Source organism: Rhamphochromis longiceps, linkage group LG7 (genome assembly GCF_057381845.1).
Source record: "Rhamphochromis longiceps isolate RC_006_pf linkage group LG7, R_longiceps_female_GT1.1, whole genome shotgun sequence".
Taxonomy (NCBI): domain Eukaryota; kingdom Metazoa; phylum Chordata; class Actinopteri; order Cichliformes; family Cichlidae; genus Rhamphochromis; species Rhamphochromis longiceps.
Window position 1 is genome coordinate 43,713,222 of NC_140563.1, and position 144,179 is coordinate 43,857,400.

Consider the following 144,179-nt stretch of genomic DNA (forward strand, 5'->3'; position numbering starts at 1 on the left):
CACAAAGCTTAAAAAAAAAAAGAAAGAAAAGAAAGAAATGAAGATGCCACTGGGGTTGTTGAGGTCCATTCTGAATCCTCACTGGAGTCTGGTCACACAACTCCAGTTAATATCCACACACTCTCTGTGCTGGCACTGACCCAGTCTGTTTGGTAATTGGGATCAGATGAGTGGCAGCAAAAGCGAAGCGACCAGGGTTCCTCCAGGACCCGCGGTAACCTGGAAGCATTTATTTTATGGAAAAGATGTTTAGTTAAAGTGCAGCGCAGCAGCCTACAGCCCGGCCCCTCTAATGACCCTCCAGCTTTCTTGCCCAGGCCTGGAGACAGAGCCCTGTGATGGATATGACTGGCGAAACAGGCGCGCACACACACACACGCACACATATGCTTCCAACACTGTGCTATGTGATGGATATGACTGGTGAAAGCTCTGAACACTGCTTCCTGAGTCCTTCACTTCCTTCCTCGCAGGCCTCGGTCAGCCAAGCTGAGCCAGGTTTCACTAGACTAGGGCTGGATTGAGTTGCAGATTAACAGGCTTCCTGTCCAGTCCGTTGGCTGCGTTCATCTGCTTTCCTACAGGTCACTTTTATTGATGACCGAGCAGTGACGTTATTGAGGATGGATGGGTCTCTTCAGGATGGATGAAATGCTGGAGACTGGCCGGGAGTGTGGAGAAAACAGTGTTACCAGCATCAACACTTACACTTTTCCTTTTATCAGCTATTGTCCCTTATCATGAGGATTTACAGAGTACAAACTGGGTTACATTTAGGTCATCGGTAAAATAAAGGCTAAATGTTTTGCAGTTCATTGCAACAGGATTTTTCACTTCTTAAAAATGTCTTAAAGGTGCTGAAAAAATGATAAAATGTAACTTAATGGTCTTAATGACAGATGACCTACTAAAATAGAGCCTTTTCCAAAGGATATTTTACCTGCTGTGGATATAGTACAATATATACAATATAATATTGTTGTACCACAGGTGGCTCTATTAATCTTTAGATTTGAAAATGGAAGAAAAAAAGAGGAAAAAATTATTTGTTATAACAACATTGCTCAAAAAGAATTTTTTTCATGCTTTCTATTAAATAAACTGATATATCTAGAAACCAAGTCCATTGCCATTCCCTCCACCATCTCATCACTCCAAGCCTCCAGCACCACCCACCCCACACCTCTCATCCTCTCTCCTTCCCTCTCCCTCTCTCCTGCTGGCAGCCGTTGATTACTCTCGTCTCCTGGGGGAAGGCTTAAACTCCTCAGAGATAGTAATATCGAGGGCACTACTGGCTAGTCACTTCAGATCAGGGCGGGGGGAGGAAATGGCGACGGACATAAAGCTAAATATATAATTCCTCCCATGCCGGTAATCACGATGTCCAGACGATTTGAAATGACAGTTTAACCACTTTAGACTGAGGCACGCTTTGTTCAGATTTGAGAACCGGGAGGTGTGTGTGCGCGCAAGTGTGTGTGCGCTGGAACGTCTGGTTGGTCCCTGTGATGGTTGGGGAGCCTCTTTGCGGGTGTAGTAGCTATCCAAAGAGGCCCCGTGTGGTCCTCTCTAAACGCACCGAGGGGGTGGGGCCGCTCCATTGAGTTAAAATGGCTCGCATACCAGACAGGAGCAATTCTGTGAATGACTGACGTGCCAACAGCTCCGGAAGGAAACACTCTCACTACCCAGTATTGGTTTACGTGATTATTAGGATATCCAGCTTCCTCCTAAAATGGTCGATCATTTCCCTGTTAGAGGCAGCAAGAGCGCCCACCTGGATTAAGCCTGAACGTGGTCCACATGCCACCAGACGCAACCAGGCCTCACGCCACACAGCCCACCAATTACACACATAAATATTAATAGGCTAATCTGCGCGGATTCTTTTCCTCAGAGCCTGTTAGTACATCCCTGAAAGGGTCAGAGACACTCTAATTCATTTAAATTTTAAGTTCAATTTGCATATGCAGAGATTTTTTTTCCTTCCAAACAGGCTCTCGTTTCCCCCATCATCACATCGCAAGAGGAGCCTGCATTTTGTATTCATACACTGATTGGATCCTTGATGAGATCTTCAGGGTGGCTTCTCACACTCTGGTGCTCTTCACACTCCAGAGGAGATGAGAAGAGAGAGAGGGGAGAAGGAGGAGATGAGAGGTGTGTATGTGGGATCAATCCAATTCTGACTACGTTGAAGTGGTCCGCTCCGTCATCGCCCAACTCCACGTCCTCCTCGTCGGTTTCAGCTGCAGCAGGAGCGCCGCGGCTCGGGCTATAATCAGAGGCGGCACAGAAGGAAGAGAGCAGGCAGAGAGCCTCCATATAATATAGACTCCTGCTCCTTTTTCGAGACATACACAACATAACAGAATTCATATTACGCTATTGTCACCAGATTCCCTCAACATGTATGAATAATGCAGGAGACAAATCTGCATGAAAGGTGAGAGAGAAAGAGCACGAGTGTGAGCGCAGGCGAGTCCACACCCAAGCATTTCACATGCACTTTTCAGTCACGCACGCTGGCTTAGTTTTACTTGCACTATATGTCCATGCCCAAATGCATTTTAATGCTTCAGGTCCATTTTCCTGTGATTAAATTAATTGTGTGTTTGGGCAACGAGTTCTGCCAAACGCGGGTGACCTAAAGCTCTGGGCCTGAACACTTCCTGTGCAGACAGAGAGAAGACGGAAGCTGCTGTTCTCGTGCTACGCTCAGACACCAGAATATATAGGTTTTTAAAAACAACCTGAAAGTTTTCCCTGCTAATAATATATACTCACATATCTATATTATTGCTAATATATATTGTAATATATCTATATCACTAAAGCACTTCTGGATGGATGCAAACTGCATTTCGTTGCCCTGTACCTGTGCATGTGCAATGACAATAAAGTTGAATTCTATTCTATTCTATTCTAATAAACACTTTGAGCACTAAAATGCACTTTTAGTTAATTTACCGTACAGCGTTTTTTCTTTAGCCTCTCTAGGTCTGATGGTACCTGTTCTTCAGGGGTGCTACTATCACAACTAATTGAGTGTCATAGAAAATAACAGCCAAGAATATTTGATAAATAGGCTGAACTTACTAAACCTCGTAAACACTTCACATGTATAAGCCAATGCTGAAGTCTTCACAGCAGCAAGGGTCTACACTTCGCAGCCATTTTGAAATGCTTTTGGGCACTTACCTAGGTAGTTAATTTGAAGCACTATCTTAATAAACATTGATTTCATTGGTCACATAGATGCTTTATGTTCAGTCAAATATCACAAAGATGCTCAAAAACATTGAGCATTTTGAGACTAGTTTTTTCCCTCTTGCTAGTTAAACTTATATCAGCATTTCTGCTGAAATTCTGTCAGAGTTCAGGGTTTTTTTTATGTCATCACTCAAGCTTATATACTGTATGTGTAAATACATGAAACTGTTAGTTAGACATAGTGAATAACTAATACAGAAGCTAACTAACATTAAAAAAAAGTTGCGATTATGCTAAAAGTATAGCTAGCAGCTAAACTTTTAGCTAACAATATATTAAAACTAATTCAGTAAATATAGTGAATACCTGCTGAAATACATAGACACTGGCTAAGATTATATCTAATTTTTTTTAAAAGCAATTTAAATAGCAAAAAAAGAAACATCACTAAAATTGTTAGCCTGCAGTACAAACCTTTCAACCTTTCATTCTTTACAGAGGAATTCATGAAAGCTAGTTTCCACCGCTGAAAAAAGATAATTTTGCCATCTGTAAGTCAAAAACTCAGCTTACATACCAACTAAAACTTAGATTGAAATAATACATCAAAAATTAAACTTTGCGTGGCAAAGGTTTGTTTGTTTTTTTTAATACAGAAACAATGCTTCCATTGGTTAAAGCAGTAAGCTAATACTTGTGGACAGCAGAGACGTTTAACAAACAGCACTCGAGAGACTTACAGTAGTATAGATCCAATTATCAGTTTGAATATGAGCAGCCTGGTTTTAGTCCATCAACAGGGCTGTTAGGGTGCAACAGTTGCAAATAGCTTAGCACCTACAGGCTAACTGTATGTTAGCAAACTTCACATTTTCTACTTATATCAGTCATAAAGGTTGTTCATGGATTTTAACTCCTCTGCTGTAGAAATTATTCTTATTTCAGTTGGTTTTGGTCCTTGTTCTTGAAAACCTGGTTTTAATAGTCAACACTTTTAAAAAACTTTTTATTTCAGTAAAATGACATTTTTATAAAGGGCGTTGTGAGTAAAAGCAGTGATTTTTGGGTGTGTGTCTGGTTATCTTTTCCTCTGCACACCAGCCTGGGATAAAAGCCTCGGCTATCAAATCAAACGTTTACTGAACTAATTTAGACTTGTATATTTTTGTGAGGAATCGCCAAAGGACACACCAAAGACACAAAGACAAACCTCCGCCGCTCTCGCTCGCACACGAGCGCAGTCTCAAGCACATGCACGCACGTCAAAAGGCGGTGCTAGTAGTAGTAGTAAACATTTGAAAGGAACAGGGGTAATTCACTTGATAAATGTCAACCAAAATGAAGCTATCAGCTGAAAGCAATTTCCTTGTGCTTGCCTGTGTTCTGTGCCAGGAACTTGGGAGATTTTCACCCCTCCATCGATCATGAAGCCTCTGTTTTAGGCCAAGGTACACAATGCCCTCAAATTGCTGACATATGGACCTAGAATCACCACGAAAACCTGCCATTTCCACCCCACCCCTCCTCTGTCCTAACCCAGCCACTCTGCTAAACTCTTGTTTATCCAGTGACTCTGGACTGTTTAGGCCATTAAAGAAAAGCCATTGAAGGAGACAGAGCAAATATAACAACATAAAAAAGTCACAACCTCTAACCAGAAACACAGCGTGGCTACCAAATACCAAAGAGAAATGTGGTTTGTTACGGTTTCTCAATTCATTTTTAATAAGTCTGAAGGCACTCTGATTAAAATGTAATTAGCTGATGCAAAATTGGAGCTCTGTGGTCTCCAATCAACTGTGTAGCTGTAGGACCAAGTGTGTGGGCAAACTTAAAATAAAACCTGTCTGACTTGTGGGCCGCCTGTGACCAGTAGCGGAAGAAGCAAAACAAATCACGATAAAGACGATGACACCGACCACATAATGGCTGTAAACAGCACATACATGAAAGCAGGGTTTGTGTGTGTGAGTGTCGCTGGGTTTCTCATTCAAACATATGTTGGTTTCAACAGCTATTGCGCTACAGTTCCTGAGTGCAGCTATTTCAAGGCAAAGGCCAAGTGCACAACATTAAAAGCCTTCTCCTAATGGACAATTGTGGTGCCAGGGCCTAGGGGTCTGTGCGCAGGAAAAGTCCATTATCACTCCAACTAATGGAGGAGGGAGCGACTTCAAACATAAAGTGGAGAAAATGAAAAGAAAACAAGAGAGAACAAGATGACGCACATGGTACAAAGCAGCGTTTCTTTAATGGACTCCATCAATAACGTTACGTTCCCAACTTTATTGTGTTTAAAAAAGAGAGTAGCCATATTATCAATCCTCAACATGGACAGAAATTAAAGCCCCCTTTTTCCCCCCCTCAAGTGCATTTTTAACAGACTTGGAATCAATGTGAAACAAATGTTTGGCAGCATCTTAATGGCATCTGTTCGGTCGACTCCTACGTCTCTGGAACAAACTCGCTCTCGCTCTTGCCACCAAGACAAACCCGCAGCCAGTTTACATTGAGACGGGTGCGCTTGCTTTTATATAAACAGACAGGCCCTGTGGCAAAGGGTTTGATTAGGAGGAGGCCCACAAATCCCATTAAAAGTCCATTCGTTGCTTTCTCGCTGTTTGTTTGAAGACAGGAAGAGTAACAAGGGAGGAGGGAGGTGACGGGTAGTCTGTTGTCGTTTTTGTACCAGTTTTTGTTTATGCAGATATCACGACGCAGCAAAAAAAAAAAAAAAAGAAAGAAAAAGAAGAAGGTGGTCTTACCCAGTGATGTGGGCAGGAACAAGAGCCCAAGATGTGGTTTGAACAAAAACTACCTCCCCAACATGATCCAGTCACTGTCTATTAACAAGATGAAAAAAAAAAAGGAGGATATGTTGCTGCTTTTCAGTGTGTCCTCTGTTTCACAGTGACACAAATAACAAGTTCCACAGTCAGCCTAACAGCTCCTTGGTCTTGGCTGCAAGCTGCTTGTCGATGTCTGCTGCAATGTTGTCTGCCATCTGCTGAATCTGTGTAGGCAGAGAGAGGGGAGGAAAAAAACAAAAGTAATGAAAGTTAACGCTTCAGAGAGCAGAGGTCTAATAAGAGGTGGCGTGAAACAGCTCCAGAAAAGGATGAGGGTGAGCGGAGGTGAGCTCCATTCGGGTGGAGGCTAGTTTCTCATTTTGAATGTAGTTTTCAAATAAAGAAAATACGATCAATAGTTAACTTATCAGTGAAGTGGACTCACTACACTTTTCCTTATTTTCTGTAATATGTGCTCTTATGACAGTGCATGCTGATCAAGCTCAAAGAGAGCTGACATCCTATGGTCGTCTCACCAGCTCCTGCTGGTCAAACCTGTTTGCAAGGGGCAGCCAATCAGGCAAATGTTTCTTAAAGTGGGAGGAGCTAAAACTGCTTGAATTGGATAGAAGATGAACTGAGAGGCTTCACCATGTCCCCGTATAAAATAAAACTTTTTGTAACTTTGCGATGATAAAGTTATCATTTGTCATCAGCTGTATCCTTTCAGTGTTCATGTTTTGATTGCAACAGCTGGTAAACTCTAACTAGGCACTTCAGTTTGGTGGGGGGGGGGTTTGGAGGGAAAACCTCAGAGCAACACATTTCTGATGAGTTTTTCAAATATATTTTCTTAGAGTTTTGTGCAGCACAACAAAAGTGACTTCTGGTCGTGCTGCATTCAGGGAAACATATCTGACAGAGGAAAAACTATTTGATCTTTTCCTCACCTCAAGCTATACTTTTTTTTTTTTTTTTTTTTTAAATCTCAGGGAATCCCTCGTCTCCTACCTGTTTTTCTACGAGTCGTATTGTGTCTTCTGAGTGTGCTTCCTTTGCTTTTTTGACCTGTGTGACAGCATTAGAGCGCACTCTCCTCAGTGAGTCTTTAGCCTTGTTGCCGAGCTGTTTGGCTACCTTGGCCAGGTTCTCCCTGTGCTCCCGAGTCACTCTGCAGGGAAACGGGAAAAATGTCAGAAATGAGAGGCAAAACAAAAAAACGAGAGTACAAAAAAAATATAGAATTCAAAGTTACAGGGAAAAAAAAGGGAGATGGTCTAAATACTGAAATGAGACTTCTTGCTGCATGCCAGCAGCTTTGACATCACTTTTGGCGTATGCTGCCATCTGCAAGCACAAACCGCCTGTTATGCATCTGTATTTACCATGTTTATTTAAGACGAGATGAAGTCTAATACCAGCTCGGTTTGACCGCATTTAAGCACGAGCTAGGAAGTAATTACTGTGTTTTGTAGAGTACGGTAAGAAGGTTTTATTAAAAATATCCTGGAAACGACAACATTTCAGTAAGAGACACTAACAAGCAGTCACAACTTTGTGTGGCACGAGCAAATACACTCTGAAAAACAAAATAATGAAAACTAAGGTCCTCACTTGTGCAGATGGGGACGCTAAGTGCTTATAAGCATGACGTCTGATCCTCTTAGCTCTGACTTGCAGCAACCACCAAACAATCTTCCTCAGACCTTAGAGCAGAGCCGAAACATCCGTCATCCTAACAACTTTGCATTCGCTCTGCATTTGTTAATCACTTAGAAAGTCCTACTTCCCATTTCACTCTCCCTCCTTGTCCTTAATTGGCTTTTTTTCCCCTTGTTTTTTGCCTCAGGGACTATTTGCAAACAATCCAAGTGCGCCGTCTATTTACTGCAAACAATACGGCCTAATTACCGATTCCAGGGCCAATCAAGAAGCGCCTTCTCTTTGGAAATGCAAATGTAGGCTTGGAGCGTGCCGAGACTGATTGCAGGGGGAAAAGCAGTCTGACTCTCGTGTCCCTCCTCTGCCAGAATAACACCTGCTGCTCCATGCGCACACACACACTCATGATAATGCATGCACATAACCACAAGACAGCATTCATGCACTGAGACGCACGTGCACGTGTGTATATGTAAAAAAAACATACTTTATATACACAGGCAGAGCGGTTTAGTGAGTGAGTGACTGATTGTTTTGTGTCGGGTTGTTTGATTTGGCCGGGGGAAAGAGAAAGAGACTGGCCCAACCCTCACGTCGTCACACCGGGGGTCTCTATACATGTACAGGCAAAAGTCAATAAACCTGTCAGTTTAGAGCACGGAGACGAGTGGAGGAGGAAAATAGAGGAATACCAAAAGAAAAATAAAGGTGAATGAGAAAAAAAAGAAGTGAAAGACAGAAAGTGCTAAAGGGAGCAAAAATGTTTTCTGGCCTCCGGCGTGTTTGTCTGCGAGTGCGTCAAAGAGAGACTCACTTGGGAACGGGCACCTTGATGATCGTCCCGTCCACCTCTGGGTTTAAGTTCATGCTGCTCTCTCTGAGGGCACGGGTGGCCGCTGCTGTAGCCTGGGGGCACATGCACACAGACACACACACACTGGAGTGAATAAAAAGCAAATCTACAAGTGCAGGTAGTGGCTTAGCTCCAGCTGGCAATCATTAAGGTGTTGTGTGTGGTGTGTATATGGTGTGTGTGTGTGTGTGTCAGGGAAATCCCATGTAGTGTGGAATTGCCTCGGGCCACTGTCAACACTCGGCCCCGTGGGACAGGACTGAGAGGTTGCAGGGCAGGGTGGTGACTCCTGGTGACCCCACAGGAGAGTCTGCTTGTGGATGATAGATCAACACACACAAACTTTGTGAGTTTGTGCTCAGTTGTACTTGAAGGTTTTCTGGTAGAATCATTACCACATTATTGTTATTATTATTATTATTATTATTATTAATAAAAGTTATTTATACTTTGTTCGCCTGTGTATATGGGGGGTGTATTTATGCATTGTTGTTTTATTACAATGACAAACATGTATATATTTATTCACCTTAATAAACAGTAAATGCAAACATGTTTTACATATGTACATGACACAGACAGGAGCTATAAGATTATGAGTTACAGATGTGAAAGACTCATGAAGCATGAACTACACAAGTTATATTGAAGTATATGTAGAATGATTACTGTGTATAATTTTCCCCCCCGCTTCGGATACACAAAACAAACACTCCTCCCTTAACACTTGTTATCCTGTTGCCCTTTACGAGTCCTTACCAAGAAAATAGGAAGTGCTCAACTCTGCTCAGATCAGCAGGATGCTGTGTTTGTTGCAGGGCGCCCTCTGGTGGACAAACTATGCAACATGAACACTCACAGCATGGTTGAAGGGTGTTTCTCTCATTTTTACTTTTATGAATGCAGATACTGATATCAGCCTGCAGCTATATCAGTCACAGTCTAGAAGTAAGACCCCACCAATGGATCTTTTTTTTTTTATAATAATACAACATCCAACTACTGTTAGCTGCATCTCTATGGTAACCGTTGAATCCTTAAACAACAGCTTGGGATCTGTCTTGAATTTATCAAGATTTATTAATTTCCCCCCAGACTGGAGCTGTCATCATTATAATGAATTAAGATTGGGGGAGATTAAAAGGAGAGCGCTGTGTGGACACTGGTTGAAGAGGCAGCAGTGCTGCATAGAGATAGAACAACAGGATCAGAGAAACTACTGGACCACAAACACACAACAACAACAGTTACGCGAGAAGCTGGATTTTGGTCTTTTTCCCAGAACTAAGAAATACACTTAAAACTCAAAATGACATATTAAGACATGTTTACATGTGTAAAACTGAGACATTATCTACCAAGTGAAGCTTAAGTTAAGAAATGACTGCATAGGACCATAAAGCTACAGTTAAAAGAGTGCATAGACACAATGGAGAGGAACAAAGCCACACTCCTCAAGCTAGCGCAACAGCCTCATAACTCAGTTTGCAAAGCGAGCAAATGTGCAATGCATGTGGAGAAAAGAAAAAGAAAAAAGATTTCCTCCTCTTACTTCAACCGTCACTAACCCATCCTGCTTTCTCAACAGCTCCTTCTGGCCTCATCCACTGGGGGAAAGAAATGGCAGCAACATTAAAGGAATTTATTTGTGTGCATTAAATTAATTCAAGGGGTTTCTTTTCTTTTGTTAAAGTCATTCGGGAAACAGGCCTGCAGTTGCACTCTTTGAGCGAGGGGTGATAGATTCATCCCATACCTATGTTTGATTGTTCTCAGCATCAAATTCATCACCATTTCCCCTCTCTGACGACCACTCCGGTGGTTACTAAAACCCGAGTGGAATTTCTCTGTGAAGGCTGGGCAGGTTCTGGTTAATATGTTGGAAAGGAAGAGAAATTACACTGAAGTTTCACATCAAACGCTCACGACTTGGTTCAAAGCAAATAGGCGAAGGGAGAGGAATGTGTGTGTGTGTCTAAAAAAAAAATTTAATGCTTAAACATGGACACACACACACACCAAATTGCCTCCGGATCCGAGCGTAGTGGTTAGATGTTGTTCTCTGTATCGTCCCAGCCTGCTCTTAATGAATGAATGGAAAACAATGGCAGGGCCTCTGTAGTTCCTGGTAATGCATAGGCATCATTATAAGCCTGTTAGCTCTGAGTACTGACGACTCACCTCTGTGTGGTACATGGGTAACACGGGACATGACAGGGTAGCGTGCGTGTGGATGAGTGTGTCCGTCAGTGTGTGTGTGGTCTGTGGTTTCTAGGGTTTCTGGGAAGGAAAAAAAAGAGACTCCGGATTCAGGTGGAAAACTGACTTCACAGATTTGAGGTGTTGATAAATACTTGGATTTGCATGTTGTTTGTATGCTGTGGTTTCACCTGGAGAACAAATGAGGGAAACCACAGCCCTCAGGTGACTGGCTGTGGAAATAGAAGGTGCAGGAAGATATTTAAAAACAGGTTTTTGTTTGGCAAGTTGTACTGGAAAAAAAAGAAAAGGAAAAGAAAAGCTCTTGGATGTCGTGTGCAAAGACGCTTCTTTTAACTTTTTTTACTGAGACAGATTTTTATCGTTTGCCTTCACTGCCTCTTCTACCCATTTTATATATAGAAGAAAAGATGCAGGCTGTATCTGCTGTCATCATAGCCAGTGTACAGTCACTTTACTTAGGACCTGCTAATGCCCCCAATTAAGGAATCTCTGTTTTACAGAGATGAGAGCAATGAATTATTCTGCCACAGTCACATTAACCTCCTAGGACCTGGCGTCCACATATGTGGACTAGAGATGGCACGATACCGCTTTTTTATGTCCGATACCGATACCGATATCATAAATTTGGATATCTGCCGATACCGATATGAATCCGATATAGTGTTTTTTAATCAACAAAACTGTTTTTTAAAATATCTTGCTGCATTTTGCAAGTCTGCAAGTTCATACTCAAGTTTAAAACAACAACTACACTAAAGCTATTCTGTTATACCTGTATCCAAAAAAAATATTTCATAGTTCAGCAATACTGATCAATCTAATAAACTTAAACCTACACCATCCTCCCTATTCTGGTATTTTAAAGAGTACTTAGTGTAAATATTAAGCAATCTAACTAATAGGGTTCCAACTCCCAGCAACAACAAAAATAAATAAATAAAAAATAGGGAACCACCCCTCACGCTCCACCTCATGATGCTTAATCGACGTAATCAACCTTAATTTGATGCAGTGTGAAAAAAAATGCACAGAAATCAATTATTTTTCAAGAAATATTAAATAGATTCAACATCTTTCTTCAACAAAATTGCAGACTGCACAGATGGTACCTTCCCAAAGGAAAAAGTACTATAGCTTACTAGGGTATATATATATATATATATATATATATATATATATATATATATATATTAGACTTAATAGTTACTATATACAGTAATGGACTTCTATTCATTTTGCATCAAATTAAAACTTTGGCTGTCAGATAATTATTTATTAAAAGCTAGACATTTTAAATGAGAATAAGAAAGAAAAGTATGTCTTTGTGCCCCCTTTTCCCTGTTAATGCCCTATCGGCCCCCCTGGCTAAACTTTGCTAGATCCGCCCCTGCACAGTTACCAGCCGTCAGCTACGTAGAAAAAGATCCTTGAGTAGAAAGTAATATTAAATAAATTCTAACAACAGCTGATCAAGCTTAAACGTGCTGCTGTTGTTCAGCCGCTGGTTTCCTCTTTCTGGTGCAAAGTGGGCCAAAAGCAAACAAGAGAGACGTACTCCCGACAGAAAAGCCGATCAGCTGATCGTTAAGCAGTTTCATGATTGAAGTAGCAGCAAGAAGAGGCAGTCGTTTGTTAAGCTTAACGCAGGAATGCTTTACAAACATTCAGAGATGGACTTACACACTTGCTTTACTTCTCTCGGGGATAACTTTGTCGGAGATGAAATGCCGGGTTGCTAGCGAAGCTCCACATGCTATCCAGACCACCGACAGGTCCCGCATGCCACAGCCGCTCTATCACGTGATGCATACTGCTCCGACGTGCTAACGTTCTGAGGTGAGTTACGGCGTGTTGCAAGTTTTGTGAGGTGCTTTCGTGATATTTAATGGATCGGATTACATTTTTTTTTTTTTTTTTTTTGGCCTGTCCCGTTTGGCTCTTTTGCCATCAGAATTGTTGTCTAAAGGCAAACAAAGATGCCCACCGGATTTACTTTACCAAACTGACCATCCCAGCCTTGCCGTAATGGTCCATTTGATTCACCTTTTATTGTTTATTTTATTTTCACTTACTGAATACGGGACAGACTTGACTGGGGGAAAGAAAGGGAGAAAGAAAGAGGGAAAGAGAAACAGCTGAGAAGAGGGACGGGGGAGAAGGGCAAAAGACAAAAACCAACAGAACGGGCAGAGAAAAAAAATGCATATATCAATCACCTGGATCACCTGCTGAGAAAGAAAAAAGAAAGCAAGCAGAAGAGAACAAGAGTAATAGAATAAACAACATCACAATGATATATGGGAATATGACAGTAAATACTAAATATTAAACATTATTGTGCAGCACATAAGATCAACAGAACACAGTGTGCTTTGAGGTAGGAGCCAAAAAGGGTGTAGTTTGTGGGTGTGATCACCCGTGTGTACACCTGTGAGCATGGACGCGCTTGTTTTTTGTTTTTTTAAAAGGTTCCTTCATGTAATAATCTGCTAGAGGGTGTGGGGGGGCCACAGCCCCGTCCTCCAGGGCGTGAAGCAGGTGTGGAGGAGATCAAAACTCCAGACATCCAGAGGCCCCCAGAACACAAGAGACCAAGGAAGACCAACAGAGGGGCAGCTGCGCCACTGTCCCAGTAAGAGCTGAGGAGAGTCCCAGATGAGGGCTCACTCAGCAGCCGCGGAGCAGAAGCCAGGGGGAGTTGCAGTGACGCGCCCGTGAGCTCCGCCGGCAGCCAGCTGCGCCTGAGTGACCGAGCCCCAGGCCGAGAGGCCGGGGGCACCCCACCTCCGAAGTGGCCCGAGCGAGCCCCAGGCTCCAGGCCCCGATAAGCGGCCGCCAAGGAGTGAGCCGGTGTGTACCTGGACGCCCATCCCCGGACACAAAGAACCACCAACGCACCGATGTCTGAGGGGGTCCGCCACTGGCAGGGGAAGTGGTGGTAGGGGGAGATAGGCCTCCAAACCTTGGAGGGCCTGAGGTGTCCCCAGAGAGGTGGCGTCTGATACCCAACCTGACATATAGACACAGACATACAGGCACACACAGATACAAACATCCATTCCCACCCTCATGCTCTCATATGCACTTACTCCACACTCAACCAACGTGGAGACAGACATAAAGAGACGTTGTACACACGATCACACTCCCCAAGTGTACTCTACAAACCGGGTCTAGGTGCCCTCGCCCCTGGAGGGGGGAACTGCACCCAGACCCAGGTGGTGTTTCCCTTTTCCCTGCGGTGGGGGGAGGCAGACCGCCCCGACTCCGCAGCAGCAGGAAGGCTCCACACTCCAGACCGCAGTCGGACGGCCAACTCCTCCTCCTAGCCCCCCTGCTCCAGCAGGTCGCAGAGAACGGGGGTGAGAGAAGACTCCAAACCTCCCTCCACCCGCTCATTGTAATGTTGATGCATGTGTGTTCTAAGGTGCATTTAAAACCCAGGAGGGCATGGAGCTACCTGCCAGAGAGCAGCAGGTAAGCGCATGGTCCCTCCTGCTAGCCCTCAATGTCTACGTGTATTTAAAATTGAGAGGTGGGCAACGATGCCAGGGGTGAGGTGTACACCCTGATGGTACTTTGGACTCCGTGTATCGTGCCCACCCCCAAGATCCTATATGTATGTGTAATGAGAGTGTGAGTAATGTGAATGTCTAAGTTGTGGGATAAAATTGAGGCAGAGGCAGCCAGAAGGGGACAGAGGGGGGGGTAGCCTCCTCTGCACCCTGGTGACATACCCCTACTCCAAGGCCCTGCATGTGTGGGTGGTTGTGGTGGAGCGGGAAGAGGGAGGCAGCTGGAGATGGGGAGGGAAGGAAGGGAGGGGCAAGTGACCCCTCCCTGGGGCCAGCTCCCCCGCTGACCCCAGTAGGCACCCCCATACTCCGCGACCCGCCAGGGAAAGGGGGCCCAGGCCCATCCAGACCGGGCCCAGTGCAGCAGCGCCGCCCGGCCCCACAGAGCCCGGGACAGTCCACCCAACCCCACCACAGAGAAAACTGCACCCACCCCACCATCCACTCATCTTCCAGACTACATAAGACAATAAACACCCAGGCTGAGATCTTCCTCCACCTCTCCTGTATCTCCCCCTCCTGCAGAGGGAGCTCCTGAGGAGAGGAAAGCTCCTGCAAGATGTGACAATCTCCCCCACCAGTTGAAGAGCCCCCCAGGTGGCTCGACGCACCGGCGGCACCCTGCTCCAGGGCTGGGCCTCCATGCACCCACCCGCCCACAACCCCGGCAACACACCAACCAGGACCCAAGCCCCCGAGGCCCAGTCCGGGTCCCAGCCCAGAGACGGAGCGCCCCCAGAACCTCACGCCCATCCCGGACCCACCCAGGGCCAGCCAGGCTACCAGGTCAGTAGCCTGATTACATTTTTTATTTTTCTCCGATATCCGATCCAGTAATTTAGGTCAGTATCGGACCGATACCGATACGTAATATCGGATCGGTCCATCTCTAATGTGGACATCACATTTTGGGTTATTTAGACCAAAATCCTCAATTTTGCTCTACAAGGGCCTGATATCCACTTACGAGGACATTAAATTGCCACTGTTCTATTGAAATTTTAAACGAATATCCTCATGTGTGGCTCTTATTTTTCTTAGAAACAATAATTAGGTTAAAAAAACCCTGGTAATTCTTTGTTTTTACATTCATCAGGTCCCAATCAGCCCAAATATCAAAGAGAAATTACAAATGCATGCCATTGAAGAGTTCGGATCTTAGGAGGTTAATGTTCAGGAACATTTCTGTAGCCAACATAGCACAACAGCAAGCTGTGCAGTTTGTCCACACACTGCATAACCAGACACTTTTAACGACAGACTGCATATAAAATATTTTTGGTGTTTTTGGGGCCGCAAGTGACCATATTTGAAAAGGTAGAGTGCTAATTTATAAGCTAATTATTATTAAAGCCTGATTATTACCCATTGTGGTTCAATCACACTTATTTACAGAGTAAAAATAGTATGGCGGCCTCTTCCAAACCTCCTAGGAAAAGAATTAATGGTTGCCCGGTGATTGCAATGAGGTTTTTGCTGCTGCTGGAGACTGACTCCTAGTAGTTGGGGTGACCAACTGGTTACCCATGTTTTGAGGGTGTTGCTCATCCACCTGAGCAAGGACTGAGAGATTTATTAAGGTTTGCAAATAACTGCAGACTGATCTGAGTCAGTCTGCAGCGGTGAGTGCAACTTGTCTGCCACAGGAAACTCGACTCAATATATTCTGGTTATATTCCTACATAGAAGCAAGGTTGCTGAGTGTCTTGTTGCAGTTAAATTGCTGTTCTAAAGCAAACGTGGCACGATCTGTGGAGGGATTTCTGAATGAGTATTATTCTGATGAGGTTGAATCTGAATGTAAATGCTAATATGAATTTCTATGTATACAGACAGCAACAAAATCTTCTACAAACAACAACAGATTTGTGATTTTCACTGATTGATCCCAATCCCTGTGTTATCAAACACAGATTACACATGATTGTCGACTGGCCCTGTTCAATCGGAGACTGACAGCAGACTGACTCCATCACTTGACTGTCCTCCGCTTTGAAGACAACTTACTGCGAGTCGTCGGAGGCCTGGTCCCTGTCTTCACAGGAAACATGACTGTGAGTTCGTTGCTGTGACAGCGTACTACGGCTTCCCCCTTCGTGTGACTGTAGCATGAAAAAGCTGTGTAAAGTTGAGTGACTCACACTCTACTCGTCATCATTCAGCCCTGTTTTAATGAACACTCCGTCTGAGAATCTTCGGATTAGTCACACCTGTGTTTACTACTACTAATCTGTGTCAACATGGCTTCTGTGAAACACTGACAAGGACCGTTTTACGGCATTATAAGTGCTTTTACGTTTCATTCATAATGTCATTTAAGTATTTTTTTGCCAATATAGTTGCATAACTGTGTTGTTGGCACATTTTTTGCATTAATTGTGGCTAAACGATAAAAGTTTAACCATTCTTAACTTATCCTCCACGGTCATTTCTCAGCTTAAAGTACACTTTCTATTATAAGCAGCATCCATTAGTTCTGTCTCAACTGCCCTCGACCACAAAAAGTACAAAACACGGAGGTAGGCTGCGTACAAACTCAAGTTATGTCACAGCGACGCAACGAAGGCAGTCCAAACATGCAATTGGAAGAATGCGTCAGGTGGATCCTTCGCAGTCCACCCAGATTCACTGCACATTGGTTAATGTAGAGTATTTTTGGAGAAAAGAAAATGACGGTGCAAGTGAACAGTACAGGAATACAGTTTTAAAAGTATGTGCTGGGTTTTATCTCAGTCAAACATCCAACAGTTCAAAACGTTAAAATAACAAAGAATGTTAAAATGTTCAATTCTGACAACGTTTCAGCCAACTTATGTGACATGCAGCTCAGGTCCTGCATGCTTTTAAAGCCTTTACATTAAAACCAAAGAAGTATGTAGCTTCTGTGTGATGCTTGTGGTCACAGACAGACACCCGGTCCTAAAGAAGTCTATGGGAAAATGACCTTTAACCCTGACCTCTATAAACACTTTCCTGCTGAGATTATTCACTCAAGCACCCATTTCAGGTGATATTTTAGTCATTCTACGTAAGAAGGATTACCCAGGATATGCTCATTTACTAACCTCTGATTGACAAGTCATTAGCGATGAGCACTAGACCTGCGAGTCTTAACACCAATACTTGTGTCCTTCACACAAACAAAGTCAAGGAAAATTCCTAACAACAAAACAAATACAGTCTATTACAGATAACTGTAAAACTAGAAAACCAGCAGCACCATGACAGGATGTTAACACTTTTGGAGGGAGAAAAAAAAACAACCACCTGAAAGATGAAGATTGTTTAGAGGGGTCTTGTTTAGAGACACGGTGGAAGGGAAATGCTTGAGGGAGCAGCTCAGGAATACTGGAGCTCAACGAGTAGAAGGAGTCTCTCTGGGAGGCTCAATGTAAACCTTAAAAAGAGAAAAAAAAAGGAGACTTGGATGCCAAACTGTAGCACTCTGGAGAGTCTGACAAAGGAGATGGCAGAGAGAGAGAAAAACTGGAGAAGGAGATGAAGGCTGTGGAGGAACAAAATAAACTGTAGGAAGAAAGAAAGTGCTGGATGAGGAAAAGGAAGAAGTTAAGGTGGCAATCAAAAAACTGAAAGAGGAGGGAAAAAAACAACTGAAGAAGGTAAAGAAAGACGTGACAGAAGCAAATAGGAAATATGACAAGAGAGAGAGAAAGATGAAAAGACCGAAGCTGAAAGGGGCCAAGAAAAGACTTAATGAAAAGCACAGGCAACCGTGGGAAGACAAGAAAGAATTGGAGGAAGTGCAAAAGGCAGTGCAAGAGTGGCTGAGAGAAGCAGAAAAAGAAAAATAAACTTGGTGAGGAAAAACAAGTTGTGGAGGACACAAAACAAGTATTAAAAGGAAGTGCAGAAGGAAACCGAGGGCAAAAAAGTGAACTGGATACAGTCAAACAAGAAATGGAAGATACAAGAAAAAAAGGATAGGCAGTGATGGAAAGAAAGTGGAGGAGGTGAGGAAGAACCTGAAGGAGACCAATATGGAGACTGAAAATTGGACCAGATGTGAGGAAAGACAGAAAAGGATGAGAGGAAGCAGCTGAAACACAAAAAATGCAGATAGGACGGTGGAGTAAACTCCTCTTCCTTGCCACTTTCTCTTTATTGGCTCCAAGCTCCCTCCGTCTCCTTCATCCTCATCGTCTCCCTCCATCAGCCTTCTACTTTACTGCCTCTTCCTCTCAGGTATGCACAGCGGTCCAGTGACTAACATTATGTTACATGTAGTTTTCCAGGTAAACTCCATCCCAGTAGAAAACAGTAGAATTGTAAACCAGTATAAATAATAATTTTTTAAAAAATGAATCAAAAGAAAATAAATGCATTTTTATTAAAAATCATTGAAAGTTCATGCGTGTGTCGGTGTCTCTTAATAAACAGAATACAGTAATTAGACCTCAGCATGGCTGCTGGTTGCTGGGAAAACACTGGTGGTTATGATTCAAGAAGGACTAAAGCGGATTGTTTGTACGAGTTTCTGTTGTTCCCAACCTTCCACTATGAAAAACACCAACTTATGATATTGTCTGATGATGTCACTGTGATGACTTAACTGAAAAAAAAATAGACTGTCGGGAAGTTTAGTTTTACTTTATTTTTACGATCTTAGACATAACTCCTGAGAATTGAGTCATTCTTTTTTCATAAGTGCCCGAATTTCAGAGCGGTGTTTTCCGCAGGTTGATAATATGGTGGCTGTGGGTGGCGTGGGCAGAGTTTCTCTAAACACCTCATAGGCATTCAGAGTGACTGAAATGGGCCTTTAGAACAAACTATTACCAGAATCAGCCCATCCTTACTTTTCACTCCACCTCTCTCAGGTCTGTTTGAGAGTTCAGACCTGGTATAAGGGCTTAAACTCAGACTAAGAGTTTAAATTTAGTTTAAGAATCACCCTCAAATAAAGCAAACTGTTTAAAGAAGTGAAATCATTTATTTCCTGTTGTGTGCTTCCAGATTATACCAACACCGCTGGGCTTGGTTTTTTTAGTTTTTCCTCCACATAAATGACATTTTGGCATCCATCCAAAGGGGTTTAAACCAGAGCCAAATGGAAAACAAATACATGTTAATTTGGGTTTATTTACACAGGCAAAATAGTCAATTTTATTAATGAAATAGTCCTAAACAGTAAGAAATTGCACACATTTCTGTGTCTCTGTAGTGAAACCGGTGACCGTGCTTTATTGCTGTGCACAGCCAATCCCCCAAAGGCCCATAATGAGCCAGGAAAACCCTGGTTATGCATATTTCCGTATTGTATCCTGTCTGAAGCACTTTTCCTCATTCATACATATGTGGAGATATTTTCATTGCAACATTTTCAGATCATTTTTTTCTTGTTTGTCATTTCAAATCAAATCAAATCAAATCAAATCACTTTTTATTGTCACATCACATGTGCAGGCACACTGGCACAGCACATGCGAGTGAAATTCTTGTGTGCGAGCCCCACAAGCAACAGAGATGTGCAAACACAACAACACAAACGAGCAAAATACAAGAGAATAATACAAGAAGAAAAATTTGCAAGAATAAAGGACTGTGCACATATTTCCGTTCAATATTTAATGAGATCAAAGAAAATGTAGCAGACAGCAGAAAAAGTTGAGCATATCGGTCATTAGCGTCTCTGGATATATGACTGTATAGTGACACATGCAAGCACATTCAGCTTTTCCAGACCACCAGAAAGTCTGGCCACCAAAAAACGTGAAAATCTACAAAGCAAAGGAGGCAGCGAAAAGAAGCAAAAAAAGAAAAATAATCCATTCCTTCCTAACCTGGGGGTAAAATGAGGTCATTTCCTATTCTGTGACAACTCACACTAAGACATATCCGCGCTGCAGTACACACATACAGACTTTTGTTGCTATCTTTCACCCCAGAACAAAGGGCTCCCCGAGTGATCAATCAATTAGCATCTGAGACACAGCATAGTGAGAGAGAGAGGTAGGTCAGGTTTCACTTACAGAGTGATGTGAGATTCGAGTTCTGGTCTGGCTTACTTTTCCTTCTGTGAGGAGGACCATCTATCTGTCTGTGCGTCTGATTATTTTTACAAAGCTTAGTTACTGCGCGCTTGTCCATATGAGACAAACTGATACCGGTAGGAAGAAATCATAGCTGTGTGTGCTCTGTTTGACTGTGTGTGTGTGTGTGTGTGTGTGTGTGTGTGTGTGTGTGTGTGTGTGTGTGTGTGTGAGAGAGAGTGAGAGAGAGAGATCGTCTTACTTCAGGGAAGCTGCTCATGTTGACCATAATGAGCTGAGGTGACTTCATGGAGATCTGGCCCAGCTGCTTGAGAGGGAACTTCCCATCTTGAGTCGTCACCACAATGTGATCCAGAGCTCCTAAACAAATACAGGTCAATGGTCAATGCCAGTGTTTACTTTCTTCATTTATTTACCTTCATGGACAGTTTAGGCATCATTGTTCTCACTGTGTGCACTGTAGCATCCCGATTTTTCCTTTGTATTGGTATCACAGGATTAACCGTTCTACTGTAAGGCAGATTTAACTTATACATTTAATGTACTTTAATTCTTTTTCTCTTACTGTTGTTTTTAATTATGAAATCCATCTTTCAGAAAGATATGATATGCATTGACCCCAGAATTATAATTATAGATTCATTCTCATTTTCTTTACATTTTTCTTTGAAGGAACCAGACTTTTTTTTTTTTTAAGTAGTATTAAGTAGTAGTTCTCCAGGCACTCTGAAGGTCTTTCAGAGTGTCTCTTTGGACATTGGCTGTTTTTTTCCATTTTTGAAGACCATAGAATCAATTTTAAAATGTATTTTAAGGCATTTTGTTACTAGCAGAAACACATAATTTGTATAGTTGGGGGGGAAAAAAAAAGCCAAATGTAACATAGTTTGATGGGAATGAAATAATAGTTTAGCACCAACAAGGTAATTCCCAAAGAGCTCTTTGCGAAAAACTTGGCAAATCATGGTTAGGAGAGAGGTACAACAGTCAGCATCCACAGCCATCTTTAAAACACGGCGGAGGCTCGGTCACAGTCTGGGGACGCATTTAAGTGAGTTGTGTTGGCAGAATCGTCTCAAAATTGCTCCAGCAGCACCTGGAAAGTATCCGATTGGCAGTTATTCATTTATCAGCAATGCCAATGATCCCAAACACGCTGTTAATGCAGTAAAAGCATACCTGGATAGAAAAATATACAATTGAATATTGGTCGTGGACTGGCCTCCCCAATGCCTGGGCCTCAACAGTGTGGGATCATTTTGATACAGAACAAAAGGCAGCCAACATTCAAAGATGAGCTTTGAATTAAACTCAAATGAAATGTCTTAAATGTTGTATTTCCATGTATATTTCAACATGTTTGAGTGAATAACTGCACTCGTTTCCCCATTTTTATAGTAAAATATAAAGAAACGGAGGCTGGCTCAAGACTTTTGCACAGCACTGTAGCTGGACATGTTTTAATAACTCATTTCTACGCACACATGCATTCATATTCACATGCATGCTTATGGCTGTCCTCTTTTCAAAACAGTAACCTAATTATCGCCTCTCTGTGACGCATTTAGAGGAAAGCTGTAAATTGTAGCTTTAAAATCAGGTGAAAGCAAATCAAAAAAAAAAAAAAAAAAAAAAAAAAAGCAGCAGTTACCACCACGAAACAGCCCAGTTGATTACTAACAGAACAGTAACTGTATTTCTGGTTAAAGCCAGGTTAATCATTCATTCTTGCTTCACAGATGGAGGGAAATCTATCTTTAATCACTCCATAAATCAGAAAATACTTTCAAGAGCCATAAAAAAAAAAATCAAGTCTTTTACAAACAAAGTAAAATTTGTCTCTTAAAGATATATTATCAAATGGTTTCTGTAAAAGCCTTCAAAATATAAACAGAGAGGAAAATAAGAGTTTGTTAGCGCTCCTAAATTGGAAGATTTCAAGCTATGAGTATGAAAAAAGATCTCTTTTTGATCGGGTCTTCTAAAATCCTGTACTGTAACATTCGATTTGTCAATTTTAAACCAGCATTTGTATTGCAGTGATTTGCACATTTGCTTAACAAGTGAATGATTCCCAGTCTGATCCATGGAGGAGGCAAACAACGCCTTTGGGCTTGTCTCAGGAGATAAAAGAAAATCTACCAAATCAAACATGCGGAGCGATGCTACGGCGACTACTTACGAGTAACAAAGCAGCTGCAAGTAGCTTTATATCACTTTAAAAATCAATCAGAGGCTTTTTTTCATTACAACCTTTCTGAAAATATATGTATGATAATACAGATGGAGTATTTTATCATTAGATATTAACTACTCTGGAAGAACGACCAAAAGACCAGTTTTGGTCCCAAATGTGTATTTTGGAGCTTAAGCTATGGAAGCAAAATAGCTCAAATTGAAAAATAAAAATGGTCTGACTATAGAGTTTCACCCTGTGTGTTAACACCAGCACTGGCACATAGTTAATATGGTAAATGGTAAATGGCCTGTATTTGTATAGCGCTTTTCTAGTCCCTAAGGACCCCAAAGCGCTTTACACAACCTGTCATCCACCCATTCACACACACATTCACACACTGGTGATGGCAAGCTACAATGTAGCCACAGCCACCCTGGGGGCGCACTGACAGATAATAAGATGTTGCTATGGTGTAATGGAATAGATGTGGGGAAAAATCATTTAGTCCTTTGGACAGATTAACAGATAGACAGAGGAACGTGCAATAGCACAGTAAAAAAATATTCATTTTGAGACCACTGTCAGACTCTTAAAAGTTTCCATGATCTATTGTCTCCCCTCTTTGTCAACACTGAACGAAACTAATGCATGTTTGCCAACACAAGCTGACTTCTGTCCCTCCCTCCCTCTCTGCATCCACCCACTCCTCTCCATCCTCCATCTGGCTAACCTCAGACGCGCTTGTTTCCTTCTTCTCCACCTCTGCCTTACATCACTCCCTCCCGGCTCACCCGGTGGGGGGCTGCGCTAGTGGTGTGTGATTGTGGAAATGTGAGGTGAACCGAAGGTGAGCCAGTGGTGTAGTTTTCTCTAAAAGATCAATTTATCATATGATTTCAAGGGTTAAAAGAGAGAGACATATCCAATCAAAAAGTAAGATACAGCTGCAAGGAATTAAAAATAAAAGGTTGGTATGATGTGATAACATGGATATCAGCTGACACGCTGCCTACTTTGCTGCCAATTATACCGTCTCCCTTTTTTACTTTGCTCATGCCCATATCTCTGCCTGTCTGACTTTGTTACCTGCACCTTCACAACGAGCACCAGCACATCTGCAAGTACTTTAAGCAGGCAGGCCGGCAGACAGTCGGTCATTGCTACAAAGATGGATGGTGAGAGGGGGTGGCAGCTGGTTGAGATATCGGATGAAATTTGGCTAAAATGCTCTTTATTTTTTAAACACGTTGAGTTTTTAACGATACCAAAAACAGATTTTAAGCTGTATGCTGCGTCTGGGTGTTGGTGTAATCAGGATACGTACCACATTAATTTGCACTTTTTCCCTCTGCGTCTTGTCATGTCAAATTCTCCTTTTAAAAAGGTGCTGTAAAAATTTATATCAGTTCCCATCTCCTTCGCCTATCTCAGCGAGTGTTTGTCTGAACCGTTGCAAACTTGCTGGCTGTAATGTCGTTCACCCGAGTAAGCCCAGTGCTCAGTTTGAGGTTGTTTGGATGAGCAGTTCTCGCCTTTTGGTAGTTCTCCCTTTCCTGGAGTGACTGCTGCCTGCTCCAGTCAGTTTTTTGAGGAAAGGGGTACTGTGCAAAAGTCTTGAGCCACCTCTCATGGCTTTATATTTTGCTTCCAAGAAGCCAGACTTTATTGTAATTCTTATAAAAGTGATCTTGATCAATAGTTCTCATTTTCTTTGAACAATGACTCATTTTCAGTCCAGTCTTTGCACCCCATTTTTTTGTAATTATTTAAGTCACTTAACACTGTCCTAAGAATCGTTCAAGGATGAACGCCCAACCTAACAAAACACCAATTTTAAATGCACTTTTTTGCTGAAATGAAATTTGCACCAATTTATATTTTTGCACCAACGAGGTGATTACCAAAGAGTTACTAACTGAAAACCTGTCATATATTGGCATGGAGCGCTGTGCAGTGTATGCCAAATTACAGTAGAACAGGAATGAATCCATTCTTAGCAACAGTTCTTAATGGGATGCAAATCCAAGTGGAAATTTTTCAAATTATCATCAGTATGTATGAAGGAGATCAAGACTAGGCTACAACAGTGAGTGTTTACAGGCATCTATAAAATACAGTGGAGTCTCTGTCATCTTCTGATTGACAGTGGTTCATTTTTCACCATAACGATGATTCCAAGCATGCTTTCACTGCAGTAAAAGCACATCTGCACAGAAAACACACTGGAACACTGAGTCATGGATTGCCTCCCCAGAGTTCAGACCTCAATATTACTGAAGCAGCTTGGGGTCGCATTGACAGAGAACATAATAAAAGGCAGCCAACAACCAAAGAAGAGCTCTGAATGTCCTACAAGTAGCCTGGAGAACTATTCCTGAGGACTACATAAAGACATTCTTAGAAAGTGTGACTCAGAGAGTTCAGGCTGTGTTGAAGAATAAAGATGATTACATCAAATACTGACTTTCAAACTTGTACAAACTGACTTTGGATTTGCAAGTCTCCAATTTTCCTAGCAAATTAACAAAACGAGGGGCGGCTTAAAACTTCTGAACAATAGTGTAAATGGTTTTTGTTTCACATAACAGCAAAGCTGTGGAGTAATAATACTGCATCTGTGTGTGCTGACCGGTGTTCTCGTTTACACGTGAAAAGCTTTACTTCTGCTCAGATTGTTGAGGACAAAATGTTGCACTGATTTGAATCCAATGAAAGGCAGCACTATGATTTTGTGTAAGTGCTCTGACCTGTGCCCGGTTGTGTCTGATTATAAGTGTCCTTGTTAGAAGAAATTTACAAATATAGGTGCTGTCGAGAAATGCCAACAGCACAAAAAGGGCGATTACCAACATAACCATTTTCTGACGCGCTACAAACACTAAATATGTTGGATTAGTGCTTCTTTTTTTTTTTGCGCTGTCCTAAATCATACATCGGCTTCTTAGTCATGAAAACTTTGAGACCTCCAGTCCAAACCTAAACTAAACTAAACTCTGGGGTTTTCCTGCATATAAAATTCTGTTCTATTGACCTTCTTCCAAAAGAAAATCACCAGGGCTGTGATAAATTAATACTTCAGACGTTTCTTTTTAAAGTGGTTTTATTTTATTTACTCCAGGATAAATATGCTTTTCTTTATCAAATGGCCAGGGGTAAAAGGAAAATGTATATAGCTCTGTTAAGTAAGACTCATTACCGTATGTGGACTGATGTGCTTTTGTGTGTAGTCTCAGCACAGAGCCGCGTTTTCAGCCAGGAAAAACTCGGTAAACCTAATTCTAAAGTTTCCCTAAAACCAAGTCTTCACCCTCAAACAGGCTTTTGAAGGAGTGTGAAAAAAAGGAGGCAGGCCAAAACACTCTTTTACAAAAACCTGTAAAAATTTCATAAATCTGACGTCCAAAACCAGTTCTCACAAAGACAGCTGGACATGTTTTTATTCAGTTTAATTTCTGCAGATCCACGCTCCGAACCAGCTCAATCACACACACACATGCATCCAATGAGTGCATCCTCATAGCCGTGCTCTTTCCAAAACGGTAATTTAATGATTTCCTACATGTGATGTGAGCAGCGGGTGTCCACATGCATTGCAGCTTGGGCGGATTACAATTACCGCAATGAGAGTATATGCTGATTAAAAGCTTAAGAAATGGCGATATCCATGTTTCAGCTTGTTGTTTTTACCCGTCTGCGAGAAACAAGAATGTGAAGTCTACTTTAAACAATGTTTTCTTGGACACAGCGCTAGTTTCCAAGTCACATTACCCATCTGCGATGACCATGAGATGGTGGGCGTAGCACTGATCTCCCTCTCTCTGCATTTATCTGTCTGACTTTCTGCTACGTGTTTGCTGCACACATAAGTACAGACTCATGGCAACAAACAGCAGTACATACAGTCATACACTCACTCTCATAAGTTTAATGAGAGCCAGATGAGAGGTTCATGAACAACACACACACATACACTCGGACAGCTGACGTCATCCCATTCCACCATCTCATCTCTGCTGTCAACTCTAAGTCCTGCTGCCTCCCTGGATTACTGTCCAGCTGGACAGAGGAGAGGGGGATGAATGGACCAGAGGAAAGGAGCGAGGGATATATAGATTAGGGGGAGGGGACACAGGAAGGATGACAGAACAGAGGGATGGATGCAAAAAAACGGTAGAAAGGACTGGAAAAAGAGGAAGCGATGAAGGGAACTTTTAACTGAAACGTGTTATAAAATTGTAAAAAGGTGGTTTAAAAATTTCTTATGTGGTCTTATCTAGTCAAAAGACAAAGTATGAAGCTGAGAAGCACTGGAAAATTATAAGACAAAAGTAATAGAGGCAGGGCTCCACACAGAAAATGACTCAGAGCAAAAATTAATTGAGTGATAACCGGATTAGAAAAAAGAAAAGTTGGGAATGTGAAAAGCAAAGCTGGACACTGAAGGGTTCATGATATTGTATGTGTCTTCATTCTGTGTAAAAAAAAAAGAAAAAAAGGAATATTACACTAAAAGCAAATCAGATACGTGTGCGGAAGAAAAGTGGAACAAATTCAAAGTAATTTCAGTTTGAAGTCCGATTCAGGCAGCTGCCTCGTCCCCGGGGAGCTTCCATTACACACCCCACCTCTGACTCCCCGAGCGCGCCCCCATTTATTAAAATGCAGAGAGGAAAAAAAAAAAAAAGAAAAAGGCTGTGACCTGGATGTACTTGGGGAAACAGGGGCCAAGGCGGGGTCAAGGTAACATCAAATAGGGATCTCTTTATGCTAAGCCTTTTGGCGCCGTGTCCGAGAAAGACTTTGATTCCAAAAGTTTTAAAAACGTTAAGAAAAAGCCCCCCTGTTAACTACAGTGCACACTGTGCACACTATATTTGGACAGTTACCCATTTTTTCCCTCCAGTATGTTAATTCTGAAACGAAATAATGGATACCACATTAAATGTCTTCCTCTGGCATTAATATAACCCCTAAAAACTCATCTGTCTTCATCATAAATACATATTTTCCTTTAAAGATGTGAACAAGAGCAAGTTTTCACATTTTAGGATGAAAATTAGCCCCAACCCCACCTCTCAAAAACATGCAGCTCACCTAAACACTCTAAGGTTTCAGCTGTAATTCGAGCAGGTTTGCAGAAATCTGAAAAGAACTAAGTGGGAGACGTAATTCTTTTAACAGCTTAGGAGCACAAAAGTAAATGGAAAGATGCCCGTGAAGGAAAACAATAATAATAAATGCTTAGAATCATTTACACCATTACCAGCATGATGTCTATCGACTTCTCCAAGGCTTTAACTGTTTATCGTCATCGTCTTTTAGATTCTCTCTTTCTCTCTCGTTCAATTTTAATGGATCGTTTACTACAAAGTTTGATCAGAATTGATTGAAGACCTTTCAAACTATCGGGTTTACAGACAGAATGTCAAAAACATAACCTCCCTGGTGGTGGTAAAGATGAGCAGAGGTTTCTCCAACATCATCTGCAGTACATAATATCATCAAAAGACTCTCTGTATGGTGACATCATCAAAAATTAATATTGGCCGCCTGTGATCTCCAAGCTCTCAGGCAATGTGGATTAAAGACTGATATGATTCTGTCTTTGAAATCACTGCATGGGCTCAGGAACATTTCAGAAACCACCGTGTGTGAACACCGTTCACCGTGATGGCCACAAATACAGGTTAAAGCTCTGTCAGACGAAGCCACACGTGAACGCGATCCAGGAATGCTGCCATCTTCTCTGTTCGGCAAAGTGGAAAACTGTTCTGTTGTCAGATGAATAAAAATGTGAAATTCTATTTGGAAAATATGGACACTGGACTACACAGGAGAGGGACCGTCCAGCTTATTATAAGTACTCAGTTTAAAAGCCAGCATCTCAGATGGTGCATTAAAGCCTACAGAACTGGCAGCGTGTACATCTGGAAAGGTACCATCAACGCTCAATGGTTTTAGAGCAACATGTGCTTCAATTCAGACATCATATCTCAACCAGTCAGTAGCACGGCTTTGTAGCAGAAGGGTGCGGTGCTGAACAGGCCTGCTGGCATTTCAGACCTTTGACCAGCTGAAAATGAAAAATATGACAAAAAAGACCTAGGACTGCTTAGCTAGAAACTCATAGCAGACACAAATGGGACAACATTCCTCTCCCAAAAGTCCAGCAGCTGGACTCCTCAGTCCCCAGATGCTTAGAGACTGTTGTTAAAAGAAGAGAGGATGCAATGCAGTTTAAAGCTTTTATGAGACTTGTTGCTGCAACCACATCTCAAATTCAAAATAAGACAATAATTTTCTTAAAATGTTAGATTTCCTCAGTTGAAATAGTTGATATTATCTATGTTCTATTTTAAAATGTTGTTTCTGCATTTTGCTTCCATTCACATTTCACACAGAATCCACAGGCCTTTGTGGAAGATTCCTCTTTGTGATATCCTTGTTATGTGAGGCACTGGTGAGCTTTTCTGTGCATGAACAAAAGCTGGACGAGCACACAGGTAAAGTTTAGCTGCCACGTGTTTAACTGTCTTAATGTTTTCAGTCTGGACTGTACGTACATGAAGTGATGTCTGAACGTTTCTTTTAACTTTAGAGGTAATGCTTTCATGCTTCATCTGCCTTGTTGGTAACCCTTTGTTCTCTGCTTTGAACTTTGTACTAAAACAAGAGGAATGAAAGGCACAGTCCAAAAAAGAAAGAAAGAAAAGTACGATAAGCTCACTACCTGGCGAGGTTCGGATGCTGAGGTTTCGTGTGAAGTCATCTTTGAGCGAATCGAGAACAGTGGTCATGTCCTCCTTCACTTCATCCAGACTGATGATGTCTTCCACCAGAGATGAATTAATGTTCACCTTCCCTGACTGGCCCTTTGCCTTGGCTTTGAAGATTAAACGAGAGAAAGAAGGAAAAAGCCGAGGGAAGAGTGGAGACTTATCTAGATAAATAACATCACATTTGTGCCAGCAGAGTCATGGAAGTTGTACAAGTTAACTTCAGAAATCTCCTCACTGACCTTTGGCCTTTTTGGTGGCGTAGAGCCTGATGCATACAGCAGGAGCAGGGTGGTGGAAAGCGTCAGGAGCCAGAAGAGGCCTAAGACTGACTCTGGATGTGAGCGGAGACCTGACATGTCGCAGCAGGGGCTGACACAGGAGAGGCCGCAGCAAGCTCAGATGATTCAAAGCCATAACTGTTGACACCGGAAAGGGGGGGGGGGGGGGGGGGGGAAGAGTTTAAATTAACAAAACATTTTAAAGTAGATAAATGCCATACAGCTGAGTTTGGAAGGGCAACATGTGATTACATTCGACAGAGCTACAATTCAATCAGAAAAGCAGTTGAAAGCACAGCTGGTAATATTAATCAAAATGAGGTAATAGCTCATATCAGCCAGCAGGAGGTAGGCCTTCATCTTCTTCTAACAGTACGGCACCCTAGTCTGTGTGCACCTCAGTAAATGCATGATAATTTCTGACAGAAGTGCAACTAAATCAAAATGAATGCAACCTACTAATCTGTCATCTTCTACATTTGCTTTGTAGCATTTCTGTTACGGTCTCCATAAATTATTAAAGCATTCAAATCAAATAAAAGGGATTGACTTGCAGATGAATGATCAATATTTGCTCTTTTGTAAGTAAATGAAACCTGTTATTAAGTGAGAGCACATAATGACATCATAAACTGTTTGCTTGATAAACAGCTGATCTGATCTAATTTTTTTCCAAAGTTCTGTAACTAATTTTTTTCCCTGTGAGGTTTATAAGTGATCTTTTACTCTGTTTCTGACTGTGAACATGCTGTTATGTTACACTATCCGATAGAGGTTTTTTCAGTCCCTTTGCCACGGTTGTGTAAATTCAAGTACCTAGCCGTGCAGATTGTCTTTACAAATGTTCACTCTAAAGAGCTCGAGCGTGGTGCTGTAAAAGGGTGCCGCTGTTTCAAAAAGTCACTTTGTGAAAGTTCTTCCCTTGTAGATATTCCACAATCAGCCCTGAGTGGAGTGATATTATTGCAAAATAGAAGCTTTTAAATACCACAGCAACACAGCCAAGGAAGCACGGTGCTGTCGCCTCACAGCAAGAAGATCCTGGGTTTGAATCCAGCTGGGGCCTTTGTTGCATGTTCTTCCTGTGTCTGCACACAGTCCAAAGATGCGCATGGGGTTAGGTTGCTAGGTGATTCTAAACTGGTCGCAGGTGCGAAGGTGAATGGTCTTGATAACTGTTCATACCTCCTCTGGTATTAACATCAGCACAAAAACTGTGTGCTTAAAGTGTCATGGAGTGGGTTTGTGTAGGTGGCCAACTACGTTTACCTTTATAGTGTAACTAAGTCTTTCTTTTTCCCCACTCTGTGCAAACGTTGTAAACCTGCCAGGGACTGCAGATGAAAATCAGCCAGTGTAACTAAAGCACATTTACACGAGTCTCGGTGTGCATGTTAATGTGCACGATCCCCTTAGAACATAATAAAAAAAAAGAAATAAACTCTTTTCATGAATAATCATGTGCGTGTTTGGGTTGTGAAACAGAGATAAAAGCCTATGAATAAGAAATTCTTGAGAGCAGCTCAAAAATTACTCATCAACTGATCTAAATAAATAAAAGTTTATTATTTTTCTGGTATTCCAAAAAAAATGAATCCTTTCCACCTGAATTACAGCCCATGCATTTGACCAGAGTTTCTCTCGAAGTAGAACACAGACGGTTGGTTCTTATAAATCCATCCACACGTCACTGTTTTTGTGAAGCTTTCAACAGTCAGCTCTACCACCTACATTACATTCAGTTACACTCATACACTTAAAAACATGCCATTTCTCATAAATCTGTGGGATAAAGCTAACCATTATCTCAGCCCACGCGCACTCGTCTGGGCATTCCTGAGGGAGGAACCTCCTATTCAAAAAACCCCCCAAAAAACAACAATATGACAGCAGGCCCTGCCTTTCAATGGACAAATCACACCCCACCTCACAAATAGGCTCTTGACTGTGAACTGTGTCACTGACCCACGGTGTGCACACACAAGTGCAGAAAAACACGGAGATATTTAAGCCCCCCAGACACAAACAAGACTCTAAAGCCTGTCTTTCACAGTCAGTGGTTGTGAACAGCGTGCGGTGCACTGCTGCCCGCCTGACATCTTCTATTGTGCCTCGTGTATTTATAACTGCGACCTGTGAGGGGAAACACACCGTCTGAACAGTCTTAATACCCGAATTGAACATTTTAAGTCAAAGGCTGTGTCACAGTGAGCTTTAAACAAGCCACTGGGTGTGGTTTGTCTCCAACCAGACATGACACTGACCTCACTGTTCGCCATTATACCTCCAGCTACCACTAATCCCCCGGAGTCAATCCAACGCTCACTCCAGATATTAACCAACATCCAAACTCATTCCTTTGGCAATATTTAGGCTACACAGTACACCACCACCTCCAGTACAAGCCCAAAACAGGCATCCACGGCCGGCAGGTTTCCCAGCAAGTATGATGCGACACGCCACAATGTGGCAGAGACGATAGGCCGAGATGCGGGACGGTGACAGATCTCTTTAAGAAGCCAGCCGAGCAGAAAGAGTGAGGCACAGGTGTTCAGTGGGATACTGTAGCCTCACGTCCTGTAGATTTCACACACACGGCAGCAGCTGCAGACACACCCTGTGTCTTCCAGCAGCAGAAACCAGCTGGTGAACCCGCATGCTCTCTCTCCTTTCGCTCTGCAGCCTGAGCAGCGAACAACACAGCAGAGTATCTGATGATGTTCTGCGTGGCTCTGCCTCCTCAAACAAGATGTTCATGCTGGGAGCGAAACAAATTATTTTCTTCTCATTAAAAACCATTGAGCGCACCTGGTTTAGTGTGTAATGAATTCCTAAACTTTCCTCAAATGTTCTTTTTTGTCTAATACCAAAAATGCAAAAGATCCCCAAATTTTAGAAGCAGGCACCAGACAATACTTCACATTGTTACAGGCTTGAGGATGCCATCAATTCAAACTAATCATTTCATCACATAGTAGCACTGCAGTTCGACTGATATAACAATCAATCAGCATAATGTGTTGATGAATATGTTTTTACCACAGCATAATGTAGAAATGGAGACTCATTTCTTGTGACCAAGTCTTAGTACCCAGTGTTGAAAGGTGCAGCTGGAGTAGAGAAAAGGTTCTCTGGCAGAGCTTTACTCAACGAAGCAAAAGTGCTACTATTGCTAAAGTGGTTTTTTTTCTTGTTTTTTTTTTAAACCATCATAGTACAAAAACAGGAGTGGCACACAGCTGTTTATTTTGGGTGATTGAATGCGTGACTAAACCTTCTTGTCTTTACACTCTGTGCGTGATTAAAATAAGGTTTGATATCTTGCCACACTGTCTCATGTTGTGAATTTAATTTTGAAAAAAGTCCCAAATTTTGAAAAAAAAAGTCACGAAGAATGTTATATCTGTGATAATGAACACAATTTATACAGCAACAATTCATAATTCAGCTTTGTCACACATCATATTTAAATGACATGGCTTTACAATTAGACAAAGGCACGTGTCTCATCCCTGCTTCCCCCACACACTCTGTCTACAGAGAAAAAGAGTAAATATCCAGTCAGCAGAAGTTCTCTGGTTGAACTGTCTCTGGAGGCCAGAGAAAAATGGTCAGACTGCTTCAAGGTGACAGGAAGATAATAATAACTCTAATAGCTACTAGTTACGACCAAGGTATAGACAACAGCATCACTGAGTGCACAACGCGCCGAACACTGTGGGTTACAGGAGCAGAAGACCACACTGGGTGCCATTCCTGTCTGCTAAGAACAGGAGAGCGAGGCTATAATAAACGCAATCTCTCCAAAATTAGACAACAGAAGACTGGAAGATGAGTCTTGATTTCTGCTGCAGCAAGCATCCATCCTGCCTCAAATCAGCAATGATGATGCAACCCATGGCACAGTTTCAAATAGCTCAAATAACACCAGAACGCACTGGTTTCTTGAAAATGACAGTGGGTTTACTGGACTCAAATGGCCCCCAATCCAATACAGGTAAGATGAACCTAATATCCAGTGAGTCTAAATATGTAAAAACAGGAACTATTGCTTATGTACGTGTTTTAATGGACCTTTTCACAGACTTCCTGTTACCCAGCTGGGTATGAAAGTGATAATTTTGTAGTTTTTCCGACTATAAGAGGACAAACTAGAGCAACATGACACAGCATCACCTAGTTTTACTGACACCAACAGTAAATTCACAATTAATCAAATCAAACACACAAATCAATAAGAAACGTGCGCCCCAGCCATCTATGGGGCACATCACATGCGCAACTTAACATGACGTTAAAAATTCATATGTTTTTATATTACTGTGGACTCGCTCCTGCATACAGCACCAGAACGATTCGGTGCAAATTTCACAGCAGTTACAGCAGTTGGGAGCTATCATACAAGCCCATGCACATTTAGGTTAACCAACTGTACGACTCTATAGCTGAGGGGTTGAGAAGGTCAGTAAGACTTCTCTCCATTCTTACAGGGGGCAAACTGAACCAAAGTGAACTGTGTTCAGCACAGTGCTACCCTTAATTTCAACAACAACCCAGCAAAATAAAAGCCTCAACTGTAAAGTGCACCAGAACACACACTTACTTCAAAAAGTCTTCACAGAAGCGTGTCAGCCTGGGCAACAACCATCGGGGAAAACGCGTTTGACATCTATTTCGTCATCACCACGAGACTGTATGTTATGGCCACCTGGTAGATGTTCGATATCTGTACAGGTTACACTGACTGGGCGGGGTTACCGACTAAGAGGACACTGGAAGCGTTGTAGGAGAATGATATAGGCGATACCAAACAGTAACCGAGTGCTCCCATAGGACTCTGCGCATGCTCAAACAAACTACGTCATCACCCCGCGCCTTTGTTGTCAGACGGTAGCGAGGTATCGTCAGAGCTAGCTCGCCTAGTCTCTAATATAGAACGAAAACAGTTTAGGAAATGATTAATTTGACGTTTTGACGCACCAGAATCATCCCGAAGGTGGGATCAGTGGTAAATCAATTCGAAGAATTCGCCAGCGAAGAGGAAGTTTGACAAACAACGAGGTAAACGGAAACTCACTTAGCTAATTGCTGCAATCCACTGCTCTTCTATAACGAAGTGACTGAGAGCTCATCTTCATCACATATGTTACCACCTGCATAACCGTGTCTGGTTTAACTCTACCCGGGCGGATCTATCCGAAGAAGTTCCGGAGTTAAGGAGTAGAATTGTACAGTTTGTTAAACTAAGATTATTTGCTTAGCTTTTCCCAGATGTGGAGTCGGAGTTTTGCTTTTTCAGATGTTTTCAGGAACTATGTGTTTATTTGACAGTGCGAGGAAGTAACCCACACTACGTCGTTTCCTGATTCTGTTTCCTGATTAAGTTAAAACCCCTGTTATGAATACATACATCGGCACAACCTTTGCGCACATATTGCACACAACTGCTTTAAATTTTAATTGAATGAAATTAACTGAGTTAGATTAGAAAATCCCTAAAATTCACTGTTTAATTGGACACTTTTCAGAGATTAGATCATTGGCGTGGTAGTGGCTATGTCGTAGAAAGCATGTTGGTGGTGAAACTGCCAAGCAGAAGGAAGAAAAAGGTTCGTGGATGTAGGGAAGGAGGACAAGGAGGGTTGTTGTGACAGAGGAGGATGCTTGGGATAGTGTCAGATGAAGGAAGATGATCAACTGTGGCGTCCAATAAAGGGCAGCTGAAAGGCAAAGTTTTGAGACTCTTTATTATTTATGTGCAGTTAATGTGGAAGCTGTTTATCTGACGCTTTACTTTTTTGACCTTTCCTGGATTTTTCCTTCAATGAGGGTATAATTAGCTGAATATCTGTATTTGGTTGAGCGTGCAGATGCCCAATAGGTGTCCAGGTCTTCTCTGGTAGGTTCCTTCATGTTCCAGAGATTTCCAGAGGCAAACGCCCAGCTGTTGAGTGTCTGAGCTCCTCAGCTCCATGCAAATTCATACTTGCGATAATCAAAAACTCTGCCTTTTGCTTCTTTTATCCCACAGATTCCACATGTCATCGGCAGCAGAGACAGTCGAAAATGCCTCTATTATTTCAGAGAGCACGGCCCATGATGGAAACCGCTTGTGGATAGGAAACATTGATCCCAAAATCACAGAGTGAGTAAAAAAAAAGTCAGCTTCTGCTTTAACGCAAGCTCATATTTCATCTTCATTGATCCACCAGATATCACTTTAGATAGTGTAAATTATCTACAACACTTTAATCCGTTAGTAATGATTACAGGGATCTGAGCTCATAGTCAAAGAGCCACTGGGATTACAATAGAGCTGTGCCATAGTGAGCATTTTTAGGAGTTAAATGTAACGTTTTCAGCGTCAAATGTGCGAAAGCGCCACTTTAATATGGAGTAACATTTAGTGATGGCTTTTAGTGGGTGATCTGTGGTCACTGTAATAGATGGTATGAAACTGAGGCATTGGTTTGTACCTTCTACCCCATAGAAAGGCAATGTATTGTGTGTCCGTATATGATTGATTAACTGTGTGTGTAGAGTGTGTGTGTGTGTCACAAGCTGAGACTGAGCAGACAGGGCTGGGTGTGTGAAAGAGAGGCAGTGAAGCGCGGAGACCTGCTCGGCTAAGGAGCAGCCATCATTCCTCAATCACCTGCCCTGTTTACTGTTTCTGTGTCAACCTGGAGCTGTGTGTGTGTGTGTGTGTGTGTGTGTGTGTGTGTGTGTGTGTGTGTGTGTGTGTGTGTGTGTGTGATGTTTGGGTGGCAGCTGGTAGAGGCTTTGACACCCAGAAGAGTCTTGACAGAGCATCACATGCAAATCCTTTTTGTTCCTCCTTCTTTGTGTTTGCTGCTGAATGCTAAAGACATCCCTGCATATGCTGTGATGAAGAGGAGGTAGTTTTTTGGGGTGAGGGGTGTGTTTGTACGCCTGTGGGGGCTGCTGGAGAATGTACGGGCAGCAGCTCTGGTGGGCGTCTAGACAGGCGTTTCCTTCCCCTTTCCCTGCTCTGCTCTGCTTCTTCTTAAATGGCCCTCTACTTCTCAGTATGGAGGGAAAACAAGAGAAATGCTCAAGGCCCCCGTTGCTGATTGGGAAGATTAATTAGCTCCGGGATAGCACGCAGTACCCCCTGTGTTTGTCTGGGTGAGCCAAACTCCCTGCAGATGCAAGGTGCTGATGCCACAAGGAAAAATGATTGAACTGAAACAAACTGTTCTCAGCATTTAAAATCAATACAACTTTAAACTGCCCCCAATCTTAATTTATATCATTTTATTACAAAAGATGACATGAGTAATTTATTCTGTGAGGGTGAAATTTTATTTCTTTGAGCTTGGATCATTTGAAAATACAAAAGTGTGCAAAAGTCTTAAGCCCCACTTGATTTCTTTATATTTTGCTTCCAGTGATACACACTTTGTCTTTTTTTAAGCAGTAGTTCTCCAGGCTTTCTGAAGGTCTTTGAATGATTTTTTTTTTTTTTTTTAGATTGCACCCATCTTCAGTCCAGTCCTTGTACCTGGTCGTCCCAAAGGAATGTTTTTTGTTTGTTATGACACTTAACACTCACCTATGAAAAGTTTTAAAAAGGCACCTAACAAACTAGATGAACCAATGTTGTGTCTACACATAACACACAACTTAGAAATGAACCAATTTTAATGTGTATCTTTAGGTATATTGTGACTAGCAGCCTGTCACAAAAGTATATAGTTTGTTCCAATTTCTGTAGTTGAATCTACACTGCCAAATATAATTGGGTTTGACTTGGAGGAAACAGTATTTTGCAGTAGCAAGGTGATTTCCAAAGAACTATCAGCTGAAAACTTGGCATTTTGATTTTGATCCACAACGCAATACCATCTGGAAAACATTTGAATAGCAGCGGCTTCCCAAAAACACTACCAATGCAGTGAAAGCATACCTGGATAGACAAAGACACAGTTGAACACTGGACTGGCCTCCCCAGAGCGCAGACCTCAACAGTACTGAAGCAGTGTGGGATCATATTTGACAGAGAACAGAACAAAAGGCAGAAACATCCAAAGAGGAGCTTTGACTATCCTTCAGGAAGCCTGGAGAACTATTCCTAAAGACTTCTTGTAAAATTGTTGCATTTTTCAGTGCTGGCGTTTAGGTGAGATTTAGTTCTGTTTCATGTTTTCAGTGCTGTTTTAGGTGGTTCAGGGTAAAACGTTACACTTAATTTGAATACAGTGAAAAGCAGCACTGTGATTTTGTGTGAAGTCCTGTGCACCGTTCTGTTTGATTATAAGCTTCCCTGTTGAGAGAATTATGAAATTTTCCTATGAGTTCATCTCTTACAATGAAGAGAGAAGAATTTATTCCACGCGTGATAATTAAATTGACCTTTTCTGCTTTTCATCCTGTTCAGATATCCATTGGGTTATGGGGAAACTATGATGTTGTTTCCCTTTTAAATTTTCAGTAAAAATCCCACAGTTCCTGTCACAGTGCTAGTTGTCAGTTGCACGCTCTTTTACTCTTTACAACTGCAGATAGCTGCATTGTCAAACAGTCAAACCCTAGCTCCTCCTCTCCAAATTCTTCCCTTCTGACCTGCACTTTTCTGGACCGAACCTTTTGTCTTATCTTTTTCTGGACTTGACTCACATCCCCCCCTGTCCCTTCCTTCCTCTCCTCTTGTTTCCTAACTCTTGTATCTGTCATACCTGGCTTCTCACCTCCTCTCTTCTTTTGCCTTGTGCTCCTCTTCCTACACCTTTCACCTTGCCATCAATATCCCCTCTCTGAACTTTAGTCTCCGTTTGCTCACCTTTCCCTCCCTTTCCTCCCCCTTCTCTTCCCCTCTTCCTCTGGTGGGTTTTACAGCCCCCAGGAGGAGCTCTCCATTGTGGTTTAGCATCCAATAAGGTTCTTAGTGTGTAACCTCTGTTAAAAATACACATATGCTCAAACGTCTAACTATATAGCTTTTTCAAAGGACGGCATAGTTCACTAGTGCACAGTTTTTGTTTACTGAAGTGTAAACAACAACTTAAGTGTAATCTAGGGCTAGATGAGCCACTGTCACATGGGGAGGCTTGCAGGGTGTTGTCTGGGAAAAGCAGAAACTGTCGTCGGTCTAAAGCCCCCCAGGGAGTCGTAGAAGACATTAGTACAACCTGTAGCTTAGAACCTCGCTTCACTCTGAGAATGCCACATCAAGTCCCTTGCACATACACTGCACACTTGCACATTGACATTTTTCTGGTCTCTCACACACACACAAACCACTTGAGGATTAAAAATAACAGGCTCCTAAACAATAAAAGGCTGAAGCATTAATTTCTCTTTAACAGTTATACAAAACACCTGGGGTCACTCTGAGGCCTGGACAGTCACACAAGGCAATGGCACCAAATCAAGAACACAGGAGGGCGTCTGTTGGACTCTTTTCTTCGAGCGTTTCAGTTTTTTCCCCTGTGACAGAAGACAAGAACATGTAAACAAAAATAAAATCAACGAATTGCTGAAAATGTTTGGCTTCAACTGTTTGTGCATGTGCACGCTCCTTGGGTTGACACAAAATATTAAAGTATACAAATGTGTAACTGTAACCTTTTCTTTTTTTTTCGTAAACTGCTGATTGAGTTGGTTTGCAAACAGTTACGGGTGTTGTCGTCTTTCATACAGTGAGGACTGCTAAAAGCCGTTTCTTTGCCTTCACTCAGGAACATGAGGAGTTAATTCTGTGGTGGTTTCAGTGACTAATCAGCAGGGCGATGTGTTGTTTCTTGTTGAGGAGTTTTCACAGTGATTCAAACTTGTTCTTGGACCTCAAACAGTTACATGAGTCCATTGACACTCTTAAAAGAAGTCTGCAACAATTTTGCTAATTGATTTCACCATTTCAGTCATTTTTTGAGCCTGACTCACACAGTTGACCCCAGCATCTCGAATGTGTCAGTATATTGGAACTTGGGATGGACACTTTTTCCTATTTTCTTCTTAACGAAATGGAAAAGCACGTGCTGCTCAGTTTGTGTTGAAAACAATCAATCAGCCCCGGGGTATTTACAGTAGTGTAGCAGCGAATCTAGTCTCCAAGTGACCCTGAACTCATTGCTCTTTTCTGTACTGTCAAAAGAAATGTTTTTTTCCCATGGCTGCAAATTGCTGGTTAAACGCGCGCGCACACACACACCTACAATCTCACAAACACTGCATAGCTCTTCAGTGACCACATGTATGCTCATTTGTAGTCCTAAGCAGCGCCGCACAGTCAGTGGAGGTTGTTTGTGCAGATCTCTGTGCTCAGGGGGGATTTTAAGCTTCCTCTGTTTTATTCCCTCATTGTCCTGCTACTGTATCCTCAGCATTGTCTCAGTCAGAGATTTACTGTCACCGGCCTGCCACACCAGCTGGCCTGCTGCTAAAAAGGTGTCAGGGAGAGAAAGCTGTCATTCTCATTAGCCCCACTTGACAGATTTACGGGGGCCAAATACAGCATGGACTGAGACCCTTTTGCAAAATATCAAAGTCATTTTGCCTTCTTATTTCCCATTTTCTGTCTTTACGGAGCAGTCTTTTCTTACACTTTTTTTTTGCTCTCTCTCTCTTTCGCTCTCTCGCTCTCTCTCGACAGGTATCACCTGGTGAAGTTGTTAGAGAAGTTTGGCAAAGTGAAACAGTTTGACTTCCTGTTTCACAAGTCTGGGCCTTTGGAGGGACAGCCACGAGGCTACTGCTTTGTCAACTTTAGCACCAGGGAGGTACGTGCAGCATGTTTATCTGCATATAAATGTCAGTTGTGTTAAAGTTTGTTTGTTTTTTTTAAACCCACAGAATGTGGCTTTGTACACTAGTACGTAAACTCAGATGCATGAAATACCAGATTTATCATTTCTAAAAGTAAATCCTCGTTTTACTCCTGTAAAACGAGTCATTTCATCAATATAGGAAAAATATTTGAACTTAAAGATCTGATGAGAAACAATTTTCATCCACTATGAGTTGGATGTTTTATGAAAATGACCCAAACTGAGTGTAAAAACGTTCATGAGTCAACCTGAAGCAGTGTGCGTGTGTGTCCTGTTGAAGTGGGCTTTATAGGGAGCAGGTTTAAGCTTCACAGGTTGTTTTGGAGCGTGCTGTGGGATTGAGATAAGCATCTAGTTTCACAGCTAGTGTCTATCAGTGGGATATGAAGCCCTCCCAAAAGGATTATACAGAGGAAGTGTGTGTTTATCTTTCACACTCACACACACTTACATGTAGACACGCTTGGATAAAGAACTGCATTAATATAATTTAGCAACAAAGCCACTTGCACATTTGATTAGATAAAACTGTATTTATTCACACTGCCTCTCATACACACAGCCACACACTCAGACACCTCAGTTATGGCCTTCTGCTGTTATGAGGACTAATGATTTAATCACTCGGATGCAATCATCAAAGCTGATTTTTAATCACGACTTAAAAGCCGCCCCTCTGTCTTTCTCTCTTTTCCTCTTCCTTGTTTTCTCTGTGTTTGTGTTTCTGTGGCTGCATGCAGGAGGCTGAGAGGGCTATCCAGTGTTTAAATGGGAAGCTAGCTTTGTCCAAGAAGTTGGTTGTGCGCTGGGCGCACGCACAGGTGAGGGTAAGTATCACGCTCACTCCCAGCATACAATACTGCTCTGAATGTGGCTGACATTTTGGGTTTAATCTGCAGGTATAGAGACTAAATATAAATATTAGATCTGTGCATTAGAAAAATGTTAGGCTCTCTAATGACCGAAGGGTTGGGAGAAATCACCAAAATATGTGATGGCAGAGGTCAATCTGGCTTAGGGTGAAAGATAAAAATGATCCGCCAGTAGTGGTTTTAATTTTAGTGTTTTTGCTGTCAGAGCCAGTTTACAGAGAGCACAGGGATCCCAGCACAACCAGCATGCCTGTCTGTTAACAATAGAAAGCCTACTGGCGAAGGGTGAAAGGATATCCTGTATAGAGACGAATCACGCCCTACACACACACAAACACATGGTAGAAGGGGGTCAAGGTCAACGCTGCCGCCTTTAAGAGAACACGCTGTGAGATAAATCTGCTCAAAGATTTACCTAATAACAGTTCAATCAACCGTTTCAAGCAAAAGTAGTGGCTGTTTATATTCATGCTTCTACAAGTGTTCATTTAAAAAAAACAAAAAAAACAATTTTTGTGCCACTAATAAAAATGATCTTGAACCACTTAAGTAACAATCTCCCAACATCTTTGCCACTCGCCTTAGCTCACATGCACTTTTTTAGGTGCGGTACTATGAAATCAAACATTTCCTTGCATAACTATTGTCCAGTTATGCAAGTCAGTTATGCAGCTTGCATAACTGCTGCATGTAAAAACACTTCCATGCAAGAAGCATCTCTAGCGTAGGTTATACTAACAGGAGAGCACGGTTAATCTTGTGAATAATTTAGTGTACTGTAGTGAGTGAATATAATCAGCTGAATGGGGTCTGGTTCTGACCCCTTTTTTTTCTTCTTTTTTTTAATAATTAGCAGTACGTGTAGGCTAATATAAATAATTCTCAAACTTAATAATTGTTTTATTCTTTTAAAGCTTAAAATGACATATTAACAGTATTTTTCAGGGTCAAGTTGGGGTCATCTTAGATTCAACAGACCCCAGACTGTAGCGTCAGGTTTGTTAATGTGAGGATTTATATGAATAAACAGGTTTTTGACTCTTTGCCTGCATGGCAGGCATACAGTAAATGCTGGTTCCTCTCAGTAAATACCATTTTCTGTCTATCAGCTCAGGCAGTTAAAACACAGTCTTGGAGAATATTTATCTTGCTGTCCTCTCTGCCGCATACGTGACTAACAGAGTCAGAGAAAGTGCAAGTTTTTTTAGGAATTAGTTTTTTAATTATAATTAAATTGTCAGTGGGTTATAGACTGGGGTTGACCTCGGCTTCCAGCGAATGTTGTTGGTATTCTTAAGCTTTGTTCTGTTAAAGTAAGCTAGATATGCGCAACCCCATTTTTCCACTCTGCTGCAGTGTGTTGATGGACGGTCGTGATCATGTGACCCAGCAAACTGTCCTGCTAGACTTGATTGCTATAATTAAAGTTTCACAACAGGGAGTATCTCCGCCTAGCCTGCAGACATGGATTTGCCTCCCTCCTGGCAGAAATGAATTCACACATCACCATTATCATGACCTTTGTGAAAATAAATTAATATTTCAACCACAGTCATCTTCACATTGTTCATCAATCTTTCTCCCTCATGTTGTAGACTCCCCCACATTTTCTTATTGTGAGTTTTAGGCGAGGAAAAGATTAGAGGTTTAAGCATGACCCATGTCGTATGTTCCAAAAAAGATGGCACCGCAACGCTCAACTTCACCCATCACCTCAGGAGCTTTTTCCTAAGAGGTATCTGATCATTAAACCTCCTTCTAAAGCATGCAATATGTGCGCTTTTCCCCTTTCTTAACCTTTGTTTGATGCATAATTTCAAGGGTTATGTTTCTTATTAGCTACAGAGATTACAAAATGGGGTCAATTGCAGATCACTGCCAATTCCAGTGAAGCCGGTATACTGATATTTCAAGTGGACTAGTCTGTGAAGTGCGAGTCACTAATTTTTGCAGTCCCGTCTTTGTGAGCAATCTTCCACTGATGGAGCCGGCTCAGGTCAAATTAAAAATGAATTACATTTTTGCCAGCCTGTCTTCATTGAGTCCAACCCAGGAGTGATGTGCTGGGATATGTGAGTCACAGACAGGTGGTGTTGAAGTTATCCAATCATCCAGGCTTACATCTTGACTTTATTTAAAGCTTTGAAATGGAGGGAATTACTCTGATGATCATTTATTTAAGGATGTCCACAATCCTCAGATTTCCAAACCTGCAAATGCAACTGTTAAAGATGGCGTATTTTATACCCATACTTATATAAGTAAGCTTATCTATGATGCATGCCACCTTTGGAGATGAAATGATTTGTGTGGCTAAAAGGGTGCAGTGCTAATTTATCAGCTTATCCTAGTGAGCTTAGTTAGCAAGTGCAACACACAAACACACTTATCAGCTTTATGCTTGTGTCAGGGCGCCTGCCGTGACCCTACCTGTAACTGAGTTACCCAGTTGGATGAGTAAAAAAAAATACCCTCACTCGGAGTTGATCTGAGGGTAAACTATTATTTTTTTTAATACCAGGTATGCAAGTTTTCTTTTTAATGCTGCAAAGTGGAGCATTTTAGCATGGGAGTCTTTGGGGTCTCATTCCTTTTTCGAGCCAACCTCAAGTGGTCACGAGAGGAACTACGGTTTTGTACACTTCTTCTTGGCTTTATTTGTTTGTACTCCGTGTTGTGTAATAGGCTTTTACTTTTAAAACAACTTGATATTTTAAAAGTAATCTATTACATTAAAGCATCATGTATGCATTAGTTACTCGTTTGAGTTTGTTTGCTTTACCAGAAACAATAAACGGTTTTCATTTAGTTTGTGCGTGTTGATTATTCATCCTGAGCGTGTGAAGTCTTCTTAGTATATTGAGTTTACTTCATGATATTTCCAGCACCTCCTCAACTATTTTACCACCCGGTTGGGTGAACTTGTTACTTGTTAGAAAGTAAAAGTTATTGGTGTCATATTGTAAGGTGATACATCCAACACTGAATGAATTTACAAAACAAAAGTTTAACTACATTTGCTATGCATTTCTCACTTGTCAGCCAATTATAGTGCAGTTATTTAGATATTTAGTTTTATTAACCTAATTTAAAATGCTATCTCCTGAAAAACAAATTTAACAACCCAAATTTAGCTTTATTTGCAGGTTTTGGAGTGTTTTCAGATTCAGTGTGCTCTTATTGGCTGCATTCAGATCTCTATGCATTCCAGCCACATGCCTTTAGGAATAGGTGGAAGGGAAGGGTCCTGGCTGGTTGCATGGTCATTGTTTTTACTCTTATTCTTGGCTATACATGTTGTTTATTTCATGGGACTGTATGTAGGAATGTGTGTGCGTGTGCTCTGCTGCATTTATGTAACTTCATGTAATGTCATGTGAGTCTGTCTCGCTTCCACCGGCTGAACTTCGCCAGATGGTTTCCAAACGTACTGCACACGGAAACTGCTGCGCCAAGTGCTGGAGCTTATCATTACCCATCATGTGACTGTTACTTTGTTTAGTTTTTCTTTTTTCTTTCTTTTTTTTCTCCACAGGTTTCAGTTTTGGCTGTTGGAGATGTTTGGAAGGTGGTTTTGAAAGGAATGAGTGCACGCGTTGGTTGTTGCTCATCAGCTGGTCCCACTTTTATCCTCGATCATCCCTTAGGGTGTGATTACAAGCCGGACGTGCTTGCTTGCTGCTTGGTTACTGTCTGTTTGACCGGAAACAAACAAGATCAATACTGTAGTTTAGTAATGTTCATATTTGTGGGAGAAAACTGGAGCTGACTTCAGAGACCTGCTGTTAGTATTTATTAGAAGGTCTGTTGTTTTCTAAATGTCTGCCTTATTTTATTTGGCCCTGTTCAAACTTAGACCTAAAATGTATCTCAGGGGTAAAATGCTGTTAAACTGATATTAATGATTAGGAATTGGAATTTTTAGAAAGTTAAAGTTTGATTGATGTGTACTGTGAGCTGTAATCTATATCACAGTCCACATTATATCTTTAGGACATATTCAGTCTCTTCCACTGATTGTCTGCTTCCCTGTATCTTGTGTATCTTCTGCCATTACTTACTCGTTATTTTACTCCTTCTGTTTATCTCTTTTCATCTGTCTGTCCATACACGTTTCCATCATTGTTTGTGTGGGTCTTTGTTTGTTTGTTTTTGCCCACGTATGTTGTTTACAGAGGTTTGAAGGTTTTCGTAATGACAAGACGATGCCTCCCAGCCTGGAACCGTCATGCAGCGGTTCAACAGAGGATGGATCCATAACAACCAACCACCTCAGGTTGGCATCAACAGCAGACACACACGCACACATATAAACTTTCTGCTGTTGTATCAGGTTTTGTTTTTTCTCTGAGTGTGTTCACATATGAGCTGAAGGCCTGAACTTTTGTATTTGAATGGATTTGAATTGGTTTCTAATCTGTTGGCACCCAGTGCAAAGATGAGCCAGTGGGCATCGAATTGCCTTCTTCGTTCTCTACCTGTCAGTCTTGCTTAAACCTAAGAAAGAATTTCTAGCAGTGAGAATGCTGCTGAAGTTTACCGTCTCCTACTACAAGAGAGAGCTCCAACTACTAAAACCTGAGCCTCATAACAGTTGCCATCCTCAGAGAAACTTTATTGCATTGAGAAGGTGATAAAATGGCAATAAGACAGTCTGCTACCAGTCAGCCTGTGATTGAACTGGATTAAGTTGGCATGTACACATGCAGTCTATATCTGATTAACTGTGATAAATCGGTGAAGATCGCTAATCTGGTGCTATCTCCTTCAATGTAAATGCACTTCAACTGCTTACATTCAGAGTCTAGCAAGAACCTCATAGATCCGAAACAGAAATTCAGATATTTCTGTTTATCTATTAACTTTTACATAGGATTGTAACCAGTTGGCAACCAGTTGAGTCATGTCCCCAACTGCAAAGAGACCAATTGCAGACGAGTTGCAACTGACACCAGTGTGATGGCAACGTTATAAATTAAACAGCAGTTATTTGCAAGCCTTCTCCGATCTGTCTGAGAGTGACTGCACTCAGTCCGAGTCAGACTGCGATTGTTTGGAGGCAGGTTGCCTTCCACTCGGTGACCTATGCATTGATTGAAAGTGGGCACTCATAGGTTAGGGTGTTGAATGCTTAAGCTCTGGGTGACCAGTTGGTTGTTATAACTACTTGCAGGGGGTCACTGAATGGGGGAAAAAATTTAAAAAAAAGTAAATGCAATCAGTAGAAAACACTTGTTTATTTTTTTCCATTCATTCTTTTCCACTCATCCAACTTTGGGGGGAGGGCTGGAGAAACCCATGAAGCATTTCACCCACTCTGTGAGTGTGACCTTTTGTTACATCCACGATCACGTCTATCTTCTGACATACTGTAATTAAACCTTAATTAACCAAGCCAGCACAAATACATGAAAAACAGAAGTTTCAGACATATTTTGGACCGCATACGGGCCTAATGTTATCTCAAGAGCTGTTCTCTTTCTTTTAGTGTAGTCCAAGTACCTTCTGAAAACATTCACATTTAATGAAACATCCATTTTAAAAACAGTCTGAGATGTCTTAAGAAGAAAAAAAGAGCTATTTCAACAATGTTCCTCAGTTTTTCCTTGCATTACAATTTTACAGATCAAAGTGGATCTTATAAAAAAAAACACGCAAAACGCACACGCTTGAAACTAAACAATAGTATTTTACTCATTTATGATTGAAATAATCATTTATGATTTAGAAAAAGTTTAGCTATCCTCACAGCTCCACCTCTCCAGCAAGAGCAGTGCAATTTGTTAAAGAAAATGAGTTATTATTAGCTCCTCAGCCATTCTGATACTTTGTAAAGCTGTCCAGCAGGACTGGATTTGACCCTTTGCCAGGATGCATGTCTGACACCTCTGCTATAAAACATTCTTCACGGTACTCAACTGTGGTGCTGAAATTATTGAAAGACCACATTGGCTCCAAAGACATCAATGGAAGTGTTGAAATTCTGTCCGACTCCAAAGTATGCCATTATAGCAGCCACATTTGCAGCCCTTATTCCCATATACACACTTGCAGGTCAACCAATTAAATAAATAAAGTGCTGTTAAGTCACTCTGTGGCGTTTTCGCCTCCTACTGAGGTAATCCAGCCTAGAGTCACAGCAAAACGTGAAATACACAGCATGAATTTTATGCAGGCTACTCAGTGAGTATACATCCCACTGGCAACCAAAAAAAGGCAACTCTTGGACTTTAACCTGAACTATGATATTTTCCTTTACTATTTTGGGGCCTTTTTACCCTTTATTTTGATGGGATGTTAAAGAGAAGACACTCAGCAATTGGCCTCACGGTGGATTCACCTTACCATTGTGAGGTAAAGCAGTGCGCTGATCAATGATCTTTTCCTTAACATAAACAACAGTTTTAGGGGGATTAATAATGCATTTGCAGCCTATTTAAAATAAGACAAATGGAGTGTAAAAACGGTCAAATGCCAAATTAGGTTCCCCGGAGTGAGCAGACTCACTGAGCAGAGTGTTTTTTACCCTTTAAATGTGGAAGCTGTTAATTTTGTGTAAATATGTCGTGGTTGAAAAAAAAGAAGTAATTTCGTGTTGTTGTGCAGGAACCTCTCATCTATCTGCTGCAAACCTCAAAGTCACTCTATCCACACAGCACAAGAGAGGAAATATACACTATAGCTCTCTTTTTTTCCCTGATGGCCCCTCTATTGTTTTCCTCTCCAGTTTTTTTTTTTTTTTTTTTGCTACTTCTCGCGCATACTCATTCCCTCATTTCCCCACCGCCTCCCCACAAGCACTGCAATTTTTTCCCCACAATCTTATCTCCTCTGCTTCTCCAAATTCTGTTTCACCATTTAAATAAAAGTAGTCCTCTGTTTCACTGTTCATTCTTCTGTATTTTATTTTAAACCTGTCCACCCCCCTCTGACTAAGACTGCTATTACCTCCTCTTTCTGTCCCCCAGAGTCTGTACATCAGTCCTATTTGTCCCTCACACTCAGTATCAACACTAGTATTTCCCCCCCAGCCTCGCTGCTAACACCTCCTCTCATTTTTTCCTTCTTCCTCCAGCACGAGTGCTAAGATCCGCGCCATCGAAGCCAAGCTCCAGATGATGGAGGAGAATCCAGACGATAGCTACTCAGGCCCGTCTGCCTACGTTTACAACAAGCCGCCAGAGAGGAAACGCTGGGAGCCCTACTCTAAATCACACCACAGCAACCAGAGCAGGCCCCGCAAGTTCAGGAGATGACCCATCCTCCCACTTATTCTATCCCCAGCCACCCACCCCTTCCTCTCTAAACCCAAAGCCAGCGTCTACACCTCAGCCCCCACCTCCACACAAACAGTTTCCACATTCAGTACTTTCGACTGTCCGATGTGGGGAAAATAAAAGCTCTCGAAGGTGAACCCTGACTGTTAAGGAGTAACCACAGCCATCATGGACGGCACCCAAAATGGGTTTTGGGTTGTTTTTTTTTAAATTATTTCAGGTCTCAGAATCATCAGTCATTATTTAGCCGGACATGTGACCCAAACCTGGCTGACGTGCAGGTCGGGCCTCTCGTCGGCCTGCCTCATCACGATTTGCAGCGATTGAACACAGTTGAAAGTGTTAAGCGGTGTAAACGCTGCTTCTCGTTTTGTTTTGAACACATCTTCTAACTTCCAGATCACATTATTTAATTAAGGAATATGTTTCTTTTGGAGGGCGGGTTGGGCTTCGGTTTGTCCTAATTGGTTACTATTAATGGAGTGTAAAAATAATAAGCCACAAGCCGCTTAGCGACTCTCACTGCGAGTTTTAGTGTGTGTGTGTGTGTGTGTGTGTGTGTGTGGGCGCGCTTGATTTCTCCCCCCTTTGTTCTTTTTTTTTGTTTTGTTTTTTTTCTTGGATCTAATTTTATACGACTGTTTTTAATGACTTTTGCGTAGCATTTAGATCCATCCCTGGTCGCATTCTTGTTATTTAAAATTCTCCATTAAAGGTAAATAATCACTTCGCTCCTGTGTTTTTCATGTTGATGGTGTTCTTTGTTGCCATTAAAATATTTTGTTTCCATTGCCCAAAAGCTCCCTCTCCTCACCACATGTAACCCTTTCGTTTTGGGGGTTTTTGTTTGTGGAAAATCAGCCATCATGGATCAAATCATTTATTTATTACCAGAAAGAGCATCTATGTAACAACATTATCCACAATAATCATATAGTCTTAGCTATTGTAGCCTTTTGAGGCTCACTTTTCCCACTCTGGTATGATGAATATTAAGTAGTTTACTATTTTTGTGCAGTTCCTGTAAATACTTCCAATACTTTGTAGGCCTTTTTGTAAGACTGATTAATGTGGACACATTTTCCTTATTATAAACTGCATTTTTTTTTTCATTTGCTGTCATATTGGGCATTTTTTTCTTTATTGGAGTTTGAGGCTCTTATGATTTTTTTTAAAAAAAGAAAAAGAAAAAAAAGAGACGAAATCCCGATGAGACTGTAAACTGGATTTAATTGGCAGATGATTGAATTTGCTGGCCAAATGGCCTTTTCTGTTTTTGTGAGGTTACCAAGTAGGAACTGTTGGTCTACAGCTCGCAGCGGGCTAATTGTTGGAGAAGACGGAAGAGCACAATTTCGTGCAGACCGATGGACCAAATCCTACCTCTTGACATCACTCAGCTCTTCGTGGGATTTGTTTGTTGCTGTAAAATCATTCATGCGGCTGCAGAACATTTGTGAAATCCATTACAGCATTTTTTTTTAATTCTATTTTTGTTTTATTTTATTTATTTATTTTATTTTCCTTGCCTGTAATTATCTGTTTTCAATAAAGGGCCCACTGGATAAATATATCCTTTTTAGTTCATGGATACACATTCGGGTGTATTTTTTTCTTCTTTTTTTAAACGCTTGGATCATTTTTGATGGAATAATTCCTGAAGTGTAGATTTACAGATAATCATGGATCCGCTGTGGAAAGCGGGATGATTGACATATCGATCTAAACTATTGTAGGCTCAAACATATCCTGTAATTATAAAGCTCAGCCTTTTGTTTAATGGCTCCCTGAGTTTCTGTCAGCGTTTAGATTCAGTTACATCAGCTCCTATAGTTTATGTATTTATGTATATGTCTTTATACTTTTGCATAATTGTATTAAGGATTTACATTAAAAACAAACAAACACATTAATCTGTGGATTTAAACGTAGCGCCAGCTGTGTTTGAAAGATCTGTAAATCGTGAATATTTGCCCTACTAATATACATCTTTTAACTTATTACTTAAACATCGAATTTATTCTTATTTTTTAATGAATTTTAACTTCAACCAGTTTTATTTTATAAATACATGATGCCTTGAATCGCAATATTTATGTTCTTTAAATAACTGCAAGCATAGCGACAACTGGCATAAAATTATCCAAAATATTAACGGAATTATATTTTGAATCATGGAGTTAAATTAATTTCAGTCTCAAAATTGTCTTCTCTTTAATAATGACTATTTTTTTCTTTTATATATATATATAAATGAGTAATAAGAACATACATATGGTTTTATCCGCATATACACAACAATCAGCGTGTATATAACAAAAACTTTGGTTTTCGAGCGCAAACTTGTGCGTTAATTGCCGCATTGTTGTCCGCGGTCAACGCCAGCTGTATATTTCCAGTAGCAAATAAATGACAATCATATAAACAAGTATAATTTTATTTTTTTTTCCCTCTGCTGCTATAAGTGTCTAAGATATCAAACATCCACCAGCAGAGCTTTGAGGAATCAGAACTGTTCCGAACTGCGCGTCCAGCCTTCTCACGCACATGAAACTCTTTACTCGCCCTCCCCCTTCTTTAACTATAAGGCAGGCCAGAGTCTCGCACAACTTTCACTGCAGCTCTGCAGAGACACTCAGGTTCTCCGCTCGCCTGTGCAGCCCCTCAGGTCTCTGCTGAACCTCAAAAGCTTTTCTTTTTGGGGGGAGTTTTTACGAGGCGCCTCGATTTGATTCACTTCCTGTGGTCGGACCCCCGATCAGAAAAGGGAAAGAGAGAAGAAGAAGACAGAGAGAGAGAGAGACAAGGGCAAACGTAAGAAATCTGTTGTGAAGAGCAGCAAGCAAAACTCTCCGGCGCTGCGTGGCTGCATCACTGCCGTGACAGACCGTGTTCGTGCTTTAAAGAGACACTTTTCTGTAAAACAAAAGTGCGCGCCACAGTTCATTCATGGTACGGATATAACTGTTTTTCCCCATTTTTTACTTTTTTGTTTTCTTTTTCTTTTGTTTTTTCACGCCCATCGCCGACTATTCTCCTGATCCCAGACTCTGGAAACTCTGAGACGCCAGGGGTTCATGTACTGGAAAAATGAAGTGTTGTCCCCTCTTTCAGAGGGAAATAAAATTCTGTCCGAAGGAATCCCAACAAAGCAGGTACTGACACGCAATGTTTGGGCCTTTTTAAAAAAAAAAAGGTTTAAAATGACTCTACTTGCAGCTAGTCATATGTGCAGTGCGGATGCTATACTAGGCTCTAGCTTTACTGTGGGATATTTTCAACATGCCAGTTTCTTCTCTCACTGAACGGCACGGACGGCAGAAGCGCGCAGTTTCTTTGGCAGCCCCCCGGGGAGGGGATCGTGCGGGGATTTTTATTTTTTTGTCTCTCCGCGATCTCACAAGAATCATGTTTCTTGTGTGTATGTGGAGATCAGCTGCACGCGCTTCTTCTGCGTATGAATGGCGTGATTTGCTGTCCGTGAGGCGTGATTTGCTGTCCGTGAGCCTCTCGAGCGCTGCCAACTCGCGTGAAGAGAATTAGATTTTAATTACAGCCATTAAAAATCAAATTTGCAATTCTTTGGGTGACCGTTGCCTTTTTTCCACCCTGATTGACAGTTGAAATTGACACTCCGTGTCCCTCTTATCCCCCCAGCGTTTCAAGCTATTTGTAATTACAGGTAGTCCCCCCCACCGAAAACACACACACACACACACACACACACACACACACACACACACACACACACACACACACACACACACACACACACACACACACCACTCCCCATCCTCCAGTCTCGTGTCCTGGATTGCGAAGAAAATACTATTATTCTGAGAGGCATGGGTTAAGGGCAGGGGGAACAAAATCAATCCAATTTGAGATAGCTTCATTAAAACATTGCCTTTTGTTGCAGGGGGCTTTTAAACAGGTTTGACCGGGGGTTTATTGTCAGGACTACTTTAAATAGGAGTAGCCTCGGAGAGCTGTCCGCAAATGTATCCCGAGGATTGCTCGGCTCAGCTGATGATGAGACGGAGAAAGTGATGACCCGCCGCTCACTGATCGTTTTCTTGTAGGTGATCTCCACCGAGCACCAGAGCACACCGGGAGCCTCGCGCTGCAGTGTGGACTCTAAGCACACGCCAATGGTGAGAGTTTTATTGCCCGTTTATGCTTTAAAACATATATGTTTAAAAAAAGGCTCTTTCAGTGCGCCGATAGCGTGCAGCGGATGACCGTTTGGCCCACGCGCATTCGCGCTGGCGAAAATTTGTGAATTATGCGCGCACTGCAGTGCAAACGCATGGTAAAAAAAAATGGCGACACCTGAAAACTGTCAACGCGCTGATGAGGATGATCGGTGTGTGTGTGTGTCAGTGCTGAGCTCTGCTGATGCCCTCTTGCAGTCTCACTCGGACGGAGAATCCCAGCGGTCCAACATGGAGCGGGAGGACACCCGCTCTTCCCCCAGCACTCCGTCCACCCCCTCCGTGTGCTCGCCGACCTCCTCCACCAGCTCGGTGCCGTCCACCGGGAAGAACCTGTGCGCCAGCTGTGGTCTGGAGATCCTGGACAGATACTTGCTGAAGGTGAGAGGCCGGCCATACTTTTAGACTTTTTGTTTTCCTTTTTACATTAACAGACAGAAATAGTTCGTCTGCACAAGGCAATCGGGAGCTAATGAAGAAGGATGCTGTGCTGACTCTGCCCTTATTTTTGGATTTGGGGGCCCGCCGTAAGTTTGCACGGAATTTAACGCAATTTGGAGATTGAAAGCAAAAATAAATAAATACAACTTCAAACTGAAAACAGAAGAAAAAGAAAAAAAGGTTGCAATGATATTTGAAAGCAGCTATATGCCTGACTTACTTAAAACTTTTATTATCTAGCCAACTCGGAAAACAGGAAAAGACACAAGAGGCGATTTGTTTCTAAATCTCAGCTATGTTATCGCCACCGTAACATTTCAGGAAACGGAGATTAAACGGCGCTCTGTGTTTGGGAGACCGCAGACAGTCACAACAGGGATGTTTTGGTTCTTTTGCTGTTTCACAGCCAGGACGCCCTGCTTTTGTCGCGTGCGCTTTCCAACCCCAAACAATCTTCACTAGTGCGCGCGCGGCCCTGTGTGTGTGTCAGGAAGTGTGAAGATCATTAGTTCGTTATCTGCCTACTTTGTTCTCCATCCGCGGGACAGATAAGACAAATGAGATTGTTTTATTTAAATATTTAATGTCTGGTCTTAAATTAAACGTTTATGCTATTATAATAAATTAGTCACGCTGAAATTTTTATTTTATTTTATTGTATTTTTCATGTCCAGAACTATTAGTTTATCTGCAATTATCTATAGAAGACGTTTTGTCTATACATGTTGTAAATTCTCTGGATAGGTTTAATTTATACGATCTCAAAACCTAAACAATTAAAATCTTTTGTGTGCAACAATTGTTTGTCTTCTTTATTTAGCCATTTAAAAAAAAGTAATACATATTTCCCATGATTTTAAATGTCGGGACTGATCATTTAACACCGTATTCAAAATAATAATTTAAAAAACTCAAATTCATCAACGAAAAATATATCTATTAGGCCAAATAATAATAATAAGTACTAATAATCATTTAAGGTTATAAATATAAATCTAACGTTAGGGCAAGTGTTTTTGGCAGCCTCCTTTAACTCTTATATGAATAAATAGACAAGCCGGATGGCTTTGCTGCCTGTAAGCTTGCAAAAGTATAATTTTTAAAAAAAAGTTTTTAAAACATTTTTTAAATTATTGTTTTCCTAAACGATTATAGTGCTGTTTAACGAAGAAAAAAAAATTCAGTCACAGAAAATATCGGTTGATGCCTTAATATTTCGTATAATATCGTAATTGCCAATAAAATATGTTTTAGGACAAAACAAACAAGCAAAAAAAAAAAAAAAAAAAACCCTCCTAAAAAGCATATTGCTAAAATACAGAAACATCTGTGATAAGATGCGCGCCTTATAGTTTCAGCATAATATTCGTAAATGGCTTAAAATTGTGAGGTATTTTTATTATTTAGAGTTTTTTGTATTTTATTTATTCATTTACAATAATGAGTAAAATACATTTTTAAAAATTGTTTAAAAAAATTTATTTATAGCTCTCATAAACATTCAAAATAAGCTCACGATCGATCGGATTTGCGCAGGCGCGTTCATAACGCATGCTGCTGCATCACGTCAGTGTTCCACAGTGTGACAGAGTCATTACTCACCACAGCAGACACCCTAAGTCCTTAATGCGGCCTTATATCATCAGTTTGTGTGTGTTTGACACGCTTGGTGTCTCTTTGCAGGTGAACAACCTGATTTGGCACGTGCGCTGTCTGGAGTGCTCAGTGTGCAGGACGTCACTACGTCAGCACAGCAGCTGCTACATCAAAAACAAAGAGATCTTCTGTAAAATGGATTATTTCAGGTAGGGTAAGTTTATGGCCGTGTTTTCAAAATACCACGTCCGCCCCTCTGCCAGCACAGCTCTCTCTCTCCCCCCCTCTCTCTCTTGTCGCACACACGTGCACTCACGCACGCTTATCCTTTGAAACGTATGCATGTGGGTTGCCTCATATATTCTTGAAAAGCCTTTTCAAAAACTGAAAGTGTGTAACAAAATAAAAGCTTTTGCCTACAGCGAAGGGCTGAAAGATTCACAGTTTTGTTATGGCTATCCAAAAAACGCGACATTTTCAGCAGCTAGGCCTATAAAAGGAAAAACACTGGAGTGCTGCACTCTGGGAAAATTTCCCTAAAGTGTTTAAAAAGTTGTGGGCTGTGTAGTTTTACGCTATTTAAAGAAAAACGCTTTTGACCTTGTTATGACCAGCTTCTCTTTACCGCTTTGATCATATCAGATCTTAAAAGGCAAATTAAAGTTAGCACACTTTAGTTTCTTTTCGCTTATTTATGCATTTCCAGTGCACCGTGCCAGACTGGCTGGGCGTGTTTTTGTGTTTTGCAACTGCCCGATCATTGGATCCTTTCTCCAGCATTTAGTGCCTAAAAGCTGGTGAAATCATTTTCTCATGACTCAGTCTTGAATGAGGTACAAAATTAACACACCACGTGCCACGATGCGCGCGGATAACTGTTTTAACACCCTGACAGGGACACGTGATGTAAACGGAAATTGGCGGAAATGCCAGTTTGAGCTGTCCGGATTTAGTCGGTCCCTAAAGACAAACAGAGCTTAAGTGCAAAAAAGGAAATGCCTATCTATTCTATAATAAAAGGATATGTCTCATTTTTAAAAAACAAATACAATTTCAATTAGAGAATCAAGCCTAATAGCAATAATAATAAAAACCCCAATGATGATTGTTTAGTAAACCTTAAAAATTAAATATCTCTGATAATATATCTAAAATAATACAAAATAAAATTGTATACCGTCTGTATACAACATGCCATGAATGCGTAGGCAAATTTTGTACAATTTTATTACAATACAAGCTGGACTAAGAAAGCCTGTCTGATGTGTTGACTCAGTTTTCTATTCCCTTTTTGTGTGTTTTTGTGAGTGCCAAGAGGAAAATATAAAAATGTGTGCAGGCCTGTGTGTGTGTGGTAGTATAGGGTTAAATGGGGTTCACAGCCACAGCAGCATCAGTATGGTAAATTTCTGTTCAGTAGCCTGGAGCTGGTGTATTAATCGTATGGACACGTGTGCCAATTTGTGCTTAACACTTTGTGTGTGTGTGTGTGTGTGTGTGTGTGTGTGTGTGTGTGTGTGTGTGTGTGTGTGTGTGTGTGTGTGTGAGTGGAGTGAGTGCATGGAGCTGCAAGTGAGCGTTAGTGTTTGTCTGATCAAAATCTGACACCAAGTCACTGCTCTGAGGTTTATAATCACCAGCAATTAGTTGTCCCCCCACCCCAGACCCTCAAGCCTCCAGACCAGCAATTAGACTTCCCCGAGTGCCTGGTCAGCATGTAACTCGTGTGAATGTGGCTTATGTCCAAACTGAAAACACACCCTGAGACAGATACCTGCACACAGACAAACATGTAATAAGAAACATAAAAACACAAATATGAAACTTTGAAATGGGCATTAGCAGAAATGCCCATTGCAAACACCTGCACACATAATCCACCTACTCACACGCACACACTGGTCACCAACACACACAGATCTCTGTTTAGCAGCTGCCAGTCATTTTGCTCATATTTTCCCGAAAATGGAGACTTTTGTGTTTGCTCTGCCGCACCATAATATTTTACCAGCCCAGCTCTGGTTAAATGCTCCCTTAGAATTTACCTCCACACTGCTCACTGATCACTGAGAGACTCAGAAATGCTTTTTAAATGTGGACGCTTAAATACGTCATAGTATCAGATCTCCAAAGATGGTAATGAATAAAACAGTTTAAGCTCTCTTACAGTCAAAGAGTTTTAAGCCCTTGATTGTTTTAAGATATATTGTCATTTGTTGGTAGAGTTGTCTTTCATCAGATTGCTTCTCTTTCTCCTCTGTGCGCCAACGAATTAAAACAGAGAAAACCTCGGCAATGTGGCGTCATCCCATTATAGGAGAAGTGCAACACTGCAGCAATTATTATTTCTTTTAATCATCAAGGCATCTGACAAATATTTAGTCACTTACTCTTTAGCGTTTTAAAGGCCTGAAAGTGGCAACAAATGTACATAATCAGACGCAAAAGACCTCAATAATCTAATCTAATCTCTTTTTAGAATTACTGCAGTATTTTAGCCCCAGATATTAAAAGCCATTTGTCATTATTGTGCTAATTTAATTTTCTTTGCTCTGTAGTGGTTGATTTCTGCATCCTGGGTAAAAATGAAATGCGTTTGTTGTGTATAATGACGGTCACTTAGGGCCTCTTTCTGGTTAATTTGGTCATAGATGTAGTTAAGTGGCATTTTTAAACCTATATGGTTGTTAATTAATTATTTAAACGCACAGAAAGCTAAGAAAATATTTAATTCATAGAAACTGGGGGTCTAAATTAAACTGTCACATAAACTGACACATTTCCCCCTAAAATAAAACGTATTATTACTCTTGTTATTTTTCCTAATTTTGTTTAAAACGTTTTTTAATAAAGGGTGTGAATGAAAAGGGTTTTTCTGGACAGATGTTTTATAAGAAAAACTTATAGTTATTTTCACAAAATGCTAAGCAACTAATTTCCTAAATTTAGAAGTTTAAAAACTGGTCAAAGGACCTAAACTGCTCCACAGTTTACCTCACATTTGTCATCTATCTGCTGTACAGAACTATGACTCTAAAGACAGGGATGACAAGCACAGTCATAAAAGAGTTCATAATGCAGATACGCAGATTAAAAACTACTGCAATAGTTAGTATGGTTACAATATGTGGACGAAACCCCTCTTTTGCACAATAACATCAGTACTTTTGGATTCGATGTCCTTATAAGTCACTCTGAGAATGTGATGCTATTTTAAAAAATGCTGCATTGAAGCTTTGCTGCAGGGCTGGGACCTGTGCAATGGTTACTTCTGTAAATATAAACTGTAATCTGGGTTTAGGCCAGATTTAAACTAGGCTAAACACCGCTGCAAGTCCAGATCCTTTGGGCTGCTTTCAAACCTCTGGAGATATTTCCTCATCTGTGTCAGCCTCTCATCTGGCTTTGGACTGACAGCTGCTTTAATGGGGCGTAATAGCAGGAAATCAGAGTGGGTTTCCCTCCATATACGTGTGTATGTGTATGCAGAGGTTGGGTGGGGGCGATGTCAGCGTTATAGGGGTGCAGGACAGAGCCCCCGCTGTGCCTCTCAAACCCATGTCAGGCCTTGGGGGCTTGCTTTCTCTCTCTCTCTCTCTCTCTCTCTCTCTCTCTCTCTCTCTCTCTCTCTCTTAACCACACACACATACGCAAACCATTTCTATATCAGCCTCCTCCCCTTTCCCCCCTCGCCTCCTTGCAGCCCTCCCTCGCCTTGCCCCATAGAAACCCCATCCGCGTCCGTGAGCTGCAGGCCACACAGGAAGTTGCCCTAATCAGGGGCACCCCGTGACACTGACACTGTAACCAGAGTCCACGTATGTAATGAACTTCGTGGGTGAGATGAGAGCACATGTGGATGTGTGCATGTCTCTTTATGCGTGTGTGTGTGTGCGCTTGAATTTTTAAATTTTTTTGCAATAATAATTATTCATCAACCACCCACCTCTGGTTAGCTGATTAGGTCTCCATAGCAACAAAGGAGAGCAGCAGCTACAGAGATTTTTATCAAGAAGCGAATGAATTAAAATTATAATAAGACATCTGTGACACACAGTGTTACGCTGCTCAGTTAAAGCGCTGCACTACATTATTCATGCCGAAAATCAGATTGGCTGTTCCAAAGAAAACTGCCCGTATTCCTAGTTACTACAGGCTAAAAGAGCAGCGGATGAGAGTGTCAAGGACTTGTATTTTCTGCAGGGTTTATCCATAAAACTCTGATCTATTAAAACCTGTTAAAAGACGTAAAGCATATGAAACATTTCCCCCTCTTTTTCTCAGCTCAGAATCCTGTCAGCCTAATGTGAACCTCTCGCACACAAACCGCACAGCCTCTCTCAGGACAAATCTAATAGAGATTAGCATGTTCTCAGAGCACATCATAAATAATCCAAAAAACGTGTACCTCCTCAGGCCCCTCTTTCAGCAGCAGGTGAATTACTGTATAAAAAAAGAGTAAAAATTAGACAGAATAAGGGGAGCAAATAGGAGAAGTCTGAGGAGGAAAGGAAGTTTTGCGGTGAGTGATATAAGGGCTGCGAGGATTGACACGGATCCAAAATAAACATCAGTTTTTTGGTGCAAATGGAAAATAAGATACAGAAAAAGTATGGGTGCAGAAGTAAGAGGAAGGGGAGGAAGACAGAAGAGGAGGAGGGGGTTAAAACAAGGGATGGTTTGCAGCTTTTTCTGGGTTCTGTCTCAGACCATGAAACTGACAAGCTGTCATGCTGCATTAGCTGCAACGTTCCACAATGTTTTCCTCTTTACTGTAGAAACAGGCCCGACTTCTCTGTAAGAGTCTGAAAGGATATCGTACAGTGAGCCGTGCACTCCATTTGTCTCCCGGAGCGGCTTTAATGGCACATAAGAGGTTGTTTGGTTAAATCTGAACATATCAGAGACAACTTAAGGCCTTAGTGGGTGCCATGCCAGCCAATTTTCCTTGAAGGTCATCACAAGGACTCGCTGTTACAGTTGCACTGCTTTTCCCCCTTGATGAATACCATTTTTTGCATTTGTTGTGATATCTACATAATTTGTTGACCTGTGATGATAAAAACTAGGCTGACCCTCAAACAGTAGTCGCCTAATGATGCCCCATAAATAGTCTGCACCACACTACATGCATAAAAGTGACTTCTGGCAAACAAGCTCCTGCACATAAGGAGGGTTACAAGCTTGTGAGATGTCAGGGCCTTAGTATGCTTTCATCCTAGATAGAGTGGACTTGAGTGCACGCATACGCTGCCAAACCCACTCACTTGGCAGCCCTTGTGCTCCTCTGCACCCCCAGCTCTCTTTGCTCGCTCTCTCCGCCGCTTACGCTCTCCACTTTGCCATTTCCCCCCAGCCCTACGACTCCCTGTCTCAGTCACTTACGTCCTCTCTCTCTCTCTCTCTCTCTCTCCATGACTGTTCTTTTCCGGCTCCCTGCCCTCCGCCAGCTCCACTGACCTCTGACTCTAAATATGGCTCATGTTTGTGGCTGTGTATGGAGCAGCGAGCGAAATATCGGGGTGAGCACGGCTGATGAATGTACACAAATCCGGCTGTACAGTGCAGCACACTGCGCATGTTTACCCCCACCCCCTTCCACGCCAGTTTTACCCTTGAAGAAGCACTTTCTTTCAGGCTGCTTACAAATCTGGCCTCCTCCAGCAGAATTGGCAGCTGCCGACCCCAACAATGGCTCTTAACATAACCATAACCATCTCCAACCTAAAGCGTTTGATACCCATTAAAACCCATAATGGGTCCTTCAAATGAGGCGCTTAATATCTTTTTATTCTTGTGCAAAACAGGGAGCATCTATAATATTTCTGTTGCAATAAAATGGAGATTTATTTGGATACTCCACGGACCCAGCTGCACAGTAAACACAATCTCGTGAAGGGATATGAGATATTCGACATTTTTCCATCTGTATTGCCTATGTCTGATATATCTTATTTCATAAAGCACAAGTGCTGCAGCTCAATTTGACTAATTTCTACACACATATTACTAATGTACTATTACATTTGAAAATACTTTTTTAATATTTGGGATTTACATTTTTTCTTTTTAGAAGAATGGCCACCGACATACGGGATAGGAAGGCCTTTTTGTGGGATTAGTTATAAATCTACAGCAGCCTTTATTTCTTCTTTGACCCCCGTGTCCCGTTTTATCCCCCTCATTTAAAACATTTAAACTAAGCAGATGTTCAGCTATCTTATTTCTTGCTAATGAGGAATTGTCTTGAAGCATTTCTAGCCTTACATCTTTGACCCTCTTTCTCTCTCCCACCAACCACCCATCCATAACAGCAAGTCAGGTGGTTTGGGTTTATTCACCGCCAACCTCGCTGTTGCTATCAGTTACAGCGAGGCGATCTAGAATGATGTCATCTGGGTTTTTCTTCATATTCCACTGTGTTTAAAGCCAACCTGGCTTATGTGTGTTTTTGTGTGTGTGTATATATGTGTCAGGGGCTTCATGCATCAGTCAGGAAATTGCAGGTGTTGGTTTGTTTGCATTCAAGGCTCAGCTTGCAGCCGCACTCAGGAGTCTTTTCTGAAAGCCATATCCTCCTCCTCCAAGGTTTCCTTTAAAGCTTCTGAGCTTTGCCAGAAATTAAAAAACAAATTCATGTCAAACTTCACTTCAAGAAAATATTCTCAAAGAAAAGGAAGTCACTGTGTATGTTTCATTTTCTGTTCTGCAACAATTTGATCTTTTTCCCTTTTTTTACCCATAATTCCTCATTCTGCTGCTCTGTTCTTATCCCCCTCACAGTAGGTTTGGTACTAAGTGTGCCCGCTGCGGGCGGCAGATATACGCCAGCGACTGGGTGCGGCGTGCAAGGGGAAACGCATACCACTTGGCATGTTTTGCCTGCTACTCGTGTAAGAGGCAGCTGTCCACGGGAGAAGAGTTTGGTTTGGTGGAGGAGAAGGTCTTGTGCCGAATCCACTATGACACCATGGTGGAGAACCTCAAACGAGCAGCTGAGAGCGGTGAGTGGTTGGGTAAATGACAAGATATATCTGAAGCTATGCTTTTCAGCAAATTTATTGCCTGATTGAATCATTCCTTGTCATAACTATTTCAAATGATTGATATCTGTTAATTTTCTGAGAACGGTAATACCTACAGAATTAGCATGTTATGCTGCAAGAGCGGAAAAGTAGGCCACGGCTCTTAAATTTGGGTCCCTGCTGGGGCATCAAAACTCCTGAGGTCCCTTTGATATGATACATTTTTCAAGTCCTGTAGACTACCTATGTCTCCTGACATCTATAGTCACTTTATTTATCACTGAACTATTATCTGACTTGCATGTGTGTGTGTATTTTTGTAGGCAATGGCATCACATTAGAGGGAGCAGTTCCAACAGAACAAGACAGTCAACCCAAACCGGCCAAAAGAGCACGGACATCGTTCACCGCAGAACAGCTACAGGTGAGAAACGCTCTCAGCAACACCGAAGTACACAACGTTGATTTACTGTGCCAAAGCCCTGACACAGTACCTAATATTTTGTCTCATTGTGCAGATCATGCAGGCACAATTTGCTCAGGACAACAATCCGGATGCCCAGACGCTACAGAAACTAGCTGACATGACAGGCCTAAGCAGAAGAGTCATACAGGTGAGCAGTGTGTATAAAAAGCACGAATGGATGACGTCAATATAATTAACCTTCCTGCCTTCTTGGGACCTTTTTGTGCCACTGCTATGTGTTAAATGGCTGCCATTTCCACTGTGTTCAGTGGAATATAACCAAACTTGCCACAGGATAGTTTTTACCTGTCAATGTTAATATTCCAGTGTGAATTCCTTAAATCAGCCTAAAATGGCTGAGCAGCAGAAATCCCCACACCCATCACCCTGGGGACCATTTTCTGCCCATTGACTTCCATTATAAACGCTATTTTTCAACCCCAAATTATCATCATATGATTTTATTTTTTCTTCTTTTCTTGGATGTCAATGAAGACTCAGGGCCTTGAAGTTTTAATTTTTAAATTGCAAAAAAAATGCAAACAAAATAATGGCAGGTCAAAATGTATGTTGGTGCCAATCTTTGGTCCATCTAAAGGCCTACTTATAATGACAATCACATATTACTTCAACTGGTTTTTTGTGGAAATATTTAGTTTCGTTTTTTGGTTTTTGGGGCTTATAACACAGGGCGCTCATGTAATAACACTGGGATTTGAAGGGTTAAAACAACGAAAATATAATTAAAACTTTACATGAATATTTCAGGGAGAAGTAGTTTTACAAGGTTGGCTAATTTAAAGTGGAATAAAATATGGATATATGGTCTTTTTATGGCGTGGCTGAGAATGGTCCCTAGGGTGATGGGTGTGAGTTTTTTAAAGGATGGCAGGAGGGTTAAATGTTAAAATGCTAAACTAATGGAACACATTCTTACAGTACACTGAAAAGACAAACTTTAAGAATATAGCCACATGATGTCTGGTTACATTGCATCTTCATAGGTGTGGTTTCAAAACTGCAGAGCAAGACATAAAAAGCACACGCCCCAGCACAGCGGGGCTCCTCAAGGTCATCCTCAGTCCAGGATACCCTCATCTCTGCCCGATGAGCTGCATTACTCTCCGTTTGGCAGTCCCGAGCGAGCGCGCATGGTGGCCCTTCATGGGTACATTGACAGTGAGTTATCATTTACTGTGGTGTAAATAGGCACATCATTTTTAGTATTTGTTTTGACTTTTTAAATTATGGGAGTTACTTTGTAAGACACATTTTGCTTTTCTTTTTTCTTTTTTTAAATCTTGTGTGTTTTTTATGATTTGCTCCCCAGGTCATCCCTTCTCTGTCCTGACCTCTCAGAGTCTCTCTCATCAGGCCATGTCGCTGCCTCAGCTCCCCCTCAGTCGCTAGTTCTCCGACATGGCCCTTATGACCCCTGACCTCCCGATCCCAACCCCTGATCTAACATCAGTGATGTCTCATGAACCAACTCGAAGGTCATCCAGGAGTCAGCGTGGAGAGGAGACAAATATTGCAGGAGCCTTGTCCACTGAAACCAGAAAAAAAGAGAAATGGATGAACGAGATAAAAGCTAAAAAACCATCTGTGATTATGTTCTTTTCTGGGGATAGGACTTCCAAAAACGACTTTGAAGCGTTTATCATTAAACTCACAGACTATGTATCACACGGACCCTTTTGCTTCACGTGTACAGCATCCTCCACTCTACTCAGCCACCACCTAATGTGGAGGTGAAGGGAGCTTTAAAGGGATAAACTGAGCAAGGAAACTTCTTGAAGTGCTGTCAAAACACGAAGAGAAATTTAAAGGGGAACTATCTTTGTGGCCCAAAGGCCACAGTAGACCACATTAGAGGTAAGGCTCCTGGCTCTTTTCTCTCTAAGCAACCATGAAGGAATCTAAATATAACAGGAATCTTTGATTGTTGAAATATTTTTTATTTCGGAATGACATATTGACTTTATGACGTCTCAGAAAACCAGAAACTTCCTCCTTCCTTTCCCACCGAACTGAGGTGCAGAATTAGAGACAAGAAAATATTACGTGCCTTATCTTTTCCAAAGTGATATTTCTCACTAAACATTTAACTGTTATTACGCAGGAAAAATTATGAGACTCCTAAATCTTCAATTGGCAGAAAATCACAAACTATTTAATAGACTCTGTTGTAGCATTTTGTCTGTTTACCATTTAATGAAGCTGCAAAGGACAACATTGGAGCTGTTGCGTGAATAAAACACCGGTTATAAGCAGGAGTTTGCAGACTTTAAACCGTTACAGTCCTGTTTAAAGAGGAAAGTCTGAGATGACCATACAAGTCAAACTTCACATTCCTGCAAAATCAGACCACATTTCCAGATTTTCCCACAGGTGTATTGTTACTAATTTATAATTTATAAGGTTGCTTGTTCAGCCTCTGTATGTGTGTGTGTGTTCCACACAAGCAGGCGGGGAATATTGTATTGGTACAATATGGACAGTATAAAATGACTGGGTTTGTACATATTAAGATGTGTGTGCGTCTGTGTGTGTGAATGTGTGAGTTTTGGCAGGGGTATAGAGTGTGCATTTGTATTTTAGTTCCATGGCCATAGTGTGAAGAACAGGATCCAACAAGACCTCAATGTCCTTGTATTTATTGAGATGGTAAATCCCTGTAAAGCACTTTTTCCCCCATTTGAAATGTTTTTTTTTGTTTGTTTGTTTTGTTTAAAAAAACATGAAATGAAACAAAAGTTTATTTGATAGACTGTGCATCATAAATGTTTTGTGTAATAAAATGCAATAAAATAGAATGTGATATTTTTTTGGTGGCTTTGGATCATTTCTGAGGATAAACTAACAAAGCAATTATTCACGTTTAATTTTCCAAAACATGTCAACTGCGAAGCACAGACAAGTGTGTAAGACAATTAAATCGGGCTCAGATGGAATGAAGTTTCAAATGGTAAATACACAAATAAAATCCATAAATATAAAGTAACTCTGTGTTCCATGTGTATTTTTTAAAGTCAGGCATTGTGTTTTGCTGTAACTTCACTTCTTGTGTGTTTACTTTAGCATTTGTGCTTAGATTAGTGGTTAACAGTGTACATCCTCGTGTGTGTGTGTGTGTGCGTGTGCGTGTGCTGGGTCTGCATTTTTGTGCAAGACAAAGAGTGCATTATGGGAAATTTCTCCTGCTCTCAAGGGTGTTCATTCATTATTAATTTTATTTGATATTTTTTTAAAAGATGATCTGCTGATGGGAGTTTATGGCGATATGTTGAAGAGTAATTTAATGAGTGCCTGACGCTCGCCCAGCAGATCAAAGCCTTGTCAATGTTACCTGCTAATTTCCTATCTTTGGCAAATTACCTCAGATTGTAGTTTAATACACTCACTTTTGAATGCCTGCTAAAATCTTTCATTTAGGCATGAAAAAACCCTGCAAAAAAAGCACCAAAGCCCCTCAAAACCAACCCTCACACATGAATGGCACATTTGTGTTACACCAGCAATCTGTGGTGTTTTGCACATCATTAATTCACTGTAAATAAGTCAATTCTTATTACAGGGATGGGAAATGTGTTGTTGGATAAAGTTAGAATAACAGAGTTGTTTGGGCAGCATGTATAAAGACTGTTTAACCCAGTTGGAAACTGATTGCCTGTCCTAATTCTTCTGGGTGTGAGATGTAGATCTGAAATAATACAGTATGGCAATCAAAGCACGTAATAAAACTGGATGTATTCTGTGCTGCCTGTAAACTGATTGTAAATGTATTTCCCAGATTCTTTCCATTCCTCTAGCTCCCTCTCTGTAATGCATACAGTATTATGGAAATTAAGATGAATGCACTGAAAGGCGGCTGTTGCACCTCCCAGAATTCATAGGCCACAGCAGCAATGTGGGTGGGGGGGAAATAAAACGAGATGATTTAAAAGCATGGACTTGATCATTTACTTTTCAGTCATTAATGCAAAATGTAATACAAGACAGAAATTCCCTATAGCTCGGTTTTAATAAATAACATGCTAAAAGTTAACATTGCTGCTCTCCTCACATCTGGCTGCAGCTGATTTTTCCGGCTCAGCGCCACAAACCTCATCCCAAGCCTTCCGACAAGTCCGCACAATCCACTCATGCTCCTGGTCATCTGGTGGAAAGATCCAAAGGGAAATTATTAGAATTTGTATCTTTTTATTCTTCTTTTTATTCCAGATAAAAGTGAACCATTTAACCATTCTTTTGACCTACACTCTAATAGTACAGATTTAATCATATAAAGGCGCACAGCAAGAAGCATTTTTGGTTGAACTCGCTTAAAACGTTTAAATCAAAAACCTAACAGCAAGCATTATCACACCGCAGGTCGCACTGAGTGCGAGGCAGCACCGTTGAAGTGCCATTTAAGTCTCGGTTAAATCTGTCAAAGCAAGATAAGCCCGACAATTAGCAGAAAATAACTTCTCAGAGCCACTTCAGACACCAATAAATAATAACCCCCACACACAAAAAATGGACGCCAATTTTTTTTCCTTTCTTCTTCTTCTTCTTCTTCTTCTTCTTTTTTAACCGAAACGACTGCCAGAGGAGATGATAATAAACCAGTTTTTCGTTGTTAAAAACTGAAACGAGGAGCTAATTGCAGGGGAAGTCGGCTTTTCTCTCTGGAGCGCGCACAGCTGCACGCACTTGAGCGGCTCGCGGGCCTCACCCCTAGGTTCGACCGCGCGCGGGGCTCCATTGTACAGAGGAGCAGGTCTGCAGCTCTCCCGCTGATTGTGTGTAATTGCCGGCCGAGGGCGTCAACACTAACAGCCTCTTCAAGTGTGAAACGACCTCTCCCCTCATTCTCTGCCTCTCCTTTTCTACCTGCTCTGATCGGGAGGTCAATTGAACGCGACGGACACGCGGGCAGCTGCCGCCGCGGATCTTTGTAACGCATTTTGTTAGCGGAAAAGGTAATTACGGCAGCTCACACATAACTGAGCGGCCACGAGACTGACCTCAATTAACCACCAACCCCCCAAAACCTTCCTTAATGATAATTAGATTGGGGGGCATTTTCATATTTGCTGCAATTTCGCTCTCTTCAGTGTTGGCAGCGTTTATCTCTGGATTTAAGTCACGTGTAATTGGCACCTAAAGTTAGCTGAGGGTACAGGTGGCTGGCGTATTTACATGCGAGGACAGCACTTTTTTGTGATTTTTAAATTTAGCAGTTTTGACGGTGGTAATTATCAGGCAGGATGGGTATAACTGCAGTGAAATCCCGGGGTGTGCGTGCGTGCGTGTGTGTGTGTGTGTGTGGGGGGGGGTAATTATAAGTGGAAAAGCAACACAACAATAACAGAAACAAATTCATCAACAGTTTTCTGGTCGACTAACAACCTACATGGAGAACCTTTATATGAGTGTGTGAGAGGAGGGGAGTGTGTGCAAGCGATAATGGCACCTTGTTAAAGTCTGTTTATCTTAATCCTCAAAATACACTCAGAGAGAAAAGTGTTTCCTTCCAGCCTAATGGCAGTGGTGTAGCACACATGCACACATACATACATACGTATACATGCACACAAAGATATACAGCATGGCTTGACTACAAAAACGAAAATGGGTTTTCTTATAGCACAGTGGTTGCATAAGAGATGAACAAGGTTCTGCTGAAGTAAATCCAGAATTTGGATAATATTCACAGGAACTCTGTGATTCGCTGAGAAACGACCTGACCCTTCACTGGTGCGATCGATGGAGCACACTTTTGGTTTCTAAGCAAAGGCTCTATGGAAATCAACAAAATGAACACTTAGACAAACATTCAAACATACATAAATAAGTCATCTGTCTCCAATTTTAATGTGGTTTTGTGTCTTGATGACACACACATACAACATGAAACAGCGATGGTTTTACAATTTCTAGCTGTAAATGTATTAATCCATCTGCCAGGGCTCACAGGATTAACACAGGAATCCTGTTTTATAGGAAAAGCAGCGTGAGGATATGTTGCACTCCCCAGCGGACCGGCTGACTTCTATCTGTCTGTGAAACACCTTGGCTGGAAGGGGACAAAGGGAGGGGCCGCGCTTTGGTCACCAGAGAGGTGTTTTCCTTGGCAGTGGAATGTGTTCGGTGTGCAGCTTGCTCTGCCCAGAGTCTCAACTGGAAGCGGTTATTCCAGAAACAGGAAAACGCTCAAAATAATATGGCAACACATGGCCCCTTCTGAAGCTGCCTGTTGCCAAGACAGAATGCAGTATTCACAACTGATTGTGTGTGTGTTTGTTTGCAGTAATAACAGAACGTATTCAGGCACTCGCCAGTGGAGATTTCCAGCGCAGATGTGACCTATGCATCCCTCATTCTTTTTAAATTACAGTTTCACAGAGCAGTGCAAAATGTCTTAGTACCTTCAAACTTTTAGCAGCAATCTTCATCAGCAATGGCTAATTAAAGTACTAATGTATGTCCCTGGAAGTCTGCAGCAAAGCAGATTAAAAATAGCCTTGTGAGCTGTTTGTATTTAAAAATATTTAGTCTGTTGATTGTGTGATTTGGATTTAACATTTAACAGTAATCATTTCCCTGTGTTGCAGTCTGTTGGTTTTAATTAAGCTGTGTTTGTCTGTGACACAGTGAGGGTGGAAAGACACAACTGTTGTAACGATCTCATCATAATGAAAATAGAAATTATTAAACAAAAAAACCTCAAACTGCTTCAGAACTGCAGTCTAAAAAAAATCTATAGTGTTGTTTGTTTTTACATCATGTGCATTTATCAAACCTTCTCACCTACAGGCTATCTGGTTCTTTTAAACTGGATTAGAAAATCTCAACTGATTTAGTGAGATCACTCTTAAATAGGGATGGGTATTGATAAGATTTTCACGATTCCGATTCCATTTTCGATTCTGTTTAACGATTCGATTCTCTTATCAATTCTTATTTTTAAAAAAGGAGAACACTAAGGTCGATTAGCTTAGAACTTTGTTTTATATCTTCTCTTTGAACAAGATAGAAATTTAGGAGTAGCATGGCCTTACAAACCCAACAGTGAGATCTTAAGAGATCCACAGCCTATGGCTCTTAAATGGGGTGTCACAGGGTCCCCAGGAAAAAAAATTGTAAATGTAAAATTGTAAAATAAATATTCTTCTGTAGCAATAACAAAGTATAACATAAATTATTCTGTAGCAATTACAAAAGAATATCCAGTAATGTCCCTGCCTACAATTAAACACATTCACTTACCGAAAATCGGGGGCATCTTCTGTGGCAAATGGGTGCAAACCTTTTACCACAAACTTAGACACTGCTCGGTGACATTCGTCTATCCTGGCCTGAAAGGAGACGCTACCGGTAGACTGCAGCGAGAACTGCCAGCATCTGAGCCAGCCAGACTCTGTCTGTCTCTCTCATCATGGTCACCTAAATGCACAGTAATGGCAGGTTTTGTAAGAAGGCAGATCGCGCTAACATAATATGCACTGTTAGTTGATTATTTACCTGCCGCATTAACGGGAGAGGACGTGCAAACGTTACCGCTGCCGCTGGGTTGAGATTCACGAGTCCGGAGCGGAATTAAAAACATGACATTCATTTAAAGTCATCATGTGTTTTGTAAGCAAATGCTTTTGCATATTCGTAGTGTTTCCTCCCTTAATTAAATATCTACTTTGCAAGTATTGCACGTTGCCCTGTTCTCGTAAAGTACAATCAAACTTTTGAGCGTTTGAGCCGCCATGTTTCCTGCCAGCTAAATGGCGTTCCGCAACGTGGTGACATCATTCGGAGTGACTGGAATCGATAAGGGAATCGTTTGCAAAAATGGCAAACAATTCCAAGGAATTGAAACAGTGGGAACCGGTTCTCAACAAGAACCGGTTTTCGATACCCATCCCTACTCTTAAAGTTAGAGCACAAAGGTGCTCCCTCTATCTGCTGCTTGACATGCACTATACTCTTATTTTCCCTTGGTTTATTCTCCAGGTGAGCAATAAGTAACCTACTGCACCACCTACAAACTGCTGTGGGACTTAAGAAGAGGTAGTAAAACCAGAAACAAAATCTGCGATAGATGAATGTGTATTTTGAATCGCTTTCAATAACTGCACAGTGCACACTTCCTTTTTTCCTGTCCTCTGTTCAAAGCAGGAGGTAGCTTTGTATCCAAGTGACCTGTCTGACTCCTGCTCGAGACCCTTTTCCAAACTCCCTTCTTCCAGTGTCATCCAACCAAAAACAATAACTGTGCGGAGCTGTGCCAGTCTTTGAAATGCCTCTCGAATCCTAATGAGAAATTATTTTAACTGAGGCTATGAAATCACTAACTTTAGATATAATAATAATAAAAAAAAAAAAAGATAATTCTTTGCTTGATTAGAATCATAAAACTAATTTAGCAGATAATTTAGGACGGATTAGCTTTTCAAGACTGTATGACCTTAAATGAAATAATAAACAGCAGCCAAGAACGACACACTGACTTCATGCGTCAGCGTGTTGGAGGAGGACACTTATCGTCTATAGGTTAAAAAGATCATTCCGTCGGCTTGCAGAGTCATTTTGGTCAATGATTAAAGTGAATATTTGTAATGGGCTTTGTGGAATTAACTGAGCAGACCACTTGGATTCAGAAAGAGAGGGTCATCCATTACTGTTGTCACTGTTTGAGTTGCAACTATTTGGCGTTGGCATTTATCCAGAGTAACTCACGTTTGAGGAGTGGTTTAGGGTTTGGTGCTGAGCTTGAGTAAACTTGAATATGAGGAACAAATTCCCAATCGTTCTATTAATGGCCAGCATCCTCTTTCATGAAATACAGCTGTATCTGTATCTGAGGCTTATAAAGCAAAAGAGCACCGTAGTTGAGAATGAGTGTGGACAGCCAGCGTATTTGGAGATTGTAAACAGACTGTATATAAAAGATGGAAGTGCATTAGCGTTGCACTCTTTCCAATGGCCAGCAGAGGGCATTAACAATGACCTCGGTAAACATTTTTCTGAGAGGTTCGCAGTCTCAGTCACTGGTTTCTTATTGGATACAGCATTTTCTAAATTATGATCAGCATCAGCCAAAAGGAGGCGAAAACAAGGTGTTTTAGAGTAACAATGCCCTTTGAGTTCTTTGTTTCTGGTTCCAAAACATGCTTATCTCGAGTCTTTACAAATGGACTTTGCTAACCAAAAAGTACAATCAGCTTGGCTACAGCCGTCTTAATACACAACGTATAGTTCGAACTCACTCTTGAATCCTCTTCCCTGTAGCTATTTTGTATTTTGTGTCCACTCCCACCACTTTCCATTATCACTATCACTCTACATGGTCCGTTTTTGACAAATCCCTCCATACATACGGGAACTGACAAGAAAGCGCTTTGACTCCAAAAATAATCTAAAACCTCTTGGGGAAAATTATCAACAGATCCTATTGTTTTGCTGCTTGGCACTGTTCCAAGAAGGACTGTTTGTCCAAGTTTGCAACGGCTTCTTTGCAGAAGGTCCAATTTGGCGGGTAAGGAAAGTTTAGCCAGATATATCCAAGCAGCAACATGTGGTTCCAGGGGGTAAAAATAATAATTTTTGCACCTTAAAAACAAAACTAAAACAACATGAGACTTTGTCTTCATTGGCTTAATTTTTCCCCACAGCGACATAGGGATCTCCTTCCTCTTACTTGCTGCATGCAAACTTCTCCACTGGGAGGGCGGGCCTTCCCTGTGCCCCATCATCCCCGCAGTCCTCATCCTGGGCGGAAACCACGAGGCAATAAATTCAGTCTTCACACCCACTCTGACAAATATGCCTTCACCTCCCAGGGTTGAAAAATAAATCCATACAGGATACGAAGACATTCTTCTCAAGAATTGTATACCAAGACAAAAGGGAGAGTACACATAAGCATAAAGAGTGTATGTAACAGCATTCACCACATACACAACACATCACTCCACACAAACTGCATATGAACAAAGGGGAAAAAAAGAGGCACAGACCCATTAAACAGTTCCTGTTTGACTTCATATTTATCTAAATAAACTCAACTCAACTTCCAACCCCCCCCCCCCAAAAAAAATCTTTCCTTCTTATCCTCCCTTATTCTTTTCCCCCATATCTCCCTTTCTTCATCACTCTGCAGATCAATACCAGAACTATAATGATGATGAACAACTCGCATTAAGGAAAGGATCGTGAACCAAATTTTTGTCTTCTTACACATACCGATGACATCTGGCAAGGATGTGGATCTGTTTGATTCTCTCTCTACACATATGTAAATGAGGTTTGTGTACCGGTGGAAGTAATCTGCATTGTGTTACAAGTAGCTCATCTAAATACAAATATCCTGCCCCGAAATACATTAATACCTCAGGGAGCTCGTGAGTCACCTTGTAACTTGTGCCAAGAATCATTTCTTAAGACTTGTTTGTGATTCCTAAAGAGGAAAAAGAGTCAATCAGATTCAAACACAAAATAAAGCAGATTTGAAAATGGTTAGATAAAAAGCCAGACATTGAAGCTGGACTCTGTCTTATTTAACAATGAAAGAATGTCAGAAAACACTGACTTGTAGGCTTACGGCAATTAAAACCAGTGTTACAAGAGTTTTGCAGGAGTTTGTCAATACATTGCAGAGCACATGTTCAGAGAAAGGACTGCAAACCCCACAGGCATGAGGCCTACTAAGGCCTGAATAAAGTGCACAGCTATCTATGTGGGAGCTGAGATATTTATCCAGATCAGATTGTTGGATCGACTGGGAAGCCACCTGACGACAGCCTGATGTTGTCAGCCCTAGAAACATGACACTGACTATACGTCTTACATTTTCTAGTGATGAAAAATCATGGCAGGGAGACACGACAAACAGAGGATGTCAGAATTTGGGACACCCGACAGACTGCGTTCACTTCGAATCAAGACTTCCAGTCTGGGCACTCGTTCAGTGGAAAAATGTGTCTTCAATTTTCCACTTTTGACAAATAACAAAAGAGAAAAAAAAATTACTGCTGTAGCCTATAGAGGCTTGCCTATCAGATGAAATGCAACAGTGATCTGCAATCAGATAATGCAAGGATAATCCATTAATGTCACTCCATGGGTTCAGTCTTATCAAGACCTTTCCATATGGCCACACTGTATACTTTGAGAGTTGTAGTTATTAAATATGATGAAAGAAAAAGGGTCCTAAAAGCGCTCTAGTAAAGCAAATCCTTCACTGATGCCATTGCCATAACTCACGTTTTTAAAGTGAGTCACTCGTGGATTTTTCCTTTGATCAGATCCACCTTTCCACCATGTCTCGCTTGCCTGAACTATTTGTGTAATCTCGCTGACAGACATACTGTGCAGGCAGATGCACAGAACAGAACGTATGAAACTCTGAAAGAGGAACTGAGGATTTACTATGTTTAAAAGTAGCTTCAATAGAGTTTAATGAAGTTTAGCAAAAGTTCAATCAGAAAGACTAATGCAATTTACATTCTCTCTCTCACCATGTCTCATCAGCAGCTCTCGAACGTCTAGAACAGCCCATTTCAAAAGTGAAAAAATTCACCTACACCCCATACCCTACTTTTTACTTTTTTTTAATCAATCAAGCTTGTGCAGTAGTATCAGAAAAGTCTTGTTTGTGAAATTCAACTGGTGTCATATGATATTTTTCACACAATTGCCCACCTCCCACCTGGATGCACCGCGATAGTCTTGAAACAGTCTTCTGCTCCTGTCAGCGGTCATTTCAGCATCCGATTAGTGCAACCCTTTTCTTCGCCTCGCGCTTTACATCACCACCAGTGTTCACGGTTGTTGTCCTTCCAACTAAGTTCATCACATCCGTCCAGATTCTTTAGCATCACTCTTCAGCCCTGCTCCACCGCTCCCTCCATCAGGGAATATTTGTGCACAGCTCATTCCATCAGTAGCCTCTTAAATATTATGTTACAGTAAAACCCGATCACCAGAGACTCCTCACCTGTGTACCTCACGCCAAATCAATCAATCAATCAATCAATCAATCATTTAACCTCTCAGCCTTGTTTTTTACTTGATTCCCTCCTGTTTGAATTCAGCAACGCGTGTTCTCAGTCACACAGAACCATATTGTGAGGAAATATTTGCTTTCTTCTATGATCCAAGCATTAGTTTAAACATAGGTGCAAAACTTATATTTGCTGTACATACACATGCGGTAAATTTGAAGCTAAGGTTAAATTAATTACATGATTACTGGAATTAATATTGTTTCTAGCTATGGTCAGTCGTAGAAACAAATGGACATACTTTATTAGGTTACTGAATAAATATATTTTAACATAAAGCAATCCATCACTGACAGGTGCTTTACTGGACGTAACACTTTGTGTACATAATTTGAAATGGAAATTTTGTGTTTGAGCTTGCCTTTAATCTTTCTAATTTACCTTGGCGCAACAGGCCACGGTGCCTGGATATTGCTCAGCAGTGGACAGAGCCAGTTTGGCAACAAAACAAGTGGAAAAATGTGCACAAAACCGCAGTGGGGTAAGCAGTGAAAGAGGAGGATTTTGTTGTGAAAATACAGATAATTCTGCTTCTTGTGTGGATCAGGGGTACAAGCTACAAAGTATCCACTAGTATATAACAAAAAATTAATATGAATGAGCACACCTCTCCTAATGGTTAGCGAGCTTTGCTCTCACCTGCGCTCCTGAGAAACCTGCCGGTGTAGGCTGTGACCACTCTGGTGCTGGGGTTATAGAAACCATCTCCACAGTCATAACATCCATCAGGAATGGCTCGTGGAGGATGTAAATCTGTTATCTGAGATTTTCCTGTATGAATAGATGGAATTATTATGATTTGACTGAGGAATGACTTAGAGGTAAAACCATCTATTTGTCAGGCCAGTGATGAACACAGACTCTGGCTCATGAAGCAGGATGACAGAACTGCCTGCATAACTTTGCTAGGTAAAAACAGGGACCGAAATAGAAAGAGCTGTTCAGATAAAACTCATAGTTTACAAATTATCCAGCACTGAGAGGAAGCTTTCAGCCAAACAATACAGAGACTTGGCTTGTACACTATATGCTCATCATTCCTTGTGTGTTTGTTTAGGAGTGGTCTAGAAAATAAGATCCAACCTGCAGGTCTGAGGCCATTGCACCTCTCCGTGTAGAAGCGTCTGTCATAACCATTGCAGTAGCTCCAGTCCTTCTCCTGGTACTGCAGTCCGTCTGCAAAGGTAAATGTCCCCTGGTGTGGAAGCACACACAGACCTGTGAAGTATCCTTATAATTAAGTCTGCTTAATAAAAACCACCTATCAGTGATATCTTACAAGTGGAAAGTGAGGGTTTTCTTTACCAAAGCTGTAATATCTGTATCCTCCCCAATCCCAGTGCACTGTTAGTGAAAGAAATGTAACGTGTGCTCCTCAAATCAGTGAAAAACCCAAGATAATGCACAGATCTCACTGATGACAGTTATCGTACGGAATATTCCAGCAAACTTTGCTGCATGTAAGGTCTGGGTCTGGGTTATTCTGCATACCCCAGGCATGGTTTCTGGAAAGATAAGTTGAAGCTGCGGTTTTCAAATGTCAGTTTTGAGTTCTCTGAGAACCCAGAAGAATTTAAATTTCCCTCCATTGTCTTTCGATTGACGCAGAGCTCTCAGTGATGAATATCTCCAAACCTCAGCAGATAAAACCAAAGCTGTCTGCACAGATACATATCTCAAGGAGAAAGTGGAAAAATATGCCTTTTGGTATTTGGGGTGAACTTTATTTATCCTCAAGGGATGATACAAGAAAGACGCCGTTTGTTGTTCTGCCTCTTTTCTCCCTCATTCTCCCCCCCCCCCCCCCCCCCCCCCAACCAGTCACAGCAGATGGCGGCAGACGGCCGCCTGTTTTTTTTAGTTTGTTTTTTACAGCATTACACTTTCCAGTCATTTTTAGCTATATATCTATATTTTTTCATTGTTCTTCCATGCTTTCCTAATTTTTCCCAATAAAAATATCCTTATAACTGTCAAAATCTTCCAAAAAATACACACATTTTCTTTCAGTGCATAAGTAGAGTTAGATACTCTGGATAGTTTTAATTAGAGTTTAACTAGAGTTCAACTGTTATAGTGATATTTTCAAGACCAATATTAATACTGATATTTGGCTATTTACAAATCTGGTATTGCAACATATCAGCGGATATTTTTTCCCTTTCAGACACACATAACATAAACAGACTTCCCTGGCATTTATTATGTATAGTTATTTATTTAGTTGTTTACATTCTGCATGACTCGACTGAAGCTTTTTGAGCCACTTGAAAAAATATTTTAAGCCATTCATAAGCAGTGTTGGTCAAGTTACTTGAAAATAGTAATTAGTTACTAATTACTGATTACTTCTCCAAGAAAGTAATCCCGTTCCTTTACTGATTTCCTCTTTTCAAAAGTAATTAGTTACTTTATTAGTTACTTTTAAAAAACATGATACACAACCTGAATACATAATAAAGCAATAGACCTGTAATCAAATAAAAAATACTCTTTTTAAAACTTGTTTTATTAGTTTTAAATCTTTTAACTTTATGCACATCGCATCTTGCAAAAAATAAATTATATGCAACAGTCTTTGACTTTGAAGAAATTTGTTTAACATTTAAACTGTTACGGCCCTGGGCCTTGGAGGAAGTGAGACTGCCCCTGCCGCCTAGCAGAAGGAGTCGTAACAAAACCTATTTTCTGCATATTCCAGCATATAAAATAATTTTGTGTTTACACTCACTCTTTCAAATAGATGCAAGTAAAACAGCAAAAAATAAATAAAATAAACGATCCAGCAGCACTAAGTCCTGCCGTTCTTAAATCTATTTTCACTTTTTTTAGCAGAAATGGGGCTGTCAGGGGTTTGCCAGGTGCCGCAACTGTCATGTCAGCGGGGGGATCCGGGGCTTTCTCTGTGAATTTCACATTCATGGCAGTGTCCTAGATAATTGCTCGGATTTGAAGTTTAATTTTTTGCTGTAGAAAGAAGTTTTCCTCCTATGCAGAGTTTACAGTGGAGTTTATGTTTTTGTCACTTTTTGCAGAATAAAACTTGAAGTAATTTAAGTACTTCCAAGCTTTAAACGCTACATGGTCGTGCTCTCTCCTGCACTCCATACTATCCATTGTTGATCTACACACGTCTGTTGCTGCCACAGATGTCGCACACTTGTAAGACATTGTCATGAGACACTCTCACAAACAAAATCACGGTTTAGCAACGCAGTATCGTAGCGTGCTTATGGGAAAGTAACAGTAATCTAATTACTGTTTTGCAATAGTAATCCCTTACTCTACTCATTACTTGAAAAAAGTAATTGGATACAAGTAAGGACAATAAGGACAAGGATCCGAAAAGGATAACTGTAAAGTCAAACAGGAATGTCACCTAAGATAAAGCTCTCAATCTACTACAATAAAGAAATCAAAACAGGAATCCAGAAATCCAACACAGAGATCATAACGGGAAACACCTGAAATAACAATAAACCTCCACAGAAGCCCAAACTCAAATATATTCACAAGGAATTCAATATCCCCAAAACAAAAAACAGCTAAGACCTTGACATTTAGTCTAAGTCATATTCAGAGTACATCTCTGAAACCTGCACTAGGTGTGTAACCAATAAATCTGCTCCATTGAAGTGCACCATTATCTCATGTCAGTGAGCTGATAGGGATCCAGGAGCAGCAGCTTCGATTAATGCTGTTAACTATACAGCATATATATGGGTCGTAATGCTGTAAGGTCTTCCCAGGAGCATGGCTGCTCACTGGTTTCTCCTGGATCCCTGGTTTTCAAGCCTGCTCCTTATGTATTAAGACCAAATCATGCAGCCACTGTCTGACTGAGTGGAAGTGTGTCATGCTTACTCACAATCTTTGCTTAGTTTTTGCTCCCATGACTCTCTGTGCTCTAGAGCTCTTTTTGTGTGCCAGCCAGCCACATTTCTGACATATAGCCTCTCTGGGCTCCAACCTCATACCTTTGCTCCTTGGAACCTCCAGGCCTGCTCATTCTCCACTGCCAGAAGCAGTTTCAGCACCTGCACAACTCTAACTAAGGCTGTGAATAAAGATCCTGAGCGCCTGTAATCTGTGCTCTTCTTATTTTTCTTTTATTTTTTTTATTACATTTGCCAGTTCTTTTAAAAAAGCTAATTGGTATTACAAAAGGATCGCATAGAAAAGGCAAAAATTGGAGGAAACTTCTGGGTTTATTGAATTGTTTAGATTTGTTCTGCATGGAGGTAAGTTGCAGGTCTTTCACTGGCACTAAAAGCAGGTGCTGGGTTGTCTGGGCCAAGGTTTGTCATGGGTAAGAGCTACTATCATTTCAAATGAACCGCAACAGCAGTGATGATAATAATTGTAGTGATTGCTATTGCAGTGAGGTTCATGAAAGTTTACTTTAGAGCAGGAGAGGCTAAAGATCCTACCGAAAAAAGGCAAACCTAATTACTACGATAATAACTGTGAGTGATTACTAAAAGGGACCAGATGTAATATCAGATAATATCAGCTATAACCAATGTGAAACACACACAGTTATGCATGTGGCTGCAGACAGTCTGACATGAAGGGATGGACACGCATACAAAACTGTTCACCTGTTTGGCTATGCCGTTTTCCCAGGTACTCTCATATTTACTTCCATTTGGAAAGTACAGCACTCCTTTGCCATGGAACATTCCATCTTTCATCTCTCCCACATATCTTGTATTTGTAGGGAAGGTGTACTCTCCTTCACCTTCCATCCTGAAGCAGAGAAAAAACACACTGTTTTATGGACTGTGTTTGAGTATACGAGCACACACAAACACACGCACACATGCAAACACTGTGTCTGTGGCTCTTTTTCACAACAACGGCCAAACTACCTGCCAAATTTTGTTGCCCCATTGTAACTGCTTCCGATATGCTCCATTAACACAATGTCCTGCTTTCTATGTAGGGTGGAAAAAGCATGCAAAGTCGATCTAAAAACAATAAAAAAAACTGAAAACAGCAGTGAAGCGGTATACCGTTACCATGGCAATGACGCAACAATACGACTGTTGAACAAGTTATTGGTTTCTACTCATCTTAAAAAAATGTTTTTTTCATAGTTTGTTGGATTTATTCATTTTTAAATAAAATATGATAAATGTCAATCCAATTTTATTTTCTTAAAAGTCTTTTGACAGTGCGCATGCGGCTCCGCGTCGCTCTGTGAATTGCGTCATCAGCGGGCCACTAGCTGATAGTAGCAGGGGAAGTTAACTGACCTTCTCTACGGCCTCGTCGCTCGCACGTCTGACGAGGACCTTGAATGTTTTTCACCAGCGGTATTTGAGCTTCTTGATTTCTTTAACTGCACATCTACACAGTCATGCCCACAAAGCTGGAAGTACCCACCCTGCAGGAGATGAAGGTGGACGAGGTGAGCGGCCATTATTGTTTAGCATGAATGAAGAAGACGGGACAAGCCAGCTAAGTAGCTAGCTGAAGGGATAGCTGCTGCACGGTTCATTTGAAAAGCTGTAAACTTTAAGCCACTAGCTTTACTTGCTAAGATAGTTATATTATATTGATGAATGCTATACACACGTGAGTGAATATTTACTATAGCACAGGAAGGTGTTAAATATTTCGGGCGCCTTTATAACTATTTTTGACAACAATATATGGCGTTAACGTCTTGAGTCTTTTAAGTTTAGCAAATGTGCATTCAGAATGTACATTTGGTTATACCTGTCAGGGTGAAAGGAGCTTTCGATTCCATTCGGTTCTTATACCAGTCTGTTGTAGCAGTGCTATTTGACATATTGAACTTGTCCTTGGAAGTCAGGTGATAGCTGTCAGCAGCAGCAGCCTGTGCCTGTCCAACAATAATAGCACCGTGGATATAATAAACGAGCCTGCACCATTAAATTAGATCTGTCCTAACATCCTAGCACTTGATCAAGCTTTTGCTAAAGCATACTCTTTCAGCTTGTGAGACAAACTTTCTTTAAGTACAGTATGACTTTTGTTAAATACCTGGCAAGACCCCTGCAGATATTTTAAAGAGAACATGAAGAGAAGAATATAGTGTATATATACACAGATATATTTACATGTTGTAGAAATGCACCAACATGTTTACCTTGTTGAAAGATTTTGATATTGATATTTGATACAGATAGTAAATTCACTTATATTGGAAGTAATGGCTGAACAGGGTCAGATAGAAGCAATGCTTGTATATATCTGACCTGCATTCATATTGTTAAAGCTGCCTTACCCTCCAAAAGAGAAGACACAAAGAAAACAGCTATATCATTAACTTATGTAGCCCTCAGAAATATTGTTGTAGATAATATAAATCATTTAAATGTAAATAGCGTTTAATAATGTCATTTTTACTACATAATTCAACACCAGCAACAGAGATATTATTATTTAATCTCAGTTTTTTCTTTTACTTTAGCTTTTTGTATATTTAAATCCTGAAACTGTCACAAATAATGTTTACACTCCTGTTTCATTTGTGAACATTTGATTTCACCTTAAACATTATTTGCATTATTTTTCAAAAATAAAACAAATCATTACATTTCATAATGTGTCAAATGGCATCAATGGCAAACAGTGGTTGATGTCTGTTTTTGTTTTGTTTTTTGTTTTTTCTCACATTAATTTTGTGCTGGCTAAATGTTTACATGTGTAGGGTGACGAGGAGATTAAAAAAAGTTCAGAAATAAATAAGCAAATGTTTTCCTTTGATAAAATGGAAATGCAAAACAAGTAGATGCATGCGTTGGCTATAGCTAAATTTTTATTATAACACTGACCAGGCCGCAATTTTACCATGGGGGCAGTCCTAGTAAAATATTCAGATTTTAAAAAAGCCAGAATTTGTGGGCTAAAGTGGTCATTCTCATGTTAGAATTTGTACTTCTGTGTAGAGTTTTGCTTCATAATGTATTTATTTATTGTATAGGTTGTGTTTCTTATTGGACAAAAATAAACAGTCAACAGTTCAGATGCTCAAGGACATGTTTTCACAGCAGAAGCTCTTAATATGTTGAGCGTGCCTGCTCTTCATGAGATAATAATGCATATAGCAGCTATAAATTAAATCACATTAGTAGTGATCACTACAAGGCAGTTGTAATGGGAATATTAAAGTAGCAACACAGCTCTTTCTTTATGTCACATCATGCTGTTTTTTCTTTATTAACTGATCAATACAAGGTTCATTTACAATTCCTACTGGGAACTGCATCCAGGCTTTTGTTTGTGTTTTTTTAAACACAGCCCATCTAGAGAGAGACATTGCAAATAAACTTTGGCTTCACTGTGGTCTGTCTTATGTTTCTTGTTGATATACCAAAATAAAACTAGTACTAAGTGCTACCTTAATATACACTCTTGTTGAGTTGGTGCTATATACATAAAATTGAAGTGAACTAAAGTGTGTCTCATGAAAACACCAATTGCATAATTGTTATTTGTTAGTGTCTCTTGTAGTTATGTTCCTTTTTCATTCTAATTGTCTTCCATGTGTTGCTTTCTGTGCAGATAAAAGTGTCCTCTTCGGTACTGAAGGCTGCTGCCCACCATTATGGCTCCCAATGTGACAAACCCAACAAAGAGTTCATGCTCTGCCGTTGGGAGGAGAAGGATCCCCGGAAGTGCCTAGAGGAAGGGAGAAAGGTCAATGAGTGTGCACTCAACTTCTTCAGGTAGTAGTTTGGTGCCATATAGTTCTGGTATGAATGGACACAATATCTGAAAGTGAACACTGAAAGCAGGAGACTATATACAAACAGGACTGGATTGATGAGGTCTTAGACGTATTGTCTGAGCAGTCTGAATGGTGAAAGGATGAGCTTTGTCATTTCTGCGAGAATAACATTTTTCCTTATGCCTTGGCTTGACGTTGTCATGATATTTGACAGAAAGGCGATACTCCGGTGATTAGGCAGAGTAATCATATTTTTAGAGCTGAGGGCTGCTGCATTGTTGTCATCTGCAAAAGTGAACAGTGTGCTTGTGGTCAGAGAGTGATTGAAAATGTGGCTTGACTTTGGAGCCAGCTGAAAGTGCAGACTGTGGGAGTCCATGTGAAACTCTGGTCAGATACTTTTGCATTTCTTGGTGATGGGCATGTGGGTAAGAGAATGTGTTCTGAGGTTTCCAATGCTGCTCTTGGGCAGTTGTGCCTTCATAGTTCAAAGTTGTTGAAGACTGCAGAGTTGGGAAGTTTCATATTCTGTGTCTTCTACTGCTAATAAGGTTTTCAATCTTTTGACTTTTGGTTAAAATAAATTATTAACATAACTGAGTAAACGTCATGGTAAAGTTGAATATGTGACTTAAAAGTAGTGCAAGGGAAGAAAAAGGTGGTGATAATCAGGTTTCCATGTAACATCAAGGATGGAGAAGAGCAACTAGATTCTAGAGAAGTAAGCATTTTTTCCATTATTACCTACTCGTCTCAATGCGACAAGTCATTTTCCATTACAGTCGAGTACTACCTAATGTGTACGTGGGGTTGTTATATTAACACGGCTCAACGTCCCGTGACATCATTTGTATGCAACATGAATGCTACAACATTGAGGTGATGTTATACCTGCAGTGCAGTCAGTGGCTTTTTGTCAGAATCGGGGACCACAGTGTTAGTTCTGTTAGTGTTAGTCAGTGTTAGTTCCCTTGTTGCTGGTTTGCAAAAATGGTGGTTTTGATTTTTGTGAAGGAGACACTCTCATTATTTATCAAGTGATGCTACTGACTAGCCAATCGGTGACATGCAGTCTGACAACGTCACATTTTCTGATTGCTTTGAACCTCGATTGAGTAGGTACTAAAAAAGTACCATGTACCTGGTACTATCACCTAATACAGCGGTCCCCAACCTTTTTTGCACCATGGACCGGTTTAATGTAAGACAATATTTTCACGGACCAGCCTTTAAGGTGCCGTGGATGAATACAACAAAATAAAATGATACGACCAAGACAAAAACTGTGGTATTTTGTAAATTTATTAATAATAAGCGAATTCACTGTGTAATTGTGTAACTTTATTAGCAGCGTCCTCCTGAAATGCACCAACAACATTGAGAGTAACACCCTCCTCTCTGCCCCTTTATGCTCTCTGGTCGCTATGGTAACGGGTAAATATATCTTTCAAAACAAGACACACAACTACAACACGAGAAAAGACCCAGGGAAACCAAGCTAACAATAAAATCCCTGAAAACCATAAATTTCACACCCGAGCCTCAACTCTCGCAGCCTGGTATCAAACAACCCAGTCCGAATAAATGTGTTAATTTCCACCTTTAGCAGGAACAGGAAAGAACTGTTGGAGTTTGTTGAGGTAGCTGCCTTTTAGGTACTCATCATGGGAGGCTGATGCTTGGCTTTCAGACACGGCCGTGCTGATCCTGTTGTTGTGCACTAGGGAACATAAATTTATGGCGTTGCTATAGCAATGATATAGTGATATGACATTTTTTATATCACATAAAAATTTATATGGGTGTTATCCAAGGACCAAGGGATGATAAGTGGTATACAAAAATCAATATGCAAACAATGTATTTGTGTTTTCCAGACACAAAAGGAGGAGATGCTGCCAGTGTATTAAAGCAGCTAAAAGAGCAGCATGAGATCAGTTAAACAAATTAATTAATTAAAAAGATTGTAATGATAAAATCCAAAGTATGTCATCCTGAAATCCATGCTACCATTTGGTTTGAGACTGTGTGCACTGCTGTTGCGAAATCAGTTTTGCCTAAAATGTTTTCAATGGCTAATTTAAAGTATGTGAAACATTACTGGGTGATTCAGCATCTCGATCATGACATCACCCAGGCTCAGGAACTACAGGAAGTGCAGAATTATTAGGCAAGTTGTATTTTTGAGGAATAATTTTATTATTGAACAACAACCATGTTCTCAATGAACCCAAAAAACTCATTAATATCAAAGCTGAATGTTTTTGGAAGTAGTTTTTAGTTTGTTTTTAGTTTTAGCTATTTTAGGGGGATATCTGTGTGCAGGTGACTATTACTGTGCATAATTATTAGGCAACTCAACAAAAAACAAATATATACCCATTTCAATTATTTATTTTTACCAGTGAAACCAATATAACATCTCCACATTCACAAATATACATTTCTGACATTCAAAAACAAAACAAAAACAAATCGGCGACCAATATAGCCACCTTTCTTTGCAAGGACACTCAAAAGCCTGCCATCCCTGGATTCTGTCAGTGTTTTGATCTGTTCACCATCAACATTGCGTGCAGCAGCAACCACAGCCTCCCAGACACTGTTCAGAGAGGTGTACTGTTTTCCCTCCTTGTAAATCTCACATTTGATGATGGACCACAGGTTCTCAATGGGGTTCAGATCAGGTGAACAAGGAGGCCATGTCATTAGTTTTTCTTCTTTTATACCCTTTCTTGCCAGCCACGCTGTGGAGTACTTGGACGCGTGTGATGGAGCATTGTCCTGCATGAAAATCATGTTTTTCTTGAAGGATGCAGACTTCTTCCTGTACCACTGCTTGAAGAAGGTGTCTTCCAGAAACTGGCAGTAGGACTGGGAGTTGAGCTTGACTCCATCCTCAACCCGAAAAGGCCCCACAAGCTCATCTTTGATGATACCAGCCCAAACCAGTACTCCACCTCCACCTTGCTGGCGTCTGAGTCGGACTGGAGCTCTCTGCCCTTTACCAATCCAGCCACGGGCCCATCCATCTGGCCCATCAAGACTCACTCTCATTTCATCAGTCCATAAAACCTTAGAAAAACCAGTCTTGAGATATTTCTTGGCCCAGTCTTGACGTTTCAGCTTGTGTGTCTTGTTCAGTGGTGGTCGTCTTTCAGCCTTTCTTACCTTGGCCATGTCTCTGAGTATTGCACACCTTGTGCTTTTGGGCACTCCAGTGATGTTGCAGCTCTGAAATATGGCCAAACTGGTGGCAAGTGGCATCTTGGCAGCTGCACGCTTGACTTTTCTCAGTTCATGGGCAGTTATTTTGCACCTTGGTTTTTCCACATGCTTCTTGCGACCCTGTTGACTATTTTGAATGAAACGCTTGATTGTTCGATGATCACGCTTCAGAAGCTTTGCAATTTTGAGACTGCTGCATCCCTCTGCAAGATAGCTCACTATTTTTGACTTTTCTGAGCCTGTCAAGTCCTTCTTTTGACTCATTTTGCCAAAGGAAAGGACGTTGCCTAATAATTATGCACACCTGATATAGGGTGTTGATGTCATTAGACCACACCCCTTCTCATTACAGAGATGCACATCACCTAATATGCTTAATTGGTAGTAGGCTTTCGAGCCTATACAGCTTGGAGTAAGACAACATGCATGAAGAGGATGATGTGGACAAAATACTCATTTGCCTAATAATTCTGCACTCCCTGTAAGGCTGGTCATCTACTGATCAGAAGGTCGGTGGTTCAGTGTGACAATTATCCAAAGTACATCCTAATGTAAGATGGGGGAGGATGAGTGCTCAACTTGTGCACTAAGTTATGGGAAGAAACCTTTAAATCTTGTTGTATTTTGCTGGTTGATTTATGCAGTGACATTTTTTAATGAGATCAGTATGAGCCTCAATAGATATTTCATCAAAATTTCAGTTACTTCAACTTTAGGGTTGTTGCCGCATACGTTGAAGAGTTATTTTCCATTGTGTAATGTGTGATAATCACACAGCCGCTTGCACTTTTGCATCATTTGTCCTGTTGAGTCACTATTTGTTTCCACAAAGCTTTTTATTTATCATGTTCTCTTTACTTATTGATCAGTATATTGATTTTGACTTTATAAAAATCAGTTCCAGATGGTCATTTCTCTGTTCTGAGTTACTCAGCCTCTTCTCTAAATTATCCAAAAACATAAGAATAAATCATCAACTTGAGCTCATTAAGTGTGATGTAGAAAACACTCCAGTAATTTTCCCTCTCTTTAGTAGAAAAAGTGGCCGATTTAGAACATGAATAAGAAAATTACCCATGAAGCGTATTGTGTCCATAAAACTTTGTGGTCTGGCCTTTTTCACTCTTAAGTGCAGTGTCTGTGTTTACTGAAAAGTTTTATTCTGAGCTTTGGTTATGTTGTGATGCCTGTGCAGCAACTGAGGTGCTTTTGTGAGAGAAAAACCTGCAATTATGATAATGAAGATAGATTTGAGAAAAGTTGTAATTGCACCAGGGGCCTGTTTTGATTCTCTGGTGTTTCTGGCAACTGCCAGCCACCTTTAGGTGTTCTTGTTATAGAAAACCAGCCCATAGCAATCAGATTCAATCAACAAGTGACTGCTCACAAGCAGAGTAACCATACGCTGATATAAGTTCTTAAATACATTTGGTTTCTTAAATTTGAGCAGCTCTGTCCTTTACATTCTTGAATTATTGACTCCTATGATATGCATTCTTTTGAAAATCCCACTGACTGGTGGGATACTGGTGCTGATTGGTGTCAGCTGACTGGTGTCAGCACCAGTATCATACAACTAGGCATCAAAACATCAAAATTACCTGCCTAATATTGTGTAGGTACCCCTTATCACCCACCAAAACATCTCTCAGTGGTCGCTGGATTGATGGGATCTCTGGATGGTGTCCTGTAGGATGTGGAGAGGAGCCTCTGTGCATCTGACTTAGTTTGCTTCCTCCAAACTTCCCAGATTGGGATCTAGGAACTCTGGAGGTCAGGCCAGTGACTTAGGCCACTTTTGCACTCTGACAGGGCACATTTCCGCAGGGTGGAGGCCACTGCTGTCGGGGAGTGCTTTCACTTTTTGGAGGGTGAAGGTGTTAGCAGTGGGTGTGTTGGTGTCTGTCTGCGACATGGGTGGTGTGCGTCAAAGTGCTAGTCACATGAATGCTGGGATCATTTCCCAGAGAACACCGCATTTAAACAATACAGTCAATATTATGAATTTCATCTTTGTGGTTTTAATGTTTCAATAATGGATGATGGATAAAAATGAATTATATTTTAAGAGAAAGATTTCCACTTCATGCGTTGCAGATTCAGTCTGTATGAAGATTAATCCTGCTTCTGCATGTTATGATGTGTGTCTGTCTGCACTGTGCCTTTTAGGCAAATCAAGGGGAACTGTGCCGAGTCCTTCACGGAGTACTGGACCTGCCTGGATTACTCAAACTTGGCAGAACTCCGTCACTGCCGTAAACAGCAGCACGCTTTCGACAGCTGCGTCCTTGAGAAACTGGGATGGGAGAGACCTGACTTGGGAGATCTGTCTAAGGTGAGACTGGTGAGGGATTAACTTGTGCATTTGCAGTGTGAGTACTGTAGCTCGGTTGATGGGCTCTATTCATGTTGATTGTGGGGTATGTATGATTGCATCTTATGCAGTCTCATTCAGCTACAGTTCTGAGCAGGCAAATAGTTTTATGCTGCTTTGTTTTTTTCTCTTTCCATAAAACCAGCATTTTTAAGGGGCTTGTATAACACTGGCAATCACTAATTTAGGTATCAGCAATCAAAACGGAGCCAAAAAGCGATGCTAACAATAGATTATTAGACATTTATTTATGTAGTCTTTTAAAAGGACTTCTGCAAAAAAAAAAAAAACAACAACCCAAAAACCTGGGAGCGTTTGAATGGTTGTAATCAACTTTCTGGCTGTCTTTCATTTGTTAGACAGAGATATTGTGCACCGACTCAAACATGTGAGCCAGCAAAGAAAAGAACAAAAATGTGACTTTGTAAAACTGTGAAAAATGTTCTTGTTTAACTCATTCACTGCCAGGGTTTTTGAGCATTTTTACTCATTTTTGAAGAGCCACAGAAAACTGTGTGTTATGATCATATAAACGCTGAACCTACCAAAATGAAGAACAGACTCTCTTCTTCCATCCAAAAAAAAAAAGCTTGTTTCTACCATTTTCCGTTCTTTAGTAATCAGCTGTAGAAGAGAGGTGGGTTCCACCAAAAATGCCTGTTTTGACCAAAAAAAGGGAGAAAACGAGCTTTTTGTGAAAAATACATTTCAAGCAGTCTGATGTTCACTGACAAGCTGCCCGAGGTTGTATTCTAGCCCCTCCCATTGAAAACGTAATTGACGTCTATAGACGTCAATGGCAGTCAACGTAAGTTTTTCAATTGACGTCTATAGACGTCAATGGCAGTGAATGAGTTAATGTGCATCTGGACCAAGTTTCTGGCTGCTTATATATTTAAAACAGATTCCATTTTTGTTACTCATTTTGGAACTTAAATTAGCAAACTGTTTTTTGTAAGAAAGGTTAGGAGGCAAATGGTGTGAAGGTGGGACAAAGGGGACAGTCTGGATGATTTTGGGGGAAACAAAGAGGTGCAGGGATATAAATCATGACAAGGGATGAGATGGAAGGCCCAGTGAAAGGCTAAGGAAATGTTCAGGGCTTCAGCTGTTGACAACTTTTGTATGGTTTCATTTTAGCATGGACCTATTATGCGGTTTAAGCATAATCTCTTGTCAGAGATTGGCACGGAGCATGTGCTCTATTGTTTCCTAATAACTGCCATGTTTGACATCAGTGTGTCAATTAATATTTGAGTGAGTCTTCAGTGTGTTTATACTGTGTATGTCTGAGAATTTATGGTTTGTGTGTTGCTTTTCTTCCTTAGGTCACCAAAGTGTCAACCTCGCGGCCCCTGCCAGAGAACCCCTACCACTCTAGACCTCGTCCAGAGCCCAACCAAACCATCGAGGGCAAACTGGAGCCTGCCAAACATGGCAGCAGGTTATTCTTCTGGAACTGGTGAGGCAGCTCTGGAAAATCAGTCACCCTCCAAAGCCGTGGGCTCTGTCCAAAAACAGCTAGGCTTCTTGTGACTGTTGATACTTCTAAGATAGTTCTAAGGTTTGAATTTCTGACCTGCAAACACGAGCATTAAGGATGCTGGATTTGGACAGGGTTCATGCCTGAACAGTCATTTCTTTTTTTGCAGCTGTACCTCAAACATTGTCCAATAGTTTGATTAAGGAACAAAGTCCATGAGTCCACCACTTCTGTAAATGTAAAAAAGTGAACAAAAGCAACATACTGTTATTATTGTTGTCCGAAAATAAAGAGATAAATTATAAAGGAGCTTTCTGTTTTTATTTTAAATTTATTTCAATGCTCAGTTAATATTACTAATGTGTTTTAACATCTTAAGCATTTCTGACTTTTAAAAAAATATATACTTTAAGGTTATTAGGAGCTGCAAGTCTGTGTTTTGTCAGAGTGATTCAAGGTGAGGTTAAAGGTCAGGGTTCAGGGTCACTACCTGAAGCAAGAGAGCGCTGCTGCTGCTTCCTCATTTTCTCTCGGCTCACTTCCTGCCTCTGACCTGGACTGGAAGAAGACCAGAAGGGTAATTTTCAGAGATGCACGGTGAAGTGTGTTTATTGCTGCACGTGTTCATGACCTTGAGTGGAAGGAGGTGAGAAGCCTTTTGAAAGTGGCCCGCTGGTCTGTGGAACATGTAAGACTGTGCCAATGTACACACACGTGCTCACGTATCACTGGGATGGTGTCCAGGATCCAAGCTTATCTACAGTGTGGTGCGGGAGACCGGTTTGAAGACAACTTACTGTAAGGCCTCAGAGTTTGTCTCAGCCCACATAGCAACTGTTTAAAATCTATACTGGCAGCAGCAGTCGCGATTTGGTCCATTCCAAACATGAGACGAGTCTCTGACCTCTGCCATGTGGGTGACTTCTGTGGGAAAAATGGTAACATAAAATTTGACATCTTTCTCATACTCACAAGCAGAGATGTGGCCCTGGGGTTTTTATGTACCATTAAAAAACACTTTTTTTAATGGTGCAAAAACAAAGTGAGTTAACAAAGGATAGTTTTCTGCTGACGGTCTCTGAGAATATATATATATATATATATATATATATATATATATATATATATATATATATATATATTATTATTTTCCCACAAGTTACATTTTATCCTACACACAACAATTTCAGCACAGTAGGACCCCATTTCCCAAAACAATCATATTCTTTCTTTGTGTACAGAAACACTGAATGCAGTCATGTAAAAAATAATCCCTTGCATACACCCCACCAAAATTTGGTTGCCTTTTAATTATGTGTTCATACAAGCTAGCTTGTGATCTTTGTTGAAGTGGCTATTTAAAAAGGTAAGATACTTAAAAGAAATTACACTTAACTGACATTATTTGGTCATTTTCAGAATGATCCGTTTTCTTGCTTATTGAGTATAGTTTTCCAAGGGGCTTGGAAAAAGTAAGTCAAAATTGCAGGCCCTACGATCTCTTACTTAAACTTCTGACATCTACAGTCTACTTTTCTTTCTGACGTTGAAGAGTGTGATGCTATCATGCCAAAAGCTAGGTATGATAGCAAAAGGATTCACGGGGGGGGGCCTTCTGGATACCTATGACTGTGATAAGATCTCCCATTTATTTGCAATTAACAGTTTCCATGTAAGAACTATCAAAGTCAGTATTGCCATATAAACAGGACAAAATAAGAGTTCCATCTTTGGCCCACAGTGTGCAAACGAGATGAATAAAGACTCAAATGTAAAGATATAAAAAAGATAAAGAATGCAAGAATTATTAATATGCAGTATTGCAGGGACTTGAGTGACTAAAAGGGTATTCAGAAGTGGCTTAGCACATCATTTAATGCAAAAAGAAATCTTCAATATTTGTCATGATCTTATTCAAGCGCCTGGAGGAAACTGGTGTGATGGGTTCTGTGTAAGTAGTACATGCAAAACTAGAGTTTCTAAATAATGTACTTTGGACAGATGGATGTTAGAGTTTTGTCCGCAGTGACGTTAGACCAGCTCGATGCAGACCGTAGGCGATTCTTCAGGGGAAGAACCTCAAATCAACTATGAAGCATGGTGGTGAAAATGTTATAGTTTGGGGTTGCTTTATTGCCTAACTGACTGGGCAGAGCGCATTTACAGATTTGACTATGAATTGTGCATCATATCAAAGAGTGCTGTTTGAAAGCTGAAGTTGAACCAGACAGGCACATTTCAACAGGGTAATTATCCAGATCACATTAGGAAATCCACCAAGGAATGTCCCAAAAAGAAGAGTTGGCAGATCCACTGTGGAAAGGCCTAAGCAGAACCCAGAATGGCATTTCAGAGGAACGTGGGAGGATTTCAAATGTCCACTAAACTAACAAACATCTTGGAGAATCTAACATGTTGATAGTTTCCTTGTGGATGAGTTCTGATACGCTGATACCTTTAACTGAAGGTCCTGTTTAAAGGCGGATCAGATATCTACTTGTCCAAATATTCTTAAGAAAAGCTACAATTTTCCATAAGAAGTTTTTACTTTATCAAATGACTGTATGTGCAAACATGACTGTGCGTGTCTCTGCGTTTCTATGGGGCGTCACTGACTTTAGCTGCAGAAATCCCCTTCACGAGGTGTGGTCTGGCACTGCGGCTTGCACAGGAAACGTCTGACAGACCATCTTCTGACCTGGACGGCGGGACAAAGGGAGGAGGGAAGAAGGGATACAAAAAGGAAAGGAGGTGTAGATACAGGGAAACACGAAGGAGGTCGCAAGTGATAAATTAGGCATGGAGGGGAAGAGATAGGTGCAAGAGAGATGAGAGAAGAAAAAGAAATAAAAAACAGTTAAAGGGAGGCAAGAAATTAAGGGAAACATGAAGTGGGAGAAAAAAAAGTGAGATCCAGAAAGGGCAAGGTGGCAAACGACTTGAAAACAGACAGACGGAGCAGGGGCTTGGAGGTTGTTCGGCGGCTGACGGTGAGGCCCCAGGGCTCGTGGCAGGCCTGTCTACATGCGACTTGCAGGAAGCAGAGGGTCATCGTTGTTTGACACAGCACCGCCACAGGAAACGGGCTCTGGCACAGGAAAGAAATACAATACAGGGCTTTCATAAAGCTACAGCCCGCCTGGGAGCTCAGTGTGCTAAAATACTCAAACAACCTGGCTTGTTCAGAAGACATAAATGTCACTGTATTCCTGCTGTCGAGTGTCAGGTTTGACACACTAGATGGATATATGAAAAATGATGAGGACGCTTTCAAACAGGCCAACATCTATTTTCTGCAAAAAACCAAAAAAGATAACAAATGTATAACGAGTCAAGAGATATGTGAATTATTTTCCAAAAATTGAATTTCCTTTCTCTGTAGTACATTAGCAAGTTGCAAACCTTTGCGTCAGTAACCCTCCAAAGTACTTATCTTGCTTGATACATCTGCTACATCAGTGCCGTTAAGAGCCCCCAACATGTGGGTGCACTTCAATGGACAAACTAAAATGTAGGTGTGTTTGATTTGTTTATGTTGGTGCACCTTTCTTGCTATTTGGCCCTGTGATCTTTTAGACGGTATATGTTGTCAAGTGCTGCTTTCATGTGTCCTCTTATCCCCCTCGTACTGCACAGGGGGCTTTGAACTAGCATGCAGGTTGCAGTATAAAACACCCACCCACCAGGTCACAAGTACCACCACCACATTCACAACCACAACTCAGGGGGATTACTAATCTGAGAGCATCAAAGGGGTAAATTTCCCGGGAAACACGCACATACATGCACTTGCAGACATTGTTATTTTTTAATAACTGTGTTTTCTGAGAGGAGCTATGCAGGCAGCTTTACACGAGAATAAGATCTTAGTAAGTGAGGGCTGTTGGGTTTGTTTCTGCAACCTTCAAGTCTTTAAGTGCCATTAAGGGTGAAAATTTCAGCTGCAAAATAATTCATTTGTTTTGAGGTGAAAAAGGATTTTCCCCCTTCCAGATTTCTTATTTTCGGTCATATTTGTTATGCTTCAGATCATCACACAAATTGTAATATTTGTCGCATAAATACAAATACAAAATACAGTTTTTAAATGATGATTTTATTTATTAAAAGGAAATAAACCTACTTGGCTCTTTGTGAACAAATCTTTGCCTCCTAAACCAAATAACTGGTCGTGCTACCTTTGGCAGCAAGAACTGCAATTAAGCATTTGTGATAACTGGCAATGCGTCTTTTACATGGCTGTGCAGGAATTTTGGTCCACTCTTCTTTGCAGAACTGTCTAAATTAACCTGAGTGAACTTCAGCTTCATGTACAAACTGATGTCCAGAAATCAGGATTCAGGATTTTTTTGGAGAGAGCAGAATTCATGTGTCCATCAATTACATCAAGTCGTCCAGGTCCTGAAGCAGCAAAGCAGCCCCAGCTCATCACACTACCACCACGTTTGACTGATCTTTTTATTGAATGCTGTATAGTTTTACTCCAAAGGTAACGGGACTCAAAAATTCCAAGAAGTTTAACTTTAGTCTCATGAGTGCACAGAATACTTTCCCAAAGGTCTTTGGGCTCTTCAGAATGTTTTTTTTCCTCTGTTTTTTTGACAAACATGTGACCAACCTTTATGTTCTTTTTGGTGGGCAATGATTTTTACCTTGGAGCTGTACTGTGGATGCCATTTTTGTCTAATCTCATTCTTATTGTTGAATCATGAACTCTGACTGAAACTGAGGTAAATGGTGTATTTAGTTGTTTTTCAGGGTTTTTTTTCTAACCTTCTAAACGAGTCATTGATGCTCTCCTGGAGTAACTTCGTAGGCCAGTCACTCCTGGGTTCACCACTGTTCCAAGTTTTTCTTCATTTGTAAATAATGACTGTCATGGTGGTTCACCTGAGTGTCAAAGCCTTAGAAATGACTTTGTACTGCAAACCTTTCCCGACTGATAGATGTCAATGACTGTCACACAGGGCAGGTTGGTTTGGAAATCTTTCATCTGTTTAATAAATAAATATTTCACATACATCAGTGATAAAAAGGATACAGGATGGACATGAGATGTGGTTCATAGGGGTTCCCAGCATCGCATTGCAATATTTTACATATCAATATTTTATTAACACAGGGACACCAAATGTTGATATCTTTATATATAAACTGGAAATACAACGTTTTTAGTACTATAATAATAAAATGAATTACCTTTTAACTATACCAGCAGATGCTATTGAGTTTTTCTAGTGAGTGACATGAGGTCAGTGTATGGAAGGAAGAAAGATGGAGGCTTTGGAGAAAGAAATTTGAAAAAAGTGCTGTCCAGGTTTAAATCACAAACCTGTGGAACAAATGAGATGGACATGTCACGTGGGATTTGCAAGAAGTGTCATATGAAAGCAACCTTTATACTACAAAAATGAAGGTTTATCTTACGTCCCACCATCCTAAGCTAACGTTAGCCAGTCACAGCAAAGCTAACGTTAAATCAACCGAGAAACCAACCAACACTGGACACACTTAGCTTGACAAAACTACCTTACACTTCAGAGTGAAAATAAAAACCCATCAACTGCATTTAGGCAAATTTAATAAAATGTTGTGGGAAATACGTTTTTTCCCACTGGAACAATCAAATGCAGGTATGTGACAGAGCTGCACGAGCACAGCCGTACCCGGGCTAACGAAGACCTGAGCAAAGCCTGAGTACAGCAGGAAGAGCTGCGTTAAATTGTGACATGTGAACTGACTGTGCATTCATATCTCACAGAAAACTAGAGACTAAATACTTTTTTTTTTTTTTCTTTTTTTTTCTTTTTTTCTCTGCTTTTTTTCTTTTTGTTTTTCTTTCTTTCTTCTTTTTTTTTTTTGCATAGTTGATGTGTGAGGCTTGTGCTTGTGTGCAGTTTCCGGTAGTGGACATCCAATTGCTTTGCATCCAGTGGGAAAAAAAGCAACAACACAACAAACCCAGCTGTCACACAGATCCTATAATACATGTTGCTGCTCTACTGGTTTTGAGACTTGAGCGAAAACATGACCAATCTCCAAACAAACTGGTGAACCACACACACACATGCGCATACATCTATGTGACCGTCCTTACGCACATCCAAATCTGAGTGGGTAGAAACTGCTGCTCAGAGTTGTTTGAGTTTGCCAAGTGACTCTAGAGATACAAATTCCTTCCCAACAGCAAAGTAATTGTGCATATCAGACAATCCGGTATGAAAGAGTAAACATAAATTGTACATTTTGTCTCTATTGTTTCAAAGAAATTAAAGTGATTCCTCACAGTCTGGGAGACTTTTTGCATTAGCTTTAATGCTGAGAAATGCTCAGCAAACAGCTGTTGGATGAGTTTTGTTAGCTCACACTGCTCCATTTTTATTTTTCTGCAATATTTTTGTCTTGAATATGGTCATTTAACATATAAAGGCGACTCCCACTGCCATCCAGTTGTAATTTACATCTTAAATCCCCAACTTTTCTTGGAGGTTTCTGTGCCGCGAGGCTGCTGTCTGGCTGCTAGCCGCATAATTAGTTTAAGAAATCTTGTCATTTGCTTCTACCTTTAAATTATTTTTCCTCCCCTTGAGTTTCTTCAAGGCCTTATGAATAATGAGATAAATCTCAGTTCAGTGGAGATTGGACATTTTTCCATATAGCACTTTGTTCAAAGCCCAACTTAAGGCAAAACCCCCTTTGACAAATGTAGAATCATTGCACAGCCTAAGTGAGAAATGATTGACTGCTTAATTGATACTCCCCTTTGCCTATATGTGGTCTGTTATCCCAGCAACCCACAATTCTTGATGAATTACCATATCATCTATATTTAAGTAACCTCATGCTGGGTAACCAAAAAAAGGAAGAATATAATGGGCTGTAATTGGTAAAATATTCACAGACGGGATCTCTTGGACCAGCTCCATCTATGATGAGGGCGTGATCGTTCCTTAGCAGTGGGGTCTTTTTCTCCCATTACCAGGAGGGTAGCCATCCCTGCTGGCTCAGGATCAACAGGGGAGTCAGACGTTGTGAAGGACAATTGGCAACTTGTGAAACTTTAATCAGGGCCAGACTAAATACTTTTAAGACTAAATACTTTTAATAGTATTTTTGCTTCCACTTAAGTTAAACTTTGAAGTAGGGCTGCTCGATTATGGCAAAAATGATAATCACGATTATTTTCACTGAAATTGAGATCACGATTATTTGACGATATTTATTTAACCCTTTAAGACCTACTATAGAACCAAGTCCACCAGAGCTTATATTATTTTTTTTACATGCTGTAGTGCCATTTGTGGGAGCATTTCAAGTTGCTATACATCAATACAACTGTTATAGCCCATATTTTAATAATATGTATGCATTAAGTCCATAGTAATTACATAAATTGCAAAAAAGTGCAATAAACTACAAAAAAAATTGAAAATCGCTTTTGTTTTGTTTACATATATTTCTACTTGGAGAAATTTAAGAGGTTTATCCCTCAAAACTTTAAATACAATAAAGTTGCAAAAAATAGTTTACAACAACAGGAAATTTATTTTGAGTGTCTTCATAGTTTAATTTTGGAGATACAGTTTTTATATACTGCAGGAAAAACAAAAAACAATCCTATGATGCAAATTTGCAAAGAAAACAGCATGTGCATCATTTCACTGTGGGAAGTGTTATGAACAGCTGATGGATCGGCAAAGCGTGTTTCTGGAGTATTATGTTTTTTTTCCTGCAAGCGCTTTTTATGCAGTTTTTGCAAAGCTATATGTGGAAGGAAACCGTGACCGAGGACAAGCTGATGGCATAAGTTGTAAGTACAACTCCTCCGGTTTCATATGCAAAACAAATTATTGCGCTAGCTTACACGGTTCAGGTTCTACAGGGATTTAAAAATAGTTACACAACACGGAGCGTGCTGCTCTGACCGGATTTAAAGGGTTAACAATGACTTTAAAAAATAATATAAAATAGTGTGCAACACCACTGAAGTTTTTTTTTTTTACCTCTCTTTTCAACCAACAGCAGTCACTCTCCTCTCCAAATAACTTCTGCTTAGCTTTCCGAGCTTCCCTCGGGTCCTCTTAATCAGCGGTCTCCAACCTTTTTTGCGCCACGGACCGGTTTATGCCCGACAATATTTTCACGGACCGGCCTTTAAGGTGTCGCGGATAAATGAGGGAGGGGCTAATAATCGGCTCAGTCATTTTTAATGATCGTTGAAAGCCCATATCGTAATCGTGATTAAAATTCGATTAATTGAGCAGCCCTATTCTGTGCTACTGAAAAGTTCACAAATCTCTGTTTTCTTTGTTATAATACTTTAGGATGACATTAATGCTCGAAGGGAGTCTCATCAAAGTGCTCCGCATCTGTGTGAAAGACAATTGCAACATCTTGGTGCAGGAGTTCATGGTGAGTGTTTTATGAGTAGATTGTGGCTTTGCAACATTTAAAAATGCATTTAGTTATCCACTTGATCCTCATTGGACTGGTTAGGACCAGTAGTCCTCTTTAATAATTTGAAGTTCACATGAGGCCTGGTAGTGAACTCGGCCGCCCCCCCTTGAGGCCCCACCCCCCTATATTAGGGGTCACATCAGTGTGAAAAAACTTTAAATTTGTCATTCTAGTGAACAAAGGAAAATCCCCCCAATATTTAGCTTTTGTTTGAAAAAAAAAAAAAAGACCAACAGCTAACCAAATTGTGGGGCTGAAAGTCAAAATTCTAACATCTTCTGAGTGACATAACCTGGATTTCTGATGGGCCGGTGTCTTTCTAACAAAAACTAATGTAAAGCATTTGAAATTATTATGTTTTTCACTCTGTCTTAGAAACTCTGTTAGACCATGAATGGCAGCATGGCAGGCAACTCTTTGGCTATAGCTATTTACTATGTTGCTTGCATTGGTTTAAATTACTCTAACATTAGAACTGGTAGATTCAAAAGAGATGAGTTTAAAAAGGAATCTTAAAGAAATGTTTTGTGTTTAACCAGGACTTGACTGAGGCCACTGCACAGATTGAGAAAACCACAATGAACATCTGTCTCCAGAGGATGCACCAGGCAATGACTTTTCTGATGTTGGCATCATCATCGAGGGTATAGTAGTTCTTCAAGATCTGGATAACGTGACCTTTGCAGTAGCCATGCTGTTTGGACCTTTTTTATTCCTTCAATATGAGTTACCCATCACAACTCTGCTACACTTTTGAGGTGATTCAAAGGGTGGTAATGGAGTTGGATGCAACTCAGCTCTCAAGAAAAACTCACAATTAAGACAAAACTGCTCCTGCAACGAAGCTCACTGTTATGCATGCAAGCTGATCAGCTCTAGGTGAGAGGACATTTAAATCTCACACTTGTTCTGCTGCATTTTTGAAGCTCAATTCCAGGAACAGATCGCAGGGTTCATTTTTATATACTCTGCAACTGCCATGAGGACGAGTCGTTTTTGTTGTTGTTGTTTGTTTTTCCTTTTGCTCTGTACAGCATTTTGGCAGCATTTTTAAATTTCTCTTTGTATTTTTTCTTTCTTTTACTAATGAAGAGATGTAGCATGAACAGTTATGCAGTCTAAATATCCCATATGGGTCGTGTGAAATGTTATTTTCAGTTTCATTCAGTTGAAGTAAAGAACGTTGAATATTTCTAAGTGTGCTGTTTTGAACCAAGATGTCACAGTATGATCAGTGCTGTAATTTTTTACAGTCACTGTATCAATGTTATTTTTGCATCTCTTGAATAAAGGTTTTGACCTGCAAGTGCTAATTTCTTTAGTTATTGGGGTAAAATGGGTAATGTTAATAGGAAGGTGTTTGCCAATTCAGTAACCTAATTTAATGTTAATGGAAACTAACATTACCTCAAATTGTTTAGTTATAATTGTTGTTTAACTGAATCTTGACGTCAGAGGCCTTAAATAGAATGTTTTGATTTGTTCTTTCCCAACATTTTTCAAAAGAAACAGTCTAATTTCTTTGCTGTGATTGATTCCAGAGAACACAGAAGAACTGACATTATTTAACTGTTGATTTATGTAGATTCAGTGGAGGAGTAATGTCAGTTTAATTCTTTACCTACTGTCAATGCAGTGAAATTAGACATTTTGTTTTGAAAGGTTACTGGTGGATGCCAGCAACCATCTTGGAAGAGAACAATACAATCTGTTATAAGGCCTCCATTTGAAAATTGTGTATTTGATGCTAGAATATAATAGCAAAATGTAATTTGAAGATAACATGTAGCATTTAAGTGACCAAGTAGTATTGGGTAAAAGTTATTGAATGGTGTTGGGATAAAGTGAGAAAATTGTGAAGGATTAAAATATTTCAAGAGCTCAAATTACTTCATCAAAACATGTTTAAGTCACATTTTATCAACACAAATTGCACAGGTTTATTGAACATGAATAAATTGTGTTAATTTAACTCAATTGTTTAAGTTGCTGCCAAAGCAAAACATCTGTGTGCAACAAATGTCCACCATTGAATTAAGTAAATCCAACAACATATTTTTTTCAGTGTAGCAGCGGTCCCCAACCTTTTTTGCGCCACGGACCGGTTTATGCCCGACAATATTTTGCATAAATACAACAAAATAAAATTAGTACCGGTACCGAAAAAAAGAAGATTTATTCATAACACACGTGAAAAGACCCAGGAAGACCGAGTTAACGATCAAAACGATAAAAAAATAACACTGAAAACCGATAAAGACCCTGAAAACCACACATTTCACACCTGAGCCTCAACTCTCGCGACTCACGGGCCAGTACCGGTCCGAGGGCCGGGGGTTGGGGACCGCTGCTTTATAGGATTCACATAATTTTAGCACATACAGCATAGTGAACTTTATGCCATGTGTAGATGACAGTTAAACATAAGTGAACCCATGCAACATTATTCTGTGGAAGAAGAGAGCAGTCTTTTGTTTATTCCAGCCCATAACTTTCCATTTCGTCTTTACAGGTGGATGTTGATGAATTTCGAAGTGTGTATCGACTAATTAGTCTGCTAAATTGCCCACTTCATGTCCTACATCAGCTTTTAATGGGCTTGTCACATTGTCTTCATGCACTCTTTGATATGACACAGACCTCTGGTCTTGGGGTGGAACGGACTGATACATCTAACTTAGTAGAACTGCAGATTTCAAAACAATACACATAATCGTCACATAATCAGTTAAAGTAAAAACATTCATGGGAGAATCTTTAAATAGCATCTGATTAATCTTTATTTCTGTAGGATAGATGGATACATGATCATTGCCCCCTGTTTCACACAGCAGTCACCATTAAGTGCCATGCTTAAGGGAAATTTAACAGACTGCAGTTAAAAATGAGCGTAGGTCCTTGCAGTTCAAACCTGTGCGGTGACAGGACGATGACCATGACTTGTGTTTTGCATTCCAGCGCGACACGCTTCGCAGCAGCTCTTTCACACTGCAGTTTTGCCTCTGAATGCCACGCTTAAGATAACATTTAGCAGATTTTTATGGTTTCACTCGAGATGTTAGTCAGTTGGAGACAAGACGGAGCAGGAGAGCCTGCGCTTCACAGCACGCTAATGAAACTCAGTCACACACATCTGAACACATTTGAACAAATACACTGAAAAAAGAAAGAAGCACGCATGCGTGCACATTAACAGTAGCGGCAAAAAAAAACAACGTCCCAATGTCCCTGCGTTATGATTAAATCTTCAGGACACAGCTGACTTTTTCTTCTTTGAGGATTTATGGTAATTACAAAGGACAAGGTTCTTTCTCCAAGCTGGATTTAAATGACTGCCAAAAACGAAGAGGGATTTTCTGAAGGCTCAGATAACTCTTGAGTCTGTTTATTCGTCGTGTTTAAAAATAAAACTCCAACCATTTCTTTTGGCTTCGTGTTTACTCTGTGGTATCTGAGCAAATGGACTAATGTGAACTATGTGATGAAATGAGATGTCAAAATGACAGCCCGGCCTGTTGTCACACAGCTTAACACTCAAGAAGCTGTGGTCGGGGAGCCATACATAACTGTTTATTTTTCTGCAGGTGTGTGTGTGTGTGTGTTCATACGTGCATGCATGGGTGTGTTTGTATATATGTAAGTGCATGATGGATATAAAGTGCTAGCAGCCTCATGTGTTTGGGTGTTTGTGCATTTGTACATGTATGTGCTGTTGGTCATAAATGTGTGTGTGTGTGTGTTGCTGCAGCTCCTTCTGGGCTGGCTTGTGTTTATCTTGGCCCGATCCCAGACCTTCATCACTTCTCTGCTGATAGCTCCATTCCTCCATCCCTCTGTCCCTCCGGCTATTTACAAGTCTACCGCAGACTGCTTTTCCCTGCGTGCCAACATCCAATCCTTTTTATACCCTCTCCTCTCCATGCTGTCGTCATTTGCTCTGTCTCATATTTTTTTGTGTCCCAACGTTGGTCTGAAAAAAAGGAAGCAAAAAACCCCCCAAAACCCCTTCTCTCGCTGTCAGCCAAAATAGATTGAATGATGGCCAAGTGTGTGTCCATCTCCGCCCTTTCCTCATTCTTTCCTTTGTGTTATTGGTTGTTCGTGTTTTGATTTGTGTTGCACTGGAGCACAGTCTTATGAATAAAAGTGACGACAGTGTGATGAAAGTGTGACAGCGATCCAACTGAAACTCAAACAGACTTCAGCCGTGATTAATTCAGTCGGTTACACCTGTGCTCTTCCGACTGTCATGTCAGAATCTCTTCGGTTAAATGGACAGTTTTTAACAGACTGTTTTAAAATTAAATCTCACGGAGTCCCTAAATCTGCCCCTGATGAGAATCACTATTTGTAGTTTTCTTTAGTATGTTTTACTTTGAAGTAAGCTGGGAATTGTAGTCTGATTTGTGAACTCTTAGGCGTTAAAAGGAATTGTGGGACACTCACGTTTTACTGTGAGAAGGTTGTATTTAGGGCTGCCACAAACAATTATTTTGATAGTCGACTAGTCACCGATTATTTTTGCGATCAGTCGACTAATCAGATCATGCATCCATTGGACGTAAAACTACAGCTTATTGCACCAGCATGAGTCTGCTCTTATATAACTATCATTAGCTTACAGCTTTAAGTGTTTAAAGTATGTGCTAACTAAAAATAAAGACAAGATGGTAGTTTATTAAATTTTAATGAATTTTGCAGATTGTTTCGGTGAAGTTTAATAAACTCCTTGCTATCTAAAATATAACAGGACACCGGAGTAAATTCTCCAGCATCTCACACTTCTGATGATCAGTTGTCTGCTTGACGTTTATTCAGCTGTGTAAAAACTATAACTTTAATCTCAGCCAAACCGATTTACTCAGGAACAAATAAAATACTAAAAAAAGCCAAACAATAACATTTTTAAGTTATCTAAGTGACTTATATTACATGTTTAACCTGAGTAGCGAAAGACGGCGGTGGGTTTGAAAACGATTTGCCGGGAGTCCGGTGTTCTCACCGGCTCTAGTTAGCCTTGAACCCCGGCTAACACTCGAGCTAGTGGGGAACAGACGTCTCCGAAAATATGTGGTGTCTTGATAAACTGAGCAGATATTTGAGGTTTACATAGTTACATTCTCGCCTGAAAATATGTTAAACGTTTATTTTGTGGCCCAAAAAGAATAATAAGAGTACTATTAAAACTAACTAGCTGCTGCCATTGTTGGAAACTGAGCTGGGCTGCGCTATGAATTCTGGGACACAGTCCGTTATTACACTCTTAAATCCTACTATTTATTCCTGCGTCTTTTGTGATCTTACAAAGCTTCAAACGACGCGTCGACTTTTAAATCAGTCGTCGACGATTTTGATAGTCGACGTAATTGTGACTAGTCGACTAATCGTGGCAGCCCTAGTTGTATTTTGATGTAACACATCCTTTCACTGAAATGACCTAATGTTGTGACCATTGACTGTAGTCAATGGTCGTGACTAAAACAAAAATGAGGCAATATTTTAGCACGTGGCACGATTACATAAAAAGTCTATGCAAAGACTGAAGCTGAAGCAAATTTGTGCCGGATGACCAAATATTTCAGCTCCGGTGACAAATTTACTTGACGCCTTGTCGTGAAAGTGTGTAAACTGAGAGCTTCACGTGGACTGTGGATTCTCCTGACAGCGTAACAATAAGACATAGAAAACAAGCCAGTCATGTTGTTGTTTGTGGACAGCTAGTGTGATATTATTCAAGAACAAAAACAGGTGAGGGCATAGAGGCAAGTTTTAAAAACCACAATCCTAAGATCTGAAAAGGCTGCTGTTGCTAAATTCTGGTTGTTGCTCTTTGGAAGGAAGTAGTTTTGCTATTTGCTGGTGTGAAAGTTTCTGGGTGGTGAAATTGGTGTTGCAAGTATGCAACATAAATCTTTGAATGTTTGTTTTCATGTGGTGTTTGGTTGGGTTCAGTCAGCAGAAATAGATGATTTAGTTTTACCCACTAAAACTAAACGTGGTTAGGTGGAGGTAAAAAAAATAAAATAAAAGAATGTAAAGATGGCTTGGTCATGTTTAGGGGTCCGAATTGCTCGGTTAGTTTTTGGAAAAGATCACAGTTTGGGTTAAAGTGCAAAGCTTACAACTATATTTTCAACCTGAGATTTTGCATGCACTTCTATGTACAGCCACTAGAGGTCTCCTAAATTATCTGTGTCTGTTTATCACTGGAGTTAATAACAACAGCCTGCTGAGTCAGCGCCCCGCATCTACTGCTGGTATGTATGGGATGGGTGACAACTGATACTGACCATCGCATTTGAATCGAGTGGTTCCTCACTTTCTTTCAAATCTTGGTATGACTACAGTAATACCCACCAACTAAACATGACCCAAAACCACCTCGGAGGCGCTTCGCCCTTGTCAGCTCTTATTGACTGCTTGCTGACAGCACCACGGCATCAAAGGGACTTTTACTGAGACTCATACACACACAGTTATGATCTTGCTAGTAGGCAAAGCTGTCTCATTCCCATGGATTTCCCTGGGAAGTCGCCCTAATTCTGTTGTGCTTGCGGTTTCTACAAGGTATACTGCAGCATTCCTCCGCCGTGTGTTCATCTAAACAGAGCTAGTTAAAAAAGACGCGCAGCAGCTCGGGCTACACAGTTGTGGCAGGGCTCCTGTGGGTGGTTCCTATCTGACAGAGGGCTAAGAAAGTCTTGGGTTTCCTACGCATGTCAAGATAGGTTAGCTGTTCCCAGTGTCGGTCCACTCTGAGGCCCCGGTGGGCTATCAGTCACAGTGGGTCCTCCCTACTCTCTTTCCCCGCGTCCACACCCTCCTCCCACACACCACCTCGCCTGCACTGACGCACAGGCCGTCCTCTGGCTATCATCCTAAGTTTAGTTGTCAGTTTTCGATGTCTCTTCGCCCTTACGTTCCCCTCTGTCTCACTCTTTGTCTTCCACTAAGATCATGACATCTCAAAATACAGTCCTGACACATCATCTTCAATTTCAATTTTCATCTTCGAGAGATCGCCAGGAAGCGAGAAGGAGACAGCCCAGTCCTGCTATCCCACCTGTCCGCGCATCAACACATAAATAATCACACCACTTCCAGGTTTTCCTAGCTCGTTAGCATCCCGCGCTTACAACACTTTTGCTTAATTGTGAATGCAGGCAGTTTGTGAGTCAAAACTAAAATAACTTTATGCAAAGGAAAAATAAACTGACAGGGATTTTTCCTGAGAGGAAACCTTTAGTTTACTATATGACATGTTTCTTAATAGTGCTAAAGTGTTCAGTGTTCTTTAAATAAACAATGTGGAGTTTTGCATAGTGGGGCATGAAAGAATGCAGGAGTCTCACTGCCCCCTCGCACAGATGTCAGCAATTTGGCTGCCTTGTGTATTTTGGATGTTGAAAAAAAAAAGGAACATTTCAAAGTAAACGAAAGAAGGAAAGTCTTATCCGCCTGGCAGCTGCGCTCTGGACCAAATTGCTTTCAGCTGATGCGCTGCAGCTCAAACTTGCTTGGGTAATGTCAAGTGATGCATTGCAATACTGAGAAAACAACACAGACAAAAAATAAATAAGGAAAAAGAAACGCTGGAAAGTTCCACTGCTTATTCAGGCAGAGCCCAGAAACGCCCAACATGCAAACATGCTTGTGAACAATTTTGTTTTCCGTGTTTAATTTTTTCCTTGTTAAAAAAAAAATTCATTAATTTGTATTTAGTGATCTCGAGTAGAAACATTAGAAGTGCTGCACATACCCAGTGCAAGTAGAAGGACATAAATACATATCTAAACAAGAGCGGGGGCACAGCTTTTCTTTGTCAGTGAACAATGAAAGAAATCAAATATCAACTTTTGCACATGAAAACTACCTTCAGAAATTACATATAGTTTAAAGTAACCACATGAAAAAAATCAATGGATCAAGTTTTGCATTTGCCTCAAACACACATCGCAGAACTGGACGTGATGATGATGATAATGTAATCGACCTCAAATGCAGCACATTGTGTAACTCCATGCTGGCATCTCTACCTGCTCGACAAACAAAGACTGGATTTCTGCACAAACTAACAAACGGGCAAACAAATTAAAGGGAGAATTAAGCATCATGCAAGATGTGCCCTTTCTGCATGCTGGCATGTTTTGCAAAGATGCACAAATATTACATCTTCCAGCACATCAATAAAACCCTCAAATCAAAAATGCACTGAAAATACACATTGGATTTAGATATTTTACTCCCAAATGAAAACAAACACACAGAGACACACACAGAATAAATCAAATGATATTTTGGGGATTTTCAAGCTAACAGCTGGAGATCATTGAATTTTCCATGTTAGGGGTCATTTGTAGTGCAAGCTCAATTGTTTCTGGCAGTTTACCCCATCTGTGAATTGAAGACTTTATTTTCTATATTTTATGGAAGTGTAACATTTTTGTTTTATTTTTCTGAGTTTAGTGTACTTTTGGATATATTTATCAGTTTTCCTGACGTGTAGGAGGAATGATTTATTTAAAAAAATCCTTTGATCAAAATGTAGGTGTTAGGAAATAATGAATAAATGTTTCAAAGCAACAGTAAATATTACCCACTGTTTAAAGACAATTTTTGAATTTTTGAGTGAATTCATTCATTTATGCACAACTTTATCTTTTTTTTTTTAACTTGTGTAAAATTCTAAGTGCTACACTTACTGTTTCACTGTTGTATTCATAATTACAGTGAATCACACAAGTCTGGCTATTTATTTATCATACATAATAAATACTACTAAATAATTATGTATTTATTTGCATTCATGTATAAATAGAACTGACATATTTTTAGAAATGAAATCAGTTTTTTTAATGTATTTACATGTTTTTGCACTTTGATAACATCTTTACACTTATCACAGTTATATTTTGTCTTCACCATCTTATTCAGCAAAAACAGGGTTTCAGATTTTTTAGTAGTGTTTTAAGCATTTAGATTTTTTTATTTTAAAGTGGGAAAATCACGTATGTAGAAACCCATATGGAAAAGATACATATAAATCTTATAAAGTTTGTATCTGTCTTGTGTGAAACTTGTATGAAAAGCATATAAGAGTGAAAACAGATATAAGATACCTTAAAAAATTATATAATGAAACTTGTATGTTTTGGATACTTACTAAAACAATATATGAAAGTAATGAGAAAGTGGCCACTTTCATGAGTAATCACATATAAGTTTTTACTATTTCTTTTCCATATGGGAAAGGACTGATGGGAGAGAATGAGTTTCTTACAAACAGCTTGACCTAGAGACACTGACATTATCCATTCAGTAACAAATACCACTGTGGGTGTGGAGCTTGACTCTCTGATGGCAGGGCCAGAAAGAAAGAAATCTACTCCAAGTCAGGAACAGCACTGGGAATCCTCCCCACACCCTCTCCATGATGTGTTGGACAGTTAGAGGAGCACGATCAGCAACCACAGGAAATGATTCCTAATACCTGTGAGCATCAAATTTTACAACTCCCTATAACACCTGGACTATTTACACTTGCCATAGCTAGTATATGTTGTACACAGTATTTTTTGTTGTTGTTGTATTGTTGGCTTTTCATTATTATGTTATATATATGTGTGCTATTTTGTTCTTTTTTATCTATCATTCTTTGTTTTAACATGTTAAATTGCACCTTGAATGGGGCACCTTAAACACATTTTATATACAAGGTTTATATTTTTCCATCTTCTATTTTTAATCTTCCACGTTGATTTTGTAATTGATTGTCTGTAACCAAGCAACCCAAAAATCCAGACTTTTTTTCCCTGTCTTTCTGTCAGCAGAAACAACTTCGGATTTTTACCATTTTTAATTTGAAACATGAAAGTGATGAAACATTGACACTATCCAAGGATATCTGGTTCATCTCAGCACTCTAGCCCTGACAAAATATTTCCCCCATTGAGAGTCACCACCCAAACACATCCTTGACTCTTTGTGCAAATAACAAATCACTTAAAAATAAAAGGAGGGGCGTGGGGGGGTGTTTGGAAACCTTGGTCCTAGTAAACCAAACCAAGCAGATCGGTCTGAGCTATATTGTGTGACAAGAACACAGCAGGTTCACTTGCTCTCTCACAGCCCCGGCTTTGTTTACATTCTCCTGGAACGGGGATCTGGAAGTGTTTGGCTCAGCTCTGCACTCACTGGGAACTATCAGACAATTCACATTTTAAACTATTTTGATATCAGCTCTGTAGAGAGTTGCTGTTTCCCTGAGAACACGACCTGCCTCTGGGCTCTGGGGCCTGCTACACCACCAGAAGAATAAACAGTAAGAGCGAGAGCGAGAGAGGAGGGCGGGGAAAAAAACAGAGAGGCTGATGGGAAGAGAGAGAGTGCGCACTGTGGATATATTTCTATAAAAAAAAAATATTAAAAAATATAATCTTATGAATGGAGACAACAGTGTGAATACAACATGCAGATATTGGTGACTTATTAAAAAACCCAGAATCAGCATAATAGAGGTTTTCTGTTGAGTAGTCGGTTCTTATGTTGAGGTTAAAGGTGATGGAGTAAGAGGGGAAACCTTCAGCCTGTGTTAATTAGGTAAGTAGTTGTGCTTTAGCCTGCACATACATCGCCCAAAGCAGTTTGTGGATATGTTTATGTGCACCTATAGCGGGGGGGAAAATAAAAGAGGGTACTCACCACCATCACCAGTGTAAAAAGTATCTCAGGATAAACCATGTCAACGGATGGGGCACTGTAATGTGTGGTTACACTGAATGAAATGTAACGAGTTCTTCTAAAAGTGTGACTGAATATTACTGGAAACATCTGGGACAATGTAAAGCTAGCAGACTATAAAAGAATAACATGAAAATGTTACATAGGCTATTAAACAATTAACTCTCTGAGGTCTAGGTCATATGCCCAACATAGCCCCATATATAAGGCTAAACAGAAATCTTTAACTTTTATAAATCTTATAATAGCCACACATTAAAAAATGCTGTCTGCATTTAAATTAAATAACCTGCAGTGGTGAACCTATTTTAAACTATATCATTTACATTTAAAATGTTCAATACATTTATAAAATGCAGACATAAGAGCTTTGGCACAGAATAAACCATGGTTTTTAAAAGTAAAGAGTATATAAGGTTACTTAGACCAGCTACAGGATTAAGGATGTGGATTTATAACACAGATTCCATCATATATATCTCATCTGCTCCTTTTCTGCCTAATAAGTAAAGCCCCTTTTCATGCATTTAATACATGATGATGACATTAAGCTGTTTCTTAAACTGTTTAGTACTATGTTCTTTGATTGTATGGTGTTGGTCCAACCTTATTTTGCCAGAGGCTTCTTCCTGTTAAAAGCAAGTTTTGCCTTCCCACTGTCGCCAAGTGCTTTCTCTTAGAGGGTTGTGTGACTGTTGTTGTTTTTTTTAATAACATAGGGTCTTTACCATGCAATATTAAGCAGCTTATGAATTGAACTAAATAATAACATGACATAACTCAATGATATAATAGTTATCATTATTATATTGATCATTAATAATAACTTTGAGGCACTGAACATTATAGTCTTTATTACGCTAATGAAATGGATTTGCTTAAAACACAGAAATGCTTTAAATATACTTGCGTGAAACAATAGATAGGTAATTATTATATCTGTCATTGTCTGACAGTTTCAGGAACAAATTAACTTGCCTATTCCTGTGCAGCTGTGTTTTGTTGTCCCAGATGTTGAAGCATTCACCCCTTTACAACACTGCATAATTTAAAAAATGAATAACGATCCAGAAATCCAGGCAGGAACTGTCTGCGTCGAAGTGCCTGTGTTTCCTTAAATGCTATTAAAGCTGACACACACACATTGCTAATTGTAAGTCAGCAGTGTGGCTCATATGTGTCACTTGTTTCCTTTGAAACTGTGATTTACAGTGTTTGCTGTAATTTCATGTGACAGACTGAACAAAAACCAAATGCCACAAGCTGTTTTATAAAGTGTTTGTGTTGCTTTCTTTGCCTTTTGTCTTTCCCATTTCAGCACTTCAGAATAAGTAGGCCTACTTAAAACAACCTTCGAGCCAATCAGCAACCCCAACTTCTCCCCTTCAGGTTTGAATGACCTATTAGCCAAATGTGTTTATTCAGTGTTTAGTCACTATTACCCTCGGTATGATCCCTGCACTAAAGGGCTAATGGCTGAAAATTTCCCCCCAGCCTGACTTCAACGTAAAATAATTGATCGCATGTGAGCGCAACCGGCACGCGTTCCCTCTTGTTTTCCTAAAGAGGTGATATCATGCGGGCAGGCTGCTTGTTCGTCACCAAGATAGTGTGATTGCTTCCGGTACTGCAGAAAGAAAGATGGGAGATGGATGAGAGGGCAATGTGGTTCTCAGTGAGGATTTACCGCTGCAGTAAATCACACATCAAATTATTTGGTGTTATCGTTTAAAAGCCGACAAGCACACAAAAAAAGCCCCTCTGGAGCAAAGCCAAAGTCAGAACATGATTTGTTTTGCAAGCTGTGTTTTAAATGCTCCGTCATTACATCGGCAGGAAATTGTCCTTCATCAAAAAACAAACTTTTGTAGTTTTTATCTTTTGAAGATAAAATTTCAGCTGCAGGGATTTATTGTTGGGTTTTTTTTTTTCCTGAAACGTAATGTCAGATAAAGATTTAGCCAGTCAGAGCTTCCCTTTTTAAAGGCAATTATTAACATTTTTGTTTTAGCCTAGGTTATTTAATTATTTCTGTCCCCATTCAGCCAGATACTTCTTCAGTGTTTCTTCTGTTTATATTGCCTGGTTAATATCTGGCCTATCCTTTATCAGTAGGGATCATACTGATGCAATTATAACGTAGACTGACTTTGCACTTGTAGTGAAGTTAGAAGTCGTAAATGTGTGTTTTTGTGGTCAACGCCAGATATCGTGTAGATATGTATGTGTTTGTATTTGCAATTATTTATTGTGTGCATCCCATGTTGTACAACCCAAAGTGTGGCTGTGTCCACAAAGTGAAGGGACATGTGTGTCAGTGTGCCTTGGCTGCCAGTTTGTGTTTGTCTGTATGCTGGTGCGTGCGTGCGTGTGTGCGTGTCCTATATGTTACATTTACCTAAACTGCTGCTCTGTCATTTTCTTGCTTCATTTTGACAAATTTGCGTTTCCAGGAAGTCTCTGAGGTCAGTGCAGCATCTGTTGCTAATTAGGTGCATGATGCAGCCGTGAGCACCGGCGTGCACACACTCACACAACACACACATACATGATGCAGGAGCTGCCCTGTATGGGTTACTGAGGAGCTGACAGCCAATCAGACATAAAGGCGTGTTTAAAGTTTCTAAAGTGACGTTAAAGAAAAGTCCATGACTAGACGTTCAGGTAAGATGCGATGTGGTGTGTGCTAAACCTTTAGAAAATAATTTAAGCATTATGGCCTTTAAAATAATAGATGTGTCTAATGCTTATTGCATGTAATATTTAAAATGATGTAATGTGAGTGTCGGGGCACATGGCTGCAGTCTGAGAGTGGTTTAGCTTTTCTTCCCCCTGTTTCCAAGTGCTTGCTCATAGTGGATCATTGAATTTATTTATATTTTGGTTAATACTCTGCAGTCTTTACCTTACAATGCAAAACGATAAAAACTGTTTGACTTCATGCTCCTCTGCATTTGTCTGTTTCTTCTTTTGATATTAGATCACTGACATACAGACAGTAGTGCTTTTCTCTGACTTCACCGAGCAAACACTACAGCCTGATAGTTACACCGACCACATTGGTCTTTCCTTGGCTGCCCACCGCATTAGCTCTTCACCTTCGACTGTTTAACTCTGTCAGTTTTCATTCCCTTTCATTCACGTCTCTTTGCCCCAAACCATATTCATGCCCAAACAAGGCCTGATCCCATCAAAAATGAAGCTTCAGCATACATCAGTGAAAACCCTCTGATATTTCAGCAATGCCACAGCAGTAGAAGTGCATAAGAAGATTACGCCAATTTCGCTTCCATGGTTTCTGGAAAGAGATCGAGAAGACACTGGGTAGTAAGATGAGAGAAGCCAGACGTGTAGAAAAACTCTGCAAGTTTCTTTTCTTGGTTTGGGCTGAAGCCACAAGAACTGGGCTTCACAGCCAAGTCTCTGAGCCGAACCGAGGTAACCTCAGTGGGTTAAACAGAACCCAGAACTGCAGATTGCAGACCTCTGTCTCTCTATGTACAGGGGCCGGGATACCAGCTGAACCTCAAGTTTGTTAATAGAATTTGTGCAATGAAGAGAGGCACAGATTAAAATACACATATTTAAATAGATTGTAGTAATAGATCACACAACTAAATTTAATGCACAGCAGACAGCATTCAGTGCCTTGGATTGGGCTTTCTGAAAGCACCATCTTTAGGTTGTCACCATATGCTTTGAAGGCTGCACAGAAAAAAATGCATCAGATAGCAACTTTTAATGTTTTGTGTTGGGAATTGACATTTTGAATGAAGCATATAGCAGCGTAGTATTTCTTTTTCATGCTCAAATCATGCAAAAGAAGTCTCCGGGGTCTCCTACTGGATATTGAACTGATAGATTGAGTGATTAGAATTGATCGTTCTCTTTCTTTAAGAAATGCGGTTGTTTAATTTTGTGAAACTGGTTGTTTATTTTCTTGTTGGGCATTAGAAGAGAAGAAATCACTCTTGTGTTTTTATGCTAGATTTTGTCTTAAGAGCTTGGACCCGTGCTCACTATAAAACTATAGAAGTAGCTGTTGTTTTTGGGGTAGGATTACATGTTGGACTATCACTTGCACGGGTGGAGGACGTCTCATTTACTATTTTCGTGTGTGTTGATTGAAAAATTAGACATTGTAGCAGTGATGAGGGGGGCAGGCAGTGCAGCAGGGCAAGGTTGCCACGGCAACTTCATCTGATCATGTAATTATTTGGAAAAATGCATAGCTTCCCAAGTCTTCAAATGACTTTCTGTGTCCATACATTGGGGTTGGAGTTAGATTGCATAGGAAAGATGGAAGTAGCCACCATATAGTAGCAGCCGCGTGTGAATGTCCGTCTTCAACAGAGGGAATTAGCAAGTTCTGCTTTGCTAGATGATGTCATCTGGTTGTTAAGTGATGACATCTCAAGTCTGCTTTTGGGCCCAAGCTCCTACTGCGTTCATTAATTTTGTTGTGTTTTGATCATGCGTAATGCTTCATATCTTGTTTTATTTAATATAAATAAGCCTCTGAAAAAAATAGTGGTCACTTTAGGCTTCTCTACTACTATTCATGTGCACCGCAGCCTTAGGTTAAGATTTCAATGGGTATATAATGCTTCAGATCAGTAATCCAAACCACGAAGAAGCATATCTGTGACTAACCTTGTGCTAAGGATGGATCATTTCAGGTGTTCTCTTGACTGACGTTTGGTCTGTTTTCAGCATCTTTTTCCACCCCTGTGGTTGCATTTGTCCATTGGAGATCTTCACATTCACTTAAAGTTAGAGCTCATCCTACATATTCGCTGGCTAGCTCTGTACCCAGCCACCATTATATGCCAAATTCAATAACCAAATAAACATTGCTGCTGTTTAGTTTTCTGTCTTCATTTATATCGGCAGAGATAGGAGAACTGCACGTTGTAGTGTTTTAGGAACCCCTCAGTATCAGCTTTAGGTGGAAACTAGCAAGCTAACTTTATGCTAACTTCAAACTCCATTAAACTTTATAAATCCTGTCTTTCTTATGGATAGTGATAACAATAAAAGTATTTGGGCTGTTTTTAACTCTCAGTGTTGCCACAGTGTCTGTTTGCGTTTGGGAACTGAAGAAGAGTTTGCACCAGAAACGGCTAACGACGTCACGCGTATTGCTCCACATGAAAATAAATAACCCTGCTTCCTATCAATTTTCACATGCTAAACTAACAGTTTTTAGAGTCTTCTTTCTTAGCTGCTTTTGCACTGCTACAGTGAGCCGTGACTGCTGCTTCTACACTCCACACACACATGCAGGGCACACTAAGATGTTCGGATGTTTCCCTGCAGGTGATGGACTCACCGTGGCCTGCCATGTTAACAGGCTAGATGTGTTCAAGGATTGAGGACCACCCAACTGCAGCTTCTCTCCCCAAAATTCAACCAGATGTTTAATGAAGGCCAGTGTATGTGTGAGGATGGTGTGTGTGTGTGTACTGTATGAGTGTGTGTGTGTGTAATCATTTTCACCTGTGTGCTGATACAACCCCTTGTGTGGAGGCTAATGGATGCAGGCTAGCTACACCGTTTCTGCATGTCTCTCTCCCCTTTGTCTTGCTTCCTTCCCGTCACATTTCTGCAGCTTTTACATCGCCTCACCCTTCACTTTTCCTTTTCTTGTGTCCAATCCTTTCATTTTACTATTTGCACCATTTTGATACCCTCCCCACCACCACCACCGCTGTGGCTTACATGAGGAATTAATTTTCATATTCCACTTCCCTTTTTTCCAAAATCCTGCTCAACTGACAGCCCTCCTGCTTCCCTCACCTCCCCTCCGCCCTCTCCTCCCCTTCATCCCTCTAGCCCTACCTTACAGCTGTTGTTTTGGATTAGTCAAATGGCTCCTGTCAGATCCAGTGATCCTTTTCCTTTGCCACCCACTGAGCTGCACTGCACTGTCTGCTTGCTGCCTTTTCTGTCTCCTCCTCGCTGTGTCTTTCCCGTGCACGTGCACACAAACCACACTGATGTCTCTGACAGGTGCGTGTCAAGGTGTCTTTGTGGGCAGAGCCGTGAGTTCGCTGCAGTTTCTTTCCTTTCAGGTCCAGCAAAGCGCGACGGTGCTGGCATACCACTCACACCTCTTAACAAAAAAACAAAACAAAAAAAGGTTTGTTGTTCTAAACCGGACAAGAAGCCTAACCAGGGTAAATTCCCGACGGCTTCCCTCTCTGGAATTCACCTTACTTTTCAACTACTCCTCGATTCCTCTTTGAGTTCTTTCTTACAACCAACATTATTTTCTTTTTCCTTTTTTTTGTCTAATTTTGACAGCTGTAGGTCTGGTCATCCACGCTGGCTGAGACAAACTGACACTAAAAGGCGTTTTGACATGATGATGGCGAGAGTAATAGTGTTATTTCAGTCATTTGGAGAGAAAGGGGAGCCAGTGTGTGCGCAGAGTCCGGCTGCAATAGTGCAAGCAAAGATATGCATCGAAGCAGAAATGGGAGAGGTGCTATATAATAATTTGACAGATTCACGTCAAATCAGTTATGTTGTTTCAGCGAGTCAAGAGACAGTGCCCCTTAGTTTTCAGTTTCAGTGACATGACACCTGGGTGGCGTGCAATGATTGCAAATGTATTGGCGTCAATGAAAGAGTGCTAGAAATGTGTGTTTTAGATTGTATGACATTTAAATGTTTTGAAGGTATCCTTTTTTTATTTGAAATTCTGTGCAAAACATTGGGTTTTGATGAAGCTTGCAGCCAAAAAGAACATTTTTAGGATGCTGGAGAACTGTGAGCTGGTTTGAGACTGTGTCAGTAGCCACCTGAAGAGATGGAGGTGCTGATGTAGGAGTGGGATATCTAGGTGGGTCCTGTGAAGTATATGTATGACTTTTTATGTCATTGTTTTACATTAAATTCACCATTTGCACCTTTACCTTTAGCGCTTTGAATTCAACTTTAATAATTAACATAGACGTCTTTGACAAACGCTCGCTAGCTTTGTGGCTTTCATTGCTGTATTGCACCTCTTACACAAACAAGCAAATCAAAAAATCAAAAGCCAATCGTGGTTCATTGTTTATGGCCTCCGTATGCTGATCTGGCTGTTACAAGATTAATTGCTCTTGGGGGAATGAATGCTGTGTTGATTTTTTTCCCCCTCGAAATACATTAAAACCTTCTTCAAAAGTCTAGTATTCTTTGAATTAGGCCACTGTTTCCTTTGTTTCAGGCTGCACGCATCAAACATGGTAGCTGTTAACTCTTTATGATTATATAAATACTGTATCAATCACACACACACGCTTACGCACACAAAGATTGATGTGGTGGCTTTAATCAGCTGAATGTTTCTGTGCCAGGGAGGGCATTACAGTCCAGTTAGCCGACTCTATTATAATGCCATCAGATCCTTGCTTGTGCGATAGAGGTGCATTTGTATGTGTCAGAGAGACTGCTGACCTATATGTTACAAAGACTGACACAAGTTTTGTTCCCCTGCAAACATAAGCTGTCTCGACATAAGAACAAAATATTGTGAAATTTGTTAACTCAAAAACTGAACTATTTCTTTGATCTTTGTTGTGTACGTACACATAGATTAGCTAACAGTTAAACCTGGCCTCCTCCTGTTTTTTTGGTCCTACCTCTTCTTTCTTTATCTCCTCTTGGCCTCATCTTTCCATCCCTGTGTTTTCTCTCCATCAGTTGCCCCATGTTGCCCTCCAGCTGAGGGTAAGACTGACCTCCTCTTCCTCACAGGCATCCTCTGCAAGACAATGGCAGGACAAAGGAGGCGTGTGTACAGAAAGTTAGCAAATGAATGCATGAAGGTGTAATATTATTGATCAATAGTGTGTAACTTTTTTTTTACTAGTGGTGGGGAGGTATTTTAAATATCTGTGCATGCGTGTAAAGTAGGATTTTTAGGGTGATTAAGAGGTGTGATTTTACTTATAAATTACTTGAATGTTATTGAGTGTGTGTGTGTGTGTGTGTGTGTGTGTGTGTGTGTGTGTGTGTGTGTGTGTGTGTGTGTGTGTGTGAACATGCAGATTTATGATGCAGGAAACAGCAACTGTGTCACTGTAAAACAATAGAAGATTCACGGCGCTACTGCAAACACACACACGTGCACTCTTTTGGCACTTGTCCTCAGACCCCTGTGCGTCTACGGCAAGGAACTCCCTTCCTGCTGCATTGCTGGAAGAAACGCACACACTGAGTGACACATCCCCCTGGACTCACAAGTCATCCGGATAGCTTCGTACATCCTTTTTTCCAAAGTGGGTACAAAAAAAGAAAGAAAGAAATAAAGCACAGGGGAGACGACAGAGACAGGATACAGGATATAAAAGTGAGATGTATGTCAGCATGCCATGTGTTAGATTTATGAAGCTGCGAGGGGGGCAAAAAAGAGAAAAGTGTGTCAGGTGTGTGTGCACCACTCATACATCAGCTCGCTCGCCTCGTGTGTCATGTGCAGCCATATTGCAATCACTGCATTATTGTTGCAAAGAAAATGATAGATTCCCAGGGTGGCTTGTGCTAGCCTATAGCCTGCCCGCTGTGTGTAATCGTCATGAGACAATGGCGTTGAGTGCCAGTGTTCACTTATAATAAGCTTTCTTTCATGTAACCCTTCCCCCCTCTGTTTCGATGGAGGCACTGAAGGCCCTCTTCAGACGGTCAAAGATGTTGCAGCCACTGTTCCCCTTCCCCCTGTGAATAGAGACAGTCAGCCAGAGATAAAGGTGATCGAGAATACAAGAGATTATGGTTGTTTCATTGAGCTTTTCCTCCAGTTCTCTTTCACAATGCAATAACAGTCAATCACCTGCATAAAGAAGCCTAAATATAGGGTTTAAGACTTGTTACACCACTACCCGCAGCCTTGGCTTATAATTGAAACTTTTCCATTCTTTTTTTTTCCCAAATGCTTTGGCTGCCGAGGGGAGATTGGCAGCTCTGAGTGGCCAGCAGATGAAGCGGCTGGCGCGGTAATGAATAGAACGCTGATTGCAGGATCCCCAAGATGCAAATTACCATGCCTGCCACCCCTGACGACCGGCAATTACCGGGCCGCCGCGGCGGACGCCTCGTGCATATTCATTGCACCCGCTGGGCATATTGATCAACAACTTACTTCAAGCAAGAAGCACTGAAATGTATCATGTCGCTCTGTCACTGCTAAAGAAACACTCTTTCCTTTCCTGTTGTCAAAATTGACACAGTAATATCTGGTAGGACAAGCCCTTTAACTAGGCAAGGAGTATTTATTTTAATCAGGCTCAGGTACAGGCTAATTGTTAACGTGTCACATTGAAAAGGAAGTGACAAAACATGCCATTCATTAAAAAATAGTCTTAATTCAAATATTAATTCCTGCTTGTACTTAACCTAATTAACTGCACTTAAAGTTCACTGCCCCTAACAATGCTGTGCCGGGTTAGAATTAAAAAAAAAAAACTTTCACAAACACTTGTATATCAGGCGTTTCTTCGTTCATTTATAGCAAACCGATGTGCGTAATACATTTATTTCTTAAACACTCTACATCAAAAAAACGGTTTTAACTGAATAATTAGTCTTATTATCCTTTACAAAGTGTGTTTAAAATATTTTTCCCCTTTTTTCATGCTGCTCAATATTTAACCCTCAACTTTGGACTGCAGGAGACTTTTTTTCTTTTAGTTATGAAATCATTCCCGAGGAAATGCACACACACAAGCACACACACACAGAGTGAGTGCAGACTTCAGAACATGGCATATGAATATGAAAGGGCTTCTTTCAACAACAACGGAAAAACAAGAGTGCTGCCAGCAGTTAATGGGACCAAATGAAGGAAAGCTGAGCAACATCGGATTTTGAGCTCTCTGCCTCAAAACAAACATTCAATGATCGCATTAGCGATGGATGACAGAGATATATCATTATTGTCTTGTGTGTCTTCTCTGGTTTACGGCCTCACTCGTTTTCACCAACATAAATACATTTTTGGAGAGTTTCAGTAAAATTAATTTACACCGGTTTCTCATGGCCAGTGTAAGATGACTGACCTGCAAGTGACATGTGTGCTTTATGACAACAATTTGGATTTGAGCTCCTTATACCATCCGCTATGCACAGTATGGAACTTGTGGGACCCAGTGCTGAAAACATCAGCTTACTGGAAACATCATGCTTACAGTTTAACAGTGTCTAACATGCGTCTGTGCACATTTGTTTATACCTGGCTTCATTTAAAAATGTAAAAAGTAAGCATCTTGAAATCCCATGAAATCCTGTTGTCACATCTTTAACATTTCTATGAATATTTGTTGATATATGTCTAAATTATTAAGTTACAGGGTTAAAAAAACAAACAAACCCCCATCTGACTATTTTTTAATGAATTTAACGGCCAAAGAGTCAGTTAAACTCCTACAGTAGTGCGCAGGTGTGGATTGGTCAGACTGAGAGTGCTGGCAGTGTTTCCAAAACTGTCATCACAATTTAATACAAATATCATTTAATTATGTGGGGTGTGCAGCAACATGTAACAGCTCCTGTTCTGTAACTTCCTATAAATGAATCATCATGTGAAAGAAGAAGAACTGCTGCAGCAACACTTACAGAAAAAAGCTGTTGTGGGAATCATGTAAGACAGGATGTAGATGTAAAGCATCAAATCTAAATACTGTTATTATAGAAACACTTCATATCAAGAAGAAGCGATGGTCCGATGGTTGTCTTTCAAATATGTGAACAGAGTACTATATACAAATTTAGATAAAAGTTGAGGTCATGCCCAGTATGAGATAAACACGTTTAATTGTATGCAAAATATGTAAAAACCACGCAATGGATTAAAACAATCCCACACATTCAAACTGAGAAAATAGTTTTCAGAGCATTTAAAACTTAGCGGTAAACAAAAAAAACTCCCCTGTAATGCAAAACCTGCATCAGTTGGTTGTACTTCACTGGGAAAAATGCCCAAACATATTCCATATTCATCAGATTTACATAACTGACAGACGCACGGTTAAATAGGTAGTTTTGTGGTGGGACAGTTGCCTGCTATGCCCATTCAGCTGGTACTGCTGCCTTGGCAGGTGAGCTTGAAATCAGAGCCTGTGCGGTTCAAACCCTCACTCTGACTGTTTGTGGGAAATATTACAGCTGCCAGAGCGCCACAGAGCACAGCACCAAACTCAATACAGTGGTTCAGCTGTCGGCAAGATAGGTTTGTATCGCTAAGCGGCTCCCGAAGGTGCCGCCCTGCCTCCTTCTGTTGCTACTTCCCCAGGTCATGTACAGGATAAAACAGTTCTTAGCCAAGTTTCCCCGTGGTTTAAACACACACACACACACACACACACACACACACACACACAGACCTCTTTCCTTTCAACTTTTCATACAGTCACCAGCAACGCATATAGATCTGTATCTTAAATATTGCCAAACCCCTTTTGATAAGAATCTACACACACACACAGAGGTCTGACGTGTTTCCGTCAGACAAAAGCAACCTGCACTTAGGCGGCGGTGGGGGAAAGGAAAGCCCAAATGAGGAGGGGGGGACCTGATAGTAACAGAAGAAGAAAAGAAAGAGCAAGTGCAGGTGCTGACCTCCAGAGTTGCTCACATATGTTGTTATCTGTGTGTAATTTCTCCACTGCAGATTGCTATCTCCTTATCAGAGAACGGCTGGTGAACTGAGGTCCGCCTATCAAACGCTGACTTGGGGCCCAAATTACATCAGGGTTTGGAGTTCCTTAAACCACGGGAATAATGAATTCACTTCCACTGGTTACCTTAGATTTAAACATTTGATGAGGAACTGGAAGAAACAGAGCTTGAGAAAAGCCTGCAGGCTTGTTTGTATTACAGTAAGGTGTTATGAGTAAGGTAGTCACAGTGTGTTATGGTAATCAACACATTGCTTTATGCATAATTCAGGCAAAGAGAGATGGCTCTCAGGAGTTTGTTACATTTAAGAAACCTCCCTTTATGCTCTCCTTCTCCCATCATACCTCATTTGAAGGAGGACAGATATGTCCAAATGAAAGGCTTTATGATATGAACAAAAAAGGAAAGCCTCTGTGTCGCTAACACAGTAGCTGCTGAATAATAAAGTTGGAAAAAGTGTTATTAGACAAATTATGATATTGTCTGTCATTAAACTTTTAACATCTTTTAACATCTACCACGTCTCCGGAGGTATGTTATGGTGTAGGACTGAATAATTATTTGGCCAAACTTCAAGCAATGGGCTTTGTTTAATAAGAAAAAGCTTGTGCTTCTAAAGCTTGTGGCTAAAACACTTCCTAACATGAAGCCTGAATCGGTCATCGTGGTCTGGCGGATGTTAAAAAGTTAATCTGAGACATGACTAAACACAGAAGACGAGCATAAAATGTTTGCTAGTCTTATTGGGCATGAAATCCATTATTTTAAAAGGTCTCATATTTTTTTAAAGAGGCATCTGTGTACAAAAAATGCACATAGTATAATATTTGTATATAAAGTTAAGGATAGACAGACTCACAGATGATGCGCAGAGATACATTAGACATTTCCCCAGTTATGAAAAGCATGTGCAAGAGTGATTCCAGGCACAGGAAAATGTTCGGAAGAAAATAATGCCGAAACGTTTTGCCAAGCAGTGAACTGAAGCATTGAAGCACGTCTTCACACAGACTACCTGCTTAAAAAAGGTTTTCCTTAATTTTTACAGACTTGCCCCCCTAAAGAAAGGAAACCTTTATATGTAGCTTGATTTCTCAAAGAAGAAAACTCATTACATGGTTTTCACAAGAGAGAGGAGCACTTCACTTGGATCAATCAGTGAGTGAACTTTAAACTTGGACTTGAATTACTACTAGTTTTCAATCATCCCACGTTTTTGGTTTGATCAGCTTGAGAAACGAAACCCTGCATTTTTCTGAGCACACACACACACACACACACGCACACACACACGCACGCACGCACGCACACACAAAAGCTGAGATATTTTTCAGTCTTACATTTTTTTTCTGGACTGAATTATTATGGCAGGAAGGCTCCAAAGCTCGTGGAGCTAAATTTGTCTGTGTGTCTGTATTTGTTTGCCTGTCAGCCAAGCAACATGAAAGCTTGTGAGGGGAGCAGCAGAGCTGTAACAGGAAGCAATATCACTTCAGGAGCAGAATTATTATTGGGAGGTGACTTTTCACGAGAGAAGAAGCGAGGATGATGCACAGCTCCAAGTCATCTGAAGTTAGTTTCATGATGGTGACCTGCTCCACAAGCCAAAGAAAGCACTTCTGTGGTTGTGTATAAGTGATGGCTGTCACATTTGTGTATTTCTTATGACTTTAGTCTGCATGTGGTCATCAACTTACAACACAATATGTTCCCTGAAATTAAACGGTTATATTCACAAAAAGTATAAATCATAAGTGGTGTTTTTTCACACTGATTTCGGCGTAAATTCAACATTTCATTGTAATATTTCAGAATCAAGATGAACCATCGAAAGACTTTTACAAGTGTAATTTGTTGCATATTGCTGTAAAGTGATGATCTTACCTGGACATCCTCAGTACCACAGTATCACAGCTCTACTTTCTTTTACTGGTGTGCAATTTGGCTGATATGGCCATATGATCATTTGTGACAGGGGTCATGTGGGTCAAGTGGGGTCATGAGTAGTATCCTGACATCCTGGCAGTCTAATCACCTGTTTATTTATTTAACAGCCAAACTCTGATCGACACCGACTAAAGCAGAGAGCGAGAAAGTGAAAGTAGCAGGAGGGGTTGATTAAGGTTCAGAGCTCCGTGGCTGGTGTTGGCGTGCATATCTCATATCCAACTGTTTGTCCAGCTTGTTATTCATTTTATAGATTGCAAAAATACAGATCCAAAAGTTCATAAAGATGTGAAAAAGAAATTTGGGAGGAAATAAAAAAAAAATTAAGCATCGTGTGCATAAAATGATGCCCGATTCATCTACCTGTAAATTATTTTCATCTGAATTAACGTTTCACCCAAATAACAGAAAAAAACTATATTAATTAAACTGCAAAACTATATGTGAGAGGGTTAAAATAATACTTTTTTGTTTTTAATATCAGTCATGAGCTCAGTTATTGTGAATTTTGCCCTTACTACATTCAAAAAGGAATACAGCCTTTCATCTGGACTGTAAGGGAAGTGCAGGAGCAAAGCTTGCTGCTGCCCTCTTTTGGAAAGTTCTGGTGCTACTTTTAGATTAAACTTCGCTTGTATTTACAAGCCTTTGCCACACAGTGGAGACGCATGATGGACTATTATTTCAGTATTTAAACACCTCTTTCAACCACTCACATAAGTATGTCCACTTTGGTTTTTGGTTATCTTACTGCAAAGTCTTCCTACATAAATTTCTGCACTTTATTATTTTAATGATCAGTTCTTAAAACTAAAGTTTACCCATTTGTTTCCTGTTTATAATAATAATAATAATTATTGCATCGGTTATAGATCTTGTGTAATGACTACAGCTGAACAGGTCGTCCACTGATGTCGGAGGTTCGATGCCCAGCTCTGAACCTGGCCTGAATACATCCACCAGCAAACAGTGCGTATGGCGGATGAGGCTCTGGATGAATGTGTGTACAAATAGGCAAATGGGGCCTAAAAAAGCAGGGCGTGTACAGTTACATTCATCACAGGACTGATGTCATCTTTCTGATGATATGGTATTTAGCCAATCACAAGAGTGCTTGGTGTTTATAAAATCTATTTTTTTCCTCCTTTCTTTAAGGAGGAATCTTGAGTGTTGATTTACTAGTTTGCACAAGACACAAAATGTAAAAGTTATAAACAAATGTGTTTTCATTTTATCGCATGCAGGACTGAAGAATTCTGAAAGTCTAAGAATGAGATGCAAATAAAGATATTTGCTATGCTGTGAGACGCACGCGTTATTTTCATCAGACTTCAATTTGAATATGATAATACAGGCTGGAATCACATGCTTTACCCGCATTTTAATATCAGCAGCACCACTATTTCTCTGAGACTTTGCATAGACAAAATTCACAAGACCAGAGTAAATGGAGTCCCTGGTCTTTCTTCCTCTGTGGGAATTTGAGGGTATAAGCATGAAAAGGAGCTTCCATAGTAAAGAACGCATACACAATTAGTTTAGAGGTTAAAATTTTAAGTACACTGAAACATTTTTCTGTCTTGTTCCTCAGTGCACCAATTACAGAAAGCACTGATCGTTTGGCTAATTTTCTCATCCTCTACCACATTTGTGTATAAGTGCTTCCACCAGCAGCTTTTCCTTCTCTGAGTGACTTTTTGAATATTTCATCTCCAGCGTGGAGAAGGAGGGTTGAGTTACAGCAGGATGAGTGACTGCAGGGCAGGAGGGTTGCAGAGATCCACAGGTGGAGCCTCGCACACATACGTGCTAGCGGTAAAAGGCTGGTGGGGCTAATTAGATATTCAATAGCACAGACACATGAGAGCACACACATTATTGTGATGAGAGGTGGAAACTGAACAGCACAGTAGCTACGTTTTGAGGATATGCTGGTTAAGGAGTATTAGTTACTCAGAAAGTTACTCTAATCAATGTCTTTATATCACTAATAAAAAATTATTGTAATGCCTTGCGAGCATCTTTGTGCTCACTGCTTTATGGTTTTACACCGCAGCTCTTTTACTCACTACTTTCATCAGCCAACCACAACAAGCCATTGCTACCCAGCAGACAGGTTATCAGCCCACGGAATGACTGTTATCATCTGTTAGCGTCATTCAGTAGGTGATCATGCAGGGCAGCTCTTGTAGCCGTGAGAATATGTAGGCTTACTTGTAAAATTTCATGCTTGGAGGCTTTTGGGGCTTTCTATATGGTGGAAGTCTGTTTTTACCCAAACCCTGGCTTTCCCTAGTTACAACCAAGTAGTTTTGGTGTTTACGCCTGACCAAACAGCAAAAAACCCAAAACCTAAAACAAAAGACATATGAAACTCAAGTCTCTTCAGTGAACATCACTGATTCTCTTAATGCAAAATTTTATTGTGCTTATAAAGCGGAAACACTGGGCCTGAACGTTGTTTCAGTAACACAGGACTAACACACCTAAATGAGGTGACATGAACTTAGTTTGTGGAACAGGCCAGATAGTGTTGATATGTCTGGGAATGACAATAACTGACTGCAATCAGTGAGGTGATACAAACAAATGCAAAGTCATCGGCAAAAGAATGACCACAGTGGATCATTTAGCTGCCAGTGAGACTCGTATTACTCCCAAAAAGACCAAAATAGAAGTCCACCACTTAGCCACAAAATGAAAATCATTTCTGCTGAATATTGTGCGTGTCCCTCTCAAACTATACAGATCAGAGCCACAGAAAGGTCTCGGTCAACTTCTTCCCTATGCTAAACCAACAAACGATGAAATCCACAAGACTGCTGAAGGTGTCTAGTGGTATCAGACAAGTGGAATTAGCTGTAGATCCTGTGACTTTAAAGGTGAGGCCTCCATGATTTTATACTACTTTTTTCCAAACACATCTCGTAAATGCTTGTTCAGATTGAGGTCTTGGGAATTTTGAGGCAATTTCAACTCTTTACTATGTTCTGCAAACCATTTATGAACATTCAAGGACTTCTGTTGTTTCAGTTATGAGCACAAGTCACTGTAACGGCCACATGAATGCCAGGTTTCCTAGCAGCACCTGTCAACCTAGCTTCTTCCTGTACTGCATCACATTGTCACCTCTTCTCTCAATAAATGACACACATGCGTTTGTTGTCAGTCGCATGAATTAAAACAAAATGTAATTCCTCAGACCAACTCATACTATTTCATTGATCGGTGGTAAGTTGAGCACACATGCCAATTATAGGCGCTTAGGAAAGAGGTTAGCATAAGAACTTTTGGTATGTTGCAATGCGTTCTGCTTTCTTTCTATTATATCCTTTTAGTAGTACCTGCCATTCTGGAGATGATCTGACCAAGAGTCTTGCAGTTTCAGCCATCAACAACTATGCTGCCCGTTTTTCCTGCTTCAACGCAGCAATTTTAAGAACTGCCTGCATGTTGCTAGTAATGTTTACAGGTGTCATTTTCCTGAGATAAACAGTGCTACTCACTCTGCCTGATAGTGGTTTTAAATGTGTGCCTGATGCTGTGAAACCCGATGACTCCATGAGTGTCTGCAGAAATCTATAGAACATATTATCGGGTTTATGAGGAGATCTAAAGCTCCTATCCCTACCATCACCTCCCAAAAATGTAGCACCTGGTTTTTTCATTATGTCTTGCGTTTAGTTTACCTGTTCACTTTTCATTGGAGTTTAAACGCAAATAACAGTGACAAAGACATAAAGTGAGCAGGCATGAGTGGGAAGAGCACCCTACCTTTCTCAAGACCTTCAGGTGCATTAAACACACCTCTACTTGAGAGTTAGATCCTCCCACTCCCGCTCACCTGCATATAAGCACACCTGTAGCATCAGCAGCAAACAGAGCCTACTACATTCTTCTGGATCGTAGACTGACTCTACCTGAACAAAGTCCTGGTAAGGAGAATATATATCTTGTTGGTTTTATTCTTTTATTCTTTATTTTTAGGAATCAGACTTAAATGAAACAGGTAAATATTAATTAGTGGTTTTGCTTGCTTGTTTAATACATTTAATTAGTAATAAGGTTGTTATCATGGAATAATTATAATAATGCACTGACATGAATCCAAATAAAACTTCTAAACTTCTTGCTCAGTTTCATTCAAATGGTCAGCACACATATTAGTCAGTTGATAGCGTGATGATGATCCCACATTATAAAATGCCCATTTCCTGCTGTACAGCGTGTCCCGTTGTGTTGCTGGAATTCACTCTGAATATTTTCTAGATCATTTTCCCAAGCTCTATCTCTCATCTGAACAAGGACTGTCTGTCTCCTGCTGGGTCCTTTGTAGTGTTGTGGGAACGGTGTTGTGAGGATCAAGTGACAGAGAGACAGAGAGGTTCCCTTGACCGCTAATCTGCTACTGAAACTTTGCGAGCGTACACACACACACACACACACACACACACACACACACACACACACACACACACACACACACACACACACACACACAAAGCCACCCTGTCCTTCACTACGTTTGACATCCAAAAAACAGTTAACCTTTTGTAAAGTCAAGGAAATACCATGAACACCTGTTGCGTTGGTACTAATATTACTGACAGTAACATCATTGATCATTAAAAACCGATTACAAAGACGTGCCATTTGAAGGCGCATAGACACCTGTATCCTTCTCTGTTTGCTTCTGTTCTTTTAGAAATCCTCTATCAGTCTCTTCTTGAATATAAAACACATCTTATTATCAGACGTAAAAGAATATGTGAGAGTCCCACAGTCTCAGTGAGAGGCTCTTCTTCAGCCCATAGCCGAGCTGTGGTCATTTGCATTTAGATTTTATGCTGACTTGAGTTGAATTATGTCTGCACAGAGCTGAGACTGACAGACTGAAGAGTCTCCGGCCACGAAGTCAGTCATCTCTTGATGCAGATGCTTAGGATGAACAGCCACGAGGCAGCCGTGCATACGCTCATTGAAAGACTCCTTTCATCATTTTCAGTGGGCGATCAGTGGTCTTGAATATAAGACCCTACTTGTATTTCCATCAAAGTCTGCTGAAATGCTAGAATAAAGCACATTTGCTCAAGGATCACAAAAGAGCTTTTCTACAACCGGATCTCATGCAACACTACATTTAAATGACTGCCAAAGGTCAAACAGACTGGCTTTTGAAGTTATGATGTGTGTAATTTAAACATTCATCTGCTCTCTTCGAAGATATGAACCTGTAAGAGACTAAACCTCTGTGATTGTGCTCTGGTTCTGTTTCTCAAGTTTATGCATTTCCTCCGTCTTGTCTTCGTAGTTAAAAATAAACGTATAAGTACCCCAAGGGTAAGTCATGCTACATAGCCAAACTTAGCTAATATGTAATAACAGAAATTAACCATTTAATGTAAGATGAGAGCAGGTTTCAGCATTAAAGACAACTAAAAGTAATGGCTAGCAATGGAAATACACAACCAAAATAAATGTACATATGCTTTAAATACAAACAACTGGCTGAGATTAGTAGCTAACATTATAGCTAACTGTCAGCTAATAGCACAGAACTACTAAAATCAAGTTTAAGCTGCTCACTTGTTAACTTATAGGATGGATAAATAAATAAATAAAACACATTTAAAAGTTGTCATTAAAGTTATTCTAGTCAGTCTTGAGGAAAAAAATATCTATTTACCAACTGGTTGGCGAGTGTTTGCTGGAAGTCGCTGGCTGTCGGTATGAAATCAGCTGCAGAGGAGGCTACCTTTTTAATGTTTAATGCAGATTGCAACAGTTGCCTGTAGTTTGCTTGGAAGGTGCCAGTTGTCTGCAAATAGTCACAAAATACTTGCCGAGCAGTAGTAGAAGTTTTAAAAGTTTGAGGCAAACCTTAAACGAAGAATGTTCATCTTTAAAGTAAAATTTGTACTTCGTTGCCCCAACCAACACGTTTCAAAAGGTGCAGCTTTTACTCTGAAGGCGCTCAGAGAGTAGTTAGTGAATCTTTGCACTCAAGAGCACATGCTCCACGGAAACTACCAACCAACAAAATCAAGCTTTTTGCCAAATGGTCGGGTATCTGGCAAGATCTGTCGCTGGCTGACGGGGCAAGGCCTAGCATCAACCTCCAGCGACCATTTGCCATCAGGTTGGGGAATACACATTTTGCCCTTGCGACCAATGGTGTCCAGGGCTGTGTAATTGGCGTCTTGTTCAACTGACCTGACATTTGTCACATTTACAAAAAATGCTAGACAAGTTAACGCCATGCGGTTAGTGGTCACATGACTGCAAAACCTTGATATTGTAAGGTAAAAGCTGTCCAGATCCAGTTTAAATTGAGTTGATAAAGGGGCCGTGAGGCATATCAGAAAGGTTGGGAACCACTGGCTTGAAACACAACATTGTTTAACCCCCGAACCTTTTTGCTTTGTTCTTTACGCCTTCACAGCCGCCAATCATGGCCTCCAGTATTTCAATGAAAAGCTACTCTATTGGCCGTCAGCCCTCCTTTTCCAGCCGTTCGCTGATGGACACCGGCCGTGCTCGCTCTCGGGCTTCTGTGTCTTTCGCTGTAGCGAGCCCGCTCACCCGTTCAGCTTCCATCAGCCAGGATCTCAACGGGCCAGCAAGCCTTCAAATTAACGGACTGCATGGCAACAGCACCAATGAGAAGGAAGCTATGCAGAGTCTCAACAACCGTCTGGCCAACTACCTGGACAAGGTCTGACAATAACACAGCACTCCACTGTTACGTTATCAGCCCAGGAAATAACACAAGCAGTAAGCTGAAAGACTTTGATCATTAACCTGTGTCCTCCCTTCTCTGTGGCTCTTTGTATCCTCCAGGTGCGTTCACTGGAGCGCTCCAACGCTGATCTGGAAATGAAAATTAAGCAGCTGATGCTCGAACGCATTCCCAAAGGTCATGACCTCGATTCCATGATGGCCCAAGCTCATGCTGTTGAGCAAGAGGTAGGCATCGAGTGGCAGGCAGGCAGGGGAAAATGTCAGGTCAGCATAAGATCTGAGTTTAGAAGGGGCAAACAAGGCTCAAGGTTATAATGACTGATCACTTTACATAGACAAAACATTCATGCAAATATCAGATCTATTTTAGCAGGAAGTGCACTAGGAGAGTCATCACAGGCAGAATCAGCTCATACTTCTAGTTAACAAGTAGTAAAAGAAGCCAGGCCAGAGTTAATGATTGTTTTGTGCTTTTTAAAACAGAATTAGTCACAGTTCAATGAAGCTCGAACAAATCCAACTCTTAATGTATCATTTAGAAACCTTGTTGCTATTAGTGTAACACACAAAGGTAACATGAACATACACTAAAGTTAAATTATATTATATAAGCTTTAGTCCAGGATTTAATGCTATTATTGACCTATGTTAATATTTATCAGGTGAGGAAGAAGACCTTGGAAAATGCTCGTCTCATGCTAGAGATCGATAATGCTAAACTGGCTGCCGATGACTTCAGAATCAAGTGAGTGATTAATGATTGCACCATGGTGATATAAAGCTGTTTTCGCAGAATGATACAAAGAGATGTTTCTGTTAATAATGTCATTGACGCCTCTGTCAAACATTTGCTCAATCAACAAAAAAATGTTTGCACATTAACACAGCGTTCTTTGGAAAAAGTTATTTAAGTACTGATTATTAAATTAAAAGATTACTGTAGGAACACTAAAAAGCATAAAAAGGATAGTATGTCAGCTAACATACAGTTTTCATTACATACAGCCAAATATTTATCAGTATATATCAGTAAATGTATATTTAATACAAAGTTTTTCTTATTATTAGAAAATGTTTGTGTTCTTTGAGTTTTTATTGCTGTATTAATTAATTTCAGGCTACTTTTGTAAGACTTCCTGACTGCATAGGCATTTCTTACTACTTTGACTAATAAATATTATGCAAAGGGAAGTCAGAAGCAGAAGTACAGCAACACAAATGCAAATGTTTAACTTTAATTATGAAAAAACAAAACATTAAAGTACTTTTTCCTGCAAACATGTCATATCCAATCATATCCATAGGCAGTTTCTACCGCAGTAAAAACAAGGGGGGGGGAAAGCAGTTTATCTGTGGAGGTAATGAATAAAAGTTTACTGTAATATACGATGCTGCTCGTCTTTCCAAACTACTAGATGGGAGACTGAAATGGTGATGTGTCAGTCTGTGGAGCGAGACTGTATTGCCCTGAAAAAGGCCAAGACCGATCACGAGCAGATCATCGCCTCTTTGAGGGGAGATTTGGACAGCCTGAAAGAGGAACTTTACTTCCTCAAGAAAAACCATGAAGAGGTTAGTGTGTTTGCCACCATCCCCATGTTCTCGTTTTCTCTTCTCACTACTTGACATTTGTGTAGTCTCATTTTCATTTTGGCCCTCTCCCTTCCCCAGCCTGCCCTCACAAACACTTGCTTGAAACACGCTTGACCCACTTTGGTGGACTCAGTGGGCTTTTTTAGCGCCAACATAGACAGAAAACGATGTGTGGTTGAGGAGAGCGCAGCGATAGGTGGTCCTCTGGTTACTGTGGACAAAAGCAGCAGGTAGATCTGGTTGCTCACACCTGCTCTCTCTGTCCAGTCAGCTGATCCGAGGTGTTCTCCAAGGCAAAGATAAACTTACCCCCTCACACCAAAGGAGGAACTGATCTCCCTTTTACTGAAACAAGACTGTGTAGATCCTATTTAGTGCCACTTAGAGGCCACTAGAATAATGTGATGCAAAGAAAGAAGCAATATGTCCGAGACTGGAGGTTTTTAAAACCTCATTTTCACAATGAAACAATGAACTGCTGCAAATATTCAGCATGAATTTAACCAAATAAGAGTAGATTATTAGAACAGATCACATATTCTTAATTTTTATGTATTTTACCCATGTGGTGCTTGCTTTGTGAATGTGAATCTCTGGAATCTATGCCTTTTTGTTGAATATATGGCAACTCATTTAGATAAGCAGTGTCTCTTTGGGGAGCATTGGGACATTAGATAGACCCTAAGCAAGAATTCAGTGACTAAGCATGAAATATATAAACTATAATTCAAGTTTGTTGCCCAATAAAGTTTAGAAAAATGTGTATAAACATATATCAAGAGCTTTAGTAATACACTACTTTAGAATAAAACAGACTAGTGACAGAGAACAATGTAACAAAGAAGAGAGAGTGAAAGAAATCCACCAAGCATGCTTGAGCAGGATTATTTGTGTGCAAGTTGAAAGGCCAGGGGTAAGCTGAGCTCTTTCCCATTCAGTATTTATGAGAAACATCTAAATAATTAAAGTGCCATCACATCCTCTCTGTCACTCTGCGGTGTAGGGTTCAGCGATCTCTTCCACGCCTTCTTCATATGCTGACTGTGGAAACCAGTGTTGGTTACATTTAATTAGAAGTGACATTTAATACACAGTGCAACTAAAATAATTTGGTTTAAAAATGACAATGTGAGCAATGTAATAAAAACAATCTCCTGTGTGCCTACAGGAACTCGAGCAGATGAAGTCTCGTATTGCCAGAGATGAGGTGAACGTGGAGGTGGACTCTGCCACCGGGCCCGAGCTGGGCACCATTCTGTCCGAGCTGCGTTCCCAATATGAGGGCATTGTGAAGAGGAACAAGGAACAGGCGGAGCAGTGGTATCGCAAGAAGGTGTGGGGAGTAATATCTAGTGTGAATCACTGTAATAATGTTGAATGGTCCTCGCAAAGTTACACAAAAGGTCACAGAAAACACTTCTTTGCCAGCTGGAGACGATGCAGAATGAGGTGAAGGAGAGCAACGAGGCTCTGAGGGGAGCTCAGGGAGAGCTGACCGAGAGGCAGCGCTTCCTGCAGACCCTGGAGGTGGAGCTGGAGAGTCTGCACAAACAGGTGAGCTGGGATGCAACAGCAAGATGAAACAGCGCACGGACATACTGTAAATTCCTTTAGCTTCCACTCATCACCAACTGGTCATGTTAGATGGTTTTTCCTTCCGACTGTCTTGTGCTTGCTCATAGGGGTTGTCTAATTGTTGGAATTTTCCCAGTTAGTGTATTTACCTTTAAATACAAAGCACCTTACTGTCATTTGACTGTATGTAAAATCGAATTGAAAAAGTCACTGTGTAGACAGAGAATGTCTACACAGTGACTACAGCAAGAAAAGTCGCCCATCCCTAGGAAAGGTTGTGGTGTAGGTGAGGGTGTGGTCTTACTTCACTGCTGTTTTTCCTTTCTGCAGGCAGAAGAGTGACGTGTCTGTGTTTCGGTTAAAAAAAACCATTTTGAGTTGTGCAAACATAGCCTAATACCCGCAAGAGCAGTGCAAACACACCTCAGGCGTGATTCTAAATTTATGGTTACGAGTATTAACTTTTCAAAAAGCCGCACTGAAATATGGTGTTGTATTAAAGAAAGAGATTTGTCCAACAGCAACAGAAAATCCTTACAGCTGTCCAGATAAGTTTCGTGTACATTCTTTGTACATTTCCAGACCACTGCATCTTATATTCTGGGAAAAAATCATTTTGTTTTTCTTTCGTTTAATCCTGTGTTGACAGTAAACATGTTTTACCGTGCAGGGACATATCACATTCAGTTGCAAAATAGTATGGGGTGAGGTTCAGTGGCGAGGTGGGTTAATTGTGTCTGAGCAGCAAATGTTTGCTTTAGGTGCCAAGGACTTGTCCGTTCACAGGAGTTTGTTGATATGGGCTTGGGAAGCAATTTCAGAATCAGGCGACCTACTATGTCATCATATTACTGATCGCTGGTTACAACACAACACAGCAGAGTCACTGTTATGAGGAGAATCATAGGGTTATCATGTCCGGTGGACATGCCGGTGTTTTTTAACTTGATACTGATATCACGACTATGAGGAATATTCACGGCAATTCCGGATATAGATTGCTTTGTTTTGTTCCCTTTTGCTCCTCAGATAGCAGCTCTGGAGGGAAACCTCGGTGAGACGGGTCAAAAGTATTCTGCTGAGATGGAGCGGCTGCAGGTCACCCTGAACCAGCTGGAGGAGGACCTCTCTCAGCTCAGGCTGGACATGCAGCGCACCAAGACCGACTACGAGCAGCTTCTTCGCATCAAGCAAAACCTGGAGATGGAGATCGCCACCTACAGACGCCTGCTGGAGGGAGAGGACTCGTAAGTATAGCAATACTAATAAAGATGTAGCGCATGTCTCAAAGGGAAATTATAATTAAGTATGCTTTACCCAGCCCTTTAAAATAAATCTGTATGTTAGCTTTGGCCAGCAGGTAACACAGAAACTTTAGTGAAGAAGTTAGAGAAGGACAATAACACACCTGATATACTCAGAGATTATGGTGCATCCTTGTAGTTTGATGTTCAGTCAGAATGGGGATAATTTGGCTACACTGTTGCCTTGATCACAATACCTGTATGATCATCTTACATCAAGCGTTTCTTAGCCTGCCGCCTGGCATTGTTGGGTGTAGCCGTTCTCAGATGTCAGCTTTGGTGAGAACACTGTTACTGTGGCAATGTTCTCAACAGACAGGAAAACTGACGAGAGTGTAAACTGTACTGCGTTGTTTATAAAACCTAATCACAAAAAAATATAATGATAAGCAAGTTGTAAGAAACTGAAGCTTGCTGTCAGTGTCCGGGCGTGTTTCATGCTAAGAGTCCTTTTAGGGCAGTGTTTTTCTGATTGGCTGCCCCTAACAAACCGAAGGTTTGAACAACAAATGGGTGGGGCTTTTGCACTCACAGCCAGATCTGTGTGCCTGAGGTGACTATATTAAGGATATCTGCTCTCACTGACATCAAAAAGAGCTAAAAACTGAAATAAAGCTGCATGAAACCAGCTATTATAAAATATATATAAGTTCCCTTTAAATGATTGCTTTGATTGTGTTAGTCTTGCTTTAATTGAAAGGTAATTCTAACAGGTTTTCTTTCTGCCCTTCAGAGTCAAAGAAGTCCCTCCTCCACCAAAAAGTGAGTGAGTTATTGAAAACTTTATGGAAGGAAAGAATGACCAAAAGTGAAGTTATGAGAAAGATAAGTCAAGCAAAAAAGGAAAACTGTATTCAAAGTCAAATGTGGATCTGAGCCAGCATTGTAGTAGACAGACAGACAGACAGACAGACAGACAGACAGAAGGGTATATCTATCTTTTACCACACCCAGGAGGCCCACAAATAATTATAGTTATGTAAATATCCAAACAATGCACAAACCACTTACAGCTCAGCTCCTATAGCAACTAATGTGGGTCTGAAAACATTTCCCCCGTGTTGTGTGTCCTAATCTCTCTGACTTGCACTGCTGGATTAAGAAACTGGAGTGTGATGTGATGTGAGATGAATAGGTAACACAACTTTTACAAACTCTGTGCTTTAGTAGCAGTCACATATCATCCTATATGTGAAACTACTGAGATTTTACATTTTTTTAATGTATTTATATGCGTAAAAAACTAGTTTAGTCAGCCTCACATTCTCTTCTCATGTCTTTTAAACACAGAGGAGCCCGAAGTCCGCACCAGAAAGATCGTGAAGGTGGTGACTCAGACCGTGGTCAACGGCAAGGTGGTGGACGAGTCCAGCGAAGTGGAGCAGATTGAGGAGTCGAAGAAATAGAACAAGCAAAGAGCCAGCTGAAATTTTAAAATAAACAAAATAAGTAGAAGTTAGAACTTTTTTCAAAAAAAAGGAGAAAAGGAAAAACAAGAAAAATTAAGAGTCCGCCCTATTACTCATGAATTGTGAAAATGAAGCTGAGAGCATTGTTGGAGGTACAGTAATGACTGACTATGAATATCCTGTGTTTCCTATCATCTCACATGAAACGTGATTCAGACGTCACTACAAACAAGCTATGCTTTGCATGAGTTCATTGACTTTTAGATAGAAATGTGTGAAAACTGACTGATCACTGCTAAACTCTGTTTTACTAATAAAGGGTTTTGTAGTCAAATGATGTTTAATTCCTAGTGCGATAACATTCATTTTACTAAATGAACCTCTGTTCCTTTTACAACAATTTCATGTCTGCTGTTTACTGTTTGCATTCTGAATACAAAGACAGAATAAATCCACAATGTGTCCACCTTCTCTATTCTTACATCACCTTTGATAATGGCCTAGATTTTGGGATTTTTTGAGTCTGAATTGAGCAACTTAGAGTCAGCCTAAAGGCTTCATGAGGCTATTCTTCAGCACAGAAGTGCTTTGCCATGTTAAACGTCTGTGAAGGTTCTCATTCAACCAGGTCATCTTAGTCTAAGAAGATTGGAAAGAAAAGCGCCTGGACTTCTTTAAGTTGTTTGAAGACATTTCACCTCTCATCCGATAGCTTTTCTTTCCCAGCTCCTTAGGCCATGTTTAAAAGATTTTATTTAATTAAACAAGTTTACTGAAGTTAAGCATAAAGTGCAGCCAGGTTTAAAGGGACAATATATAAACAGTCATGAAAAGTACAACCTAGGGCGATCGTGGCTCAAGAGTTGGGAGTTCGCCTTGTAATTGGAATGTTGCCGGTTCGAGCCCCGGCTTGGACAGTCTCGGTCGTTGTGTCCTTGGGCGAGACACTTCACCCGTTGCCTACTGGTGGTGGTCAGGGGGCCCGGTGGCGCCAGTGTCCGGCAGCCTCGCCTCTGTCAGTGCGTCCCAGGGTGGCTGTGGCTACAATGTAGCTTGCCATCACCAGTGTGTGAATGTCAAATCAAATCAAATCACTTTTATTGTCACATCACATGTGCAGGTACATTGGTACAGCACATGTGAGTGAAATTCTTGTGTGCGAGCTTCACAAGCAACAGAGTTGTGCAAAATACAATAATGTAAACAAGCAAAATACAAGAATGGCTACATCTGAAACTAATAAATATATGTACAATATATAATAGTATATGCATTTCTGGATGTGTATACTAAATATTTTTCTACGTGTGTGTGTGTGTGTGTGTGTGTGTGTGTGTGTGTGTGTGTGTGTGTGTGTATACACATATTTTACAAATTAAATAGAGTAAACAATAAATAAAATATATAAAATAAAATGTACAGAGTTGAGACATGTGCAAAACAGTGGCATTACTGTACAGTATGGAGTGCATAATGTTAAAGTTCCAGTAGTGAAGCTGAGGTGTCTATGACGTGTTCAGCAGTCTGATGGCCTGGTGGAAGAAGCTGTCTCTCAGTCTGCTGGTACGGGACCGGATGCTGCAGAACCTCCTTCCTGATGGAAGTAGTCTGAACAGTTTATGGCTGGGGTGACTGGAGTCCTTGATGATCCTCCCCGCTTTCCTCAGGCAGCGCTTCCTGTAGATGTCTTGGAGGGAGGGAAGCTCACCTCCAATTATCCGTTCAGAGCACCGCGCTACTCGCTGGAGAGCTTTGCAGTTGTAGGCGGTGCTGTTTCCATACCAGGTGGTGATGCATCCAGTGAGGATGCTCTCAATGGCACAGTGATAGAAGGTCCTGAGGATGCGGGGGCTCATGCCGAATCTTTTCAGTCTCCTGAGAAAGTAGAGGCGCTGCTGCGCCTTCTTCACTGTTTTGTTTGTGTGTACTGACCACGTAAGATCCTCAGCCAGGTGTACACCAAGGAACCGGAAGCTGCTCACTCTCTCCACAGCAGCGCCGCTGATGGTGATGGGGGTGTGTACTTCTCTGCACCTCCGGAAGTCCACTATCAACTCCTTTGTCTTTGCAACGTTGAGGGTGAGATGGTTGTCTTGACACCAGTGGGTCAGGGCGCTGACCTCCTCCCTGTAAGCCGTCTCATCACCATTGGTGATAAGACCCACCACTGTAGTGTCGTCCGCAAACTTCACAATGATGTTGGAGTTGTTAGTGGCTGTGCAGTCGTAGGTGTGGATGATGTAAAGCGAACTGGATGTGTAAAGCGCTTTGGGGTCCTTAGGGACTAGTAAAGCACTATACAAATACAGGCCATTTACTTGTGGTACCAGACAAAAAGTATGGCGATACCAGAAGTAGTAGGAATCATCCAAAGTAACAGACAGTGCACACGAGAAGTGCGGAAGAGAGTGCAGGCGGGTGGAGATGAGTGTCGGGGGTTATTTGTGACAAATAGATGGCAGCAAGAGTGAAAGGGAAGGTTTACAAGATGTCAGTGAGACCTTCTGTGATTCATGGTTTGGATACGGTGGCACAAAACAACAATAATGTGGCATATAGTAGGGTGGGCCTTGATGACTGTTTCCCTCTTTTGTTACAGGATTGTGCCATACTGCTGCTGTCTTGTTGTGTCTTGTTGTTGTTATCTTACCAGCGTCTATGGACTGGCCATGACTGACTCCCGGTTTTATGGTCTTTTACTTGGAATTGTTTGATATCTTTTAATCTTGCTTTTATAAAGAACTGTATCTTAGGCTGTATTTGTTTTATTTATATCTCTTTTACTAATTTGTTTAACGTTTTATGCTTTGTTTTGTTGCTTTACTGGAGGTGCGGCCGATTGTTGAGGGGCTAGGCACGTGAGGTGGAATCCCCTTCCCAATGTATGAGATTGTACACATACAGATGGTAGATTGCACCATTTAGATTTCAGTGTGAGTGACAGTGAGGTTTGCAGTGGAACTACACGGGTGAGTAATTGGGGGCACCCTTGGGCACTGCTCTCTGTAGGGTTGCCTCCTCAAGTGGCCGGTCTCCACCATTTTGTTTAGGTATTTTTATTGAGCCGTGATTGTTCTAGGGTAGCATCGTGGCAGCAGCCTGGTCATTTTAATCATTGTTTGTTAAAAAGGCATTTTAATTAACTGTCTTGCAGTCTCAGCCCTGCTACCTTAAGAACTTTTTTGATTTTACAGTTCTATGCTTTTAGTAGTTTTTCTTAATACATTTTGATTTGTGGAATTGATCTGCCTCACCTCTTCTGAGCTTGGTAGCTAGTGTAACATTTACATTGGCTATAGAAATCTGTCCTGGGGTGTAACTCCCTCTCCAGGTGGCGTTGTCAGCATCTCATAGTCACCTTCACTGGTTATCCCTCCTTCACGCCACCACATGATTTTCGTTGGGAATGACCAGAACAGACAAGATTAGAGCATCATGGGTACATCAACTCACGGTGTGCTGCAGGGGGCTGGTGTGACAGAAGATGATGTGATGGATAGGGTGAGATGGAAGTAAATGATTTGCTGTGGCAACCCATAAAGGGAGCAGCAAAAAAAAAGAAGATGAAGAAGAAAATAATACTAATCATTTTTAGGGGTGTGCAGTTAAATTTTAACACAAATTTTGTATCGAACCACAATTTCTGTGACTCATTAAAAGTAAAGAATGATGATAGACAGACCTGGAGGGATGGTCTCACTAACTTGACATATATGAGCACAATGTATATGCTGTACAGTCTTTTTATTTATTTTTATTAATGTTTGGGTTAATGGTTAACCTAAAATCCATCCCCAGAACTATCTTAATATCTGAAAATGATGGGTTCAGTCAAAAGTCAAATTTTCTCTGCTGGTGTCGTCACAGTTGCTCCTTTTCAGGCAATGAAACCACGGCCTACAGCCCAAGCTATTCATAAACAGAAAACTATATTAAATTGGGCTCAAAATCCAATCAAAACACACTGATTAGAAAGCAGGATTTGTGAATAATGCTTTTGTTGTTTAATAATTGATTGTTGTTAATTTTCTGCAATAAATGTTTATTTAAAGAAGGCCAAAGTAAATTTCCAAACATGTTCCTCCATTAAAACATTGTTGGGAAAACAATTTCACTCTAAGAAAATGAAAAGAAAAAAATCAGAATGAAATGAGTATTAAATGGATTGTAACAGTTAGTTTAATTCAAAGGTTCAATGTCCAACAGGATCGCTGAGATAACGCAGAGAACAGGAAAGTACAAGGAGCCCACCTGGAGTAACTATCAAGGGGAATCCCGTTCAGATTACATCACTGTCTTTTGTTCTCAGTGTATTGTAAAGAGGATAATTACAGTCATGGTTCTGAACCAAAACCTGACTTTATTTATGCTTTATACATTTTTCTTGTCAATTACATTTTAGTTGCAAATACACTGAACAAAAATATAAACGCAACACTTTTGTTACTGCTCCCATTCCCCATGGGATGGACGTAGAGACCTAAAATTCATTCCAGATACACAATATAACCATCCCTCCCAAACAGTGGTCACAAATCAGTCCAAATGTGTGGTAGTGGGCACATCTGCTATATTGAGATAATCCATCCCACCTCACAGGTGTGCCACATCAGGATGCTGATCTGACATCATGAGTAGTGCACAGGTGTACCTCAGACTGCCCACAACAAAAGGCCACCCTGGAATGTGCAGTTTTGTCTCACAGCAAGATGCCACAGATGCCACAAGCAATGAGGGAGCGTGCAATTGGCATGCTGACAGCAGGAATGTCAACCAGATCTGTCGCCCGTGCATTGAATGTTCATTTCTCAACCATAAGCCGTCTCCACAGGCGTTTCAGAGAATATGGCAGCACATCCAACCGGCCTCACAACTGCAGACCTCGTGTAACCACACCAGCCCAGGACCTCCACATCCAGCAGGTTCACCTCCAAGATCGTCTGAGACCAGCCACCCAGACAGCTGCTGGAACAATTGGTTTGCACAACCAAACAATTTCTGCACAAACTGTCAGAAACCGTCTCAGGGACGCTCAACTGCATGCCCGTCGTCCTCATCGGGGTCTTGACCTGACTCCAGCTCGTCGCCGTAACAGACTTGTGTGGGCAAATGCTCACATTCGATGGCGTCTGGCACGTTGGAGAGGTGTGCGCTTCACGGATGAATCATGGTTCACATTGTTCAGGGCAGATGGCAGCTGAGAATGTCCCAGTTCTTGCATGGCCAGCATACTCACCGGACATGTCACCCATTGAACATGTTCGGGATGTGCTTGACCGGCGTATACGACAGCGTGTACCAGTTCCCACGAATATCCAACAACCTCGCACAGCCATTGAAGTGGAGTGGACCAACATTCCACAGGCCACAATTGACAATCTGATAGACTCCATGCGACGATGTGTTGCACTGCATGAGGCAAATGGTGGTCACACCAGATACTGACCGGTTCTGGGTCCCCAGACAGGCAGAAAAAAACTGCAATCTGTGGCATCTTGCTGTGAGACAAAACTGCACATTCCAGGGTGGCCTTTTGTTGTGGGCAGTCTGAGGTACACCTGTGCACTACTCATGATGTCAGATCAGCATCCTGATGTGGCACACCTGTGAGGTGGGATGGATTATCTCAATATAGCAGATGTGCCCACTACCACACATTTGGACTGATTTGTGACCACTGTTTGGGAGGGATGGTTATATTGTGTATCTGGAATGAATTTTAGGTCTCTACGTCCATCCCATGGGGAATGGGAGCAAAAACAAAAGTGTTGCGTTTATATTTTTGTTCAGTGTAGTTACTCAGTCATTTTGTACTCCACTGATAAAAACTGCCACCTTTTCTCAAAAGTTTTAAAGTCAGAAGATGATGTTGCTCCCTGCCATTTGTGCAAAATGCCCAAGAACACAAACTATGCAAACAAACAACAAACTCCAGAGAGTGTCTCAGCGCAGCAGCCTTTTAAATTATGTGCAGCAAGCAAAGCAAAAACTAAAAAAAAGAAAAAAGTGGTGCTTAAAAGAAGAAGAGGAGAGTGCAGGATGAGGACATTGCACTTTGGATTTGAGCAGTTCTGTCAATGACTTTGCTGCGCAAAGAGTCTGAGTATGAGAAGTTGTGTTTGCTCTGGTACAGTGTGGTGGTAAGAGCCCAAAGAAATATCTGCCCCGGGGCCTATCACAGAGTTATTACGCCTGCGGTTCAGCTGCAAACATGTGAAGCCCAAAGTCATTATGTGGGAGGGCATGTTTGTTGTCACTGAGGTAAAGTGTTGAGTAATATCTCAAAAGCACTGAAAACATACTGCAGTTCTTTCACTAAAGACATTTTTGAGGTAGCTCCTCTAATGCCGAGGCAAATATAGAAAAAAATAGGCTGAAAATAACAGGGTCCTATAGTGACGGGTGATGTACTTGTAAGTCTTTCCTGTCTGATTTATATGAAGCACATTATCTAGAATGACTGACAGCTCTATAGTTCACACAGACTTAGTAATTAGTTTGGTTGTATAATCTTTATGAGTGACATTTAGGGTTTTTTCCTCTGGCATGATAATCCTTTAAAAGCTCATGCTATTGTATGAATGCACACTTTCATGATTCTACAACCAAACCGTCACAACAAACCCAAACAAAAAAATAAATAAAGATAAATCAGGACAAAAGCAGGTACCAGTTATGACAACACTGTCAACTTGTTTATAAAAAAATGTATCATCCATGTGTAACAACAAACAATCGCAGGAGCCACTTTTACACGGGTTCAAACGGGAAGACTTTTTTAGCGGTCAAACATTTTGTTTTTGTGGAAAGGAGCATGATAAAAAGGAGCAGACCAACAAAAAACATAATAAGACATCAACAGGCTTCCTGAGATCATGTTACAAATATACATTTTCTGTGAGTGTTTATAGAAATCTGTGGTTTTAAAAGGCCACAAAACAAAGTTTTGTTTTATTTAATCAGATTTTCGTGTATAGAAAACTGAAACACCACTGACTCAACGCCTTTTCCCGTTACTCTGAATAAATAAGACAGATACATGCAAGTCCTGTTCACAGAGCACTGAGTTTGTAAAGACCAAGGCTGATGCATTGTCGGCCAGCTCACAGTGTTATAAAGCAATTGACACAGAAAGTCTGATAAACTTTAGGACAAACAAACTCTGAGAACTGCCTCACACTAGTGCCACATGGTTACATGGCAAGAAGCAGCGAGATTAATTATTAATATGCCTGAAATAATTTCTAGATTCATGGATTCAGAAAATGAAAATCTTCTTTGTACAGACCAATTGCTGTCAATTTGAAAACAAGGCTTTCAGATGTTGGACAGTTTGGGGCCTCTACTGTAATATTTCCAACTTCATAACCTGCCAGATGTTTTCAGTAGGTGACTGGACTGCAGACAGGCCAGTTGTGATGACCCTCACCCTAATGTCCTTTCATCGGCTCCACTTGGCAGTTCCTTTCTGCAGCTCTTGGAGAGGACGAGTGGTTTGCTCCCAATTAGCAACATTAGCAACAGCTGAGCTCTAATTTAAATCCCTTAGAGCTCAGCTGCCGGGTGGGTCTCTTCCCTCATGAATCATTTGGGATTTTGGTTGTGTGTTGCTTAATTTTCTTTCACTGAACAACACTACATTCCCTGCTCACTCACAGTGCTGACTACAAATGTCTTGGTTAATTCAAGTTCCTAAAGGATGTTGCTTTAAAATAAACAGTTTTTTAAAGGGACATTTGTGTGAATCTCACTCTTGGTCATGGCATTGTGACCCAGGTTGTGACACGGTTTAGCATTTCAGCTGTTTCACCATGCAACCAGCTAATGTGTGCCTCTGCTGAGAGCATACATAGTTTCTTTTAGGCAGAATTGTCTTATTAAAAAAATCCATTGCTGAAAATGCATCATCCGAATGGCAACACAAGTTAATGCAACATCTGCATAAATATAGTTAAATAACAAAGGTATATTCACAGATGTGAAAGTTACCCCTGCCATAAGTACCTAATGGACCTAATAAAGACGTATAATAAAAATTTAATTCTTACTTCTGTATTAAAGCTATGATAAAGAATATATTTCTTATATTGTATGTTTTTCTTCTTCTGGTAATTCATCCAGAAAGAGCTGCAAAAATTTTGCATTAATAGCTAGAAGCAGTGGCACAAATTAATCTGGCAACCCATGTCAGTAATTATTTAAGTAGTGAACAACTTTACTCCAGATTACATGAATGAGACTCATATTAGCCATTTACATCCTCAGAGCCGCACAGGATGCACAGTGAGGCCTTCTAGGAAAGAAATCACAATTTCACGCCAGAAATCTCTCTAAACAATAATTAACAATCAAAGACTCTTAATCAAAGAGTACTAATAAGTCTGTTTACTCTGACAAACTTGTTTGTTTACAGTCTGCCTGATGAGATGTTTTTACTTCAGTATAGTGTATTTTTACTGTATTGCCAAAAGTATTCTCTCATCTCACCCTTGAGTGACATCCCATTCTTAATCTGTTGGGTTTAATATGATGTCGGCTCACCAGACTGTCGTTTTGTGCTACCACCTCTCAGCTTCAACTCTTGTGGGAAGGCTCTCCACGGAATTTAGGGGTTTATTTATTTATTTTTTGACCATTTTTCCAGGAGCACATCTGTGAGTTCAGACACTGATGTTGGGTGAGAAGGCCTGGGTCATAATCTCCGTTCTAATTCAGTTCTGTGCAGGCCAGTCAAATTCTTCCACATCAAACTTGCTCGTCCATTTCTTTATGGACCTTGCTGTGTGCAATCCTGTTTTAATAGGAAGGGACAATTCCAAACCTTTCCCACAAAATTGGGAGCATGAAGTTATTCAAAATGTCTCTTTATGCTGAAGCTCTAATAGTTCCTTTCCCTGGAATTAAGCTTGATCCCAACTCCTGAAAAACAATCCCACACCATAATCTCCTGGCAACCGCCAAACCCAGACTCATCCGTCACATTGCCAGATGGAGATGTGTGATTTATCATTCCAGAGAACAAGTCTCCGCTGCTCCAGAGTCCAATGGCAGTGTGCTTCACGACACTGCGTGCTGATGCTTTGCATTGGATTTCATAATTTAAGGCTTGGATGTAGCTACTCGGCCATGAAAACCAATTCCATGACTGCTGTTCTTAATCTGTAGGCCAGATTGGAGGTCTGAAATAAATGACATGGTGGGCCGAGTAAACACTTTTGGCAGTATAGTGTAGCAGATTTATGGAGCTCAACCTGCTTGTAGATGTTCATCCTTTGTTGTGTCCACTGAAGTGCAGAGCAGTTACATTACTTCTTTAGTGTAGAGAGAATCACAGAGAATGTGCGAGTAGATGACTGTAAAGACGAGGAGACAAGCAGATCTGTGGATTAAGCAGTCTCGTGGTGTTTCAAAAACAAGCACTGCAAGTTTTCTCTGAGTACAGACGATGGTTGGACAGCATTTGAAAGATTTCATCTCAGCAAAATATTGCCGTAAATTAAATCCATTATATTTCATGCTCAAGTTTATCCTTCTGTTATTGTGCTATGGGAAAACGTTTCAAGGCCATTCTCTAATAATTTATTTTCTATTTTTCATGCCTTGGTCTCTGATATAGTTTGTTTTTTCTGCAGAATTGTTTAGCCACAGAGGCTGTGAGCAGTCATG

The 144,179-nt window shown here is 40.8% G+C and overlaps 6 protein-coding genes across 11 annotated transcripts; 4 read left to right on the forward strand and 2 right to left on the reverse strand.

The window, feature by feature from the left end:
• Positions 1–5,888: 5,888 nt before the first annotated feature.
• On the reverse strand, positions 5,889–34,313 carry mrrf (mitochondrial ribosome recycling factor). 2 transcript variants are annotated; one of them, XM_085413768.1, is made up of 8 exons: positions 34,172–34,223; positions 30,557–30,656; positions 29,530–29,706; positions 29,242–29,394; positions 20,574–20,692; positions 8,482–8,573; positions 7,017–7,176; positions 5,889–6,229 (listed from the first exon to the last, which is right to left on the reverse strand). In XM_085413768.1, the coding sequence occupies exons 3-8, from the start codon at positions 29,702–29,704 to the stop codon at positions 6,152–6,154; spliced, it is 777 nt and encodes a 258-aa protein (XP_085269894.1). In that variant the 5' UTR covers positions 29,705–29,706; positions 30,557–30,656; positions 34,172–34,223; the 3' UTR covers positions 5,889–6,151. The 2 variants fall into 2 exon arrangements, with proteins under 2 accessions (XP_085269894.1, XP_085269893.1); XM_085413767.1 differs by lacking the exon at positions 30,557–30,656 and having other exon boundaries at positions 34,172–34,313.
• A 111-nt stretch (positions 34,314–34,424) lies between these two features.
• On the forward strand, positions 34,425–50,102 carry rbm18 (RNA binding motif protein 18). 4 transcript variants are annotated; one of them, XM_085413773.1, is made up of 7 exons: positions 34,425–34,629; positions 35,600–35,713; positions 40,184–40,310; positions 41,099–41,185; positions 44,766–44,878; positions 45,406–45,506; positions 48,306–48,443. In XM_085413773.1, exons 2-6 carry the CDS (start codon positions 35,607–35,609, stop codon positions 45,488–45,490), a joined length of 519 nt encoding a protein of 172 aa, XP_085269899.1. In that variant the 5' UTR covers positions 34,425–34,629; positions 35,600–35,606; the 3' UTR covers positions 45,491–45,506; positions 48,306–48,443. The 4 variants fall into 4 exon arrangements, with proteins under 4 accessions (XP_085269899.1, XP_085269898.1, XP_085269896.1 ...); XM_085413770.1 differs by lacking the exon at positions 44,766–44,878 and having other exon boundaries at positions 34,428–34,629; positions 48,306–50,102; XM_085413771.1 differs by lacking the exon at positions 44,766–44,878 and having other exon boundaries at positions 34,429–34,629; positions 41,099–41,179; positions 48,306–50,102.
• Positions 50,103–51,137: 1,035 nt separating this feature from the next.
• On the forward strand, positions 51,138–66,270 carry lhx6a (LIM homeobox 6a). 2 transcript variants are annotated; one of them, XM_085413774.1, is made up of 9 exons: positions 51,138–51,662; positions 52,590–52,661; positions 52,920–53,102; positions 54,846–54,967; positions 61,542–61,762; positions 62,107–62,207; positions 62,302–62,397; positions 63,254–63,428; positions 63,580–66,270. In XM_085413774.1, the coding sequence occupies exons 1-9, from the start codon at positions 51,585–51,587 to the stop codon at positions 63,657–63,659; spliced, it is 1,128 nt and encodes a 375-aa protein (XP_085269900.1). In that variant the 5' UTR covers positions 51,138–51,584; the 3' UTR covers positions 63,660–66,270. The 2 variants fall into 2 exon arrangements, with proteins under 2 accessions (XP_085269900.1, XP_085269901.1); XM_085413775.1 differs by lacking the exon at positions 51,138–51,662 and having other exon boundaries at positions 52,891–53,102.
• morn5 (MORN repeat containing 5) lies at positions 63,676–79,306 on the reverse strand. Its single transcript, XM_085413776.1, has 6 exons — positions 79,168–79,306; positions 78,898–79,045; positions 75,380–75,491; positions 74,936–75,067; positions 66,356–66,408; positions 63,676–63,798 (listed from the first exon to the last, which is right to left on the reverse strand). Exons 1-6 carry the CDS (start codon positions 79,212–79,214, stop codon positions 63,676–63,678), a joined length of 615 nt encoding a protein of 204 aa, XP_085269902.1. The 5' UTR covers positions 79,215–79,306.
• Positions 79,307–79,513: 207 nt separating this feature from the next.
• Positions 79,514–89,389, forward strand: ndufa8 (NADH:ubiquinone oxidoreductase subunit A8). Its single transcript, XM_085413777.1, has 4 exons — positions 79,514–79,709; positions 81,833–81,996; positions 87,396–87,561; positions 88,929–89,389. The coding sequence occupies exons 1-4, from the start codon at positions 79,659–79,661 to the stop codon at positions 89,064–89,066; spliced, it is 519 nt and encodes a 172-aa protein (XP_085269903.1). The 5' UTR covers positions 79,514–79,658; the 3' UTR covers positions 89,067–89,389.
• Positions 89,390–125,734: 36,345 nt separating this feature from the next.
• On the forward strand, positions 125,735–134,988 carry LOC146665967 (keratin, type I cytoskeletal 18). Its single transcript, XM_085413778.1, has 10 exons — positions 125,735–125,826; positions 128,334–128,606; positions 128,732–128,857; positions 129,295–129,377; positions 130,048–130,204; positions 131,394–131,558; positions 131,654–131,779; positions 132,830–133,047; positions 133,838–133,866; positions 134,395–134,988. Exons 2-10 carry the CDS (start codon positions 128,343–128,345, stop codon positions 134,508–134,510), a joined length of 1,284 nt encoding a protein of 427 aa, XP_085269904.1. The 5' UTR covers positions 125,735–125,826; positions 128,334–128,342; the 3' UTR covers positions 134,511–134,988.
• Positions 134,989–144,179: the final 9,191 nt, after the last annotated feature.

Coding starts and splice junctions, on each gene's coding strand:
- mrrf (XM_085413767.1), bottom strand. CDS start 29,704: ATGGCTTTGAATCATCTGAGCTTGCTGCGGCCTCTCCTGTGTCAGCCC. Junction 29,395..29,529: donor CGCCACCAAAAAGGCCAAAG/GTCAGTGAGGAG, acceptor TAATCTTCAAAG/CCAAGGCAAAGGGCCAGTCA. Junction 6,230..7,016: donor TACGACTCGTAGAAAAACAG/GTAGGAGACGAG, acceptor CTGCCTACACAG/ATTCAGCAGATGGCAGACAA.
- morn5 (XM_085413776.1), bottom strand. CDS start 79,214: ATGGAGCATATCGGAAGCAGTTACAATGGGGCAACAAAATTTGGCAG. Junction 79,046..79,167: donor GGGGCAACAAAATTTGGCAG/GTAGTTTGGCCG, acceptor TCTCTGCTTCAG/GATGGAAGGTGAAGGAGAGT. Junction 63,799..66,355: donor GTCGGAAGGCTTGGGATGAG/GTTTGTGGCGCT, acceptor TTCTGGTTTCAG/TGGACAAGGCTCCTGCAATA.
- ndufa8 (XM_085413777.1), top strand. CDS start 79,659: ATGCCCACAAAGCTGGAAGTACCCACCCTGCAGGAGATGAAGGTGGAC. Junction 81,997..87,395: donor TGTGCACTCAACTTCTTCAG/GTAGTAGTTTGG, acceptor TGTGCCTTTTAG/GCAAATCAAGGGGAACTGTG. Junction 87,562..88,928: donor ACTTGGGAGATCTGTCTAAG/GTGAGACTGGTG, acceptor TTTCTTCCTTAG/GTCACCAAAGTGTCAACCTC.
- LOC146665967 (XM_085413778.1), top strand. CDS start 128,343: ATGGCCTCCAGTATTTCAATGAAAAGCTACTCTATTGGCCGTCAGCCC. Junction 129,378..130,047: donor GCCGATGACTTCAGAATCAA/GTGAGTGATTAA, acceptor CCAAACTACTAG/ATGGGAGACTGAAATGGTGA. Junction 130,205..131,393: donor TCAAGAAAAACCATGAAGAG/GTTAGTGTGTTT, acceptor GTGTGCCTACAG/GAACTCGAGCAGATGAAGTC.
- rbm18 (XM_085413770.1), top strand. CDS start 35,607: ATGTCATCGGCAGCAGAGACAGTCGAAAATGCCTCTATTATTTCAGAG. Junction 35,714..40,183: donor ATTGATCCCAAAATCACAGA/GTGAGTAAAAAA, acceptor CTCTCTCGACAG/GTATCACCTGGTGAAGTTGT. Junction 45,507..48,305: donor ATAACAACCAACCACCTCAG/GTTGGCATCAAC, acceptor TTCTTCCTCCAG/CACGAGTGCTAAGATCCGCG.
- lhx6a (XM_085413774.1), top strand. CDS start 51,585: ATGTACTGGAAAAATGAAGTGTTGTCCCCTCTTTCAGAGGGAAATAAA. Junction 51,663..52,589: donor AAGGAATCCCAACAAAGCAG/GTACTGACACGC, acceptor GTTTTCTTGTAG/GTGATCTCCACCGAGCACCA. Junction 62,208..62,301: donor TCACCGCAGAACAGCTACAG/GTGAGAAACGCT, acceptor CTCATTGTGCAG/ATCATGCAGGCACAATTTGC.